Consider the following 135,225-nt stretch of genomic DNA (forward strand, 5'->3'; position numbering starts at 1 on the left):
TTGTTTCAAAAAAATTATACAGCCTTGAGACAATTACATAAAGTGTGACCCATTCAATACCCCTGGATTGAAGGGTCATTTGCAGGTCAGTGTGGGAGCCGGGATCGGCCCAAGCTGCGGACGCGGCAGGCAAACAAACCGGCCTGGCCCGCCGGGGGCTTTCCCTGCACAAGCGGGGGACCGCTTTGAGACCCACTGGGTTAGATCAGACAGAGAGGAGATGCGTTGACGAGGCATTGGGATGCCTGTGCCTTTAAGAACCCAGGCCTGGGAAGCCGATGCTGAGAGCTGCTGTCTGTGAGAGGGGAAATAAAAAAAGCCCCCTTTGCCCCCCACCATTTTGGCAAACGCTGATGTCTCAGTCCCACGGGGGTAACTTGTTTCAGAGTAACAGCCGTGTTAGTCTGTCTTTGCAAAAAGAAAAGGAGGACTTGTGGCACCTTAGAGACTAACCAATTTATTTGAGCATGAGCTTTCGTGAGCTACAGCTCACTTCATCGGATGCATGCCGTGGAAACTGTTACCCCCTGTGCCCCTGCTGGGTTTTGCCCTCTGCCAGCGCCTCACCGCGAGCTTAACTCCTGCTCCTCCCCCCCCGCCCCAGCCCTGATGTTGCCCTTTAGCCCCTCTCCTAATCCTGCCTCCAGCTGCTTGACCCCCCGACCAGTCAGTTTCTGCCCCCTGCGCCGACCCTGGGCAGCCCCCTCCTCCGATTCGCCCCTTGGCCACTTTTTAACCCCTGTCAAGCGCAGTCCGCAGAATCCTACGGGTATACGGGCAGGGTGAAGGGCAGTGGCTTCAGCAGATGAACTGAGCATGCTCAGTACACCACCGTCAGCAGCACATTCCGGCCCCGCGCAGTATCCTGCCCCCCGGGCTCCGCGTTCTAGTCTCCGCCCCCCGCGCGGTATGTTCCTCGCTGCCCGCCGTAGGCAGTCTGCGCGCGGCTGGCAAGATGGCGGCAGCTGTCGTTACGCGGAGGCTGTCGGGTCAGTGTGAGAGACTCTAGCGGCGGGGGTCGGCTCCTTGCCCGTGGCGAGGATGCAGGGTAGGGGAGGTGAGCGGGGGGGATCCTGGCCCGTGGGGGCAGCTCCTGGATCACGGTGGCCATCAATTCCTTGCCCCCTTTCAGCAGCCCGGCCAGTGGTTCTGTCGGGGGCAGCACCAACCGGAACCCTCCTGCCCTTGGTTAACAATCAGCTACTCCAGTTCGCTGCCTCTAGGGGACATGGGATTTGGGACTGGGAGCCTCGGGCTGAGGCTCTGCCCCAGCTGCACCCAGATGGGGGGGGGGGCACGCTTCGGGTGAGCAGGTGTCTGGTTTTCACCTGGAGCACCCAGTCAAAAACGGGACCATGGCAGCTCCCGTCAGCACTGCTGACCAGGCCGCTGACCGTCTGGTTGTTGGCGCTGCACAGTGGGGCTGGCAGGCTCCCGGGAAGCAGCCAGCATGTTCCCCCCTGGCTGCTAGGTGTAGGGGGCAACCCGGGGGCTCCGCATGCTGTCCCCACCCCAAGCACTGCCCCTACAGCTCCCATTGGCCGTGGTTCCCAGCCAGTGGGAGCTGCAGGGGTAACACCTGTGGAGGGAGCGGCGCAGAGCTGCCTGACCAGGCCTCTGTGTAGGAGCTGGAGGGAGGACATGCTGCTGCTTCCAGGAGCTGCTTGAAGTAAGTGCTGCCTGGAGCCTGCACCCCGGACCTCCTCCCAGGCCTCTGTCCCAGCCCTGATCCCCTGCTCTCTGAACCCCTTGATCCCAACCCAGAGTACCCTCCTACGCCCCAAACCACTCATCCCCAGCCCCACCCCAGAGCCTGCACCCCCATCTCTCACACCCCCCCATCTGCACCCCAACCCTCTGCCCAAGCCCGGATCCCCCTCCTGCCCTTTGAACCTCTCGATCCCAGCCCAGAGCACCCTCCTACATCCCCAACCAGAGCCCTCATCCCCCTCCTGTACCCTCACCCCCAACCAGAGTCCCCTCCCACACTCCAAACCCCCTGGCCCAGAACCCCTTTCTGCACCCCAAATCTGTCATCCCCGGCCCCACATTGGAGCCCCAGCCCGAGCCATCACCCCTTCTCGCATTCTAACCCACTGTCTCAGCCCCCTCCTGCACTCTGAACTGCTCATTTCTGGTCCCACCCTAGAGCCTGCACCCCCAGCTGAAGCCCTCACCCCCTCCCACACCCCAGCCTCCTGAGGCAGCCCAGTTAAAATGAGTGAGGGTGCGGGAGGAGAGCAAGCAATGGGGGGGGGAGATGGAGTGAGTAGGGGTGTGACCTCGGAGAAGGGGCAAGGCATGGGCAGGGTCTTGGAGAAGGGGCGGGGCAAGGGTGTTCGGTTTTGTGTGAGTAGAAAGTTGCCACCCCTACCCACACTGACCATGTATTAGAGATGGAAGGGTGTAACTGGAAGCGGATTCATAGAATCATAGAATTTCAGGGTTGGAAGGGACTTCAGGAGGTCATCTAGTCCAACCCCCTGCTCAAAGCAGGACCAATTCCCAATTAAATCATCCCAGCCAGGGCTTTGTCAAGCCTGACCTTAAAAACTTCTACGGAAGGAGATTCTACCACCTCCCTAGGTAACACATTCCAGTGTTTCACCACCCTCCTAGTGAAAAAGTTTTTCCTAATATCCAATCTAATTGCGGCAGCCCTCGTTGGTATGGGGGCCTGTGTGGTTTGCAGAGATGACAAATCCCAGCATGCACTACAGCTGTATCACTCAAACTGGGATGGAGCATCCTGTGCAAGATGAAGCAGTGCATGGTGGGATTTGGTATTTTTATTGCTGCACCTCCTTAAATCAAAATGAAGCATTGCATGCTGGGATATGTCTCCATGCACCATACTCCAGGGTCACGCATGTGACAAGCCCAACCTTTTGGCTTGTCCTCACCCTGTTTAGTGAGTCTCATAAATAGCTTTTAAAAAGTTCACTCATCCACAGGCAACTGATGGAACATGATGTAGGTGACCTCATCTTCAAATTGGATATGAGGGCTGTACATAACACAGTCCTCCAGCCCGAAAGTTCTTGGGTCCGGATGGAGAACTGCATGTTAGAATCTCATTTATGCGGGGTGCATTTCCATATTGAAAGTGACTGTTGCTATGGCCATGAGTGTGTTTTCCCTGTTAGCCACGCTTTGGCTGTTCTTGGTTTAGACAAACTGCAGCTTGTTGGTGCTGTGATTCCCTGTAACCATGGATGGTGTGCAATGCTCTGAAATGCTCGTCTGTCTTGCCAGAAGCCTAGCTAAATGATTTCTAAAACATTGAAGGGGAAACAGGGTGATCTGTGTACTAACCACTGAAAGGAAAGTGTCATGTTTAAAGTTGTTCGTCAGAAGCGCTCTGTATATGGGGAAATGACTTTTTCGTTTTCTCTCTGCAAGATTTAGTTTCAGCTCATAAATGAGCAAAACATCAACATTAATGTCAATCTTTTACAATTTATAAAAGAAGACTTATTTCTAGATATCATTAGTCTGAAAATACTTATTGAAAGGCTGTCTTAAGATAATGTACATGAGAGCAGCAAAATATTTCCAACAAGGTCTTGGTCAGTCAACCATCATTATAAAACTTTCCTTGATTTTCATTGACCGCTAGGTGGCAGATCTTCAAAAACTTTCACACCCAGAAGCTGAAGATTCTGAATTTGGTGCTAGAATGAAAGTCATTGGTGATATTGAACCTACATGTTAGTGTCTGAGGAATATCTAGCTCTACATTTTCAGCCAGAGAGATTTTGATGATTACCCTTGCCAATCCCACTGTCTGCTATGTGCAAAGTGTCTAAACAGGGAATCTAGCAGATTTGTAATTAAGTGGTATTAATGTTTACTGCAACACAAAACATGGGTTCAGGTGTCGGGCGGTTTCAACCCACTGCTCACTTTTCATTAACTTTTTCTGGTATTATCTATTCTTTCGCCACAGGGATTTTAAGACCTCTGAATTTTCTGGTCCCTTTGGCCTACAACAGCTCCTGCAACATCCGTCTTATTTCTGGACTCTCCATACGATGTTTCAACCGGGTGCAGGCCCCATTAGCTTCCTCTGCTACGAAAGCTCTGTTGTCTGCTAGTGATCGGTCATGTGGGTGTCCTCTCTCCATCTTTAACAGGTGTGGTGTGTTTTTAAAGGGTGAATGTTACATAAAACCTATTAGAAAACAAAGAGCCTGCTGTAAAATTTGCAGAATGTAATACACACTAGAGTCAGCACTCGAACTTTCTTTCGTATTTCCCACCATTGCACTAGCCCAGCGTACAGTTCAGCTCAACCAGTGGCATCAGTGGTTGGAATGCAATGTCGACCACCACAGGTATGTTTGTCCCCGACCTAACTCTGCTCAGAGCAGGCTGAACCAGTGCTAGAGCAATGATGGGAAACAAAGAAAAATACCTGTGTACACAAGCTTATAAGGAGAGTGTTAGGGTTAAACCTGTTTTCTATCCAAATTCCATATTCTCATCAACACTTTTGAAAAGTAGCATCTTTCCCCAATTTGGCATGGGAAGTTCTGCTGCTACTTTTCACTCTTGCAAGCGGGATCAGTTTTTAAAACTCCTTCTCCCGCCTGTATCATGTCAAGACCCTTTAATGAAGATGCGAGATGGAATGTGCCTCAAACATGTACCTCAGCTCATCGCAATAAGAAACCTTGTTATATAACTGGTGTTTGTTTTATTAATTAAAATAATGAAAGCCCCAGATCTCTAATGTTAAAACATGTAATTTTAACTTTTCACCTGAACTAGCTCTTGTGTTACACTATCCTGAGTTCTCAACTCCATTTTTAAAAGTTATGAACCAAAGAAAACTGTCTATACATTGCCTAGCACAGTGGGGCCCTAGTCCATAACTAAGGGTCCTAGGTGCTACAATAATTTAAATAATATTTGAAATTCACTCAGCCAGACATTTGCACTGCAATGTAATAGATATGTATATGTCAATACTCAGCCAAAGGGCCTACTGAAATGTTAGATCATTTTGCTTTTAAATTTTCTGAGGCAAGTTGGTGTAAAGTCACTCTGGGTTTTCCAGGTGGAGTCAGTCAGGTGCTGCGTTCTGGGGAAAGACCACTTAGTTCTTGTTAAATTACATACTTCATCTTTTCTGTTCTTTATTTCAGTGTAACAGCCTTACTGCCACATGTCCTTCAGCAGCCAGCGAGGACTCTCACATATTATAGCATTCGAAAAGGAAAGAGGAAATCTGTAAAATCTGTGGTCTATAGATTTCTCCGACTGCACTGCGGCCTTTGGTTAAGGAAAAAAGTAAGGCTTTCATTTTATTAAATATGAGATCTACCCTTGTTTAAAAGAGTGACCAGCTGCCTTCCTTCCTCTAGGGATCAGTAGTGATTGGGAGGGAAGATTAAAAAAAACAAAGAAAATCCAGGGTGAGAGTTGAAAGCTGACTTGCTCAGGGCATGGGGATTGTTGAGGTATGGGTTATTATTGTTGCTATACATCCATCTATGGTAAAGTGATGTAGAATTCTTTGCTTCTGACAGGCTGGTTACAAGAAAAAATTATGGAAAAAGTCTATTCGCCAGAAAAGACGCTTGAGGGAACAAGTGTTTTGCAATAAAACTCAAAGTAAACTCCTTGATAAAATGACCACTTCTTTCTGGAAGAGAAGAAACTGGTACGTTGATGATCCCTTCCAGAAGTATCATGATCGCACAAACCTTCGACTCTAGGAAACCTCTCTCTTCTGTGTCTCAGTTCACGCTTCTGTTTTTCCTCTTACTGCCCAATACATGTCATTGTATGTAGGCTGGGATCTTTTTATGTATTTCCAAAGACAAATAACTATAGTCTGTCATTTTTCCACATTTACATGTAACATGCAAATATACAGTCTGATTTGAATTATTGGTACAAACATCCAAAATAAACTAATTCTGGACTGTGACTGGAGTATTCAGTCATACTTGGTTATTGTATTTCACTTAAAGTGGAGGAGGGGCAAGGGGAAAAGTTGAGAAATTTTGATTCAGCTAAATATTCTGAACTTCTCGTGGTGAGATTCTTGCAATAGGGTATGTAGTTGAACATCTAAGCTAAATTTTAAGAATTAATATTAGAATGGGAATGTTTAAAGCAGTTTGAAAAATACAAGTAATATAGAATGGGTATTACCAAAGCACCTAGGAGCCCCAGTCATGGACCGGGACTCCATTGGGCGAGGCACTGTACAAACAGAACAAAAAGACAGTTGCTGTCTCAGTGTCTGCATTAACTGAATGGGGCTACCATTTTAATAACGCTGCCCAGTTTCCTACTGAGTAGGACTGACGTAGCTTCTCCACTGGAAAACGCTGAAAATTAGTGTGTTCCAAATGTTGGTCAGTGGATAACTAAAGTGATTAAAGCAAATGTTAAATTAGCTAAAATTAGAGAACTTCCCTTACAACCACTCTGAAAGTTTCTAATTTTCATTGCTTTCTTATTAATTGTGAATAATTGCCTGCTTGTTAATTCTCTTTTAAATTCTGGCTCCACTTTACACTACACATTTTGGTACACTCATGGCCCTTTTATATGAAACAATGTATGTGATTTTAGTTTTACACTCTAGGTCAGGATGATATGTTTGCTTCTGCTTTTACTAAGGCCCAATCCCTTGCATTCTTTAAAACTTGGTAGCCTGTAGACAGTGTGACAACAGTAGCTTCAAACTGTTCCATTCTCTTTACTGTAGCCTCTGTCAATCAGTTCCATTATCACTTGTTTGACAAGACAAGGCTTACTTCATAATAAAGCTGTGGTAGTCCAATGAATTCACTGGTAACAGGTTTAGTAGCTGTATTTTTTACCAACTGGTAATACAGAAAGGAGTTCTGAAGGACATGCAGCATTTAGTGAATACATCTATATACAGTTAGCAAGAATTAAGACAACTAAATAATGCAGTAATAAAAGTAACAAGTATTCTGGCCTGCCAGATACATTGAACAGACTGAAGATGCTTTCTTCTTTGTGGGTTTTTTTTCTTTTAAAGAAAAGATTAAGACTTTATTCAGGATGTATATCAAGCATAACAAAACCAGCAAAACGCCAACCTTTGGAATACTGTTGTAATGTCCATCCTTATGAGGCATTAAATGTACTGTCCTATCAGAGATCTTTTACACTGATCATGGGAAAGAAACCTCTTTTAAGTGCACAGTTATGATCCTTAAATATGTTTGTATAAGTGTGAATCTTAAGAGTACGCATAGTGTTCTTTACAATTTTAAATACGGGCTAGGTGCAAAACAGGTACCCGAAACAAATAAACAGCAAAAGAAGACTGATTAATAAGCATTCTGTCACAAATATATAGATATTACTACATGAGAACATGGATATTTCACAGAGCACAGTCAAAGGCAGCAGGCTGTTTACATGATGCCAGGGAGCATCACATCCCTCTAGTAAGCCTTTCCTCATTTTTTAATCACGAGGTAATTTCTCCCCTTGTTGTTAGAAACAGAAGGCCTGGTTCTCCTCTTCCTTATACCAGGTTTACACTTGTATAATTCCCTTGGCAATTACTCCCAATTGACACTAGGCTAAGTGGCACCTTGGCTGTAATTGAAAATAGCCCTGCTTCAATGATGTAGCTACACTGGTGCTGATAGTTACATTTAGACAAGGAGGCATAAGGGTTTGCAGTGAGTTGCTCAAAGTTTACCCCATTCATAATTAAGGTAAATCCTGTGTAAACATGCAGGCTAATTCACTGGCCCAGGCACCAAAGAACATTCTCTAATCACAGGATTTCTGTCCCCTTCTCTTCAAGGCTTTAGTTTTATTTCTTCAAAATAACACATTCAACATATCATTGCTTGACCTGGGGTCTTTTGCAGGGGCCTAACTACTCCATTCAGGCTTACAACCACCTGAGAGTCGTATACCCTGGGTTTTTTCCTCAGAGCTGAGGACTGATGCTGGAGGGGGCCTTGCCCCCAACCTGAGCTCTTGTTATTGATGAGAACCAGGTTATCTTCAGGCTACCTGCTCCTTGATCTTACTGCTTCAGCTGGGTGGCAACTGATTAGTCAGAGGAGGGGCTGGAGCCCCATTCCCCTTAAAGGGCCAGTTAGCATGTGATATTCTGATTAGTTCAATTGATGCAAACCCAGGTTTGCCTCTGTCTACTGCTAGGGGTCAGCCCATGTGTAGCAACAACAATGGTTGAACTGAAGTTATTCCCAAGGGGAGACAGTGCCTGAGAGAAGAGTCAGGACCAAAGAACATACCGCTGTATTTGAATGTTAAAATGACAGACCTTTAGAGGAAGCATTTGTAAACAACCTGTGTCTGTAATATACTGAATTCAAAGCAAGTGATTGTTCTAGCCTGTGTACAGAACACTATACCACTAAGCATACATGTTTAGGCATTCACATTTCTTGTCAGTCTATACACAAATACACAGCTCAGTTGATAACACATTGTTGCCAGCGATATGAAAAGGGGGGTTTGTTTTTTTTCAGTTATACAGTGAATGTCTTCGAGAGATAAGGCAACTCCCTTGTCAACAGTTTCACCTCAGCATTTAAGAAAATCGAAACAGTCAAGTTTACAGTAAAACAGCAGGTCAGACATTTAAATAACTTTAGTGAGGATGAATGTTAATACACTGAGTAGAATTCATCAAACGTTATGCAGCTGTATATTTTTATTTTTGGCATAATTTGAGTGCAAACTTGTCAGCTTTTGTTTTGTCTTATGGCACCCTATTGCGTAGCACTGAAAATAAATTTCAGCGAACACTTCAGGCAACGTTGCGATTTTTTTAAAAAAACTTTTGCTGAAAAATCAAATTGACTCTAAAGCTGCTTAACTTAAATACATAAGCTTGGCTACTCAAAGCTTTTGCTGAGTGTGTTCTAATGACGGAATATTTTTCAACTGCGATCTAGAACGCATTTTTTTTTTAGCATATAGTCTTCACAAAACACAATATACTCAGTGCTTATAAGGGAAATCAGATTTTCCAATAACAGGTCCAAGTATTGTGGCAATCGCAAGAAATGTCTGTTTGCCCTTTCCTCTTACTAACCAAACTGCTACAAATGTTTGTGGGGAGGGGACAGCAGTAATTTTTACTTTCCAAACCATTTAAGGAAGCTTCAGAATTACCTCAAGATGAGTTAGTAAGAAGGCTGAGATGTAGAAGCCTATCCGTCAGATAATATTTAACAAAGGCCACATCGGATATGCTTATCTCTGAGTCTGGTGCACTCTAACCAGTTATTGGCATGCTGGGCCACTTCTGTACCTGAACTAGGTTAACAATATTATTCATAATCAAGTCTGTTTATTGATCAGTTATCAATGGCAATCATACGTCACATTCTAAAAGTTTTTCTAGTCTATGGGATAGTGCCAAGAGCAAACACAAAGGGCCACATAATTAACTCATTTATGAATTTCACATGCTTTTACATTTACAGAAGACACCAACTTTAAGCACAAATACACATATCCTACAACTTCTTCCTCTTCTTTTGTATTTAGCATTTATATATGGATACCAATGCACCAGCCAAACTACAGAGTCTCATGGTTTAAACCAGAATCCACATACTGGCAAAATTCTCTCCAAGCCACATGGAAGAGCTCAATTCCAATGCCCTTCTCTGGCTGTGGGAGTGTAATTCCCACATCTGCACCAGAAAAGCAAAACACCTGAAGTGAGCTTCTACATGCAGATGAGGACGGTGAATTTTGCCCTATGAACTCAATGGCTAATGTGATTCTGGTTAACATTGTAGCAGTTATTACAAACATGGCTTACATATATTGTAGAACTGCCAGTAAAATGTTGATCAAAAGTTATAAGATTAATTCTTTCATTTTTACAAAATATATCACTTCTTCTGGCTCAGGAGTATCAAAATTAAGACTCTCCTACTTTATTTTGTGAAATCAGTTCATTCTCTTGTACATCTCTCTTTCTCATCATCTCTAAGTTGTCTCTACATTTTCAGCACAATGACGAGTTCACATAATTTACTTGCAGAAAAAGAAATGGAGCTGCAGCTCAACTTTTGCTAATAAGTCTTAGACATTCTGTACAGTCGAAAGAATTCAAAATATCTCACGTCAGTCAGTCTTGTTATAAGATGGAGGAAGGGTAGGGAGAAAAATCTATGGCTCCTGCAAGTCCACTTTGTTAAGGATAAAGCCATAAACAGATACATTAGTCAAAGTATCATTGAGAGCTATTGAGTATTTTTTTGTTTGTTAGCATTCACAAGCTAAAACTATGCAGACACAACTAATAATTGCAAATGTACAGCCTGACAGGGTTAGCTTGAGTGTATATTCTGCAAATGAAACAGGGGGACTCTGACACTGTTACTACCTGTGAGAGTGTTGTCATGTTATGGGAAAATGCAAGTAACGTGTAACTTAAGGGAAGAGAGAAAGGCCATGTCTGCAGTGCTGCACATCAAATCACATCCATCTCACTGCTGTTTTTCTACATAATTAGCAAGTAGCTCTTTAAGGCAGAAGAGAGACATTCTGTGGATCTTGGTGCTATTGGCTCATCGCACTCACATGGTTTCAGTGGTAGAGGTCGAGGTACTTTTCTTCCTGAAGCGAGGTCTAAGAGGTCTAGGCGGTGCCTGTGGGGAATCAAGAGAAGTTTTTGTTGAAACAGGAGTAACATAATGTGTTTTACATCTTCAAAGTGATGTACAGATATTCATTTACTCATCCTCATGATACCTCATGGAGGGCAGGTAGGTATTATCCACATTTAGAGATGAAGAAACAAAGACCGGATCCCTAATAAATCCCCATGTAAAGATTCCCTAAATAGGCAGCTGGGAATTTCCCCAATATGAGGGAATCCTTGAGTGGCTTAAAGCCCTGTAGCCAGCTCAACACCATCACCCTTCTGGACTCCTGACTTAGGAGGCATGGCTAGAGCACACTGTGCTTCAATAAACCCTACCGGAGTAATAGCCCCTAGGAAGGTATAAGCTATTGCAATTTACAGAAGCCTCGAGACTGCTCTAAGTTATGCCCCTATGATCAGGAGAGCAAAAAAGTACCAGAACGCCAATTTTGGCACTCCCCACCCCAAATGCTGCTCCAGGGCACCTGAGAAATCAGTCGTCTGGGCCCCACAAAACCTAAGGCCCACTCAAAAGGGAACAATGCATGCTGTGACTTGTAGCCTTCACAGGCAGCCTCTTCATAAAAAAAGACAAGGACATCTGCAATCTTCTCCATTTTATGCTAACTGGATGAAGCCTGTGAACTCCGGCCAAGCTGCCAACCCAGATTCCTTGTCTGGACAAAGCCTGGACACTGTTTGAAATTATTTCAAAACAGAATAATTGAAATTCTGCCTTACAGTTACATTACTGATGTGGAGTTATTAAAAATAGACCCCTTCAGACATCATAAGTGAGCTACAAGCGGACGGTTCACTGTACGACTCACAGGCAATCTGTCAGGAGGTCTATCATGGCTGCCTAAGTGGTAGGTGCCAGATTAACTCCGCTTTAGTCTCAAATCCTGGGTAGCCCCATTCCCCAGGTGGGTAAACAGTCTGAGCGAGAGAAAGCACCCTGAGCAGCAAACAGACCACTATGTGGTGGTGGTAACCACTGGTGCATAGTTCACCCAACAGAGCTACAGCATGGCCCAGTTATGGGTTGTGAGAATCACACAGGAAACTAGTTAGATGAATCTTAAAGCAGTAGAAAGTGTTGCTCAGTTTAAAAATGCATTTACGTACATTGTGTAGCAAACTGCCTATGCAGTAGCAGGCCAGCATATTATGATTCCCCATAATATGGTAGTATTCATAATGAGTGCATGGTAGCTGAATGACTATAAAGTGATATAACATACAAATCACTTTTCAATATTCTGTCAAGTACTTAGATTTGCTCGACACATAGGGCCAAAATCTGCCCTGGTTTCAGGGGGAACAGATATCATTGGCTTCACTGTAAATTGTGCACACTTACACCAGGCCTGAGTAGTGTGGGTTATCATCACGCAGCTTAACCTGGCATCTACCACCCACTCCCATTCTCTACCAGATAGTACCCCAAAACTGCCTTGGGCCCCAATCCTGAAATCCTTACACCAGAAAAACTCTCAATGAAATTAACAGAAGTTGGGCCTGAGTATGGTCTGCAGGCTTGAGCCTCTGGCGGTTTGCTGCATGGCTGGCAAATCTAGCTATCTGTGGTATTTACATGGCCTCCATCATCATGGTATCTGAGCACCTCACAAGCTTTAATGCATTGCTCCTCACAACACCCGACAGCTAGGGCAGTGCTATTATCCCCATTTTACAGATGGGGAACTGAGGCACAGAAAGACTAAGGCCCAGATCCCCAAAGATACTTAGGCAGCTAACTTCCACTAATTTCCATTTGAAATCTTTGGGGATCTGGGCCTATATGACTTGCCTAAAGTCATAGAGATAATTGTGGTAGAGCAGATTTGAACTGAACCCAGGTCTCCAGCAAGCCCCCAACCACTGGGGCCCACCCTTCGTTTTTACTTCAGGAATAGTCAGGAGATTCAAGTCCTCTTGTCTTTCCATTAGTTTGCAGTTACCCACAACTGATCTAGGACAAGAATGTATTTCCAGAGCACAGCAGAGACAACTCCATTTCTGCTATCTTACCTGTTTCAGTCTTTACAACCAGAGACTCATGGGTTAACTCATGGCTGGCATTTAAAGGTCTCTGCACAGAATTATAGAATCAAAGAATTGTAGGACTGGAAGGGCCCTCGAGAAGGGCCCACGAAAATTGCAACTTCTAGTCCACGCCCCTGCACTCAGGGCAGGACTAAGTATTATCTAGATCATCCCTGACAGGTGATTGTCTAACCTGCCCTTAAAAATCTCCAAAGACAGAGATTCCACAATCTCCCTAGTCAATTTATTCCAGTGCTTAACTACCCTGACAGTTGGGAAGCTTTTCCTAATGTCCAACTGAAATGGCTCTTGCTGCAATTTAAGCCCATTGCTTCTTGTCCTACTCCTTGTAACAACCTTTTATAAAAACTGTTATCTTGTGCCCTCTCAGTCTTCTCTTTTCCGGACTAAACAAACCCAATTTTTTCAATCTTCCCTCATTGGTCATGTTTTCTAGACCTTTAATCATTTTTGTTGTTCTTCTCTGGACTTTCTCCAGTTTGTCCACATCTTTTCCAAAATGTGGTGCCCAGAACCAGACACCGTACTCCAGTTGAGGCACAATCAGCGCGGAGTAGAGCGGAAGAATTATTTCGTGTGTTTTGCTTACAACACTCCTGCTAATACATCCCAGAATGATGTTCGCTTTTTTTGAAACAGGGTTACACTGTTGACTCATATTTAGCTTGTGATTCACTCTGACCTCCAGATCCTTTTCTACAGTACTCCTTTCTAGGTAGTCATTTCCCATTTTGTACGTGTGCAACTGATTGTTCCTTCCTAAATGGAGTACTTTGAGACATCTCAAGTCTCCTCCCAGCTTCTCATGTAATGCCAATGCCAACCGCTTCTCTGTTCTACTTCTCTTGTGTTTTAAAGACATCAGATACCCAGAGGAGGGGTGAGGGGAAGACATCTTTAAGTATTTGCCACCCTTTTAATGCAGGCAGAGGAGCTCCTGGGAGAAAAGCTATGACTTTCCAAACGGGGGAGGGGGGAAGGAGGCGTGTTTAATTTGGCTTATTCCTTCAATGCATGAAAAAACTACAATCAGTTCCAGCACTAGCTGTTACCCTCCTCCCTAAACCTCAGACTTGGATTTAACTGAGCTTTAGGTGTCAGGGGAAATGAGTTGGGGATGGTTTCTAAGAGGGCCCAGAGGTCCATGCTCTGTAAAGTGAGAGGCTGAGACCAGGCACTGTAAGGAGAAGCATTCTGCCAGTCCACCTCAATGCTGACCTGGGTCAAACCTGAGGGTCCAGCTAAATGATGTGAAAAGACCATGAGGTGCATTACACTGGATCAAACTATTTGTTCATCCATTCCATTACCCTGCCTCCGGCAGTGACAAGTATCTGAGGCCTCTGCAGCATAACCCTAATATCCAGTGGGACCCATTACGTTATCTTTTTATTATAAATTGTTTATATTGCTATAGCACCTTCTGACCAAAGGTCATACCACACTTTGTGAACACTGTTTAATTTAGCCTCTCAATCCTTCTGTGAGGTAGCGTGGGCTCATTATCCCATTTGTATCAACGAGGAAACTCGTACAAAGAGGTTTTGTTTAGACACTACACTGATGAGTTCATTAGATTAGACAGATGATTTGCCCAATGTCAGAGGATGTCTGTGGCAGAGCTGGCATTAGGATCCAAGTCCCCCAGGTCCCATGCCTGTGCCACAAGCCCATGCTCAGCGATCTCTTCATCTCTGAATTCCTGAAGAGCACTACGGACCTAATGGAAAATAAATACAAGATAGAAATATCAGAACTGAGGCCTCCAGCCAGAAGGGAAGAACTCGGAGAGGCTCCCACTGGAACAACTGCAGAAGGTGATCCTGGGTATAAATCCTGTGGCCTTCATGGATCCTGCACCGTGTGTGGAGCTGCCAGAGACATAGCCACCATGTCTGGAATAGGAGCCATCCACAGAATAGATAGCGCATCAGAGGAGTAGATCCTGCAGCAGCTTTGGAGAGCGCTGCTACTGGGGCAGCAGAGCCACCCTGACAAGAGAAAAATCATTGCTGCATAGTTCTGGGATGCTCGTTTGGTAGGGAGAGGAGGGCAGGGCTCTGTGCTGGTGGCCCACTTCACAGTTTTGTCCGTGAGCAGCCACCCTCTCTCTTTCCCTTCATAGTAGCATCGGAGAGGGGGCAGCACTCTAGCCTGAGGAGCTACCATCCAGAGGCAAGGAGACTTCAAAAAGGCCAGGTCTCTTCTCTCCCTCGCCACGCACAGCAGGGCCAGGGCTAGGACCGGCAGACAGCAACTCAGGGAGTTGACATGGAGCATAACTGGTGAGAAGCCATTGAGATTTTCAAAATTCCTCCCCTGTTAATGATCTCAGGTATTATTAGAGCCATAAATAAGGACACTTTAGAGCAACGAGTATTAATTTTACCCCAACAATATCCCCTTTCATACTCTCTCTTTGAGCCAAGTTAAGAGTATAACTGTTCCGACTTACCCATTGGTAGAGATTTCCCACCTTTGATTTCTTAGAACCTATATCTGGGCAGACAGCAGCTGCCTCCATTTTCGCAAAGATCTGGAAGACTTCCTCATCTCTGCCATCTCTGATTTCTTTTCAGTATTATTCCTTTGACTTGACTGCCTTGTGGCTGTATTTACTATGAACATGAGTGATGGTAAAACCTTTTCTGGCAAAGCAGAATGTATGCACTTGTATCCTTTATATGTCTGTCTGTCTTTGTTACAAATTAAAGCATACTTGCTAATATAGGGCCTGATTCAAAGCCCATCCAAGTAATGAAATCAGTGGAAAGACCTATTAATATCAATGAGCTTTGGATTAGGTCCATATTGAATATGTATGGATCTGGCTCTGAATTCTCCCAAAGTTTTGGGGTGTTTGGATCTTGGCACATCTCTCCATCTGTCTTCCCCTCAAAATATGACAATAAAAATTTCCCTTAAGTAAATGCAAAGTGAAATGGAGAGTTTTGTGTATCTCCAAAACCTCACATCCAAACACCTCAAAACTTTGGAAGAATTCAAAGTTAGCTCCTAATTTTGCAGCTCTGATTTGTTCTTATAGGTGTGGAACTTAAACTCCCACAGGGAGATTCCACACCTATAGGAAGAGCTGAATATTCAAGTCCAGACCCACCCTGCAAGACTGAAAGTAGAATGTTGGCCTCAAACAGCGTTTCCATTCCAAAGAGAGGTGTCCTTCTGGAAATCCAGGCAACCTTGCTGGTTGCAGCACCTTTTCCAATATGGAAGTACCTCAAGAGCTTGTTCCTTCTTTTTGAGCCTTCTGTTCTTGACCATGTGATCCAATAAATCATGCTCTTCATCATCTGAGAACACTAAGTCTTTTGTTTCACAGTTTGCCTCACGAGGCTTTTCACACGCATCATCCATGTCTACCTCAACCACTTACAACAGCATTTTTAAATCTACATGGTGAAAACAAAGGATAAGGAAGGTCAGTGGTGACTTGGCTTCTGCTGTTCATTTCACTAATCTCACCCCAAAGCCATGCCTCTTCCAGAGATTAATAGAAATGGGGTTCATATATCACACTCTAGTAACAGTGGTTGCAGTGTCAGAAACCAAAGTGGCTCCAGCTTATGGTGTGTTTATTAGCTGTGTTGGACTTTTTTAATGCAATTTAGACTAATTTAACAGCCCATCTGATGTTATGTAGATTCCATAAACAGTTGGTTTTAATCATATTTGGATCACAGATCAGTGAAACGGCTAATCACTCAAGAAAAACCATTCTGGCACCATACTGGTCTGAACAAATACACCAAGGGAACATTTTCACCTCAGCAAAAAAACAAAACAAAAAAAACCAAACTTGTAACTGAACTTGAGGAGTTACTTAGATCTCCTCTTGCATTGGCCACTTTGGCTGTGTTCACACTACAGAACCGAGGCATTCCTGGGTGAATTAGTATGGCTGCACTAGTATAAGCAGTAATGGTTCAATATGCCCCATCCCTGACATGCTGCCTTGTGTTCTGAACTGCTACAGTTTTGCCTCATGTTTAATGCTCTTCTAACTCCGTTCAGATGCATTTCCCTCAGGACATCTACTCCACAGTTCCTGGTACTGCTTCCAGAAAGGAGTGGCTGCTGGGAGATTTCCAAAGCCACTCTGACTATAATCAGACCTCACTGATGTAACTGAATTTGGCCTGCTGTGTGCAGATTGCAAATGCTTGTTTAATAGTTAATGTCTGTGCAGCATTTTGAACTTTTTAAGTGCTATTATATGGAGGCAGTTTGAGTCATTAACAGTACTGGCAGATTGTGGTCCAAAGTTGGTATAGTGTATCCAGACAGTTAAATTAGATGATATTTTTAATTGGTAGTACAAAGTATGAATCAATGAAATGGTACCTAGCTCCAACTAAACCTCCTACCCCTCTGCAGACAATTTGCTATGGTGCTTTTATAGTTAAATTGATGGCTTATATCTTTTCCATTCTGAATTGTTGTGGGCCTGGAAGCTTTTGCTGCTTGTACAAATATTACTGACAATCACTGGCTCAAGGTCCAGTTAAACTATAGATTTTTTATAATAATCTAGGACAGCATAAAAATAGCAATTTCTACCTCTCAGACTGGCGATAAGTGCACAAATGTGATAATAAGAGGATCCTTAAATTCCTGATAAGTATACGTAGCATTTTAAGTCTTCAAAGTACTCAACAAATCAATTGCCATGAGTTACATAAGTATTACTCAAAAAGAAAAGGAGGACTTGTGGCACCTTAGATCACGAAAGCTTATGCTCAAATAAATTGGTTAGTCTCTAAGGTGCCACAAGTCCTCCTGTTCTTTTTGCGGATACAGACTAACAGGGCTGCTCATCTGAAACCTGTCATAAGTATTACTATTACAGCTGAGTGACACCTTTTTTCCCCTTAGGAAAATGCATTTTTCACAGCCCAGAACTATTTGTTGAATTTGGGACTATTTCAAAGTGTTTCATTTTGACTTTTCAATGCAAAAACAGCATTTCCATTTCTAATTTAGCCAATTTTTTTTTAAAGGTGAAAAACACCCCAAATGGCTGAATTTTAACAAAAACTCGAACACCCTCAACCCCCGCATTTGGAGTCAACGTTATGGTCAACCTGAAACAAAATAAAAAACAAAAATTGTTTCAGCCAATTAGAAACAAAAAGTTTTCAGGTTCTGCAATTAGACAAAAAAAAAATTGAAAAAAAAATTGATCCAGTTTGAATCAAACCCCAAACCAAAAATCCATTATTCACTCAGCTCTAACACTCCCCTTATTATACAGATGGTGAGAGTAAGGGCTTGTCTACACTGGCACTTTACAGCCCTGCAACTTTCTCGCTCAGGGGTGTGAAAAAACACACCCCTGAGCGCTGCAAGTTTCAGCGCTGTAACATGCCAGTATAGATAGTGTACCAGCGCTGGGAGCTGGGAGCTACTCCCCTTGTGAAGGTGGGTTTTTTTTATAGCTCAGAGCCTATGGCCCTGTCCATTGCCTGTTGAAATAAACTAATAGCTCCTGAATGTCATGATCTTAGTCCACTAGACCAGGCTGCCTCTACACATACTAGGCCATAGTATCCTAAAACCACTAGATCCTGCTGCTTGTATCAATTTATCTGTCATCTCAATAGCTAGGTTGGACTATGGCCTCTAGTGGTTTTCAGTAAGTGCAGTAAACATCTGTTTTCCCAGCAATGTCAAGCAGTGTCGAAAAATGTTAAAACAGAGAGGCCAGGGACAATGCTGATTTCAGGTTTTACAGATGATGACAGTTCTAAAAAAAAGTGTGGGAAAGTATTCTGTCAATCACATTATAAATAAGTCTGGGTACATTTCATTTTCATTGTACAGCATTTTTTTCTGACACCTGGAAAATGATATTTTGAGGAAGAGCTCAGTTTTACTTCATGTTGTTAAGAGAGCATGCAAGATGCCACACTGGTATTAATCACTTAGCCACCATAATTGCTCAAAAACACAGTTTATATGCGGGCTCTGTTTACAGTTGTGTTTTAAGTTCACTGCGAGACGCAGAATCTCTGAAGAGAAGCACTTCAAGTGGGTGCCCTTATTAGAACAAAAAACACATTACTGTACAGTAATGGTTCAAACTATCTCAGTCACTCCAGTAGCAATATGGAAGACTGTAGCGATATTAAATATCTATGATTCCACAGTATCAGCCAATGAGCTATTTCCTATATGGTGACATAGTTTTCAAAATCACTACTGAAGAACTCGAAGTGTAGTCTTCCGGATGGAGACAGGTTCAGTGGAATAATGGCTGACCTATCTCTAAAGCACTGCCTTCCTTTAACAGAAATGTAAGGACTGTAGGGAGCTAGACTACTACAAACTAGACAGAAATAACATTTTGCCCACCTATATATAGCATCTCCCATCTGAAAGTCCTGTGCACATGTAACCCACACACCTTTTGGGTGTGGTGTTCTGTCCCATCTAGTGGCAGCTGAGACCACTTAGAGAGAGATTAATGAGTTTGCTCTATAGCCTTAGCTAAGGAGCATATGGCTTTTAGCTCATGGAGTAGAGGCTCATGCATTTAGCTCCAGAAGTCCCAGGTTCGATCCTGATGACTGGGGTCTGTCAGTGTTACACAAACATTAATAAAGCCTCTCAGAGGGGGATATTCTCACTTTATAGCTAGGGAAACTGAAGTATAGGGAGGGGAAGGGATGGACTTGCCCCAGGTCACACAGTGAGTCAACTAGGGATAGAATTCATGTCTCCTGTCACCCCATTGTCTGTTTTAGCCATAAGACCATGCTTCCTCCTAAACTGCTTGGGCCTTAAACAAACCTTGCATTAGGAGGAACCCAAATGTTACTGAACTTGTTTGTAGCCTTGCCATAGGGAAGCCTCTGAAAACAGGCAACTCCTGTAGCTGCGGGGTCATCACAGAAGGTTGGCCATGCTTTGGGAAACTAATTTTCAATTTTTTATTATATAACATCCTAGCACATGAGGACAATATCCTGCAGGCCTTACTTGAGCAAAATTCCCATTAACTTCAAAGAAATTATAAGATTTGGTCCTTAAGCCCTGTCTATACTGTGGAAGCATTCTAACTGGTTTTAAAACAGTTTAAAACTGGTCTAAGAACGACAGTGTATGGTGAGTTTGAGGCAGTTTAAAGCAGTCTGATTGATTGTTTCCTGTTCAGTAAAAAAGGGTCAGGCTGCCTTAAACCACCTATAACTGGGTCTATATTATGGCGCTAGTCATTTTTAGAATCAGTTTAACTGAACCAGTTTTAGAACCGGTTAAAATATTTCCCCATTGTGAGCAAGCCCAGTTTCTACCCACTCCCAAAGAAATTATAATCTTTTGTCTTGTACCCCAGCTGCACTATTTTTAGAGAAACACAACAATGGTTAAACCAGTAAAATAATGCAACTCAAGCCATGTGCTGCCAAACATGGACAATGACATTCCCTTGGACAGGGAGTCAACAAGCGGTGTTGTTGAGGAATTACCTAGACTATCCAGCAGAATCAGTAAACAGGCTACAGAACCACATGCAACTAAAACCAAAAATGCACAGAAACATCTTGGGTGGCACGTAATAGAGGCTGGGGAATGCTAAAGCTCCCCAGACCTCGCGCTGCCAGTGGGCAGGCAGTGGCAGATTTGAGGCCCCCAGGAAGATCTCCTCCTGCCACACCCGCAGGGCTGGAGGAGCTCTTGCTCCCTGCCGCGGCCAGTCTCAGGGCCTCAGTGGTAGGGAGGGGGGCAGAAGCAAGCGGGGGGCAGGGTGTCTGAGGGGAAAGAGGCGGAGTGGGGGTGGAACAGAGACAGGACCGCAGGGGAAGGGACAGAATGGGGTGGGGTCCTGGGCGGGGCTGCGGGTGGAAGAGGCCAAACAGGGGAGGGTCTCCAGGCTTAGAGCTCCAGTTAGGACCGAGAGCTCTGCCATGGTCCTAGCTGAGGCTGAGAGCTTGACTCTGGCCAGGGATGCAGCAGGGCCACAGAGCTCCGGTCTTGGGGCCACAGGGGGAGTGGGGGATGGACCAAGCAGGGGGCAGGGCTTGGAGGGAAGAGGTGGAGCAGAGGCGGAATGGGGGTGAGGCTGTGGGGGAAGCGGCAGAATGTGGTGGGGCCATGGATGGGGCCGCAGGCGGAACGAGGAAAGGGCTCTGGGCTCAGAGCTCCAGCTCGGGCCGAGAGCTCCGCTGCGGTCCCAGCCGAGGCTGAGAGCTTGACCCCAGGCAGGGCCGAGCTCTCAGCGCCGCTCCCCTGGTCCTGACTGAGTTCTCTGCCCCCTCCCATCCCACCCTGGCCGGGGCCACGGAGAGGCTGAGAGCAGCGAGCTGAGAGCAGCGAGCGGGTGCGTGGCCTCAGAGGTGGGACGGTGGCCAAAAGAGGCAGAGCAGGGGGCTAGCTGCTCCTCAGGGAAGTTTCACCCGCCGCCCGAGGAAACATGCAAACTTTACATGATCAAATGCACTCAACCCCTTATCCCTAAAGCCAGCATTTCACCAGACAACAGGAGACACAGGGAAGGGACCAACAGCCCTGCCAATCTCTGAGAGAATCACACCTTTCTTAGGCTCACATTGTTGCTAGTTTCTCTCTCTCTTTTGAATTTGGTGCTGGTACATAAATGCCAGATGGGCAGCCTGTCCCCAGGACTGATACTCCATGAGTAGCAGCTGCAGTGCTCCACCAGCGTGGTGCCTTTACCCTGCCCTGCAGGCACCTCTCTAGAAGCCTGAGGGTTCAGTCTCCAGCTGTTTTAGTCCTTTACCTCTCTTTGCCGACAGCCAATTAACTCTGTTGATGATGGTGATTTTGCTAGATGGGCACTTGTCCCCCAGGAATTGGACTGAGACCCTCCAACTCACTTCATAGAAGCCACCAAAAACCTGCCAGACTTTAGCCACTTGTGTTCTGCTAGCAACCTGGACTCCAGGAGGGAGGGGAGGGGGGACAATGACTGTCTAAACCGCCCTACTCTGTGGGTTTTGGACCCAGGAAGTACCTTCCATGGAATCCAGAGTGGAGGGATAGGAGGTGCCATGGAGGTGACTGATCCCACACCCTCTGCAGTGCAGCAGGGAGGAGATCCGTGTACAGGGCGTCGCCTCCGAACACAGACGGGGAGAGCAGTATTCTGCAGTTGTGGTTCAACACGGCACAGCATACACTAGTTCCACAGCAGGGCTGTTACTGAAGAAGGGCTGCCAACAAGAGTGTCAATTAGTGTCAGCTGTAGGGATGGTTTCTGTGGCCATGACGGTGGAGAAGAGAAATGGATAATGGCGATGGAGGTAAATTCTCTAAACCAGGTTTTGCTGCAGGAGAAACTAAGAATAAACAGGGAACTTTGTACTTCATGCTAAGGGCACTAGCCTGACCAATAAACAACATGTGCAATAAGCAACTGGGAAAAGATACTGAGGCAAAGAGCATATTGACGAGTCCCAGAGATAGCTCGATTTGTTTCAGGAGAAGGAGTGGATTGAAGGATATAGAAATACACTGGGACTGACATGCCCTTTGAAAGGGAGGGCACGTGTGGCTGGGTGACCTTTTCGTGCTTCCTAAAATGTTTTATTATGATCTGAAGCTTTGGTGCAGGATTTTAGATCATCAGCACCATTCCCCTACCAGCTGCTCTAGCACAGAGCATTTCTGTAGAGACTGGAGGAACAGCCTATAGTCTGGCCACTGTAAGTGTTTCCCAGACCGGTCAGCAGGTGGCTGTATCTGAGCAACAGTGGCCAGCCAAATCCCTCCACCTCCCTCACTGATTCCAGCACATCTGCTCTGAGACATGCTTAGGGACACAGGTCAGCCTGAACTACATGGGTGTGGATGGGGTCTTGGCCTGTCGCACTTACTCCTGCGCATCTCCAAGCAGACGCACAGGAATTGCTCTGGGAAGCAGCATCGCATGGCACGTGAGAGAGACTGGAGCATTCCACATGCACCTGGATGAATTCTATGGCTCAGCTCCCAGAGCTGAGACTGCTGCCATGATTCCAATAATTATAAGCCCATCATATACAGGGGTGTCTCCCCTCAGGCTGCGATGATCACCAAGCCAAGTCTGAGGGCTTTAATTCGCTCAGACGGAAACAACATTCAGCAGCACACTGAGGCTCGATGCTTCAGACATTTAAAATTAGACCAAGCAAAGCACTTAGACCCGGGTCCTCAAAGGTATTAAGGTACCTAACTCCTACTGAAATCAGTGGGAGTTAGGCACCCAAATATCTTTGAGGATTTGGGCCTAAAACCCCGATTGTAAAAAGCACTTACGTACATGCTTAAGTATTTTGCTGAGTCCGGGCCTAAGCTAGCAGAGAACAATTCTGTACTTACTGACAAGGAGATGGAGAACATGACCTAATAGGTCGTGGTCATCTCTAATGCCTATGATTTGATGTAGGCTGGTAAATCCTCCTTGAGAAAGGACTAAACCCATTGTGCAGCACCAAAGGAGCTTTCGTAGCAGAGCACTTGCTCAGCAATTGCTGCATTATGGACAGGACTCTGTTCTCCTCTACACTTGTGAAAATCCAGAGTAATCTCAATGGATTTACACCAGTATAGCAGAGATCAGAACCTGGTCCCATATGTGATTGGTGGATGAGCAAAGGACTCATTTTGCCCAATGACATGATCGCCTTACTGATTAAATTCCCCTAGGAGAATAGGATAGTTCAGAGTCACATATTGTATCGGTCACATGTTAGAGATCATATTACTATAATGCAAGACAAGGTCACACAAAAGCAAAATCTCATCTTCTTTGCTGTGGGTCACTCATCTTACTTCTTCCATATTAGTTAATGAGTTAATGAAAGCATTGGAGCTCAATCCCTTTTCATTCATTAGATTCTAAAGGTATTCATTTCCAGAAGGTAACTGGACAAATTACGTGTCTCACAGCAACTGTTTCTTTGCCAAACCAAGAAGCTAAGTACAGCCACCCCCACACACTGTACAGCAATCATAATAACAAAGGGTGTCAGGAGGGTCATCTTTTCAAAACATAAGTCAGGCTCAATATTAATCAGGCAAACAAGTCTAGTCACATCATCAACGGAGTCATCAGTTAATGAAAACACATCCCACAAATGATTAAGGCGTTAAGTGCAAGGAGAAAGCTAGTCTATTCTAAATAGCTCAGATGAAAAGTCATGCAAAGCTGTAACACTTACATCAGAGTCCCACAATAGTCACATAGAGAAAAAAAAAGAACAAACTTTTAGGGAAAACATTTGTAGAAAAATGGAACATTGTTGCAGAGCTCAGAAATCTTCTGCAGAGCTTCATCATCGCTGCCTGTAACACCAGTGGTTAAACTGTAGTTTATTAAACTGAAATGCATGTTTTAACTCTCTCTTGTTAACATGCTTGGGCAGCAGACGTACATATTGACTTTCTATGTACATAACCTCCCGTTCCCTGAATTAAGCAGGGTAAGGATTAAAATATTTTAAAAGCCTAGAGAAACTCATGAGTTGTAATTCCGAGGTAATGTACTCACGTTTGTGTTCCTGTATAGCATCCCTTTCAAATGTGGCCCAAAAGTTAGGGTTTGTAACAAGAGGCTTTAAAACAAACAAAAGAAAAAAACCCAACAACCCTGCAACCAGTAGACATTTTCTGTGGTTTTAAGTTCCACTGGAAATAGTTTTTGAAACAAATCAATATTTCCCTGTATTCTGCAAGTGCCAGAGAACCTATAAGTGAAACTGACTAGGAACAAAAGTAAAACTGACTAAGCTATTTAATTGTCCTAACTCAAAAATGCAAACAAACAGCATACATGTGAAAAGTCAATTAGATTTTAAAAATTCTTTCCATTTCAGTAATCTCAGGTGTAATTTGTAACATGCTAAAAATAAGGATTTGGGCATATTTGTAACATACTAGCACATGATTGGTTAAAAATGCACAATTTGGTGAATGTGCCTTTAAGATCATGATCAGCTGTACCCTAAGAACCCTGCCACTGGTTGTACATGACATGTCTCCCTGCCTTGTGGGGACACACCAGAAAACATCCAACTTTATTTTACTGGGAGAGCTCCAGGAGCCGGCTTTACATGGCAACACATTGTGCATGACTAACTGAGTCTGCCAACCAAGTCTGGGATCCCGTGTTACAACTGCACTGTTGCTTTAAAGGAACACATTCTTGTATTGGTCATCCATTTGGGAGCACAACCCTCAGCCCTGCTCAGGCATATAGTCCCATTGGTCACAAACATCTTTAAGTTTCAGAGTAACAGCCGTGTTAGTCTGTCTTTGCAAAAAGAAAAGGAATACTTGTGGCACCTTAGAGACTAACCAATTTATTTGAGCATGAGCTTTCGTGAGCTACAGCTCACTTCATCGGATGCAACATCTTTAAACATTTCTTACTGTTCCCAGTTTTTGATCAGTATTTTACTGATAAGGGTCCCTCACCAAAAGCACAGTGTTTGCTATCATAACAGCGCTCCTCACAGTTCTGCTTGTTAAATCTCTTTCAGATGTACTTATTCACTATCAGAATTGAAATTGCTCTTCTCATCCGTGCAAAGGTATCTATCTGATAAGATTGGTTGAGCTGAGAGTATTTAGTAAAAAAAAAAAAAGCAGCTTTTATTTTAAAAGTGCAAATTCCAAGAAAGCTTGTTTAATATCCCATCAGGATTTGTGCATTTTCCAGATACAGCCAGCATCCAACAAACAAGCATGCATCACTGGGGATATTAATTTAACCCTTTCTGAAGATCCCAGAATGGAACCAAGTTGTGATTTCATAGTATCAATGTTCCCTGATGTTATAGCCTGATCTTTCAACAGGGCCTTAATATAGTAGAAGTAAATCAAATACTTCTTTAAAAGCCACTGGAGGGAACTTTGCCAGAAAAGGCATACCACTGAGTCAGAGTAAGAAAGGCTGACACAGGAACTGTCAAGAAGACACATTTTCATGTGTATTGTGGAACCCATTTACAATGGGCTTGGAGTTAGTGAAATTGTTCACAGAAAAGGAGGATGATTGTCCTGAATTATATCAGTACCCTGCAATGTGCAGATTGTGAGGCCAGTTAGAGTGAACAAACTGCATAATTAAGCTGTTCTGTGAAACAAACAGCTCCAGTATAAGAGGGTTCCACTGTAGTCTGATCCTGACAGATCTACTTGATTTGGAGTGATTCCAGTGCGTGCTTAGCCGACCCTTTATTCTCTCTCTGAGGAAATCAAGGGGTTGTAGATTAATAAAAATGGGAAAATACATTCCATGACACCTGTAACCAGCTGCATGTCAACTCCTATTCCACTGAAGCCAATGGCAAAACCCTCATCTGCAGCAAAGGGAACAGGACTGTGCCATAAATGTTCTGGCTCATGATACCTTTTCCTGGTTTTTTATTACTATTAATATCTGTTTCCTGAGTAATGTTTTGGGCTGTGAATGACATTCGTGGAGCATTATGCATGGAGCAGGAGCAGCAGATTGTTCCTGCAATGCTGTTTTCCAATAAAAATAATGGTTTTACATTTGGGGCAGGGACTGTTTTTTATTCTGTGTTTGTGTAGCGCCTAGCACAATGAAGTCCTGGTCCATACCTCGGCCTCTGAGACACTACATTCATATGAATAAATGAATGAATGATACAGGAGCAGGTTTCCGTGAGAAAAACAATGGAGTCTTACTTGCACTTGCACTGATGCTATTGCTCCCATGGCTACAGCTGCACCATGGCTATAAAGTGGCCTCTAATTTTCCTAGTGTAGACAAGCTTTGTGTGCCTGCTTGTTTAAACAATAAACCCTTTGGGGCTGAGACTATATTTATTCTTGCATCTTGTACAGCATTGAACACAATGTGTGTGCTAAATGAGGATAAATATGTTATCGTAGCCGTGTCAGTCCCATGACATTAGAGAGACGAAGTGGGTGAGCTAATATCTTCTATTGAACCAACTTCTGTCAGAGAGAGAGAGACATGTTTTCGAGTTTACACAGAGATCTTCAGGTCTGGGACAAGTACTCAGAGTGTCACAGATAAATACAAAAGGGAACAGATTGTTTAGAATAAGTAGGTAACACATATTTCAAGGGACCATTCAGTCCCTCCAGTCAGGGGAGAAAGTGGGAATGGAGGGTGTGGAGGGGGGAAAGGCAGCTGGGGGGGGTATTATTAGGTTACAGATTGTTGTAATAAGCCATAAATCCAGTGTCTCTATTCTGTCCATGATTTTTAGTGTCTAGAAAATTTATTAATTTAAGCTTCCAGGCTCGTCTTTTCAAAGTGTTGTGCAGGTTTCCTTTGAGGATGAGGATTGAGAGGTCAGATATAGAGTGATTGCTTTGTGAAAAGTGTTCACCCACAGGTGGTGTGGTGTGTTTGTCTTTTATCATTTTCCTGTATGAGTTCGTTCAAAAGCGTAGTGACTGTCTGGTTTCAGCCACATAGTTGTTATTGGGGCATTTAGTGTACTGGATGAGGTACACCACATGTTGTGATAGGCATGTGTAGGACCCGTGGATCCAGAGAGAACCAGCTTTCAATACAGAAACACACCCCTTGTTGTCACTTACCACCCCCACTGGAACCCATTTGGGGTATCAAACAACTACAACCCACACTTGATGGGGACCCATCCTGAAAGAAACCTTTCCCAAACCCCCTCTTCTGGCCTTCAAACAACACCCCCTCCTCTGCAACCTCTCCAAGCTCATTTTCAGAAGCAAACTCCCCACAGACCAGTACACACCAACGTAAGCCAGCACCAGACCCTGCCAGCAGGACAGATGCAAAACTCGCAGACATCTCTCCAGTGCTACAATGATCAACACTCCCCACAACACACCTTTCAAGATCCTGGGCCCTACACATGCCTATCACAATGTGTGGTGTACCTCATCCAGTGCACTAAATGCCCCAATAGCAACTATGTGGGTGAAACCAGACAGTCACTACACTCTCCAATGAACTCAGAGAGGAAAATGATGAAAGACAAAACACACCATATCACCTGTGTGTTCCTCCCCGCCCCCCTCTCCTGCTGGTAATAGCTCACCTTAAGTGATCACTCTCATTACAGTGCGTATGGTAACACCCATTGTTTCATGTTCTCTATGTATATAAATCTCCCCACTGTATTTTCCACTGAATGCATCCGATGAAGTGAGCTATAGCTCACGAAAGCTTATGCTCAAATAAATTTGTTAGTCTCTAAGGTGCCACAAGTCCTCCTTTTCTTTTTGCGAATACAGACTAACACGGCTGCTACTCTGAAACCTGTCATTTGAAATAAGTGTTAATTAGTTGGCTAAACAATCCATGCCCCTCACCGCCCCTAGAGCTGGGGCCGGGAGCAGGGCTGTGGCTCCGGGAGGCAGGGACACGGACGGGGACAGGGGTAAGGCGGCTGGGATCCCACATGTGATGTCAGTGGCTGGGCGGGACCCTGGGGCTGGCAGCAGAGCCCCCAGGCCCCTGGCAGCTGGGACCCCGCTTGCAGGGTCCGCGGCTGGGACGCTGCAGCTGAGCAGCACCCCAGGCCTGCAGCAAGACCTGGGGTGCGGGGCTGGTGGCCGAGCGGGACCGGCGGCTGAGCAGGACCAGGGGCCGGCAGTGGAGCCCCAAGCAGTAGTGGGGCCAGTGGTCAGGACCCTGGGTGGCAGGGGCTTGGAGCCGGCAGTGGGACCCCAGGCAGACAACCTGGGGGTGCTGGAGCATCCCCCACACTGCTACTTCCCGAGCCTATGCAGCTCTGTGTAAGCTCCAAAGCTTGTCTCTCCCACCAACAGAAGTTGGTCAAATAAAAGATATGACCTCACCCACCTTGTCTCAAGGATAAATAACAGTGTAGAAAGACTTAGCATCTCTCAAGCTCTTGTACAGAGCTGGGTTGCTTTTCTCCCTGCTTTTTGCAGAATTGAGAAGATACACTCATCTAATTTACTCAGGGACCAGTTCACTATTGCTTTGGAGCCAGAGAAAGGGCAGCTTGTAGAGGCACAAGATGGAGCTTCAGCGTATTCTTACCAACATGCTCCCAGTGGCTGAATTATTTGTAAATGCTTATTTTGAATAAGAAAAGGAAAATCTTAAAGGCAGTGTGTAAAGTTTAACACAGGCCACACATGAACTCCTGGGTTTAATAACATGAATAACCCCCTTTCAGAGACATAAGTAAGATTTCCTCATGGTAGTAAGCTCTATACCTGACAATGTTAAGGATTAAGCCCTTTTTTTATGAGAAACACTTCTGGATTCAAATCGATGTTGTCAGACAAGTTTATAGTCCAAACCTAGAGTTTCTTAAAGCAATAGGGGCACTTCTGAAATCTAATATGAATCGCTTTAAACAGTCTTTGTATGGTCCTGCAGTGTTGTTCACTCATTGCAAAACTGTACTAGTGCCTGAGAACCAAAAAATGAAACTGAACTTGAAAGAAAAGGGACAGTGACCAATTACCTGGTCCTGATGGCCAACCCTGACAGACAAAGGGGAGTCCTGTCCACCTGTGCCAAGTGTCTGTAAAAAGCTACCAGGTCAGAATCACCAGATCATGGAGCATTAATGTTGCAGGTAGGCAAATGGCTACACAAGAAGGCAGCAATGGAGAATCAGGCCCTGAGGCTGTGTGGGTGAGGGGAATGGGCCCTGTGGAAAGGAATGGCTGGAGAAGGTGTGGGAGCACTGCAACCCTTTGATCTTTGTGCTGTTGCATTTCCAGGGTGACAGAAGTACACACAATAAACAGTAAGTACAAAGGCTGAAGAATATATTTTAAACCCCTTTCACTGCTAATTACCTAAGGTGCCATCAGCAAATAATACAGCAAGGATTTGTTTTTATTTACCTTTAGGTAATGTCCCTTGCAGCCCAACCCTCCATTCATGGCACACTCAAAACAAAGGACTTTTCCCTCCCACCAGGATAAAGAGCAAAGGGAAGGATATGACCTACGTCTGGCAAGGAACTGATCTAATTGATGTGGTGCTGAAAACAGTGTTGACAGCCAACCCCCCAACTACAGGGCATGTCTACACTCCAGCTGCTACAGAGGCACGGCTACTGCTGAGACCCCAATGCTACCCTGCACACTACTGTGGATACCTCCCAGGAGCCCGAGACACAGCCCCGGGCATGAAAAGTGAGGACAAGGAGGATGGGGGACATGTGACTGGGGGATCCAACTATGCCATGAACCAGGACCTGTTTGAGACTCCAGTGAAGTCTAGTCAGTCCCACCAGTCGAGCATAAGTGAGCCCGATGCTGGGGAAGGAACCTCGGGTAAGCGTGTAATTTATTTCCCGTTACAGTGATGGCGTTTCCAACTTAGCAGGACACAGCTAATGACTTTTCATTAATCTGGAAGAGGTATATTACCACAAAGAGAGGTAGAGTTGTTATCTGCTTTTCTTTCCCTTGTAGAGTCAGGCAGGGGTCACATGTGGAGCAGTTCGTTTATGTACACAGGGATTGTCATAAAGATACAGCTAAGGTAGCATAAAATCCCTCCTTTACCTGTAAGGGGTTAAGAAACTCAAATAACCTGGTTGACACCTGACCAAAAGGACCAATAAGAGAAGAAGATCCTTTCAAATCTGTGGGGGAGGTTTTTTTGTTTGTGCTCTCTTTGTTGTTCTCTCTGGGACAGAGAGGGACCAGGGCAGGAAAAACCATCTCCTAAAACCCTACCTGAAATAAGCATCTAGATTACAAAAATTGTAAGTAAAGCAAGGAAATGCATTAGATTATCTTTTGTTTTAGCTTGTGAATTTTCCCTATGCTAAGAGGGAGGTTTATTCTTGTTTTTGTAACTTTGAAGTTTTGCCTAGAGGGGAATCCTCTGTGTTTTTAAAATCTTATTACCCTGTAAAATTACCTTCCATCCTGATTTTACAGAGGTGCTTCTTTTATTTTTTTATTTATAATAAAGTTCTGTTTTTAAGAACCTGATTGGTTTTTAGTGTCCTAAAAACCCAAGGGTCTGGTCTGCGCTCACCTTGTTTACCTATTTGGTTGGTATATTATTCTCAAGCCTCCCCAGGAAAGAGGGTGAAGGGACTTGGGGGGATATTTTGGGGAAACAGGAACTCCAAGTGGTCCTTTTCCTGAATCTTTGTCTAACTCACTTGGTGGTGGCAGTGATACAGTCCAAGGACAAGGAAGAATTTGTACCTTGGGGAAGTTTTTAACCTAAACTGGTAGAAATAAGCTTAGAGGGTCTTTCATGTGGGTCCCCACATCTGTACCCTAGAGTTCAGAGTGGGGAGGGAACCCTGACAGGGATGTCCCTTGAATCCTTGATGAAACATTCATGGAGGTACTCTGCAATCCTCTCCTGAAGGTTTCTAGGCATGGCTGCCTTATTTCTACCTCTGTGGTAGGACACTTTCCCACGACAGTTAGCAATAACTTTGGTAGTCACCATTTCAGTAAAGAGGCTAGTGGCACATGGGCTCAGGCAGCTCTGGGACACCAGCAGCAGCTGTGCTCTCAGTGCCTTTGTTACCCTCAGGAGTGAGATATCAGCTAGAATCACCCCCAGTAGAAAATGATGCCGATATTCAGTGCCATTGCCCTATATTCATAGCTTCATGCAACCGAGCAATTCCGATCTCAGGCCATACTCACCAGGGCCGGTGCTGTGAGCAGAGGTGACACATGGGGGGGCATGAGGGGTGATGAGCCCACCCACCCCAGACTGGCTGCTTGGCTTGTACTGAGCACGCTCACCCAGATTGACCATGCTCAGTAACACTGCTGAAGCTGGCTGCCCTCTCTCTGCCCCCCCACTATCACCAGGCACTGGTCATCTGTGGCTGTGAGAGGTGCCATGTACAAGCCCTCTGAAATAGAAGTGTCAATAACCATGTCTGGTTTAAAACTTTAGAGGAGCTAGGGACGGGAATTCTGATTCTTCACTTCTGCTGTGACAATACTGACAATGGTACCTCTGTGTGTTTTATCTGCAGCTGCTGTTGCTAAAGCCTTGAGGGATGCCCCCTCCACACCCAGGGTACACCTGAGCCCAATAAAGAGGAGAAAGAAGAGGACTCGAGATGACATGTTCAGTGAGATCCTACAAGCCAGTGCTGCATCAGACCATGACCAGGGGATCTGGAGGATGAATATTGCAAACTATATGGAGAAGGAAAGAGTGGACAGGAGAAAGGCCCAGGAGTCAGAGAGGGAGATGCACTGGAATATAATGGGGCTTCTCTGGCAGCAAACATGGATGCTGCAGACTCTTGTGGACTGTTAGGATAAAGATATTCAGGCCTGTCTGCAAAGGCCTGTACTTTAAGAATTTAGGGGTATTCTTATCACTTGGCTAGTTCTAGAGGTATAAAAGAAAGAATCAAAATCACTGTCTGCTGGTGTAAGGGCCTTCTCTTACTGTGACAGTCTGAGGCCCTGTTCTTAGGCTAAGGCCTTTGGCTAAGCAGCAGAGGCAGCCATAAGCTAGGAAGCGACCGGTCACATCCTCACATTCCAAACTAGTCACACTGAAAGAAGGTGCTATTGGGCTGTTAGGAATACAATCCTGTCCTGATAATGCCTATCGCCTCCAGAGAAAGGGAAGTGCCTAGAAAATGTAAAAGGAAACAGCATCCTGTCTGGCAAGAACTTATCAATACTGGGATGTGAAATCCTCACTTCTGTATTGTTTTGTCATTATAGTTCCCACTTTGCTCTTGTTTGTCTGTATAATCTCTGTCTGGTTCTGTGATTGTTCCTGTCTGCTGTATAATTAATTTTGCTGGGTGTAAACTAATTAAGGTGGTGGGATATAATTGGTTACATAATCATGTTACAATATGTTAGGATTGGTTAGTTAAATTTCAGGAAAATGATTGGTTAAGGTATAGCTAAGCGGAACTCAAGTTTTACTATATAATCTGTAGTCAATGAGGAAGTGAGGGGGTGTGGGTGTGGGGGGGAGTGGGGGTGGTTGTGGGAGATGGGAACAGGGAATGGGGGTAAGGAAATTGCAATCATGTTTTGCTAAAGGGGGAAATGGGAACAGGGAATGGGGGTAAGGAAATTGGAATAATGTTTTGCTAAGGGCAGGAATGGGAACAGGGACACAGGTGTAAGGCTCTGTGGTGTCAGAGCTGGGAAGGAGGACACTAAGGAAGGAAACTGGAATCATGCTTGCTGGAAGTTCACCCCAATAAACATCGAATTGTTTGCACCTTTGGACTTCGGGTATTGTTGCTCTCTGTTCATGCGAGAAGGATCAGGGAAGTAAGTGGGTGAAGGAATAAGCCCCCTAACATCTCAAAAATCCCTTTGCAGTCCATGGAGAGCTCCATCACAGCACCTCCCTATATCCCAATCAACACTTCACGTGGCATCAGGGGCCGCATCCCTACTGCACACCAGGGGACATTAAGTACAACCACAGCTTCAAATACACTGAGCCGTGAGAGCCACGATGTAGTATGTGTAACTATAATGGACATGAATGTTACTTCTCATTCTTTAAGCTCTGTTCCAAAAATTTGTTAAGGTTTTAATGCAGTGGTTCCCAAACTAGGGGTGCTGCTTGCTCAGGGAAACTCCCTGGTGTGCCGGGCTGGTTTGTTTACCTGCAGCGTCCGCCGCTTCAGCCAATCACAGCTCCCACTGGCCGCGGTTCGCCGTGCTTGGCCTCTGGAGGCTGCGGGAAGTGGCGCGGGCCAAGGGATATGCTGACCGCCCTTCCCGCAGCCCCTATTGGCCTGGAGCGGCAATAATACGCATTATTATACCCTGCTGCAAATCCATTCATTATACCCTGCACATTGCCTTGAGTCACAGCCCTGCATAGCAGGAGACGATTAATGGCCCTGCACATTTGCATGACAACAGCCCTCACAGTGCATTTTCCGACTCCAAAATGATTTCCCACTGGTAGCAATCCAGGGTTGCAAGTTTCCATAGTGCAATTGCCACTCGCTTCTCCACTGTCAGTGCAGCTCTCATTCTGGTGTCCCTGTGCTGGAGATCCAGGAACGTGGCCTTGCACATCCATACATTCTGCAGCCACTGCTCGTCATCCCAAACCTGCATTCCAATGCGAGCCCACCAGTCAGTGCTCATTTCTCAGGCCCAGAAGTGGCACACTGCCATTTCCAGCTGCTCCATGACCACCACCACCAACCCTGAATTGGTTCTCGCCACATCCAACAGCAATCTGACCTCTAGGAAATCATCATGTTCCCCACGGCGCTTCTTGTGGTTTTGCAAATACTGGAGGACCATGCGTCCTGTGCTCACAATGTTCATGATAACTGTGCAAAGCTGAGCAGGCTCCATGCTTCTGTCAGAGATGCCGTACAGCGACAGGTCCCATGCAGGTTCATGGTATTTTCAAAATAAGTGCAAAAATTATGGGATAAAGATGGCACGACAGGGTAGAAACTTGACCCTGCAGTCCCAGTTAACCCTGTCCAACTCATTTCTGTCCCACCATGCTTTGCCAAAACTTCCCAAAAAGTCAGTGAGCTGAATGGCGGCAAGTTGCACCCTGGGATGCCTAACCATGGTGCACCACATTGCGCATCGACAGAAACACTCCTACTGAGTACACGCAGCGCTGACGCAAGAAGCAAAGTTTGCATGTGCACAAGGACTAAAGTAACTGTGGCGGCTTTATGCCAACGTAACTTGTGGCGGCAAAAGTTTGTAGTGTAGACATGCCCTGAGAGGTGGTATCTAGGTTGGCATTCTTCCATTGACCTAGCAGTGTCTACACCAGAACTTAGGTCAGCTTAACAACGTCACAGGGGGGTGAAATTTTTCACGGCCCTGAGCGATGTAGCGAGGTCAATCTAAGTTTTAGGTATAGACCAGGTCTATGTTAGAGAAATCTGTACTGGTGTAAATGCATCTACGTAGTGACATCTGTGCAAACCCCTAGTGTAGACACACTGTACCAGTGCAAGACGAGGCTGGGACTGGTGTGATGTACCCTGGTCATTTTCTCTTGCTTAGTCACAATCGCAGCAGAGCAAGCCCTGTTTTACACTGGCACAATGCATCTATGCTGGGGATTTGCACTGGTGGAGCAATGGTGGCACAAAACTCCCCAATATCCACAGGGCTGAAGTCAAAGCACTCCACAGCCTCTGTAATGCAGGTCAGTGAGTGAAAGAAAGAGCTCACGGAAATGCATGGTTAGCAACGAAACACACACAGCGCAGCCCCGAGTCTCGTTTTTCACAGTTACAAACTCATTCATTGTTGCCCCAGCCTTATTCAGTTGTCCTCTTTGTTAAGAAAGCCAGGGAGCAAGAATAAAAACAGCAAGACATCGCAGGTGAATGCAGCCGTGCGCACAAGGGATGCGTGGAATCCAGCACTCACCTCTGAGGATTCGGCACACCGAACAACATGAGCACACTGAAAGAGGAGCCGAACATTAAGAATCAATTGTGCTGCATCAACAATAACACTTAGAAAGCACTTAACTTTTCTTCTCAAGCTCTGTACAATCATGACTCAGTCTTGTGAGGTAGATAAGTGTTACCATCTCCATGTAACAATGGGGGGACAGACACAGAGATCTTAAATGCTTTACTGAAGGCCACTGCAGATAGGGAGTGGTAGAGCAGGGGTTAGGTACAGAAGTTCCAAGCTCCCAGTCCTGTGCTCAGACCACTGGATAACACTGCCCTCTGACAAGCCTTTAATAGTCTCTGTAAGACTGAATAAGCCACCCTGCACACAACGTGTGGAGGTTATATGAGAATAACCACACAGCTCCATAATGTAGGGTTTGTATCCATACAGATCTATTTAATTCAATAGATTTACAGAGGAGTTATGTTGGAAGCATTGGTTTAGTCATTCACCCAGCTTCTGAGCATTACATCAGAATGGTCATTACTATCACTACAAATCAGACATGGACAGAGTGTCAAAATCTTTCTCTCGCAAGGACTCAACAGGCTGTACTTCAGTGGTGTTACACTTGGGATGGAAATGGTCCAGGGAGTTCTACAGAACCCTTCAGTCCCAAAGCACTGGTAACTCACAAGTTGTGACCTTCACCTGCAGGCAAGTGGCACCTGTCTTTTAAAACATCTGAGAAATTGCTCCCAGTCTGGTCCTTACCATGTATGCCCCCAACTGATCCCTATACATGGAGAAGAGAAACATTGACACTAAGAGGAAATGGCTTTTGCAAAGCAAGGTTTGATCCATCGAGCCATCTGATCACTGAGGGCCTGATTCTTGTTTCAAACCGGCACACTCAAGTCAATGTCAGTGTAAAACCAGTGTAAAAGAGAGGTGCCGGAGACTCATAAGAACATAAGAATGGCCCTACTGGGTCAGACCAAAGGTCCATCTAGCCCAGTATCCTGTCTTCCGACAGTGGCCAGTGCCAGGTGCCCCAGAAGGAATGAACAGAACAGGTAATCATCAAGTGATCCATCTCCTGTCGCTCATTCAGCTTCTGGCAAACAGAGGCTAGGGACTCCATTCCTGCTCATCCTGGCTAATAGCCATTGATGGACCTATCCTCCATGAATTTATCTAGTTCTTTTTTGAACCCAGTTATGGTATTGGCCTTCACAACATCCTCTGGCAAGGAGGTCCACAGGTTGACTGTGCATTGTGTGAAGAAATACTTCCTTTTATTTGTTTTAAACCTGCTGCCTATTAATTTAGTTTTGTGACCCCTAGTTGTTGTGTTATGAGAAGTAGTAAACAACACGTCCTTATCTACTTTCTCTACACCAGTCATGATTTTATAGACCTCAATGACATCTCACCTTTTCCAAGCTGAAAAGTCCCAGTCTTATTAATCTCTCCTCATTCGGAAGCCATTCCATACCCCTAATGAATACTCCATGAGGTCTGCTAGGGACTTTGCTATCGATTTTACACAGAAGGCAGTCAGGTACTACAGTGAAGGGGGGCAAGATGAAACTCTATGGGATAGATAGATTAGATCAGAACCAAACCCTAAACTCAATTCCTAAGGCTCTGCTTAACTCACCATGCTGCTGTCCAAAAAAGAAATAGCAGGAAGAGTGAAAGACAGCAGTTCTGATCTCACTTACAGATAATCCCTTCAAGGGGGTTTATTTTCCCAATATGTATCTTAGTTCATGTAATAGACATATTTTGCCTCCCATCCCCACCCCATCATATGTTCACTCCCAGAGTCGTTGTGGTTAGTAGATGCATCGAAGTTTGGGAACACCCAAATGACCAATTTGTCATGCACTTAGCATCTGCTCTGCAAATCCTTAGTTTGAGAAGTTATAAGAAAACCCCAGTCTGGCCCTGATTCTCCACTTTGTAGAGCCGTGGCAGCCTCAGGGAGCCGGCTGCATCTTCCCAGTTCAGGGCCACCTGGCCTCAGCACAAAGTTAGAGCGGAAAGAATCCTGCTCTAACTTACATTGCTGGTGCTAGGATTCTTCTGCCAAAGGAGTGTGAGTGCACTCTGGTTGCAGTAGGGTGGGAAGTCCAGCTGCTTACCCCTGTCCATGGCTCTCCAGACATGGTACTGCTTGACTGGCAAATCTCTCACTTGCACACACACACTGTTCACAAATTTTATTACAAAACATCAAATCACACACAATTCACCTGGATCCTTGATTTTGTGAGGGACTCTGAACTCAGCCCAGCTTTGCTGAACGGTTCATGAACAGTTCGGTTAACCAAGGCCCAGCTTTGGAAGAGCCGAGGTCAATGTCTGGCGTCAGTGTGAAACCAGGCCAAAATCAGCAAGAACAAAACACAAGGGCTGGTCTGCTCACAAGATCAAACAAATATCTAAAGCAGGTTTATTGGTTATTTTGGTGGAAGTCTGCATGTGAACACTTATTTTGGATTAAGAATGTCCTATTTTGTTATGAACCCTCTTATGTCAGATTGAGAGTGTCCTGTTAATAAAACAAAATATGACACACAAATTGGAGCCAAGTGTGTTCACACACAAACTTGCACTGGAATAATACAAGTGTGAATTAAAAGCAATTTTATTATTTTGGTGTAGGTTTGTGTATAGACAAACCTTTACAAATGGGGGGATGAAAAAACATCACCAGAGATCCTTACAAATTCTTAAGGTTATAAATTGCAAGATGCTCAAATATGATGATAGTGGTAACCACGGAACAGACATTACCGGTAGATCCCAGGACTCAAAGCAAACCTTGAGAGGTGCAAATTCACATAAATCTGAAACCCAGCAAACCTTTACACAGACCCCACCAGGAATTGAAACTACTAGATTTCAAACAACTCTACTTTTCACTTCACTGACCAGCCTCCAAATGCTGACAAACCTGCTGCTTTCCAGAAGAACCTAACCTCTCCCCAGAATCAAGCAGGGCAGTTACAGGAGTTTTGGTCTGAGGGTGATACAGAAGAGTTCTGGAAAACATTGTCTGGGACAATCTACTAACTAACAAGCTTTCAGATTAATTTATCTGAAATTTATCTGCTCAAGCCACACATTTTGGATCTGGGCCCACAAAGCTTTTCACACCTGAACTTGCAAAAATCTTTATAATGAAATCTCTCCCTCTTCTGACCTCCACACTTTTCTGACAAAGCAAAATTTGTGCTGCTTTTCTGTTTTTGTCCTCCCAGAAGCTGAATCCAATCAAATACATTTCAGAGGCAATTGCTCCTATTCCTCTCCCTTCCCCCACACTTACGGGACATCCCTCATAAATAGCTTTCAAATCTCGGCATCTATCCTTACACATATATTGATAGCGGTTTTATTCATGAGTTGTCTGTCTATAGTGCATTATCTTAAAATATGACTGTCATAATATCTACTGTACATTTCAGTGGTGATTCAAGAGGACAGGCAGGGTAGGCACTGGTGCACCTAATTCACACAAAATACACACTATGGCATGGGTATAATTTTCAAAATTAGGTGACGTAGAAGCGTAAGGCTCCTAATTTTCTTTTGAAAATGGGACTAAGTCTCACTGAAAGTCATTGGGACTTAAGCTCTTGAGTTACATCTGAAAATGGGACTTGTGTCACTTACGGACTTTTGAAGATTTTACCCTACACTCTTTACTCCTTACGATAAATGGACTCTGAGTGTCAATTTCACCCACCCACATTCATCAGTCACCGGACTCCACTGGTACATGAGAGCTGTCAGCTCAGCATGTTTGTCCTGATTGACACAATCTTGCGGCAGGATTGTTTTGTCTATGTGCAATTGTAAGCCACTGTTAATGTGTATCATACATCCTGCTCTGTGCTGCCCTGCAGAGGATGAGAATCTGCTGCAGCCCCAGGGCCTGACTCCTTAGAACAGTGGTTCTCAACCAGGGGTACACATACCCCTCGGGGTAGGTAGAGGTCTTCCAGGGGTACATCAACTCACCTAGATATTTGCCTCGTTTTACAACAGGCTACATAAAAAGCACTAGCGAAGTTAGTACAAACTAAAATTTCGTACAGACAATGACTTGTTTATTCTGCTCTATATACTGAAATGTAAGTACAATATTTATATTCCAATTGATTCATTTTTACCATATAATTATAAAATAAGAAAGTAAGAAATTTTTCAATAATAGTGTGCTGTGACACTTTTGTATTTTTAGCTCTGATTTTGTAAGCAAGTAATTTTTAAGTGAACTGTAACTTGTGATAAGCAAGACACATCAGACTCCTGAAGTGGGTACGGGAGTCTGGAAAGGTTGAGAGCCAATGCATTAGTTCAAGCTGTAGAAACTCTTCTTCTCTGGAAGTTTAAGGTTCAATCCTTGGTGTCTGCCAGAATGGTGGCCATCACACAGCAATCTTGCTCCCTCCTTTAATTACCCTGACCCTAAGCTTCAGTGGTGTGCTGCTATCCTGTGAACGTAAGCATTGCAACGTCTATGTATCTCCATGTCCTTGTACCAGTGCTTCCTGCATTCCGCTGTTGCTCCACTTTGAGGATCAGTGAGTGGAGAAAAAACACCAGAAAATACAAGACTGAGGAAAATGCTGAGACTTACCTGAGCTGCCCGTGCTTTCTGACGCACTTCTGGATGTTTTGGGCTTGCTCTGTTTGCTGCTTGTTCGTACAGTGACTGGAGGAGGTACAGGGCTGCTGCTGTCTCCTCGAATGGTTGAGAGATCCTGCATGCTAAAGCTCCTGAGTCTCTCAGACAGAGCCCCTTGTCCCTGGTCAAACAAACAATACACACAAGTCAGAGTCCATGACACAACATTTTAAGCTCCCCTCCTTCTAAGACCTTGTCTACACTACAGGTTACTTTGAGAAATGTAAGTTATGCATTGCTCAGGGTTGTGGATTATTCACACTCCTGGTCAGTTATACCGACCTAAGTGCTGGTGTAGACAGCCCTATGTCAGCAGGAGAGCTTCTCCCACCAACATAGCTACCACCTCTGACGGAGGGAGGAGTTATTAAGTTGACGGGAGATCTCTCTCCCCTCAGGCTTGCTGCAGCCTTTTAAAGGGGACACATGGGCCAGGTCTACACTATGTCAGAAAGGGGTCCAAAAAAAAAAAAAGGACACACCTGATTGATGTAGCTATGCCAACAAAACCTGCCATGCAGACACAGCTATACCCGCAAGACAGTCCTTTTGTCTGTTGAGCTAAGTCACTCAAGGAGGTGGTTTAACTATACTGGCAAAAAAGCTCCTTATGTCAGTATAAGATGATGATATAGCTATAATAGCAAAGCCTTTCTAGTGTAGACTAGCCTATATACTGTGCTCTTCCTAGGAGACTTTACTTTTGTTCTTTCTTGTTTATCTTGTTCTAAAACAAAAGGGCATTTTAGATAGATGGTGTATGCTGTGTTTCTTGAGTGGTGACAATACCATGGACACAGATGTTTCCCTCTGCTGGTTTTTCATCTTGACAACCATGCCCCTTGAACAGAGGTAATTTAAAAATCCAATCTTCCCCACTTCACTCTCCTATCTTCCCCATGACTGGATGCCTAAATCCTTTCTTCCACTTTCCTTCCTGTCTCTGGGCCACTCTCAGAAGCTACCTTTATTATTGCAACCAAGTGATAGCTTCATTTGGTCTAGAACTAAGGAGATGAGTGGCTTTATTTTTAATACACGCTACGCCACAGTAGTGCCATCTAATCAATGGTCCCATGGAGAGCTTCCGAACAAAGAAATGAGGTATGAATATAATCTGTGTGTCCATTATATTTGTCTATAACTGTTATAACTGCAGTGTGGTTATAATGTGGCACTGTGATGAAATCTGTGCTGAATGTGCTTGAGACAAGGTGGGTGAGGTAACATCTTTTATTGGACCCACTTCTGTCAGTAAAAGAGACAAGCTTTCGAACTACACAGAGCTCTTCTTCCAGCACCTAAAACTTGTCGCTTTCACAAACAGAAGTTGGTCCAATAAAAGATCTCTCACCCACCTTGTGTGTCTCATATTCTGGGACCAACCCGGCTACAACAACACAGCAAACAACCACTGAATGTGCTTGACTTTCTTGCTGATAAAGTAAAGCATGCTTGTTTCTTTATTCCTTCTCTTTAGGGTAAGGAATAAAGAACAAGCATTACTATTCATAGACTCTCTAGCAAGGTTTATTACTGAGCCATATGGAAGGATGCTCATCACAAACACAATGGCAAAATGTTAAAATTCCTGCTATTTCTTGAAAAAGTTATATCCAAAACATTGAGGGGGGGGGATCCTATGAATTGTCATAGCTCAATTGAAGTCGATGGAGCTATCACAGTTTACACAAGTTGAGGATTTGGCCCATGGATTTCCAGCTCATTTCCCCCACCTTTTCACTGTCACTCTTTATAGGAAAATCTTGCCTTTTCAGCAGTCTATGGGTAAAATTTCACCATTTCATCACCGATCTTTGCTGTTTGCCTGCCAACATGTCTGTCTGAGCCCAATTAGCAAAATGGCATGACTTTGACTACAGCAGAATTTGAACATTTTCAAAGTGAAACAACACATTTTCTTCCACAAACTGAGAAATGTCATTACTGGTCAAATATGTGAATTTTCATGAATACGCATGAACATCTGGTTTCACATACACACTTTTGCAAGGCCAATATGTAGTTTTGTGCAGTTCTAGTTAAATTTGCAGTAAAAGTCTGTTATGCAGTAATAAGGTTTGTTATCCAGTAATAAGACTTGACATATAGTAGCAATATTTATTAAACAGCAAAATAAAATAATAATAATAAATAAAAAAATTTGTAGTAACTGGCTTTACTGTACAGTAAGATATTGTTACATACATCAGAAAAGACATTTTGACTCATGACTGGCTCAAAACAGTCCCATGATGAGTCAAGAAATTTATGTTCTTTCCTGCCTTAGGCCTTGATCCTAAAACCCCTATGAATGTGCTTAACTTTACACAACTGAGTAGTCCCAGGGATTTCAATGCATCATATGCATATGTAATTGCGAGATCCAGAATCTAAATCCCTACATATAATAAATTCTCTTTAGTTTTGAAAACTAAAAAAATAGTACAAAAGACCACAGAGATATTTAGCTTTAAAAGTTACTGATTAGATACATCACATGCTAAGTTTCTCTAAACTTTGCAACTATTAATATCTGCAGAACTGAACATCAACATTCACAACCCTAAGAGGCAAATATTGACCAAGATAAATTCATCTTGAAGGATAAGAAACCTTGATGTTACCCAAAACAAGAAGTCAGGATATGTATTGTTACATACATTCTGAATGTCTTCATCTGAAATATCTGGAAATATCTTTATTATGGCAATTCATTTTTAAATCTGTAACTAAATTTAAAAAATAACCTTTTAATGGGAGATGAATTTAGAGGCCTGAAGAAAAAATGCTGCATTTGAAGCCAATGAGACTCTTCATAGGAGAAACATTAATTCATGTGCACAAGTAAACTTAAAATGGCCTCAATGTTTGAAACAATTTTTGTTAAAAAATAAAATCAGAAATGGGCCAATAACTTCTTTAGCCAGGTCCGATTCATTGCAATTTAATTACAAATAAATAAATAGTATTTAGATTTTTATCACTCCTTTGGTCTAACCATCTTCAAAGCATTTTGTAAACATTTATCCCTCACAACACACCTATAAGCTAGAAAGATGATAATGTCATTTTATAGATGGGGAAACTGAGGCACAGAGGTCAAGTGATTCACTCAAGGTAAAACAAGAAATCTGTTGCACAACAAGACCATCTCTCTTCTTCCCCAGGGAGCCTTGAGACAGCTAATGAAAATCAAGGCTTATAAGAAAAGTGCTTAGAGATTCCCAAAATGACCTTTGCTTCAGATGAGGATAAAGATCATACAGCAAGGGTGCGGCTGAGACAGGACTTGATCCCTAGAAGTCAGTGGAAATTTGGCCTTTGATTTCAGTGGGAGCAGGATTTTGCACCAAGGCTCCACACAGAAACCCCAAAGATGTTCACCTAGTGAAAGCAAAAATTTTAAGCCATCCAGTGATGATCACATGTGGCCAATCTGTAGTTACTGTACCTCAGCATCAGTGGTTTCTTGACAGGTGACTGAACACCAATCCACCCCCACCACATATGCAGCATTATGCTGAATAAAATTAATACTCCTTTCTCCATAACTTTGGTTCAGTAGTCCCATGTTTAGTACCAGACCCATCTGCACCCACACTGTGGGTTCAGTACTACAGACATTTACTATGGGGAATAGTGCTGGCTACTGAATTGTGGTCCCACTGGCTTTGACAGGACTACACCCTGAAGCAAATTATTATTTAACCTTCTTTCTATTTCAGTAGCACCTACGATCCCCAGTCATGGACCAAGACCCCATTGTGCTAGGCGCTGTACAAACACTGCACAAAAAGACAAACCCTGCCCCAAAGAGCTCTCAATCTCAGTGTAAAACAAGAGACAGCAGATGGATTGAGACAGACTGAGGGAGTACAAGAGAACAATGAGACAGTATTGGTCATCATGACAGGCTGTGGTCTCAGCACACCAGCATCCTAACCATTGTCAATTTTTTTGTGGGCTTGTATAGTACAGTAAGTCATAAGGCAGTTAGTGAACATTTGCAGAAGGGGGTTTGATATCGAAACACTAGAGTCAAATTCTGCCCTCATATACACCAGTGCAACCTCATAAATTTCAATGGAATTGCACCAACTGGTGTAAGTGAGGGCAGAATTTGCCCCCTCAGCTGTATGGGGGATTCTGCAATGAAAAGCAAACACAGCAACTCGGCCAAAATAGCGGCAACAACAAAAGTTACGTGAAAAACAAACTATCAACCCCCCTGACTAACTGTTGGATTTGATCTAGTTACCAGCAAAGGACTTTTAAGATATTTTGCTGATGAGACTGGAGAGGATTTTAGAGCGGAGTACACAAAAGCCACACACTGTAAGCTGAGTAGACATTGGGTGTCCCCATGACAATCCCATCTGAGTGGGAAATGTTTGCTAGTCCTGGCATGGACTGGTTTGGTTTTGATGATTACGTTCCTCAACACACTAGTCTTGTTGGGAATCATTTGCTAGCCTGGGAGTTAGGGGGCGGAGTGGGGGCGGGAAGAGGTGGAGCGAGGGCAGGGCCTCAGGGTGGGGCAGGGGTGGAGGACCCACTGGCAAAAAATAATAGTCAGAGCCTGTGCATTCGGGGCAAACATAATCCAGGCCAGCCCAAGGTTTTGAGGGGGGCTGTGATGTGCTTGGGAGGCATGCACATCTCTGTGGCTGACGATGGGAGAAGGTTAGTGTGAAAGCTGTGGCAATATCCTTGAAAAACCTTATTGAATTAAGATTATGTGTCTTTGGAGCCTGTTGTATTAAATGCGAAGGTTACATATTACCGTGGGCCTGGACCATACTTGGTCTTTTGGGACCGTACATGTGTCATGGATTTCCTGGGAAATCCACCCCAGTTATGCAAAACCCAGCCTTTGGGAAACCGAGGCACAGAGGCTACACCCTGAAGAGGAGACCATTGTCTACTGATCACCTGTTCACTAGGCCAAGATCAAAGGCTCGAACTGTATAAAAGAGAGACTGAACTATTCATTGTTGTTCTGGTTCTAAGCCCAGGCTGTTATGAACTTGGGAACCTCTTTGTGGGGTTTGAAGGACTAATTTCCTGCCAGAGCTTTTGTTGGAGTCAGGGAGTGATCTCTGGTAAGCTTATTATTATAGAATCATAGGACTGGAAGGAACCTAGAGAGGTCATCTGGTCCAGTCCCCTACACTCAAGGCAGGACTAAGTATTATCTAGACCAGGGGTCCCCAAAGTGGTGCCCGCAGGCGCCATGGCACCTGCCGGGGCATTTTTCTGTGCCTGCAGGAAACCCCTCTACCAAAATGCCGCCGAGAAGCGTTGCCATTTCTCGGCAGCATTTCAGCGACGGCGCTTCTTGCCGTTGCCGCTTCTTGGTGGCAGTGTTTCGGCAGCAAGGTGCCTGGCGCCCGCCACAGTCTTCTGGGAATAGCAATATGCTATTCCCACAAGAAAGGTTGGGGATCACTGATCTAGACCATCCCTGACAGGTGACTGTCTGACCTGCTCTTAAAAGTCTCCAATGATGGAGATTCCACTACCTCCCTAGGCAATTTATTCCAGTGCTTAACCACGCTGGGACCTTATTAGCATGTGTATAGGTTCTCGCATTATGGTTGTTACCAAGTCCTTGATCTAGAACTTTATAAGCAGCTATATTTATTCTTTCATCTTAAGAATAAATCTAGCTGCTTATAAAGAACTGTGTGGTAACTTGTAACTGCTAGCAGTCATGCTGTTCATAACCTCTGAAGAGAAAGCAAAGGGCAAGTGCTGGCCTGTTTTGGCAGTCTGGCTTACTGGGGATATCACACTGTAGGCAGGGAACTGAGCAGCCTGGAAAAAATCCTGGTGAGGAGGGAGATGCGGATCTCTGCCCAAGAAAGGTGATGGTTGAGGAGCCAGGAGCCTCGAGGGGGTGCCCTTGAAGGACCATAGAGAGGACATACAGGTGCAGTTGCCCAAAATGGTGACAGGGGATGGGCAGGGAAGTCCATCTGTAACCTCGGATGAGTTATTTAACTTCTCCTGCCTCAGTTTCCCCATCGGAGAGATGGGGAAAATAACACCTAACTCTCAGGTGTTGTATGAGTTAGTGTTAAGAACATAAGAACAGCCACACTGGGTCAAACCAATGGTCCATCTAGCCCAGTATTCTGTCTTCTGACACTGGCCAATGCCAGGTGCTTTGGAGGGAATGAACAGAACAGGGCAATTTTGAGTGATCCATCCCATCCTCCAGTCCCAGCTTCTGATAGTTGAAAGACACCCAGTGCCTGGTGTTATGTCCCAGACCATCCTGGATAATAGCCACTGATAAGAACAGTCATACTGTTTGTAAAGTGCTTGCATAAAAAGCACCAAGTATCACCACTTCACTCTTTATACTCCTCGGCACTCCTCACCCTATGAGCATCAAATCTCCTGGCATGTTTGTAATTCACATGAGGAATTTCCATTGGTGTCAACAGGAGCTAAGTGCTCTTGCATTTACTGCCAGTTTAGAAACAGTGCTAGGTGAGGTTCATGTACCACTAACTGGCATGCTGGCAGCTTTCTTAGTTCTGGCGATTGGGAGGCAGCGTGAGAAATTGGGCTATATCTACTAAAGACACTGTAAAGAGGTGATGGTTGCACACAGAAGCTATCATAGTCGGATGCAAGCACAAGCTTTGGGAATAGAACCCAGGACCCTATGGTCCGAAATAGAGGCCTCTTCCCCATGAGCTAAAAAGGGCTTTGGTAATATTAAGACCTATCGCCTCCATAGATTAGCCATCATAGAGCAATATGAACACACATACACACACACACACCCCAATGCTCTGTTCAATCTTGATTCCACATCTTTCCTGTAACCACGACAGAGTGTGAAAAAAAATACTAAAAGAGTAATAAAGAAACAATGGGAAATTTGCTTACTGTACTGTGATGGTGTGACTGTTCGTTACATCCAGCTGGTTTGTTTGTGCAGTTCATTTCCTCTCCTGGGGACTTTACATCAATGCCTGCAGACAGTTCCTCCTAATCTACTCTCTCCACGTTTGCAGCACGGCTCTGCCCTCCTGTGCTTTGGCTATAGGTCATCTTTACCTTTGACTGGGGCTGGATTTACATCAAAGAAACACCCAACAGAAGTTGGGGGCGGGGGGAATTAAGCAGCCGCCCTGCCCTGGCTGTGTGCAGCGAAGAGTTTGAGTATGTGTTTGGTTTGTAGTGTAGTTAGTGAAAAAGGCCTCTGGAAACCCAAAGCAGTGGTGGGCTCTGCTGCCATGGCATGCCGCTGAGGTAATTTGAGAAACGCTGTAATAGCCAGCCCATGACTATATGCTTCAAGAAAGCTGTGTGTCCTTCTCTTGACTAGCCCAATACAACCAGGCCAAGGCTTTTCAAGAGACCATTGATTTTGAGTGCCCAACTTGAGACACTTAAAGGAGGCCTGATTTCAGAGGACAGGTGCTCAGCCCCTCCTGGAAACCAGGCCCCTTTAAGGTCCCTCATGCTGGGCATCCAAAATCACTTACCACTTTTGCAAATCCTGACCACAAAGACTAGGGACAGGATAGGGCCCTCATCTTGATGGATGTGCTAAGTGCTGTGAATAGAGTTTTCATCAGATACCTTAGATAGGCATACAAAGGGGTGAATCTACCACAAACAGAGGGCTTTAATTATCAAAGAGGGCTCTATGCATGTGATCAAAGGAAGGAAATCCACCCTGCCCGATGCAGTGTTCTCCCTCCCCACATCACTCAGCTACACATGCAATTTGAAGGGGAGCGCTCTGCAGCTCTCCACTGGCAAATTGTGCCAAGGCAGCATTCTCCTATGTGGGATCTAGAAACCTGCTGGTAACCTGAGAGAGTGGGACGGAGTTTGCCCAGAGAGGAAGAACTGGCCCAAACAGACATGCTAGAGCAAGGATATTTTCTGAGGGCCTGATCCAAAGCCCAGTGGAGTCGCTAGGAGTCATTCCACTGAAACCAGTGGGCTTTGGATCAGGCCCTAAAGGCTTTTGAGATCCAGGGTGATGTGTGTGTGCTGCAATTCTAACTCCTTAATTTGTGTGACTGGCACTTCTAGCAGACAGCCAGAATTACCACCAACTCTGGCAGTGTTTCAGGTCATATTTTCACATGCATGACAGACTCTCGGACAATCTCTCAGACCTATTAGGCACAAACAGGCTTTTCATCACTGCCAGTCATGCATGCCTTCTCTCTCCATCTCATTTTTTTCCCATCCAAAACACTGTGGCTGTTGCAAGGAGGTTTCAGCTTTTCATTCCCCATTTGCTATCATCATCATCGTCAATTTTGCAGTAGGCCTAAAGAGCCTGTCGTGCCAGGTGCCATGCAAACATTTGGAAGGTAGTCCCAGCCAGGAAGAGCTCACAATCTAAAAGGCAAAACCAGAAGAAGGGCCAGGAAAGAGAGACAACATATGAGCAAGTGTCTGAGTTGGTGATTGGTATACGTCTTGTTAGCAGACTGGAGCCCCGTGCCCCTCAGAGGGCAAAGGGATGAACTAATGGAAGTTAAGGGGGCTGCACATCAGGATTTACCTCGTTACCGGATCCTACCACTTAGTTCTTACCCTCGTGAAGTCACCGTGTGCTGAGGGAAGAACTGTGGTGCAACACGAGGGGGATGCAAAGTGGTGGGACAGGGACTTTGTGCTGAGTACCCAGCACCAGATGTCTGACTTTGTCTCCACTCAGAGAGCCTCAGAAATGTACCACTCGTCTTGAGAGAGAGAACGAGAGAGAGAGAGAGCACATGCAAGCGGGGGAGATTGGTACAAGGGGTTTGGGGTTCTGAGAACCCCTCACCTGTCTAATAATGACCTATATTTTTGCCTGGCAGCACAATTATTGTTTTTTTTTTTTAAATTGTGTCCAGCTAATCAAACATCTAGGCCATTTATCAGTCAGGCCAGTGGAGAATCTGACTGAGCTAAGGAGGAGGTACGTATATTCTAGCCTGTGCTTGTAGCATCTTGGTCTGTGAGGGACACGGTTTGTCCACCAGAGAAAAGGAAAAGAAGGGGGCATGTCTCAAAGTTCAAGAGTACTTAGATCTGGGTCCATTTCTCACTTTAACTGGGCCTGCACCCGATAAGCTTAGGGCTAGAGCCTCGTACCTAGGTCAACAGATGCTACACTGATTTATACCAGCTGAGGAGGGGCCCCAGATACCTTAGCATCTATTTCTGTCCTGTAATTCCAGCTGAAGTAGGACACGGGATGGACCTTTCCTTTCTCTACTTTGTAAGGCCACATTTTCCACAGGTTTCAGAGTAACAGCCGTGTTAGTCTGCATTCGCAAAAAGAAAAGGAGTATTTGTGGCACCTTAGAGACTAACTAATTTATTTGAGCATAAGCTTTCGTGAGCTACAGCTCACTTCATCGGATGCATACTGTGGAAAGTTTAGAAGATCTTATTATATACACACAAAGCATGAAAAAATACCTCCTCCCACCCCACTCTCCTGCTGGTAATAGCTTATCTAAAGTGATCACTCTCTTTACAATGTGTATGATAATCAAGGTGGGCCATTTCCAACACAAATCCATGGTGTCCCCTGAATAGATATGTGGGCACAGTTGGCAACGGGCTTTGTTGCAAGGATAGGTTTCTGGGTTAGTGGTTCTGTTGTGTGGTATGTGGTTGCTGGTGAGTATTTGCTTCAGGTTGAGGGGCTGTCTGTAGGCAAGGACTGGCCTGTCTCCCAAGATTTGTGAGAGTGTTGGGTCATCCTTCAGGATAGGTCCTTAATAATGCATTGGAGGGGTTTTAGTTGGGGGCTGAAGGTGACGGCTAGTGGCGTTCTGTTATTTTCTTTGTTAGGCCTGTCCTGTCCTGTAGTAGGTGACTTCTGGGAACTCTTCTGGCTCTATTAATCTGTTTCTTCACTTCCACAGGTGGGTATTGTAGTTGTAAGAATGCTTGATAGAGATCTTGTAGGTGTCTGTCTCTGTCTGAGGGGTTGGAGCAAATGCGGTTGTATCGCAGAGCTTGGCTGTAGACGATGGATCGTGTGGTGTGGTCAGGGTGAAAGCTGGAGGCATGTAGGTAGGAATAGCGGTCAGTAGGTTTCCGGTATAGGGTGGTGTTTATGTGACCATCGTTTATTAGCACTGTAGTGTCCAGGAAGTGGATCTCTTGTGTGGACTGGACCAGGCTGTGGTTGATGGTGGGATGGAAATTGTTGAAATCATGGTGGAATTCCTCAAGGGCTTCTTTTCCATGGGTCCAGATGATGAAGATGTCATCAGTGTAGCGCAAGTAGAGTAGGGGCATTAGGGGACGAGAGCTGAGGAAGCGTTGTTCTAAATCAGCCATAAAAATGTTGGCATACTGTGGTGCCATGCGGGTACCCATAGCAGTTGTGTTGGAAATGGCCCACCTTGATTATCATACACATTGTAAGGAGAGTGATCACTTTAGATAAGCTATTACCAGCAGGAGAGTGGGGTGGGAGGAGGTATTTTTTCATGCTTTGTGTGTATATAATAAGATCTTCTAAACTTTCCACAGTATGCATCCGATGAAGTGAGCTGTAGCTCACGAAAGCTTATGCTCAAATAAATTGGTTAGGCTCTAAGGTGCCACAAGTACTCCTTTTCATTTTCCACAGGGGCTAAGCCTTTCTGAAAGCTAGGCCACTTATGTTGGTGCTGAAATATGGATTTGGGGGCCTAACTTCGGCTTTGGGCTTCAACTGGAGCAGTTTAACATGTGTTAAAGGCAAACTGCCTTGTCTCCATATACATATTAGCTATCACCTTCCAAAGGCTAGGGGAGACAAGCCAGTGTGAGTCCTGGAGCCGACGACTGAAATAGGGGATAGGGCACTTTCTAAACTTGGGTGTGAGGGTGCGGAGAAACATTTCCCCTTAATGACAGCTGTATTTTGGTTTTATTCACTGTCTGTCATCCTGACATGCTCTCCAGATCATAATTAAGTCATTAAAATTCAGCACCTAGGAATGCAGAGAAGTATTATACCTACTTTTCAGGTGAATAAATTGAGGCACAGAGAGGTGAGTGGCTTGTCAAAGGCCAAACACTGAACTGACGGCAGAACCCAGGAATCCCAACTCCATCCCCTACTCTAACCATTAGATTAAACTCCCTTCCAGAGTCAGGAATAGAACAGAGTGACTGTTTTGTTACAAATGCCTCAAATCGATCCAAAACTAATCCCCTGAGCTAGCCATTAAACCACTCTCCCACTTCTGAAAACAAGCAGCGAGGTAAAACTTCTTACCTGTTATGGGTACTAGCCTAATTTAAAGTGTTGTTCCTAGGAGTAGGCCTTCCAAGATGTCGCAGACAGGGAGGATGGTTCAGTGGTTAGGGCCCAAGCCTGAAACTTGGGTTCAAGTCCATGCTCTACCATCGACTTCTTCTGTGACCCTGGGCAACTCATTTAGCCTCTCTGTGCCTCCATTTCCCCATCTGAAATTGAGTCAATAGCACTTCTCTACCTCACAGATGTGTTGTGAGGATTGAAGATTGTGAGGTGCTCAGATACTGCAGGGACAGGGGCATGATAAGAACCAAAGGTAAGGTGTGACAATGGTAAAGAATCACAGAAGGAGATACTTTCTTCTAACACTGAACAAGGATCTCCATTAGATCAAGGAAAACTATCATCCCTAGAACTACTCTGTCCCCCTCTTTCACTGCAGACCTTCTTCTCTATGGCCGTCTCCAGCCTCCCTTCCACCCAGCCTCCTGCTACCTCTGGAGCTGTGTACATATCCTCTCAAGGTAGAGAACAAGCATTTAGAGAGACAGATTCTTTTTCAAGAGAAATCCCTGAGGAGCAGAAAGGAGGCAAGTAGGACAGTGACACTCATTGATCCTCAAGAGAAAGGGCCCAAGGCTCAATTATTCTGTTCCTGTGCTCAGGGCAAGGAGGGAGAGGTGGGGCACAAAGGTTTTAGGCCATATTCTGGGGTTGGACAGGGCCCTGCCAAGCCTCAAGTGTAAATCAGCGCAGCCTCATGGCTGCTCTAACTTGTACTCTGCTTCCAACGTGCTCCTGCAGGCCCTGGAAAGCAGAGACAGACGTAGTGCAATGCATCAGGGACATCAGTGCATCTACACCACATGCTGGGAGCAAAGGCAGTACAGAGACAGTGATACTCTCAGTAGACTGCTGCTGCCCATTTTAAGGCCCTTTTATGCTGCTAGAGTGGCATAAAAGGCCTTGGCGCAGCCAAGGTGTCAGCCAAATGTCTCACTGTTGTGAGGAGGTGTTGTAGGGACCTTCACACATACAGCATCACGTCAGCTCAACATCTAGAAACAGACGACTGTGAGCAGGGAACAAAATAAGCATTCTTGGCTTTTGCACATTTAAAACAGATCTCAATATTGCTGTAGCACTAGGCATGGGTGTAACAGTACAGATGCAATACAGAACAATGTGGGTGTCTGCTTTGCATATCTAGAGCACTTTCCATCTAAGGATCAGATGAGACCATTTCTCCATCACATCCAGCATCCTGTCTCCAAAAGTGACCAATATCTGCTGCTTCAAAGGAAAGTGATCTTTCCTTCACGCAACATAATAATGAACGTAGTCAATCATATGATGCTGTACAAGGTATGAAAGAAGAGATCCTTCCTGACCTCAGCAGCTGGTCATTTAATGTTCAGAAGCCTCAGATTTCATTGGTCTGATATTAGCATCCAAATTAGAGGTGAGAATGTTAACCAGCCTTTTTAACAATCCAATGAAACAACAGGCCTGGTGTGGGGGCTCCCTCCTCAGTCCTACTCTGTGCTTTCTCCTGTGAAAGGGGGCAGGGAATAACTGGACAGCTGAGCTTAATTTTTCCTCAAAGGAGCCATTAAGCAATTTCCCAGCCTGGAGTAGTAACTGTTCCTGGGTATCATTAATCAGTATCGCTCATGGAAATCTAATTGTACATCATCATAAGGCTAGAGTGTGCTGCTCCGCATCCTGCTCAGCAGAAGCCCTCACGCAGACCTGAAGGCAAAGCTTGGCCCCTTGCGTTTACCCCCTTCATTCACTCCCACAGCATCATGGTCTTGCATAATGTGTTCATCCCAAGACGCACCCATGAGGCTGGTGAACAGGACGCTGGGAGGCAGGATCGTAACTACTGGAAGAATTCTGGACTCCCCCCCACGCCTTCCTCCTCTCCGCCCTGCTGTGTTGTTACCATAGATGATGGACCCAGACCCAATTGAGAGGCTAACGGCACCGCCATGACCTGCGCTCTCCTGGCTGTTACCTTGGAAGCTGCCATCACGGCTGCTGTTGCTGCGACATTCAGTCCCCGCTTCCCAAAGTGCACCAGGGCATCGTAGCTCCGATCCTTCGCTTGGACGAGGCAGTCATCAATTTCCTGTCATGCAAGACCAAAAAAAAAAAGCACAAGAGGGAAGAGTTCAGACCTCCTGCCATCTCTCTCAAGGGTCAGGCCATCATTCATAGACGCGGCCATCTCCCTCCCTCCTTCCCAGCAACTGGAGTACAGCCAGTACTTGAAAAGGAAAAGAGGACGGCAGGAGAGCAGTAGCTTCCACTGAAACCTCTGGGAGTTGCTTTTATTCTGTGAGTGGAGAATTGGGCCTACAAGTCTGAGTGGTGTGACAGGGTCGGGCCAGATGGCTACAGGAGAGTGATTTTTTTTTTCTTAAAATAAAAAATCCAGGAGGTGACCGGGCTTCTGCCCACCCACTACTAAAGGAGAGTGATAGAAGGCAGATATATTAGCCCCAGGTTAAGCAGGTCCCTTTCCCCTGGGTCAGGTAACGGGGGCAGTTCCAGAACAATCAGGAACTTGTTGGAACCAATTAAGGCAGATAGGCTAATTAGGATACCTGGAGCCAATTAAGAAGCTGCTAGAATCAATTAAGGCAGGCTAATCAGGGCACCTGGTTTAAAAAGGACCTCACTTCAGTCAGTGAGGGGCACACAAGGAGCTGAGAGGGAGAGGGTGTGCTGCTGGAGGACTGAGGAGTACAAATGCTATCTGGCATCAGGAGGAAGGTTCTGTGGTAAGGATACAGAAGGTATTGGGAGGAGGCCATGGGGAAGTAACCCAGGGAGTTGTAGATGTCACACAGGTGTTACATGAAACACTATGGACAGCTGTGATCCACAGGGCCCTGGGCTGGAACCTGGAGTAGAGGGCGGGCTAGGGTTCTCCCCATCCCCCCAACTCCCTATTGGATACAGGAGGAGTTGACCTGCACTCTGGGTCCCACCAGAGGGGAAGGTCCTGGCCTGTCCCCCGACCCACTAGGCGGACCAGCAGAGACTGAGGGAATTGTTCTCCTTCCTTTTCCCCACGCTGGCCAGTGATGAGGTTAGCTGAGTGAACAGCAGGTTTGAGTCACTAGCAAAAGTGGCCAAACTGAGGGCAGCCATGAATCCCTGAGGCAAGCAAATCTGCCAATAAGTGCGGGACCCACCAAAGCAGAGGAGGAACTTTGTCACAGTACTTGAAAACTGTTATGTCCCCTCTCAGTCTTATCGCTTCCAGACTAAACAAACCCAATTTTTTCAATCTTCCCTCATAAGTCATGTTTTCTAGACCTTTAATCATTTTTGTTGCTCTTCTCTGGACTTTCTCCAATTTGTCCACATCTTTCCTGAAATGTGGGGCCCAGAACTGGACACAATACTCCAGTTGAGGCCTGATCAGCGTGGAGCAGAGCGGAAGAATTACTTCATGTGTCTTGCTTACCACACTCCTGCTAATACATCCCAGAATGATGTTCGCTTTTTTTTTTTTTTTTTTTGCAAAAGTGTTACACTGTTGATTCATATTTAGCTTGTGGTCCACTTGTGGTCCAGATCCTTTTCCACAGTTCTCCCTGTGCATCTACTTTAGTGTAGATGTGTAGTGTAGAGTTAGTTTATGTCGACCTATCTCTGCAGTGTAGATCAGGCCTGAGTTAGAGACTGAATTTATGGTTTATTACAACTATCTGTAACCCACTAATCCCCTCTTTTTGTCCTATGACTGCAGAGGTGTTAATAGACCACTCTACCTTGAGAAGTCCCTTAGAATATGTGCTACATACTTATGCTAACCAATCTGTTCCACCTTCCATTTAGCTGTGATGCTCAGAGTGCCTTTCCTAGACCTGAAGAAGAGTGCTGTGTGGCTCAAAAGCTTGTCTCTCTCATCAACAGAAGTTGGTCCAATAAACGATATTACCTCACCCACCTTGTCACCCCAGCTACATTCAGTCAGCATTTCCAACACTGTGAAGTTTGTCATGCAAGGAAGGACTATTTTCAGGGTGGTATTTTCAGGGAAAACAAAATACATGTATCCCACCCTCTTAGGTTCTCTGATGCCCAGACGTAGTTAAGTTATTCTGAATGAGCTCAGCAGCTGCTGATACAAAAAAAAAAACCAAAGAGAAGATCAAAGAACAAAAATAAATAAAAGAAAAAGCAGTGACTCATCTTCTTGAGATGAAAGCCGTTGATACAGCTGACATACGGTAAACACACTAATTCCACCGCTGTGAGCCATCCACTCAGTTAGGGCATGAACACCTGTAATTACCTTTTCTTTTGAAGACAGTGTTGGGTGTACAAATTTTCTATACAGGAGGCTGGAGCCTTTTGTGTATGGAGACAGCAACCAAGCTACAAAAGCTATTTTCAGTTCATAATAGAATGGAAACCTATGGGAAAACAAAGATGACATAAATTCATGGTAACTGCTTCTCTGATGATAATAGAAGCCCAAGGCAGTTAGCAATTGGCAGATTCAGAGCCTAGGCTGGTTTCTGTCTACCTGAGTGTCCTAAGGATCTACCACCCTCTTTCCACATTCACTCACACCCAAACTCTGGCTGAGCGCTATGCAAAGTTTTCTGGCAGCCAGGTGTCAGCAACGTTATTTAACAGGAACCCCAAGAGCCAATTAAGTGACAAGGGGTGCGGTATGCACAAAGGGGCCATAGAGGCTTTCTTTGCACTGTTCCCAGCCCTTACAGGCCTGGGGTGCAGAGAGAACACTACCTATCACACCCACCAGCAGCCAGCAAACCAGCCTCTGGATTTATTTATACACCTTTCGTCTCTCTGCCTTTCTGCAGTTAGATGGCACTTATCATGGACTCGAACCACCATTCCTTTCACATTATGCAGGCGCTGTCCCATTATCTGTGCTTGTATAGTGTGCAGCGTAATGGAGCCCAATCCTCCCTGGGGATTTCTGGCACTACTGTAATATACACACAATAACAATTACTAATAATCAGAGACATTCCTGTTATAACCACATGTCCTTCCATTTTGTTTTGCTAGCAGCACCGTGACTTAACACAGAGAATTTTAAAAATCTAACCTGTCCTCTGCGTTTTCTGCAGATGGTTTACGTGTCTCATTTCCCTCAGTTAAGAGAATGTCTACACTGCAGTCATGGGAGACCCAAGCTAGCTTTAATCTTCTCAGCGTGAAGTCACAGCAGCACAGTCTGTACAAGCCCGCTCAGAACCGCACACAGTGACTTGTGTGGCTAACCTGCACTGTAGCGTGCGCTGCTGCATCGTCATCTCTGGAACCCAAGTGAGCTCGACGACAGCTAACTCAGGCCCATATATGAGCTGCAGTCATACCCCCTGGATCAGGACCCAATGAGTTAAGGACACACTGAAGTACCAACATAATGCCTCCTTTTGGGCCGGATTCTGTGTGGTGGTGAGCTCCCTGAAACTCCCATTGAAAAGAGTGCTCCCTGCAGGTGATCAGCACCTTGTAGGTCTGGGCCCTTGGTAAGGTACATGGGTAAGGATTAAGAACTTGACACAAAGCCCATTCACTTCTCCGGTTTCCATTGGCTTCAATGGGCATTGGATCAGGCCGTATAAGAGTGGTCAAAATGTGCCTGATGTTAGGTACCTACCTAAGAGGCCTAGTCCAAAGCCCACAGGAGTTTTCCCCCTCACTTCAGTGCCAGTGGTCCGATTTGCAGAAGTGCTGAGCACCCAAAGCCTCTATTGACCTTAACACTCCACTTTAACAATGACCTGTGTTCCTCCCCTCCGAACCCCCCACATGAGAACAGACTGGGAGGAAGCTGCAGGGTGCACAGGCTCGGCCCTTTGGCAAACAAAGAATGTCATTTTCCTTTGTGCTCCTATACACCCAAGTATCTATCCCAAAGGAAAAGGACAGAGCAGGAACAAGTAATACCTCCTGCTATTGAAACCCACTGCGGAGTGTGTGTTGCAGGCCCTTCTGTACCCAACCTGAATATCAGTCTGCTACAGCCCCTACAGGGCTTTCTCCTGGATCTCTAGCTCAAGCTTTAGTAGCTCATGCTTTTAGCTCTGGAGGCTCCCGGTTCAATTCCCAGTGTATCGGCCAAGATGGCAGCTCTCTCAACTGGGACTGCAATAGATTCATAGATACTAAGGTCAGAAGGGACCATTATGATCATCTAGTCTGACCTCCTGCACAACGCAGGCCACAGAATTTCACCCACCCACTCCTGCGAAAAACCTCTCACCTATGTCTGAGCTATTGAAGTCCTCAAATCGTGGTTTAAAGACTTCAAGGAGCAGAGAATCCTCCAGCAAGTGACCTGTGCCCCATGCTACAGAGGAAGGCGAGAAACCTCCAGGGCTTCTTCCAATCTGCCTTGGAGGAAAATTCCTTCCCGACCCCAAATATGGCGATCAGCTAAACCCTGAGCATATGGGCAAGATTCACCAGCCAGATACTACAGAAAATTCTTTCCTGGGTAACTCAGATCCTACCCCATCTAACATCCCATCACAGGCTAATAGACTCCTAACCACTGTGGAGCAGGCACAGAGAGGAACACGTAACACACTTGCTTACCCTAAAAAGAAAAGGAGGACTTGTGGCACCTTAGAGACTAACCAATTTATTTGAGCATGAGCTTTCGTGAGCTACAGCTCACTTCATCGGATGCATACCGTGGAAACTGCAGTAGACATTATATACACACAGAGACCATGAAACAATACCCCCTCCCACCCCACTGTCCTGCTGGTAATAGCTTATCTAAAGTGATCATCAAGTTGGGCCACTTCCAGCACAAATCCAGGTTTTCTCACCCTCCGCCCCCCCCCACAAACTCACTCTCCTGCTGGTAGTAGCCCATCCAAAGTGACCACTCTCTTCACAATGTGTATGATAATCAAGGTGGGTCATTTCCAGCACAAATCCAGGTTCTCTCACTCCCTCACCCCCCTCCAAAAACCACACACACAAACTCACTCTCCTGCTGGTAATAGCTTATCAAAAGTGACCACTCTCCCTACAATGTGCATGATAATCAAGGTGGGTCATTTCCAGCACAGATCCAGGCTTTCTCACCCCCCCCCCCCACCCCCGATAATGTCACGGCTAACCTGGTGGCTGAACTTTGTGACTTTGTCCTTACCCATAACTATTTTACATTTGGGGACAATGTATACCTTCAGATCAGCGGGACTGCTATGGGTACCCGCATGGCCCCACAGTATGCAAACATTTTTATGGCTGATTTAGAACAACGCTTCCTCAGCTCTCGTCCCCTAATGCCCCTACTCTACTTGCGCTATATTGATGACATCTTCATCATCTGGACCCATGGAAAAGAAGTCCTTGAGGAATTCCACCATGATTTCAACAATTTCCATCCCACCATTAACCTCAGCCTGGTCCAGTCCACACAAGAGATCCACTTCCTGGACACTACAGTGCTAATAAACGATGGTCACCTAAACACCACCCTATACCGGAAACCTACTGACCGCTATTCCTACCTACATGCCTCCAGCTTTCACCCTGACCACACCACACAATCCATTGTCTACAGCCAAGCTCTGCGATACAACCGCATTTGCTCCAACCCCTCAGACAGAGACAAACACCTACAAGATCTCTATCAAGCTTTCTTACAACTACAATACCCACCTGCGGAAGTGAAGAAACAGATTGATAGAGCCAGAAGAGTTCCCAGAAGTCACCTACTACAGGACAGGGCCAACAAAGAAAATAACAGAACGCCACTAGCCGTCACCTTCAGCCCCCAACTAAAACCCCTCCAACGCATTATTAAGGATCTACAACCTATCCTGAAGGATGACCCAACACTCTCACAAATCTTGGGAGACAGGCCAGTCCTTGCCTACAGACAGCCCCGCAACCTGAAGCAAATACTCACCAACAACCACATACCACACAACAGAACCATTAGCCCAGGAACCTATCCTTGCAACAAAGCCCGTTGCCAACTGTGCCCACATATCTATTCAGGGAACACCATCACAGGGCCTAATAACATCAGCCACACTATCAGAGGCTCGTTCACCTGCACATCCACCAATGTGATATATGCCATCATGTGCCAGCAATGCCCCTCTGCCATGTACATTGGTCAAACTGGACAGTCTCTACGTAAAAGAATAAGTGGACACAAATCAGATGTCAAGAATTATAACATTCATAAACCAGTCGGAGAACACTTCAATCTCTCTGGTCACGCAATCACCGACATGAAGGTCACTATCTTACAACAAAAAAAACTTCAAATCCAGACTCCAGTGAGAAACTGCTGAATTGGAATTCATTTGCAAATTGGATACTATTAATTTAGGCTTAAATAGAGACTGGGAGTGGCTAAGTCATTATGCAAGGTAGCCTATTTCCCCTTGCTTTTTCCTACCCCCTTCCCCAGACGTTCTGGTTAAACTTGGATTTAAACTTGGAGAGTGGTCAGTTTGGATGAGCTATTGCCAGCAGGAGAGTGAGTTTATGTGTGTGTGTGTTCCCCCGGGGGGGGAGGGGGTGAGAAAGCCTGGATCTGTGCTGGAAATGACCCACCTTGATTACCATGCACATTGTAGGGAGAGTGGTCCCTTTGGATGAGCTATTACCAGCAGGAGAGTGAGTTTGTGTATGTATGGGGGTGGGGGGGTGAGAAAACCTGGATTTGTGCTGGAAATGGCCAACTAAATGATCACTTCAGATAAGCTATTACCAGTAGGAGAGTGAGTTTGTTTGTGTATGGGGGTGAGGGGGGGTGAGAAAACCTGGATTTGTGCTGGAATTGGCCCACCTTGATTATCATGCACATTGTAGGGAGAGTGGTCACTTTTGATAAGCTATTACCAGCAGGAGAGTGAGTTTGTGTGTGTGGTTTTTGGAGGGGGGTGAGGGAGTGAGAGAACCTGGATTTGTGCTGGAAATGACCCACCTTGATTATCATACACATTGTGAAGAGAGTGGTCACTTTGGATGGGCTATTACCAGCAGGAGAGTGAGTTTGTGTGTGTGGGGGGGGGCGGAGGGTGAGAAAACCTGGATTTGTGCTGGAAATGGCCCAACTTGATGATCACTTTAGATAAGCTATTACCAGCAGGACAGTGGGGTGGGAGGGGGTATTGTTTCATGGTCTCTGTGTGTATATAATGTCTACTGCAGTTTCCACGGTATGCATCCGATGAAGTGAGCTGTAGCTCACGAAAGCTCATGCTCAAATAAATTGGTTAGTCTCTAAGGTGCCACAAGTACTCCTTTTCTTTTTGCAAAGACAGACTAACACGGCTGTTACTCTGAAACTTGCTTACTCTAGGGATTAGAAAGTTTTAGAAGGGAAAAAGTTAAAGTGGTTTGTCTTATTCCTGTTTGTATCTTCCTTCTCCTTCTTCCTTCCTCCATCTCTTCCTTCCCCCTATCCCTTTCTCTCCCCTTTTTCCCTTTTCCCCTCACTCATGTTCACCTCTCCTCTCTCACATACCCATTCCACTCTTTCCATGTGCCTGTCTCCATTCTAACACCTGCACCAGTGTCCACAGCAGAAGAGGGCTGCTGGCTCAGCCATCCTCTGTTGACAGTGACAGACCTTCGTCAAACTCTCTCCAGTTCCAACTGCTTTCTCACAGGCACCCGAGCAGTTCCCCTGACGTTAGTATTTCCCAACCCCTAAACCTGGCAGCGCTAAGAGAGGAAGTGCTGGTCCTCCAAGCAAAACACGCCATGCACCTGACATTCAACCCCTTGCACAGGAAATGACACAGTCTTACAATCCTCTCTCTGGAGCTCTGTTCCCTTACAAACTCTTCTGTTTTCCTCCCTATCTCATTACAAATGCCCCACCTCGGTCTGACGCTCACCAGCAAAGAAAGAGATCTGTGAAAGTCTCGGCTGTCGTGAAGAGTGCAAATATGATCCAGTACATCATCCATTTGACCTGTGAAGAGAAATCAGATATTTTGTAACCGTGTTGTTCTAGGAAGGCACAAATGTACAGTGATGGTATTTTACTCTTTTAGGGGAGAGCACCTTTCACCTGAGGATCCCAAAGCTCAGCCCATCCACAGCTGCCTGGTGATATGCTTATTGACAAGAAAGCCTCAGAACCCTGTTGTGCAGGCATGGAGAACTTAAGGGCTTTGCCAGGTGTCACGCAGCAAGTTGTCACATAGGTGTAGTCCACAACACAAATCAGAGTCATGCACAAACCCACGTGAAGAAGGAATTTGTCCTTTATGATCAATCTGACCAAAAGACCAAGTAGTCAGACTCGCTGCTCGTATTCCACGAGGAGTTTCTGCTGTAGAATTGCTGTCCGACTGAGATAGTGATTTAGACAGTTTGATAACACTAGAACATACAGATGATGCCATATAACTTCCCTCTTCATCTGCAAATGCAAGTGCAACCCTGCTATCACTTTACCTGGTGCGGTAATCCCATCTGGTCATGGCCTATAATCAGGGTTAGGTTAGGTCAATACATGGATGGGAGATCGCCAAGTGACCTCTAAGTACTGCAGGAAGGAAAGGGTGCTTATGATTCCCTCTGAGTAAGTTCCAGCACACCCAAATTTGCTGACAGAAGGAGCTGTGCTATTGGAGGTGTCTTCTCTCAGATGACCTATGTAACCCACACCCACTCAGTGTGGTGCTTTGTGCCCCTTTAGTGGTCGGGGCCACAGAAAGAGGTTGGTGAGCCTGCTGCAGCCAAGGCTAACAGAGGTGGGTCTTTTAGCTTAGGCAATAGAGGCTTTTAGCTCCAGAGGTCAAGGCTGTAGCAGGCTCATCAACCTCTGTACACGGCCCAGCCATGACGAGAGGGGGACAGAGTGCCATACTGACTGGGTGGGGGTTACACGTACATAGCCGAGGTCCTAACCATCTGTGGTCATTAGAGATCCCATGGTACGTGACATAAGAGTAGGGATGTCTTTGCAGTTAGACAAAATATACTTACCTTACCTAAATGGCCTGTGACAGGGTTAAAAAAAGCCAGGAAAGTGTTAAAGGTTACCTGTCTGTTACATGACCCTGCAAGGATTTAAGGGAAGGGCACTTCTTCTTTCTGCTGGCTGAGAGAGGCAAGGGCCTCAGCCTGTGCTGGTCAGGGAATTGCTTTGCTTTGAGTTATTCATGCATTTTGGGTGTTTGAATGGAAAATTGCATCTTGAAGCAGGGACCTGAAACGGATTCAGGGGTAACAACCATTTTTTCCTGGGCTGACAAGCCTACCAGCTAACATACCGCCAACAGCACAGATGGACACAATATTCTTAATTTCCCATCTTAAAGCATACTGTAGGGCTGTTGCCTTACATCCCAGAGGCAGCTGCATTTCAGTGGTGAAAATGCGTTCTCCACCCCCCAGTGATGAATTTGATAAAGATGAATTTTTAAAAAAAGTTTTCATTGAAAAACTGCCAGGCTGAAAACTTCTTGGTTATTTGTTTGTTTAGTTTGTTTTGTTTTTTTGGCAACCAAAAATCAAAATGTTTGACCAGTTGGGCGAACATTCTTTGTTTCACTGAAAATTTTTGCCTGACTGGCGGAAATTTTTCAGTTGACAAAAACAAATCAAATGTTTTTCCAATAACACGTCGTTGAATCGTGACATTTCCCATGGATATTTCCATTTTGCTAAAAAAGCCATTTTTTGTTGAAAAATATATTGTGAACAAAATTTTTTGACCAACTCCCCTGAGTAAGTCTCAGCAACCTCACAGGGGTGCTATTAAGCTTCATTAAACAATATCAGTGAAGTACTTTAAGAGTCAGAGGTCTTGTCTACACTAAAAAGGTGTACTATGGTAACTCAACCAGAATAATTAAGAAGTACCACTCCTGGCAGGCCTTTTCCACACTTGGTTTGCTAGTGTAGATATGTCAGGAGGGCTACATTGGCTAACCCCACCCAATACCCTAGTGGAAATGTAGATTATGCTACCAATAATTTTTTTGCCAATATAGTTTACACCAGTTCCCCAAACAGAATAAGCTATACTGGCAAAAGTTCCTTTTTGTCCATGTAACAGCATCTACACTAGGATTTTTGCTGGCACAGCTACATCAGTTTGGGAAGCGGGGTGGCGATTTCCTCACACTCCTAACTAACATAGCAATGCTGGCAAAACTATTAAGTATAGATCAAGCCCAAGTGTGGATAAAGTATATCAGAGTAAAGGTGCTTTATACTGGTATAACTATTCCCACATGGGAAAGGGAATAAGCTATACTGGTATAAGGTACCTTTACTGATATAACTGCATCCATTCAAGGTAGGGTTGCCAACTTTCTAATTGCAGAAAACCGAACATTCTTGCCCCACCTCCTACCCGCCCCACCCCAAGGCCCCACCCTTGCCCTGCCTCTTCTCTGAGGCCCGCCCCCGCTCACTCCACCCCCTCTCCCTCCATCGCTCACTCTCCCCCACCCTCGCTCATTTTCACCAGGCTGAGGCAGGGGGTTGGGATGTGGGAGGGGGTGAGGGCTCCAGCTGGGGTGCAGGATCTGGGGTGTGGCTGGGGATGAGGGGTTTGGGGTGCAGGAGGAGGCTCCAGGTTGGGGCCAAGGGTTGCAGAGTGTGGGAGGGAGGTCTGGGTTGGGGCAGGAGTTCGGAGTGTGGGAGGAGGCTCCGGCCTGAGGCAGGAGGTTGGGGTGTGGGAGGGGATATGGGCTCTGGGGTGGGGGTGCAGGCTCTGGGGTGAGGCTGGGGATGATGGGTTTGGGGTGCTCATGGCGAAGGCCAAAGGATTTGGTGTGTGGGAGGGGGCTCCGGGCTGGGGCAGGCGACTGGGGTGAGGGAGAGGGTGTGGGCTCTGGCTGGGGGTGCAGGTTCTGGGGTGGGGCTGTGGGTGCAGGTTCTGGGGTGGTGCCGGGGATGAGGGATTTGGGGTGCAGGAGGGGGCTCCAGGTTGGGGCCGAGCGGTTCAGAGTGTGGGAGGGGGCTCTGGGCGGGGCCAGAGGTGTGGAAGGGGGTGCGGGATCCGGGAGGGAGTTTGCATGACGGAGGAGGTTCCAAGCTGGGGCAGGAGGTTGGAGCACGGGAGGAAGCTCGGTGTGCGGGCTCTGGGCGGCACTGACCTTGGGTGGCTCCCAGGAAGCAGCAACATGGCCCTTTGACTCCTAGGCAGAGGAGCAGCCACCTGCAAGCACCGCTCCCGCAGCTCCCATTGGCCACCATTCCCGGCCAATGGGAGCTGCAGAGCTGGTGCTCGGGGTGGGGGAAGCACATGTGACCCCCGTGGCCGCCCCTCCACCTAGGAGCCAGAGGGACATGCCGGCCACTTCCCAGGAGCTATGCAGAGCTGGGCAGGGAGCCTACCTTAGCCCCACTGCGTTGCCAACCGGACTTTTAATGGCCTGGTCAACGGTGCTGACCGGAGCTAGTGTTGACTGAAGCTAGTGCCAGGGTCCCTTTTTGAGCAGGTGAACCGGTTGAAAACCGGACACCTGGCAACCCTAACCCAAGGGCTTGTATTGGTATAACTATATTGATTAAAGAAAAAGCACACCCCTAACTGACATAGTTATAACAAAACAACTTCCAAGCGCAGACCAGGCCTTTAGATGAAATGTGTTCTCGAAATGGAGACTATCATTGCTAGCCACTGCTAGGTGATGTGATTTGAACTGCCAGCACATCAAAGGGGATTTATATAGCTGAAGTGGTGCAGCAGAGTCAGCTCTGCAAGTACCTGGCACGTCAGGCAGCCCTCATCTGGTTTACTTACAATGCTCACGACAAGTTAATGCTTTCGGATATAAAGAACTAATCTCACCAAGGGAAACGCTCGACTGGAAGAATCTCAAGAGCCTCTCCAAGTCACAGCTTGACATTGTGCTAAGGACACGTTAAGATAATCGTCAAAGCTGTCACCAAGACATGGAAATGGCCTTATCATCATTGAGATGCTCAGATATTTGAAGAGTAAATACCTGAAGGCTCTGCAGTATTCAGTACACTTTAGATAGAAAACAAGATTATGACAGACAGTACAGCCCCTTTGGGACACAGAAGGGGCCTTTGTGGGTCATGCTTCTCCCACATCCCACTTCCCCTAACAAAAGTTGGCAGTGTCTGCCTGAACCATGGGACACTAGGACCCAGAGGCGTTCTCCTAGGAAAAAGGCAAGACAGCTCCACCCATAAGTATATAAAGAGGCCTATGGAGGCTGGCTGCTGCTTTGGAGAGAAAGGGTCTCTGCTTCCTGAAAGATATTCACAATCATATGTACTTTTGGTTTGCTAATTCCATTGCAAACCCTGTTTTGAGAGGGCAGCCAAAGGGCCAACGGGCTTCTGAAGAGGCTTTATTTTGTTCTGCTCTCCTACAACAAATAAGCAAAGCAAAACTGTATCTCAGGTATGGGCATCAAGCACCTTTTGAGATCAGCCATACAAGCACAATGATGCCACCACATGGAGGCATAAGCAATTTGTCAAAGGTCACAAGCAGAGCTAGGAACAGAATCCAGCTCTCCTAACTTTCAGTCGAGAGCCCTATCCACCAGCCTACACATCAGACATCCCCCAGCCCTGGTTTACGACTCACCTGGAATGCAGGTAGCAATTTTAAAATGTAACGATCAGAGACCATAAAACATAGCACAGGAGGAAAAAAAATTACTTACATATTCTTTAATATCCTTTGATTTTACAGCTTTGTAAGAATAATACGCAGGGTAAAGAGTGCCAAATATAATCCTGAAAGAAAGAAAGAAATGGAGAAGCTTGATTTCCTGTCACAGGGAAATATTTTTTCCTTCTGTTAACTGCATTTCTTGCACCTGTAGAAAGTGTTAGTAGATTCTGATCTAGGGCTACAATACACCATGCACTGACTTCCTCTGTGGTTTACAGTATAGGGCTGATCCTGCCTCATTGACCTAAGTGACAATTTTGCCATTGATTTACATGGAGCAGGATTAGGGCCAAAATTGTTTCCCCTCTTTTGTGATTGTCCCTTTGAGGCTGCATTACATTTAAGAGGCACCTCCCTATGAAAAGCACCAAAAAGAGTGACACATCAGCATGAAAACAAGGCAGAAAAACAAACCTCAAGGAAAAGGTAAATGTAATTTTAAAATAATCTACCATGACACAGCAAAGAAAGTTTATTAGTTATTTTTAGAGAGGGGACAAAATGGGAACCATTTATCAGAAATCCCCATTTCCTACCCCTACTCCCCCAAAAAACTTTAGAGGGGAAAGGGAGAAAAATGGGAGTCAGATTACATCTAGTTGTGGTTTGACAATATTAGGGCCCAATCCTGCACTCAGATCAGGGCAGGAGGAATCCTGCATGGAGTTTAGACTCCAACTCTAAAACCCCTCAAGTTTTCTGTGTCTGAAAGAGACGCTACCAGGTTCAAAGTCACAGAGCTGTAAAAACAAATCCTTAAGCTACGTATAGCACCTTAAGAGTTTAAAAAGCGGGGGAATATTTAAAAATCTCCTTTCCTCTTTGCTATCTGTGCTGCTTCTTCACTTTGATCATTTCTTTAAGTGTAGACCCTGAACATAGGCTAATCATTTCCACTTTCTTCTAGACAGGTTTTAGTCAATTTCCCCTGTAATTGCAGGATACTGCAATGTTTGGATTGAAAATTGTAGCAGGGGAATGTTTACTGGTTTAAAAAAAAAAAATGTTTCCACGGACTTTTTCTTAATTTCATGTAATCATTTCCATTGTTCTTAGAGTTTAATCAAAGTTCATTGTTTCAAAACCTAAACTTAGAGCCATATTAACCTGATATTATCCTTTCCATTTTGCCAGGTATGTTCCCCTGCCAAGGGACTCAATTACATTTATGTCCAATTCATGGATGTTATATTAAAAATTTACTCTCCTCCATGCAGCTCGCAATTGTCCCTCCCAAAGCTGTCCTCAGGAAAGCATTTGTAAAAGAACAGAATGAGACTGCACACTATCTCCATTTGCAAAGCACTGCGCTAGTGCAATTTGCTGGGTATTCATCATGCCTACTGGAGCGTAATTTAACAAAACCCAAAGCACGATGCAGACTTCAGAAAAGCAACCACAGAGTGAGGAGCTCAATGTTTTGCAGACGTTTCATGCTGGTTTCAGAAAGAGCTGCTGGAAACTGGGAGCACTGAAGCAATTTCGTTCACCAGAGATGTGCTGTATGCAGGGATTAGGTCATATGCCCAGAGAGAAGATTCTGGGAAAACACATTCATTGTTCTCCCTTGAAATATCATAAACAACAGTGCTGCTTAAGGCAGTGGAGAGACACAGACAATGGTCGTGATCCTATTCTCATTGACGCTAAACAGCAAACTTTCCACTGACATCAGTGGTAGTGGGATCTGGTCCAGTGAAGATAATGCTAAAAAAGGCAGAGTTTTTCTGCACAGCTCAGAAAAACAACCATGCACATGAATTATTTCCCCCACAACACACCCCTCATTTATAAAAGTTCCTCATTTCTGTCCCAATCCATTTCCCTCGCTCCCTGAACTGGTTGCTATCACACGCTCTTGTTTCCTGCAGAGATTCCAACATCTGATGATTTATATTTGCTTCCTCAGTTTATGCCAGTAACAGAAGCTAACTTGGTCTTAGAGGCAAGTGAGTTTACAGAATCTCTGGAACACAGTTATATATGGCAAATACTTGGAAAGTTTCCTGTGGAGGAAGAGAAGCCCTTACTATTTTGTTTACCTAAAGTATACAGCATAATTAATAGGCTGATGTGCCTTCCCTGTGGGGGTTATGTAACAAACTTCAGATTTTCCTGACAGTACGAAGTGGGTTTGTATTATCCAGGCAGTTGTGGTTTAATAGACTGAGCCCTGGGGTAGGAGACTTAGCCCTAGTCCTGCTAACTTGCTCTGTGACCTGGAGCAACTCACTTAACCTCTCTGTGCCTCAGTCTCTCTATCTATAAAATGGGTTGCGGGGCTCCAGCGTCAGTCCTGGATGGCAGGGCTCAGTGAGGGAGTGCCACTTCCATCCCCAGACTCGCCGCAGCCTGTCTGGGTTGGGGGAGGGGGCGTGGAGTGCAACAAAAAATGGCAGTGTTGCTGAAGAAGAGAGATCTCCTCCTGCTGCTAGCAGAAGGGGTTGCCTCACAACCACTGAACTCCACGAGCAGGCAGCAGCTAGGCAAGGAAACACACCACTGCTCTGCCCTGCTACATCAGCACTTCACGGAGCAGGGCCAAATGGACAGTAGAAATCTGGGGGAGGCACATGCCCCTCCCCCACGCGTCACCTTTGGTTGGGCTTCCACAGACTTCTCTATTTAAGTTTAAGGGCCCCAGGGTTTAAAAAAAAAAAAGAAAGAAAGAAAGGTTGAGAACCACTGCTCTAGCCCATCCAAAATGGAGCAACTAAAACCATCTCTCGCCCATCTCTCAAACCGTGTCACTCACCCACAGGGTGACCAGATAGCAACTGTGAAAAAATGGGACAGGGGGTGGGGGACGTAATAGGCGCCTATATAAGAAAGTCCCAAAAAATGGGACTGTCCCTTTAAAAACGGGACATCTTGTCACCCTACTCACCCATTCAAAACCTTCCACTGGCTCCCCTCTGGCCTGCCAAGTCAAGTCTGAGAGTCTCATCGTTGCCTTCAAGTGTCTGAATACTGCTCCTGCTTACACTCCTATTCTGGTGTCTTATCCCGTCCCATCTCTTCCCTAATGATGACAGTCTTGCAGTTTTCTTATCCCACTTTTTCTGTGTGCCTTCATCCATGCTGCACCAGGCTCCCATGCTATCTTCATTCAAATTCTTCCCAAATATCCACTCTGTACACAAAGCCCTCATCCCCTTTATGTATCACCATTCCAATTCTAAAAATAAAATAAAACTGCTCACCACCACCCCTGCAAAAAAAAACCTCTGGTATCTCCTTCTTTTGAGTCCCCTAATGAGGCTTTTGTGTGACCTTTTAGCCTTGGGGTGGGAAATGAACTGTCCAAAACACAAAGGCCTAAAAGTCTTGTACAGGCCTCTATCTTCACTGCCAAGCTAGAAATTGAATTCGGGAGCTCCAGAGACAGACGTATGAGCGGCTACAGCTTGAGCTATAGACAAGGAGCTCTACCTGGAGCTGTAAGAGACTCATAGCTTCACTGAATTGGGCCCAGAGCGGGGGGCTTGTGACACACTGACCAGTAGGTCTCATCAGTTCGCTCTCAGCACTGAGCGCAATCATGTAGCAGTTAGTATATTATTCTGACATATCACTGGGGTCTAAATTAATTATAACCACTTAGCAAAAAGGTCTGGGAATGACTGCACACAGCTCAGTGAAGAGCTCTGCTTATTGTGCACAAATGGGCAAAAACATAAGCAAAATGTCAGGGTACCTCAGGAATGGGATGGAGACTAATCCTGATAATATTACAGTGCCATTATACAAGTCAATAGCACGCTCTGAGCTGGGACACAGTGTTCCCATCTGGCCACTCTCTCTCTCTCAAAAAGGATACCGTGAAAACTGAAGGGGACTGGAAAAGGGCAATGAAAATACTTAGTGGGACATAGAAAGAGTTCCACATGAAGAGAGGTTGAAGTGCCTGGGATTGTTTATTTTAGAGAGGAAGCAAATCAAGTGGCCAGGATAAGCGTGTAAGAACTAACCTAGGGTCTAGAGAAAGTAAATCAGACACACACACCCTCCTCCTAATAGCAGCACCAGAGAATGTTCAATTAAACTGAAAGAACACATTTCAAACCCACACAAGGAAATACTATTCTGCACAACAAACAATTAACCTGTGGAACCCATTGAAGTAGGATATCATTGAGGTCAAGAGCATAAGAACATTCAAAATGTTACATTTATATATCCAGTTACATTAGATAGAATTTTTAAATAAACTTTTATGAGTCAGGTCAATCATTAACTGACAAGGGAGAAGAAGAAACTGCCCATTATGACATTTCATGCACCTTCCTCTGAAGCAGATGATAGCAGCCACTGTTTGGCTCAGGATACTGGACTAAAGGGACCGGAAGTCTGATCCAATGTGCAGTTCCTAAATTGTTAATAATACACACCCTTAAAGGATACTGGCTTGTCCCACACCCAACTCTCGGTCAGGCCCTTCATACAAAACCATCATAGATTCATAGATATTTAGGTCAGAAGGGACCATTATAATCATCTAGTCTGACCTCCTGCACAACGCAGGCCACAGAATTTCACCCACCACTCCTGTGAAAAACCTCTCACCTATGTCTGAGCTATTGAAGTCCTCAAATCATGGTTTAAAGACTTCAAGGAGCAGAGAATCCTCCAGCAAGTGACCCGTGCCCCATGCTACAGAGGAAGGTGAAAAACCTCCAGGGCCTCTTCCAATCTGCCCTGGAGGAAAATTCCTTCCCGACCCCAAATATGGCGATCAGCTAAACCCTGAGCATATGGGCAAGATTTACCAGCCAGATACTACAGAAAATTCTTTCCTGGGTAACTCAGATCCCACCCCATCTGATATCCCATCACAGGCCATTGGGCCTATTTACCATGAATATTTAATTACCAAAACCATGTTATCCCATCGTACCATCTCCTCCATAAATTTATCGAGTTTAATCTTAAAGCCAGACAGATCTTTTGCCCCCACTGCTTCCCTTGGAAGGTTATTCCAAAACTTCACTCCTCTGATGGTTAGAAACCTTCATCTAATTTCAAGTCTAAACTTCCCGGTGGCCAGTTTATATCCATTTGTTCTTGTGTCCGCATTGGTACTGAGCTTAAATAATTCCTCTCCCTCTCCAGTATTTATCCCTCTGATATATTTATAGAGAGCAATCATACCTCAACCTTCTTTTAGTTAGGCTAAACAAGCCAAGCTCCTTGAGTCTCCTTTCAAAAGACAAGTTTTCCATTCCTCAGATCATCCTAGTAGCCCTTCTCTGTACCTGTTCCAGTTTGAATTCATCCTTCTGAAACATGGGAGACCAGAACTGCACACAGTATTCCAGATGAGGTCTCACCAGTGCCTTGTATAACGGTACTAAAACCTCCTTATCCCTACTGGAAATACCTCTCCTGATGCATCCTAAGACCACATTAGCTTTTTTCATGGCCATATCACATTGGCAGCTCATAGACATCCTATGATCAACCAATATTCCAAGGTCCTCCTCCTCCTCCGTTACTTCTAATTGATGCGTCCCCAGCTTATAACTAAAATTCTTGTTATTAATCCCTAAATGCATGACCTTACACTTCTCACTATTAAATTTCATCCTATTACTATTACTCCAGTTTACAAGGTCATCCAGATCCTCCTGTAGGATATCCCTGTCCTTCTCTAAATTGGCAATACCTCCCAGCTTTGTATCATCCGCAAACTTTATTAGCAGACTCCCACTTTTTGTGCCGAGGTCAGTAATAAAAAGATTAAATAAGATTGGTCCCAAAACCGAACCTTGAGGAACTCCACTGGTAACCTCCCTCCAGCCTGACAGTTCACCTTTCAGTAGGACCCGTTGTAGTCTCCCCTTTAACCAATTCCTTATCCACCTTTCAATGTTCCTATTGATCCCCATCTTATCCAATTTAACTAATAATTCCCCATGTGGCATGGTATCAAACGCCTTACTGAAATCTAGGTAAATTAGATCCACTGCATTTCCTTTGTCTAAAAAATCTGTTACTTTCTCAAAGAAGGAGATCAGGTTGGTTTGGCACGATCTACCTTTTGTAAAACCATGTTGTATTTTGTCCCATTTACCATTGACTTCAATGTCCTTAACTAGTTTCTCCTTCAAAATTTTTTCCAAGACCTTGCATACTACAGATGTCAAACTAACAGGCCTATAGTTACCCGGATCACTTTTTTTCCCTTTCTTAAAAATAGGAACTATGTTAGCAACACAAAATAAAGCTATTCCCCCAACCAGCACTGGGCTGCAGAGACCCAGAGACCTTTTGTTCCACACTGCTCCAGGATAAGCCACAGGACCCACCTCCCTCCTACAGCTTTTCTTCTTCCAACTGAGCTAAGCTCTCTCAGCCATTTATAGACATCCCCTGTCCCTTTCCCAGCTGGGTCTGATAATCACACAGGACTGGCTGGCCACTAGCCTTTAGAGGAACAGACCACCCTACTGCAACCCCATAGTCTGGGAGCCAGCATCAGAGCTGGGATTAGAATTCAGGACAGCCTCATTTCACAGGCTAAACTCTAAGCCACTAGACATTGCTGACTCCCTGACTAAGGTCCGTGTCCTACAAACACACGTGCACAAAGTTACTCACATACCCAATCTAGTATTCACTGAAATCAATGGAGGAACCCACTCACTTCAATGGGCATTGGACCAGACTCATAAACAGCTCCCTGTGACATCAATGAGTCTATTAGAGTGAGTAATTTTCCTCACATGGGTTTGCAAGATCTGGCCCTAATGTTACAAATACACAGCACGGTGCTGCTGACACCACAAATCTGACAAGCTTTGCTGTTTTGGTTACCATGTCATCAGAGCCTCTAGATATTTGGATGGTGGGGCACATCCTTGGAGCACTGTAGAACAAACAAGACAAACGCAGCAAGCCTTTTTTCATGAATAGCTGATGTTTCCATATCATTAGCACAAAGCAGCCAAGACTAAGAACTTCTGCTTCAATAAGGGCCTGGATACAATTTTGAATTGTTGAAATATTTTGGTCTTCTCAACATATTTGTTGGGCAGCATATGTTTCTTATAGTACTTAGTAGCAGCTGAACTGTTTCAGTGCCAGGATTCCTTGCTGAGGCTGCCAGTAAGGGTGCCAATGGGCTTGTGATCATTATTATTAGGACGAAGAATGTTTTCAGAGCACCATCAATTTGCACAGGGCTTTGCACAGATTTAAAAAAAAGGCAGCGTCTGCCCCAAAAGGCTTACAGTATAAATCTAACAGGTGTGGAACGTGGAGCTACTAACTGTGGTATATAACCTATCATTTAAATCAGCTTCTGTACCAGATGACTGGAGGATAGCTAATGTGACACCAATGTTTTAAAGAGGTTCCAGAGGTGATACTGGCAATTAAAGGCTGGTAAGCCTGACTTCAGTACAAGGCAAATTGGTTGAAACTATAGTAAAGAACAGAATTATCAGACACATAGATGAACATGATTTGTTGGGGAAGAGTCAACATGGTTTTTGTAAAGGGAAATCATGTCTCACCAATCTACTAGAATTCTTTCAGGGGATCAACAAGCATGTGGACAAGGGGGATTCAGTGGATATAGTGTTCTTAGATTTTCAGAAAGCCTTTGACAAGGTCCCACACCAAAGCCTCTTAAGCAAAGTAAGCTGTCATAGGATAAGAGGGAAGGTCCACTTATGGATCACTAACTGGTTCAAAGATAGGAAACAAAGGTGTGACAGGGTCAGACCAGATGGCTACAGGACAGTGATCCTATTGGGATCCAGGAAGTGGGTGGGCGGAATGATTCTGGGGGACAACTAATGAAATAACAGGGACAGGAATGCGGTCAAAGGGTCAAGCAAAGGGAACCTGACTACAGGAGAGTGATAGAAGGTAGATATATTAGCCCCAGATTAAGCAGGTCCCTTTTCACGGAGTAAGATCATGGGCTGTTCCAGAACAATCAGGAAGTTGCTGGAACAAATTAAGGCAGGCTAACTAGGACACCTGGAGCCAATTAAGAAGCTACCAGAATCAATTAGGACAAGCAGGCTAATCAGGGCACCTGGTTTTAAAAAGAACCTCACTTCAATTAGTGAGGCGTGTGTGAGAAGTTGGGAGCAAGAGGTGTAAGAAGCTGAGAGTGAGAAGGTATACTGCAGGAGGACTGCGAAGTACAAGCATTACCAGACATCAGGAGGAAGGTCCTGTGGTGAGGATAAAGAAGATGTTGGGAGGAGGCCTTGGGGAAGTAGCCTAGGGAGATGAAGCTGTCATGCAGCTGTTACAAGAGACACTGTAGACAGTTGCAATCTACAGGGCCCTGGGCTGGAACCTGGAGTAGAGGGCAGGCCTGGGTTCCCCCTATCTCCCTCAACTCCCTATTTGAGAAAGAGAAGGTGACCTGGACTGTGGGTCCCACTGGAGGGGAAGGTCCCTGGCCTGTCCCCTGACCCATTTGGTGGACCAGGAGAGACTGTGGGAATTGTTCTCCTTCCTTTTCCCCATGCTGTCCAGTGATGAGGTTAGCTAAGTGAATGGCAGGTTTGAGCCACTAGCAAAAGTGGCCAAACTGAGGGCTGCTGTGAATCTCTGAGGCAAGCAAATCCGCCAATAAGTGCAGGACCCACCAAGGCAGAGGAGAAACTTTGTCACAAAGGGTAGGAATAAATGGCCAGTTTTCAGAATGGAGAGAGGTAAATAGTGGCGACACTTAGTAGTCTGTACTGGGACCAGTACTGTTCAACATATTCATAAATGATCTGCAAATTTTGCCACCTCACTGTTTACCCCTTTTTCCAGACGATATAAAACTCAGCAAGATAATTAAGTCCAAAGCAGACTGTGAAGAGTTACAAAAGGATTTCACAGAACTGGGTGAGTTGGCAATAAAATGGCAGATGAAATTCAATGTTGATAAATGCAAAGTAATTCATATTGGAAACATAATCCCAACTATACATATAAAATGATGGGGTCTAAATTAGTTGTTACCACTCAAGAAAGAAATCTTGGAGTCAGTCATTGTGGATAGTTCTCTGAAAACATCCATGCCATGGGCAGCGGCAGTCAAAAAAGCGAACAGAATTTTGGGAATCATTAGGAGAGGGATCAGTAATAAGACAGATAATATTATATTGCCTCATATAAATCCATGGTATGCCTACATTTTGAATACTGCATGCAGATCTGGCTGCCCCATCTCAAAAGAGAGATATTGGAATTGGAAAAGATACAGAAAAGAGCAACAAAAATGATTAGGGATATGGAAGAGCTTCCATATGAGGAGCGATTAATAAGTCTGGGACTTTTCAGGTTGGAAAAGAGACGACTAAGGGGGGATATGATTGACATCTATAAAATCATGACTGGTGTGGAGCAAGTAAATAAGGAAGTGTTATTTACTCCTCGTAAACAAGAACTAGGGGTCACCAAATAAATTAATAGGCAGCAGGTTTAAAGCAAACAAAAGGAAGTATTTCTTCACACAACGCACAGTCAACCTGTGGAAATCTTTGCCAGAGGATGTTGTGAAGGCCCAGACTATAACAGGGTTCAAAAAAGAACTAGATAAGTTCATGGGGGATGGACTCATCAATCGCTATGGGCAAAGATGCAAACACAAACTCTGAAGTGTCCCTAGCCTCTCTGCCAGAAGCTGGGTATGAGCGACAGCGGATGGATCACTTGATGATTACCTGTTCTGTTTATTCCCTCTGGGACACCTGGCATTGGCCACTGTCGGAAGACAGGACACTGGACTAGATGGATCTTTGGTCTGACCCAGTATGGCCATTCTTATGTTTTTATGAGCTAGGTAAAGGAATGAGTCAGGGAAAAGGTTAAAGCAAATACAAATAATTAGGGCTGTTGATTAATCACAGTTAACTCACGCAATTAACTCAAAAAAATTAACTGCGATTAAAAAATTAATTGTGATTAATCGCATTGTTAAACAATAGAATATCAACTGAAATGTATTAAATATTTTTGGATGTTTTTCTACATTTTCAAATATATTGATTTCTATTACAACAAAGAATACAAATACAAATATACTATTTCTTTTGTTTTTTACAGTGCAAATATTTTTAATAAAAAATAAAGTGAGCACTGTACACTTTGTATTCTGTGTTGTAACTGAAATCAATAAATTTGAAAATGTAGAAACCATCCAAAAATACTTAAATAAATGGTATTCTATTATTGTTTAACAGTGTGATTAATCACAATTAATTTTTTTAATTGCTTGACAACCCTACAAATAATGTGAGTCACACTGTGTGCTGAATGATGCTGTGATATTTTAAAGTAAAGATTCAGGTAAGGTAAGAGGGGAATCAGCAGAAGACGATGACTAAAGGCTCCAGGCTGGTATTCACAAAGGCAGTGGTTGCTTACAGACTTTGTCCCAAAAAAGTCACTGCAAAGTGGCCACTAGTCAGTGCCAATTGGCCCCGTTATGTTTTGTCAGTCCTATAGCCCCACTCTTTCACACAATCTGCAGAATCGGCTGGGCACAGAGAGGGGAGGGCATGGCACCAACCCAGACTGCACACTCCCATTGAATGCTGGGAATTCTGGCAGAGACCGGGACTCCCTGAAACACAATCCCTCCCAGAGCAGCTGCTCCTGGAGCAGTGCATCGCCAGGCCACCCCGAAAGCAGGAATGTGCTGATGGGGCAACACTGAGCTCTTCGCATTCAAACAGAAATCACATAATTAAAAATAAATATATAAAACAACTGCTCTGCCTCCTTGCTTTTCTGCTGTGTCTCTCCCGATCCCCATCTGTAATTCACCTGCTTAGACCCTAAACTCTTTAGGGGCAGCAGGGATCTTGCCTTCACACCTGCCTGTGATGCATATCCCCGGCACTATAAAAATCCGATAGCAAACTCCAGAGAACCCCGCCATCCTGCAGAAGATGCTTCTTTAAAAAGGCCTTTAAGTCAAGTTCAAGCCAAGATGATTTCTTAGGGTGTCCCCACATACCCATCCCCTCTGCCGGTGCCCATGCCATCAAAATACTGATCCCTCCCTGCCACGTGGACCATGTAATGGAAGGGCGGGTGATAACAACACCTCATTGCTCCTTTTGATTAAATTTCAAAATAAGGAGAGTTGGGTGACTGCTTACCACATAACTAGCTAGAACCTAGGGTATGTCTACAGCAAAGAAAAACCCACAGCTCGGGATCAGGCCTGTTTCATTCTTGTGTAGAAGTCTACACAGCCATGAAACAGCCCCACAGCCTGAGCCCTGCAAGCCCGGGTCAGCTGGCACGGGCCAGCTGAGGGTTTTTCTTTGCTGTGTCGACATACCCCTAGAGGGAGAGCTGTCCTTGAGTGGGTCTAATTTAAGCAGCCTTGATCCCCCTTAAAGCAGGACATGCCTCTCTCAGCTGACTGCACCACTTTTTTTTTTTTTTTTTTGGCTTAGAAGAAGCGACTGGAAGCCAGCAAGTCATGAACAGTCAAAGAGATGGCTGAAAAAGTGGCCTTAGCTAACCTGTGACCATCCTGTTCTCGCAAGCCCATTTTCAGGGAGCACCTGAGAACGGAGCACCATGAGTGGGGCATAGACAGTTCTTCTTGTTATGGAGGAGACTACACAGCTGGTCTATTTGCCTTGCTGCAGGCAAAACAATGTCCTAGCTTTTCACCATGTAATTTCTCTTACACGTAATCCTGGCTCCATTTCCTTTGGAAGGTTTGGAGAGGTGTGAAGGGAAGAGGGCAGTGAAAACCTGGAGAAGATCTCTGTGTAAGCTTGAAAGCTTGTCTCTCTCACCAACAGAAGCTGGTCCAATAAAAGATATCACCTCACCCACCTTGTCTCTTGAGAAATTGGGGCACAGAGCACCATTGGGGCACAGAGCTGTTCCTGAGAACCCAGAGCAGGACATATTTTGAGAACCAAGCCATGTGGGATTGGGAGGTTGAGAGAGTCTGTCTTTTACAATCTAGTTCACAAAGTGAAAAGGTGACTGGTCAGCACAAAATGAGAGATTGCTGAATGAGGACAGACACAATACACGCCCATTTTTGGAACCAAACCTGCACCAAGCTTTCTCTGACGTCAGCTCAAGTGTCCACACCCACACATATCTGATTTACAGAAAGGAACTAGAAATGCTGAAATGCTAATACCTGCTGGGTGGCCTTTTGGCAACTGGGGAGGGTTGGGAGGCAGTTTGGGGGCTGTGGGATAAAAACATCGCTGGCTGTTTCTGCTAAAACGATCAGGAGTGACATCATTAACAATGTCGCTATTTAAACTGACATCTTTCTCCTACTGACAGGTTTCAGAGTAGCAGCCGTGTTAGTCTGTATCCGCAAAAAGAACAGGAGTACTTGTGGCACCTTAGAGACTAACAAATGTATTTCAGCATAAGCTTTCGTGAGCTACAGCTCACTTAATTGGATGCATGGAGTGGAAAATACAGTAGGGGGATTTTATATACATAGAGAACATGAAACAATGGGTGTTACCATACACACTGTAAGGAGAGTGATCAGGTGAGCTATTACCAGCAGGAGAGAAAAAAAATCTTTTGTAGTGATAATCAAGGTGGGCCATTTCCAGCAGTTGACAAAAACGTGTGAGGAACAGTATGGGGGGAAAATAAACACGAGAAAATAGTTTTACTTTGTGTAATGACACATCCACTCCCAGTCTTTATTCAAGCCTAATTTAATGGTGTCCAGTTTGCAAATTAATTCCAATTCAGCAGTCTCTCATTGGAGTCTGGTTCTGAAGTTTTTTTATTGAAGAATTGCAACTTTTAGGTCTGTAATCGAGTGACCAGAGAGATTGAAGTGTTCTCCGACTGGTTTATGAATGTTATAATTCTTGACGTCTGATTTGTGTCCATTTATTCTTTTATGTAGACACTGTCCAGTTTGGCCAATGTACATGGCAGAGGGGCATTGCTGGCACATAATGGCATATATCACATTGGTAGATGTGCAGGTGAACGAGCCTTTGATAGTGTGGCTGATATGATTAGGCCCTATGATGGTGTCCCCTGAATAGATATGTGGACACAGTTGGCAGCAGGCTTTGTTGCAAGGATAGGTTCCTGGGTTAGTGGTTCTGTTGTGTGGTGTGTAGTTGCTGGTGAGTATTTGCTTCAGGTTGGGGGGCTATCTGTAAGCAAGGACTGGCCTGTCTCCCAAGATCTGTGAGAGTGATGGGTCGTCTTTCAAGATAGGTTGTAGCTCCTTGATGATGCGCTGGAGAGGTTTTAGTTGGGGGCTGAAGGTGACGGCTAGTGGCGTTCTGTTATTTTCTTTGTTGGGCCTGTCCTGTAGTAGGTGACTTCTGGGCACTCTTCTGGCTCTGTCAATCTGTTTCTTCACTTCAGCAGGTGGGTATTGTAGTTGTAAGAATGCTTGATAGAGATCTTGTAGGTGTTTGTCTCTGTCTGAGGGGTTGGAGCAAATGCAGTTGTATCGTAGAGCTTGGCTGTAGACAATGGATCATGTGGTGTTGTCTGGATGAAAGCTGGAGGCATGTAGGTAAGTATAGCGGTCAGTAGGTTTCCGGTATAGGGTGGTGTTTATGTGACCATCGCTTATTAGCACAGTAGTGTCCAGGAAGTGGATCTCTTGTGTGGACTGGTCCAGGCTGAGGTTGATGGTGGGATGGAAATTGTTGAAATCATGGTGGAATTCCTCAAGGGCTTCTTTTCCATGGGTCCAGATGATGAAGATGTCATCAGTGTAGCGCAAGTAGAGTAGGGGCATTAGGGGACGAGAGCTGAGGAAGCGTTGTTCTAAGTCAGCCACCATTAAACTGGACACCATTAAATTAGGCTTGAATAAAGACTGGGAGTGGGTGGGTCATTACAAAGTAAAACTATTTCCCCATGTTTATTTCTCCCCCTCCGCCCCCCAACCCTGCTCCTCACACATTCTTGTCAACTGCTAGAAATGGCCCACCTTGATTATCACTACAGAAGTTTTTTTTCTCTCCTGTTGGTAATAGCTCACCTTACCTGATCACTCTCCTTACGGTGTGTATGGTAACACCCATTGTTTCATGTTCTCTATGTATATAAAATCCCTCTACTGTATTTTCCACTGCATGCATCCAATGAAGTGAGCTGTAGCTCATGAAAGCTTATGCTCAAATTTGTTAGTCTCTAAGGTGCCACAAGTACTCCTTTTCTTTCTTTTACTGCTGCCCCCACTCTCACTGTCCATTAAGTGTAGCTCTCAGTACATTGACTTATCAGGCATTGGGAGGAGTGTGCTGTGCTTGCAACTCCCATCTCCTTGTGCATCCCGCAAACAACTTTACTTCATTCAGTCCCTTTCTCAGAACATGCTTCTTTGTGGAGAAGCCTTTCAACAATAATTCACCACAAGATTTGTGGGGGGAAATCTCCACCTCTTTGAGACTGAATCATCTACTTGCAGGAGACTTGGGACCAGATCTTCAGAGGGCTGAGCTCAGCACCTCTGAAAAGCAGGCCCTAATGCATTGTGTGTCTGTAATTTTATGTCCAAGGTAGTCTCTAAGATCCTTAGGGCAGGGGTCATGGCTTTCCTTGTCTACTGGAAATTTACAATCCTAGAGGGGATGGGTTATGTGGGGAGGTTTTTTTGGCAGGGCATATTGGAAAGAGAGAGTTTTTTAGCAGCACTACATTGTGTTGGTATAGATTATATTTGATTATTTGATTATGTGATTTAAAATTTGTTTTGTAAATGAGCCTACAGATTTATGATAGACTCATGGCATAAAAGGGAAATTAATAAAGTATTTTTAAAGAAACAAGCCTATTTTCTAGGATATAGTTGATGCAGTAAATGCCTATTTCAATGGCACATCAGTAATCAGGCACTGCATAACTGTTATAATACAAACATACAAAGATCATGCTGCAAAGATTGTGCTGTTTTAAGTTATACTAAATCTATTTACATATGTTAAAACTAAATTAAATATATATGTGTGAATCTTAGTTTAGGGGTTAAACTTGCATTCTTTATACACCCCAAAACTTAATTACAGTTTTGGGACATGCATGGATTTCAGGATCAGGCCCTTAAAGTGTTACCACTAGTTGGTGTAGTGATGGGAAATGCAAAAACCTGTATTATTTTCCTATCTTTGCTTAAGGGCAATTCTCTGTTGCACAGACTTTTAGTGCTGCAGTGAAGGGTTTGGAAAGAAAGGATGAAATTTACATGAAAGTGATTTAGCCAGATCAATTGCTTATGATCTCATTATAGTAATGCTGCTTTTGCTTGCTAGTGGGAGGATATTACTGGAAATCATGAAGTACAAGGCAAGAAATACTCTAAATGACCATAGCTGTTTAAAAAACATTGGCCCAGATCCTCAGCTATGACTGTGAAAAGTACAGAACTACTCAAGGGAACAAAGGTGCTGCTCAAAGGTGACTATAAGCCACCTTCATGCTCCCCAGTCCTGGACTGACTGTGTCCTTTGGCATAAACTGGAGCAGCCCGTAGGCTGCTTTAAATGTACTTGTTGTAAATGACCTCAATGTGCTCTTATGGCAGCCGGCAAGCCTCTGTTACTTCCCTTTGCTCTGTGGGGTTCTCCAGGGTACAACCTGGACAGATTGACAGCTGTGTCCCCTCAATCTTCAACTTGAGGTGCCTTTTAAACTGCTTCACTGGGAGAGCAACCACTCCTGGTCCTACTCCCACACAGCCTCTAACATGCAAAATCACTCCCAGCTAAATTGTAAGAGTGTTATAGCTAACCACTCATGAATTGCATCACAGGGTAACACCAGCAAATTCCCAGGCCCAGACTTGTCCCCAGAAATGCGCGTTTTGTGCTGCCCAGCTTTTTCCTTCTGTACAGTACAAACTCACAGAAAGTCCATCATTTCCTTAATAGAAAATGATACGCTCCAATTGCAAACAGTGGCAAAAGCCCCATCAATGAGAGCAGGATCACGCCCCCAGTCTGTAACAGAAAGATTCTTCCTATAAAAAAACCCAGCATCTCAGTGTCTTCTTCATCAGCTTAGATGGTTTTGGTCTGGACTTAAGTTAGCAAAGGACTAAAAAAGGAGCTGGAGAGACTATTTGCAAACTCATCTTCCTTTCAGCTGTACTGCTTAGATATTGTGTGTGCTCTAGAAAAAGGAGAGCTAAATTTCCCCTTATCTGCGTCTACTTGCCTCTGTTAAATGTAACAGCTTTCCAACAAAGCTTTAGCAAGAGCTACTCTTGCATAAAGCCACAATCAGGGATAAGGCCATTAGCAGCTTATTTACTTCAGTGCCAAATGCAATACTCTGTGACATGCACCTTGTAACAGAACAACACATCCTTTTTTTAAAATTTTTTTCTTTTGCTGTATCCAAGAGCCTGGCATAGAAATTGAATTATTCATACACGAAGCTGACAGACAAGATTTGGTCATTTTAAAAGGGTTAGAAATGAAAAACTGCTGCCCTAGTCTGAGCTGAGGCCTGACCTAAGCGGCTGCCTTAGCCCTTTGGGAAAAAGAAGGTAATCTCGAACATTAATTCCTAAAATCAGCCCTTAAATGTTAGAAAAAACCTGCCCTTTTCCAGGCAGCCACCCAAACAAATGCTAACTGGGACAATGTTTAGGAGAATACTTATCTCCCAGTCTTCAAAGGGTTCACCAGTGTTAGTCACAAAGCAAACATACAAGGCAGGATTCAGTGAGAATTCATTTCTGTCACCTCCTAACCCAAAGAAGCTTTTAAAGACTATTGCTGAGGGCACCAAAGGACCCTCCTACAGAAATATGGTTGATTAATAGCAGTTAAAGTACTTTTAAACTACAGAACACTTTACAACCTTTTATTACTCCTCACCGTGCCCAGTAGGTAGGTATTTTTATCCCCTTTTACAGATGGGCAATGCTGCACTGGTGCAGCTCTGCCGCTGTAGCGCTTCAGTGAAGATGCTACTGTGCTGACAGGAGAGCATCTCCCACCGGCATAGTTAATCCACCTCCGGGAGAGGCGAGAGCTGTGTTGCAGGAGAAGCCCTCCCGTTGACATAATGCTGTCTACACCAGGGTTAGGTTGGTTTAACTGTGTTGCTCAGGGGTGTGGATTTTTGGCACCCCTGAGCAATGTAGTAGTTTGTAGTGTAGACCTGAGGGGTTTAGGGTTTTCAGAGGTGCTGAGTATCTGAAGCTCTGTCCTGGGGCAGCTGCTCTTTATGGAGAGTTAGGGCCCAGTGTGCCCATGACTGCCTTATTAAGGCACCATCTAGGGTCACTGACTGCCCCAGGTGACTGATTAGTAAACAAGCACCTGGGCCTAATGAAGGTTACCTAAGCTTAGTTAGAGGGAACTCCAAAGGGATTCATAGATATTTAGGTCAGAAGGGACCATTATGATCATCTAGTCTGACCTCCTGCACAATGCAGGCCACAGAACTTCACCCACCACTCCTAAAAAAGACCTCACACCTATATCTGTGCTATTGAAGTCCTCAAATTGTAGTTTGAAGACCTCAAGGAGCAGAGAATCCTCCAGCAAGTGACCCATGCCCCATGCTACAGAGGAAGGCGAAAAACCTCCAGGGCCTTCCAATCTGCCCTGGAGGAAAATTCCTTCCCGACCCCAAATATGGCGATCAGCTAAACCCTGAGCATATGGGCAAGATTCATCAGCCAGATACTACAGAAAATTCTTTCCCGGGTAACTTGGATCTTACCCCATCTAAAAACCCATCACAGGCCATTGGGCCTATTTACCATGAATATTTAATTACCAAAACCATGTTATCCCATCATACCATCTCCTCCATCTCCTGGAGACAGGAGGCTCCAGAGGAGAGGAGCACTTAAGAGAAGACTGAGCCAGGGGTGCCGGAACAGAGCGGGTTCAGACCATTACAGAGAAATAGGGTCAGTCACACAGTTCCAAGCTGGGTCTTTATTTCCCCCGAGGGCTAGTATGTTCAGATTCAGGTATTTGAGTTGGGTCCATTTCTGCTCTTACTTTAGAGATATCCCTCCCCCAGAAGTCCTGGGGATGGGTTTGAATGAAAGCTTGGTGTACAGCAAAAAGGTTCCTTTTTTTCCCCTTTCTCTTCTCCTTCTTTGGACAAGTGGCCTCTTCTTTCCTTTTCCTCACTTGACCTCTCTACTACTGCACGCATATATCCTGCACCCAGCAGTTACTGTGTTTAAAACACAAGGTGTTTAAATTTTATTTTTTATTATTTATTTTTTTACTAACTAGGGCTTGGGATTAGAAATAGATTTTACAGTGACAATTCCAAATGAAAGCAAGGAGGGAAGGCAAACAGATGCCTCAGATTCCTCTAACAGAGCATTTGTAAGGTCTGGTCTACACTCCAGAGTTCGGTTGATTCAAGGTAGCTTATGTCAACCTAACTATGGAAGTGTCTACACTTAAATTTCACTCTGGCTGACATAGCTGCCCTGCTAAGCCAACGTAATAACTTCACCTTCACAAGTGACAAAGATTCAAGGCCAACATGGTTAGGTTGGTGCAATGTCAGTGTAAACACTGTGTTGCTTATGTTGACTGTTACAGGCTTTCAGGAGCCGTCCCACGATGCCCCACACTGACAGCACAATTGATACAAGCGCTCCTGGTGAGGATGTGTACTGCAGATACAAGGAGCAAAGTGTAGACATGCACAAGTGATTTAATTACTGTGGCGGCTGTACGCCAACATAAGTTAGGTGGACTTATTTTTGTAGTGTAGACATGGTGTAAGAGAACAGCAACTGTGTAAGGCTGTTTGCTTTTAAAGTGGGGACACCCATAGTGCTTGCTTTCTTAGGTCTAGTTTTCCTTAACATTTTGTTGGTTGTCACACTGCTGTCTAAATGTCACAGTCGAATGAGCCTTTATTATTCTCCCAAAGTACTAAGGTTCATGCAGAACTAAGGTCCAGTTTCCAGGAGCCATCACACCCCTGGAAAGGGCATTTTATAGTGCTGCTATTGTGAAGTGAACAGTTTCAGAAGCAATAGTTTAGTTATATAAAGGATGCCTTGAGGACTGGATTGTTGCAACCTTCTGCAATCCTGACTATTAGGAATGTGTTGGTGGGTTTCTAGGATCCATCCAAGTCACAGTCTTCAAATCTGAATCTGCTAAGTTACAAAGAGAGACAAGGTGGGTGAGGTAATATCTTTTATTGGACTTCTGTTGGTGAGAGAGACCAGGTTTCGAGCTTACACAGAGCTCTTCTTCAGGTCTGAGAAACTAACAGTGTCACTGCGAAATATAAGGCTGAACAGATAGTTTAGCATAAGTAGTTACCACATATTTCAAGGGACTGTTCAAGGTGAAATGGCCTGTTAATACCCCTCCAGTCATAGGTAGGAAAGGAAGTAGGGGGAAAGCACCCAGGGGCATAGGCACCGACTCCGTGGGTGCTGCGGGGCTGGAGCACCCACAGGGAAAAATTAGCGGGCGCTTCGCACCCACCGGCAGCCAAGCACCCCCCACCCACCCTCCTCCTCCTTCCCTGAGCACGGTGTCCCCGTTCCTCCCCCTCCCAGCACTTCCCACCCACCGCCTAACAGCTGTTTGGCAGCACTTAGGACTTTCCGGGAGGGAGGGGGAGGAGGTGGTAAAGAGGCTGGGCAGGGGCGAGGACTTGGGGAAAGCGGGTGTAACTGTGGCAGGGTGAGAGTGGTGCACGGGTGGATGGAGGGGGGCCAGGGGCGGTGGGGGGGGCAGGTCGAGCACCCATGGGACAGAGGAGAAGTTGGCCTATGCCTGGGGGTGGGGGTGCGGAGTTGTTAGAGGATTACAGATTGTTGTAATAAGCCATAAATCCAGTGTCTCTATTCAGCTCATTCTATTTAGTGTCTAGCAAAGTTATGAATTTAAGCTCCCAGGCTCATCTTTTGAATGTGTTGTGCAGGTTTCCATTAAGGATGAGGACTGATAGGTCAGACACAGAGTGATCGTTTTGAGAAAAATGTTCTCCCACAGGTGATAATGGCGTTTTTGTCTTTTGTCATTTTCCTGTGTGAGTTCATCAAGAAAGAGCAGAATGATTGTCTGGTTACATCGACATAGTTGCTATTGGGACATTTAGTGCACTGCATGAGGTACACCACATGTTGTGATAGACTGTGTAGGACCCATGGATCTGTAAAAGGTGTGTTGTGGTGGGTGTGGATCATTGTAGCAATGGAGATATGTCTGCAGGTTCTGTATCTGTTGTTCTGGCAGGATCTGGTTCCGCTTTGAGTTGGTGTGTTATAAGAACAGAACATAAGAACGGCTACACTGGGTCAGACCAATGGTCCATCTAGCCCAGTATCCTGTCTTCTGACAATGGCCAAAGCCAGGTGCTTCAGGGGGAATGAACAGAACAGGTAATCATCAAGTGATCTATCCCCTGTCACACATTCCCAGCTTCTGGCAAACAAAGGCTAGATCTGTGGGAAGCTTGCTTCTGATGAGTGTGGAGAGGCTAGTGGGTTGTTTTGAAGACCAGAAGAAGGGGTTCAGGAAAAATTTCTGTCAGGATGGGATCTCCATCGAATATGGGTTGTAGTTGTTTGATGATATCCCGTATGGATTCTAGTGTGGGTGGGTAGATAAAAACTAAGGGTGTGTCAAAGGGGGTTTTATTTTTATATTGAAGCAGGTTCTCTTGGGCATTTGAGTGGCCTTTCCCATGATGTGATCTATTTCTCTAGTGGAGTATCCTTGTTTGATGAAGGTGGTTTTGAGTGTGTTAAGGTGTATATACCAGATTTTCTCCTCAGATCATATTCTGTGATATCTGATTGCATGGCTGTAGAGAACAGATTTCTTGGTGCGTTTGGGCTGGTTACAGGATCTATGACGGTAGATGTGGTGATCCGTGAGTTTCTTGTATGTGGTTGTCTGTAGTGTTCCATTGTTGAAGCTGATTGTGATATCCAGGAAGTTGATGCTCATGTGGTAATGTTCCAGAAGGGTTCAATGGATGGGTAGTGGTTGTTCAAGTTGTGGGGGAAATCTATGAGGGAGTGTAAGTTGTCTGTCCAGAGGATGAAAATATCAATATATCTCAGGTATATCATTGGTTTCGTGGTGCATTTGTCCAGAAATTCTTCTTGAAGGTGGCCAAGGAAGAGATTGCCATATTGGGGAGCCATCCTGGTACCCAGGGCTGTTCCCACAGCTTGGACCCAGTGTGTGTTGTCAAATGTAAAATTGTGGGTGAGGATGAAATGGATGAGTTTGGTGATGTGTTTGGGGCGGATAACTGAGAGTTGTCCATTGTCTTGTAAATATTTGAGTCAGGCAGCTAGGCCATCATTGTGAGGGATGTTGGTATACAGGGAGGTGACATCCATAGTGGCAAAGATGGTGTTCTGAGAGAAGTTGTTAATGTTGCAGAGTTTGGGGAAGAAGTCTGTTGTGTCCTGGAATAAGCTTGTCCTTTGAGTGGTGCACGGTTTGAGGATGTCTTCTGTGAGTCCCAACATTCCTCCAGTAAGAGTGTCGTGGCCAGATATGATGCATCTACCTGGGTTCCCTTGTTGGTTTATTTTGGGAAGCATGTAAAAGGTCCCTGGGGTGGGTACATAGGGGATGAGTTTGTAGAGTTTCTCTTAGAGTTGTTTAGTGAAGGATGTGATGATATCCTTAAATTCCTGGGTAACCTGTGGTGTGGAGTCTTCTGTGAAGTCTTTCTAGTAGGTGGTGCTGGAGTAGTTGGCTGGCCCCATTAACATAGTCATCATAGTTGAGGGCTATGATGGTGCCCCCTTTGTTTGCTGGTTTAATCACTATCTGGTGTTTAGATTTCAGAGACTGTATAGCTGTGCTCTCTGCACTGGAGGGACTGTGGTGGGTGTGATGTTTGTTAAGGATTTCACAGTCGAGCTCTGTATGGCTTGAAAGCATCTCTGAAGTTGGTCCAATAAAAGATTTTTCCTCACCCACCTTGTCTCTGTACTATCTATGTATATGCAACATGTATCCTTCCCTGGGGGGCCAGAATGGATGTGATCTTGCATTCAGGCTGCAAGTAGCCTTATGCACAGCTCTGCTCATCCCTCTTCACAATCTAGCAATAATCTGCATGTGGGGAGCTGTGCATACTGGCCGGTGTCTGTGACTATGCAGACCTCACCCTTTCATCCCTTGGGCATGCCCAGTGTAGGTCCTGTTGTGGAAAGCCTACAGAGGAGTATTTGCATGAGATTTCCAGGACCCAGAACCAAGAATACTTGTCAGCTACAACACTACATATCTGCTACTGGCTGATAGATTGGCATGAAGTTATGTGCAGCACCAGCTATAACTTCTCCTTTGATACGGAGACAGTGATGAAGTATGAAAGATGATAGATGTTTTCCCTAATAGGCAGAAAATGGTTTTTAAAAATACGTGCTCTGCTTGAGCCTAAGTCAAGTCCCATTAAAATCAAAGGGACTTTTTCCATCCAATTTAATGGGAGATGGCTCTGGCTCCTCATCCTCACCTTGCGCTGGGTATGAACTCTGTATTAGAGGGAAGCTCAGCCAGCAAAGTTCCAGCTTTGAACATTCACAAGGCCACATGGTGTTTGGATCCCAGGTTTTGGTTTGGTCTGTTCTATTGCTGAGGGAGGGCTGCAAAATTTGGATCCTCATCCAAAAGGGAAGTTCCCCAGAGGTTTGGTTTAACCCAGCAAAGGGCTGGAAGGGCTATTGGAAAGCCTCTTGTTCAAATTCCAGCACTAAATGGAAGGAAAGGGAAGGATGATTGCCCTGCTGCCGGGCAGACTGGTGTTACTCCATTGACTTCAGTGGTGTTACACTAATTTACATCAGCTGAAGATCTGGCCCACCATCTCTCTTTTAGGGTCGAAGTAAAAATATATACAGTTAAGTGCAGATTGGTTACAAGAAAGTGGTTTTGGTTTGCATCCAAAATAAAATGGGTTTTCCAGTCCTTTGCTTCTCCTATCTGCATTAAAATCCACCCTGATAATGGGCAAAGGCTAGGAATTTTTGTGGAAGCTCTTGTTTATAATAGTGGCAGCAGATGAGTGGCTCAGTCCCACTGACAAAATAAAACCTGTTGCAACTATTTCAAACGCCAACTAATCTCCTTTTTGAGCCACTCTATTTTATTCCCTTATGGAAAAGTGCTGTAGAATTAATAGGAAAGAACCTAGTAGAGTCCTATAGAAATCAGTATAAAAGCCTACAGAATTGAATAGAGTGTGATTTTTTTTCTGTGGGTTTTTGAACCATCCCACTGAATTCTAGAGAAGGAAAGTCACTCTATTAGCAAAAGAGCTACAGAAAGGTTAGCCTTGTCTATTAAATTCTATAAGGTTTTTTCATAAGGGTTCTGTGGCTCTGATCAGGGATAATGGTAAAAAGACTGTTACCTATCAGCTCTATGTTCTTGGGGAACCAAGGCGCAGTGCCCAGCCTATCTGACTTATGAAAGACCTTCTCCCTGCCCAGCCTCTGCTTGAACCAAAGCCGATCAGAAGAAAGACTTACAAAAAGCAATGAAAAGGCAGTGGAAGACACACCTAAACCCGTTCCTTGAGCCATCAGTTTACCCATAAACAAATCTAGTGTTCTCTCTTGAACCATTGTTCTTTCCCTAAAAAACCCCCTACCTATGCTCAAGTAAGTGCTTTGGTGCCTGGATCCAAAATCTGTATCTGTTCCATTGGGACTTCATATTCTCCTGTCTGGTCATGCTGGGGGCTCTGCCTGTCTCCAGCACTCTGGGCCCTCAGTTATCACCACCACCTGGGAACCCCGATCAATTCAAGCTTCATGGAGTGGTGAGAACCCAGCTCTCTCTCTCTCCCTCTAGGTATAGCCTTCTGACCCTGACTTGTGTGATCAGTTACAGTTTTCTAAGCCTGACTTTTATAATCAAATTTAAGTTAGACTTAATATTATAATTATTTTGTTTGTTTGGCTCCCCTTGTATGATTATTACCTGACAATAAATAACTTTCATTGTTAAGCTGGTTGCTTCTTTCTCTCTCCCCCACTCATGAGTGTTTTTGGCTTCCCCATTTGCTCTGCAACAAAGCTCCTCGTACCTAAGCTAAAGATCCCTGCAGTGCCCAAATGTCCGGTGGGGTTTGCTCATCAAGTGGGTTACTACCAGAACAATTGTAACATGAAAGTGGGGATATGGATGTGCTGAAACTGGGGCATATAAGGGTGGCAGATTGAAAATGCTGCTCGATCCAGCTGCTGAGGCGTGCTCTATTCCGGTGCGGTGCCCGTGGCATCTCAGGGTGACAGCTTGGAAGTGCTGCTTGACCCAGCCTGCTGAGTCCGGGGACATCTAAGGGGTCAGCTTGGGAGTACTGATTAACCCAGTCCTCTCAGACACACTCTGTTAATGTGTGTGTCTGATTCTGGGGCTGGAGGAACCCAGCCCTGAGGAACCTAGGTCCTGCAGGATAGCTCCGTTGGGAGGGAACTTGCAGCAAGGAGAAGTAGAGCTCTGTATGAGAACACAAGTGACACAAGCAGTACATTGACAGAATTACAGACAACCTCTCCCCCCTCTCCCTCCCCCCCCACAGGAGAGTAACCCTAATAAATAGCCCGACTTGATTATGTAAAGAGTTGTCACTTTGGATGGGCTAGCACCAGCAGGAGAGTGAATTTGTGTGGGGGGGTGGAGGGTGAGAAAACCTGGATTTGTGCTGGAAATGGCCCACCTGTTGATCACTTTAGATAAGCTATTACCAGCAGGGTGGGAGGAGGTATTGTTTCATGATTTCTGTGTGTATATAAAGTCTGCTGCAGTTTCCACGGTAAACATCTGATGAAGTGAGCTGTAGCTCACGAAAGCTCATGCTCAAATAAATTGGTTAGTCTCTAAGGTGCCACAAGTCCTCCTTTTCTTTTTGCGAATACAGACTAACACGGCTGTTCCTCTGAAACCTAATAAATGAGCATACCCCAAAGTAATGGGCAAATCTGGTATCATTTGAACTAACAGGACATATGCCAATTGTCACCCTGATCATTTTGCCTATATGCTGTATTCTATTCCACACTTCTCAGTGGTTTCTTGCTTTTAAGATTGTGCTGTTTAGTGCCTTGAGTATGTCTTGCTATATTTTGTACAGTACCGGGCACAGTTTGGACACTACTGAAATATAAATAATGAAATATTAGTGTTGTTATATATTATTAGCTGGGTACAACTCTTTGTAGAGGAATTGTCATTTTTGTTTAGGGGAGCATTTTCAAGCTGTCACTCAAACTTGTACATGCATATGTTTACACTTTCAAATCAGGTATCAGCTACATAATTACCCAATCAGCATGCCCATCTGTTTCATGTATCAGTGTGGGGTTTGTGTGCACAAACAGATGCTAAATTAGCTAGTTTAGGGGACAGCCCTTAGTGTAGCTGACCTGACGTGGTAGTCACCGACGAGGCCCAGAAAAAGATCATCCTCGTTGATGTCATGGTCTCCTTTGAGAACAGGACACCGGCCTTCCGCGAAGCCCGAGCTCGTAAGCTGGAAAAATATGCTTCCCTGGCCGACACCCTGAGAGCGAAGGGCTATGAGGTGCAGATGGATGCCCTGATCGTCGGAGCCCTGGGCGCTTGGGACCCCTGCAATGAGCGTGTGCTGGGGACCTGTGGGATCAGTCAACGCTACGCACGGCTCATGCGGCGCCTCATGGTCTCGGACACCACCCGATGGTCCAGGGACATCTACATCGAACATATCACCGGCCACCAACAGTACCAGGAGGCGTGACCCAGTACGACATCGTGCATCAACTATGGGAAAGGGACTGAGAGACTTTTTCCATTGGACCATATGAACTGGAACCATAAACTCACTGAATGTTAAATCTCACCAAATGAGGGTAAATCCATCCTCATCATCGTATCCACTCATTATACTCCACACCTGAACATAGCCATTATATGAACAACATACCCCCATATCTCAATGTCTGTACTTTGACCCGTTAACCTTTTACCCCCAATCGGGGAGATTGCAGATTATGTATTCCTTACGCCACCCGTTCCTAAACCGAATTTCGCACCCCTTGATAATCTGTACCTTATTCCCTGATAACCAGAAACTTCTGTGCTTAAACTCTGTACCATTTTCTTTTTACTTCAACATCATCTTGATAAAATTATTAATTCTAACAAGCCTTGGAATCTCCATGTCTTCTTAATCTCCATGTCTTCTTCTATAGGTATTCAGCAGACCCTCAGTGATCATGCACTGGACTATTGTTATAAGTTCCTTAATAATATTTAGGACCTATATACAGTAGTGCATTTTGTACTCGGACCTCAAAGCACTTTCCAAATATTGATGAAATACGCCTCACAAAATTCCTGTGAGGTAGGAAGGAATTGGTATGCTTTTATAAATTGGGAAACTGAGGTTACACAGAAATGCCAGCTAAAAGACATGTATAGGGTCACACAAGCAGCCTCTGTCATAGAACCTAGATCTCATGACATGCTATGCTTTGATTGTTAGATCATAATTTTCCCCTAAATTACCACTTCAATCCTGCTCCTGCTGGCATCAATGAAGCGGGGGAGGGAGGAGAGCGCAGAGCCATTTGTCACTGGTTTCAATAGGAGTAATACCGGAATTTAAAAGAAGGGTTACCATGACAGAACAAGCCATGTAGTTATGAATAAAAGCTTCCTCCCCCATAGCCTAGCTCTCCTTTTACTTGATCCTGTGGAGAGGACATCATAGTATGTTGCCATGGAAATTATTGTGATCTAAATAAATTTGACAAATCCAGCCTTATGGATCATATTCTCCTGTGGATCTTGCTTTAATTAAATATTTATGACATCACTAAGTAACAGCTTTCTGTAGACAACGAAGAGCTCATGAATGATGCCAAAACGGTAATCTTGGAAAATTACATCCTTTTGTTCATCCACAAAACAGGTTCAGCATAAACAGGGATGATGCAAGCTTCCTCTGTGCGGCCCTGCCAAAGAGATTCATGGTGGATAAGGTAATATCTTTTATTGGACCAACTTCTGTTGGTGAGAGAGACACCCTTTCAAATGTATGCAGAGCTCTTCTTCACATCTGGGAAATGTACTCAGAATGTCCCAGCTAAATACAAGAGGGAACAGATTGTTTAGCATAACTAGTTAACACATATTTCGAGGGACCATTCAAGGTAAATTGGCCTGTTAACACCTCTCCAGTCATAGCAGGAAAAAGGGGCCGAGGGGGAGCTGGAGGCACGGTTAATGGGTGAGATAGATGGGTTATATATAATAAGCCACAAATGAGTGTCCCTATTCAGTCCATGGTTTTTAGTATCTAGAAAAGTTATGAATTTAAGCTCCCAGGCTTGCCGTTTGCAAGTGTTGTGCAGATTTCCTTTGAGGATGAGGACTGAGAGGTCAGATAGAGTGATCGCTTTATGAAATGTGTTCACTCACGGTTGATAGTGTTCTTTGTCTTTTATCATTTTCCTGTGTAAGTTCATTTGAGAACATAGTGATTGTCTGGTTTCACCTACATAGTTGCTATTGGGGCATTTGGTGCATTGGATGAAGTAGACCACATATTGTGATAGGTTTCAGAGTAACAGCCGTGTTAGTCTGTATTCGCAGAAAGAAAAGGAGTACTTGTGGCACCTTAGAGACTAACCAATTTATTTGAGCATGAGCTTTCGTGAGCTACAGCTCACGAAAGCTCATGCTCAAATAAATTGGTTAGTCTCTAAGGTGCCACAAGTACTCCTTTTCTTTTTGCATATTGTGATAGGCTGTGTAGGAACCATGGATCTTGAAAGGTGTGTTGTGGGGGATGTTGATCACTGTAGCAGTGGAGAGATGTCTGCAGGTTTTGCATCTGTTGTTCTGGCAGGGTCTGGTGCTGCTTTGGTGTGTCCTGGTCTGTGGGGAACTTGCTTCTGCTGATCACTTATTACAACAATCTATGACCCACTTAGTCCCCCCATTCCACAATGTTTTTCCTTGTCTCCCTATGACTGAAGAGGTGTTAACAGGCCACTTCACCTTGAATGTTTTCACTACTTATGCTAAACGATCTGTTCCACATTGTATTTAGTTGTGACACTCTGAGTTAGTTTCCCAGACCTGAAAAAGAGCTCCGTGTAAGCTTGAAAGCCTGTCTCTCTCACCAGCAGAAGTTGGTCCACTAAACTATACTACCTCACCCTCCTTGCCTCTCTAAGGGCAGGCCTACACTACAAAATTAAATCGACCTAAGTTACATCAACGTACAGCCATACAGTAATAAAATTGCTTTTGAACTATGCTCCTTATGTCAGTGGTGTGCATCCTCACCAGGAGCGCTTGCACCGATTTAACTCTCAGTGTGGGACATTGTGGGACGGCTTCTGAAAGGCAACAACAGTCAATGTAAGTAAGTAATGCGGTGTCTACACTGATACGGCATCAAACTAAATACATTGACCTAAGCTCTATGCCTCTCAAGGGGGTGGAGTTGTTAAGTCGGCATTGTGGGCAAGTTACATTGGTGGGAGCTACAGTTCAGTGTAGACACTTACAGAGCTAGGTTGATGTAAACTGTCTTGGGGTACGCAAGCTCTTATCAGGGAATATGCAAGAAAAACCCTGTAATGGCGGACAACACATTTTATTTAGTAAGATACAGCAACCTAATCAACTTTTAATCTCCTTTCAATTAAAATTACAGCCACATTGGTGTATGTTTCCTTTCTGTTGTGTGAGATTAACACTATAAACACGTATAATCGCTATAAGAATGCTGCCAATTAGACCTCATTAATTAGGTTAACTCTAATGAGGTCTAACTGGCCTAATTCTTTCAAGCCATTATTGACCTCTGGTGTCACAGGTAAGAGTTTTTAGTTTTCAATTCAGTGAAAAAATATGGATCATTGGCTCAAGACTGGCACATTAGCAAAGAGTGGAACACCTAGGGATCAGCAGGAGCCCAGTGCATCCAGTTTCAGCTGATTCAACCACTACTGCTGGCTGTAGCGGTGCGAATGCAGAGAAGGTCATGCATGACTTACAAGTTCAACTTGGGAAGTGTGTTACAGAGCAGGACAAAGAAAGGACATCAAAAAAATGCAAGTATGAGGAAAGTTACATTGAACTTGGATTTACATGGACTGAGGACGTTGGATATCCTCAGCCACAGTGTGTCCTATGCTGCGAAGTTTTGTCAGTCTTAAACCATCCCTTCTTCGCCAACATCTACAGACTAAACACAATCAATGGAAAAAAAGTTTTTTAATTACAAACTGGAAGAGCTAAAAAGCAGTAAAGTAATTCTGCAATTGAATTCTTGCATGGAAAACGTGAATGCACAACAAACTTCTAACCTTGTGAATTACAAAGTGGCTAAATTGGGGAAACCACATGCTGGTGCAAAAGATTTAATAATGCCTGCTGCGAAAGACTTGGTGAAGTGCATGCTCAGTGAACAAGCAGGAAAAAAACTTGATACCATACCCCTCTCTAACACTGTGTTGCGCTGCATTGGCAATATGGCCAAAATATTCTTTCTTAGTTTGTGAATTGTGTTAGAAACAGTGACTATTATTCTCTCCAACTAGACGAGCCCATGAATTTAGCTAGCCTAGCTAATTTTTTTGTTTATGTTCGTTATATGTTCAGAAGTACCATTCGTGAAGGTTTTCTCTTTTGTCCTCTGTCTACCTGAAAAACAGGAGAAGAGATTTTTGTACTTGCTTGATAACTTCATGAGTAAGGATAGAATTGATTGGCCCTGCTGTGTAGGGATTTCTATTGATGGGGCGAAATCAATGACAGGAAAGCAGTGGAGTCATGGTTTGCATCAAGGCAGTAGTGACAGGAGTCCTGCAGCATCCACAGAGAAGCCCTTTGCTTCCTAAAAAATTCCTGAAGCCTTAATGTCATTGCTGTCTGGTGCAGTCAAAATGGTTAACCTCGTTAAGGCTTGGCCTCTAAATTCAAGAATTTTTGCTACCCTGTGTGACAAAATGGGAAGTGACCATTTGATGATACTAATGCACCCTGAGGTTCGCTGGCTGTCGTGTGGCAAAGTGCTGATACGAATCTGAGTTTTTTTCGCCGATCACCACCTCTTTGCACTGTCTTCTTGCTTGGAAGATGATGCCTGACTTCAGCAATTAGCCTACTTGGCAGACATTTTTTCCTGCCTCAATGAGCTCAGTTTAGGCCTTCAGGGCTTAAACGTCACTTGAATCCATGATTAAGAAACGACTGTTTTTTGGGATAGCAGCTTAAAGAGAGATGTGATTGTTGCTTTCCAACATTGCAAGAATTTCTTGCAACAAATGACAATATGCAGTTGCATGAGAGTGTAAAAGTTGACATTATGGAGCACTAGTAACAACTTAGCCAACAACTTGGAAAATATTTTCCCAAAATGGACAATGCAAACGCCTGGATACGCAATCCATTTGAGGTGCCTGAATATCTCTCAATCCCTCATCTGTCAGTCCATGAGCAGGAGAAATTTTTAGATCTTTGTTCTGACGGTGGGCTTTTAAATCAGAATTGGCATTCAAACCTTTGGCAGATGTTTGGGAGCAAAGAATGGAAGATTACCCAGACCTGTCAAAATGAGCAGTCAAGTTTCTGATGCTCTTCTCCACAACGTACCTTTGTGAGACTCGATTCTCTGCCCTTACGGTGATCAAGACCAAGTAGCGTCAGAGATTAAATGCCAAAAATGACTTGCAATTGAAGCTCTCTCCAATTTTCCCTGCCATCAGTGATGTGTGTGATAAAAAGCAGGGATATCCATCACACTGATTGGTAAGCATTTTATCATTACTATTTTTAACGAACATCAGTAAATTCTATATGTTAGTCACCAAGAATTTAAAAATGCCAATAAATATATTTTTGTATTACCCAGGTCAGCTGTGGAACTGTGTGGATACTGAACTTTTCTTTGCCTCCTTTTCTGTATCTTTTTATCATCAACAAAAATAGATGATTGGCATTTTAAAATGCTTAGTCACGAACAGGCTATTACGGGTTATATCAGTTCTGAGTGATTGAGATCAGCATGGAGGCTTCATTCATTTTAATTAATTACAATAAAAGGAGGTTGAAAATTTCCAATTTAATGTTTAGCAACAACTAGAAACTTGTTTCAGGGACTATTTTTATCCAAGGAAAAAGTATATATAATAAAATTGTTTGTTATACTACTACAACAAATTATAATTGTATCTGGGACAGCACACTCCGAGGGCTTGTGCATTGTGTTAGCCCTCACAGACTTTCTTTTTCTGTTTTCACAGGCATATTGTGACCTTATCTCAGTTGAGGGTATGCGGTAGATTACATTATTTGGAAAGGCGTACGCAGCCTAAAAAGTTTAAAAACCACTGTTCTAATATTTTTGCATTTAATTAATATTTACATTACAATAGTGCTTAGAGGTCCCACCCTCTAAGCTTGAGTAGGACCCCACCGTGTTAGGAGCTGCCACAAAGAGCATATGGTCTAAATAGACAAGACAGACAAAGGGGGTATTATTATCCCCATTTTACAGGTGCAGAATTGAAACACAGAGACTAACCTCCCAAGCATGCACACACAATCTGTAGCAGAGCCAGGACTAGAACCCACAGCTCCACACAAAGCCCACCCTTACTCTTCAATGTGAAGTTGATCACTGCTCCTGAACACCAGAAAAACTCAAAATGTTGGACAGTTTTTAACTTTCTGTAAAAAATACTTAGATTCTAGACTCAGGAAGTACAAGAAATCAGCTCAACTGAGCTGAATGAAAGGAAGCAACAGAATGGACTCAAGTGGATATAAACATGCCTCAGACAGAAGCTCCGAAACATTTCTTGAAGCTGATGTTATTGAACTGCTCTTTGTTTCTGAAAATGGTCTACACAAGTTTCCCTGTGATCCTTGGAATTTTTCCAATAAATCTCCATAAATCTAAAAGTGAGTGGGAATTCTTGGTTTCAGTCTTTAGGACTCTCCTGGACTTTCTAGCCCCTCACGAAGTACTGACTGATTGATGTTTTGGCCTTTAACATACATATATACCCACAACTATTTCACATTTGGGGACAATATATACCTTCAAGTCAGCGGCACTGCTATGGGTACCTGCATAGCCCCACAGCATGCCAACATTTTTATGGCTGACTTAGAACAACGCTTCCTTAGCTCTCGTCACCTAACACCCCTGCTCTACTTGTGCTACATTGATGTCAGCTTCATCATCTGGACCCATGGAAAAGAAGCCCTTGAGGAATTCCACCTTGATTTCAACAATTTCCATGCCACCATCAACCTCAGCCTAGACCAATCCACACAAGCGGTCCATTTCCTGGACACTACGGTGCTAATAAGCAATGGTCACATAAACACCACCCTATACCGGAAACCTACTGACCGCTATACTTACCTACATGCCTCCAGCTTTCATCTAGGACACACCACACGATCCATGATCTACAGCCAAGCTCTAAGATACAGCCGCATTTGCTCCAATCCCTCAAACACCTACAAGATCTCTATCAAGCGTTCTTTCAACTACAATACTCACCTGCTGAAGTGAAGAAACAGATTGACAGAGCCAGAAGAGTACCCAAAAGTCACCTACTACAGGACAGGCTCAACAAAGAAAATAACAGAACACCACTAGTTGTCACCTTCAGCCCCCAACTAAAACCTTTCCAGCACATCATCAAAGATCTACAACCTATCCTGAAAAATGATCCCTCACTCTCACAGATCTTGGGAGACAGACCAGTCCTCGCTTACAGACAGCCCCCCAACCTGAAGCAACTCTCCTGCAGCCACACAACAAAAACACTAACCCAGGAACCTATCCTTGCAACAAAGCCCAATGCCAACTCTGTCCACATATTTATTCAAGTGACATCATCATAGGACCTAATCACATTAGCCACCCCATCAGGGGCTCGTTCACCTGCACATCTACCAATGTGATATATGCCATCAGTGCCAGCAATGCCCTTCTGCCATGTACATTGTCCAAACCGGACAGTCTCTATGCAAAAGAATAAATGGACACAAATCTGACATCAGGAATCATAACATTCAAAAACCGCTAGAAGAACACTTCAACCTCTCTGGTCACTCAGTAACAGACTTAAAAGTGGCAATTTTGCAACAGAAAAGCTTCAAAAACAGACTCCAATGGGAAACTGCTGAGCTTGAATTAATATGCATACTAGATACCATTAACTTGGGTTTGAATAGAGACTGGGAGTGGCTGGGTCATTACACATATTGAATCTATTTCCCCATGTTAAGTATCCTCACACCTTCTTGTCAACTGTCTAAATGGGCCATCTTGATTATCACTACAAAAGTTTTTTTCTCCTGCTGATACTAGCACATCTTAATTAATTAGCCTCTTACTCCACCTTTTCATGTTCTCTGTATGTGTATGTGTTTATATATATATATATATATATATATATCTTCTTACTATATGTTCCAGTCTACGCAGCCGATGAAGTGGGCTGTAGTCCACGAAAGCTTATGCTCAAATAAATTTGTTAGTCCCTAAGGGGCCACAAGTCCTCCTGGTCTTTTTGTAGATACAGACTAACACAGCTGCTACTCTGAAACCTGTCATTAAAATAGCCTCATTGGTTGATTTATTGGCTGACTACTATTTCACTCACAATAAGGATGGGGCAAGGAGGCAGGCAGCAACAGAGCCTTATTAAACATGAGAGGACAGTACCCACTGAGGCTCTGCTGCTTGTCTTCCAGTCACTCCCAGCCCAGGAGTCAATCGTCCACTTGCTTTCCTTAACCTCCCATGCCAATATAGGTCCCTCCTGAAACCTGATCCTCTGTCTCCAGCTCCACTCACCGTACTACAACTACAGCCTTCTTCCCCTCCTCTACAATACCTACCTTGTCCTTCTTCAGGGCCGTCCCCAGGCATACGCAGCTGCATAGGGCACCATGAAATTTAGGGCACCAAATTTCACCGTGCCCCTAGGCAGCTTCGTGTTGCATACACGGCAGCCCCAGCCCCAGTGACCAGCCCTATCCTCGGCCGGCCCCCCCATGGGCTGCGCCCACTGCAAGGGACAGGACCGTCCCTAGGGGAGCGTGGGGCCCCGGACAACTCCCTCCGCCCTGCCTCTTACCCTTTCCCCTCCTCTGCCCCCATTCCACCTCTTCCCCACAAACCTCTTCCCCCAGCGACCCTGCACTCACTGGCAGTGGCGGGAAGCAAAGCAACCCGGCCCCAGCCCGCTCCACTCCACCAGCTCCTAGCCGCAGTGCTCCACTTCCCGCCGCCGCTGAGTGCGGGGAAACAATCGCACCCCGCACTCACCAGCGGTAGGATCCGGAGCACCATAGCTGGGAGCTGGTGGAGTAGAGCGGGCTAGGGCCGGGCTGCTCTGCTTCCCGCCACTGCCAGTGGGAGGGGATCCCTTCCCCCAAGCCCTCTCCCCCAAGCAACACGGCTGGGGCCGGGGTAAGGGAAGTGGAGCAGGCTGCTCCCGGCCTCCTGCTAATCCCCCAGGCCACTCTGGGCCTGTGGGGCCCCCAAAAGTGGCCCCCCCACAACTCCTACCTCCCAGACCCTGGAGGAGGGGGAAGGGGAGGCCTGGGGTCCTCCATAGCCCCCCCATAGGGGGGCTGCATAGGATACCCAAATGGCTAGGGATGGCCCTGGTCTGTTTGCAAGGCTGCCACTAATCTACCTCATCTACTCTGACCACATTCCGCCTGTCTTCAGGTTCCTCCCCTGTCATCCCACCATAGGGTTGCCAACTTTCTAATTGCAGAAAACCGAACACCCTTTTCCCCACCCCAGCCCGGCCCTTCTCCAAGGCTCTGCCCCTGCCTTGCCCCTTCTCCGAGGTCCTGTCCCCCCACTCACTCCATCCCCCCTCCCTCCGTCACTCGCTCTCCCCCACCCTCACTCATTCGCTCAGTCCAGTCAATCCCAGCAGTCGAGCACAGGGAAGCCTGATGCAGGGGAAGGAGCCTTGGGTAAGTCGTGTGTAATTGTATTTCCCATTACAGTGATGTACTGATGGGGCCCCCAACTAAACAGGACACAGCTATAGACTTTTTATTCATTTATTCGTACTAGAAGAGTTAGTGGTACAACAAGGAGAGGTGCATATCTGCTTTCATTCCCCTTTAAAGTTAGGCAACAAGGGTCATGAGAAGCAGGTTGTTTAGGAACACAGGGATGTCTCTTGAAGCCTCCTGAGAAATTTCACTGACGCTTTCATGGAGGTACTCTGCAGTCCTCTCCCGAAGGTTTCTAGGGATGGCAGCTTCATTTCTTACCCCGCAGTAGGACACTTTCTCATGCCAGTCAGTGATAACTTCAGCAGGCACCACTGCAGTACACAGGCTAGCAAAATGCAGGCCTGGGCAGCTTTGGGACACTAGCAGCAGCTATACTTTCAGTGCCTGTGTTACCCTCAGGAGTGAGATAACAGCTAGAAGCACCACTGCCTGTGGAAAATGTTGCTAGTATTCAATGCCATTACCCTGTACTCATAGTTTCATGCAACTGAGCAATTCCCTCATTTCCCTTGGCCCTGGTGGGCCATACGCACCAAGGCTGGAGCTGTGAATGGTGCCAGGCACAAGCACTCCAAAGCAGAAGCATCAATAAGCATGTCTTGTTTACTTGTGGCACCTTAGAGACTAACCAATTTATTTGAGCATGAGCTTTCGTGAGCTACAGCTCACTTCATCGGATGCATACTGTGGAAATTGCAGAAGACATTATATACACAGAGACTATGAAACAATACCTCCTCCCACCCCACTCTCCTGCTGGTAATAGCTTATCTAAAGTGATCATCAAGTTGGGCCATTTCCAGCACAAATACAGGTTTTCTCACACACACCCCCACCCCTTTTTTTCAAAAAAACACACACACAAAAACTCACTCTCCTGCTGGTAATAGCTTATCCAAAGTGACCACTCTCCCTACAATGTGCATGATAATCAAGGTGGGCCATTTCCAGCACAAATCCAGGTTTTCTCACCCCCCCCCCAGACTAACAGACTAACACGGCTGTTACTCTGAAACATGTCTTGTTTGAAATTTTAGGAGAGCAAGGGAGGGGAGTTCTGAATCTTAACTTCCGCTTTTCATGGGGACTATATTGACAGTGGTGTTAGGATATACATATTCAGGCCTGTCTGCAAAGGCCTGTACTTTAAGAATTTAGGGGTATTCTTATCACTTGGCTAGTTCTAGAGGTATAAAAGAAAGAATCAAAATCACTGTCTGCTGGTGTAAGGGCCTTCTCTTACTGTGACTGTTTGAGGCCCTGTTCTTAGGCTAAGGCCTTTGGCTGAGCAGCAGAGGCAGCCATAAGCTAGGAAGCGAACAGTCACATCCTCACATTCCAAACTAGTCACATTGAAATAAGGTGCTATTGGGCTGTCAGGCACTATCAGGACAGGATTGTATTCCTATCACCTCCAGAGAAAGGGAAGCGCCTAGAAAATGTAAAAGGAAACTTAGTTTGATAGCATCCTGTCTGGCAAGAACTCACTTATCAATAGCTGGGATGTGAAATCCTCACTTCTGTATTGTTTTGTCATTATAGTTCCCACTTTGCTATTGTTTGTCTGTATAATCTGTCTGGTTCTGTGATTGTTTCTGTCTGCTGTATAATTAATTTTGCTGGGTGTAAACTAATTAAGGTGGTGGGATATAATTGGTTAGCTAATCATGTTACAATATGTTAGGATTGGTTAGTTAAATTTCAGTAGAATGATTGGTTAAGGTATAGCTAAGAATATTACTATATAAATTAGGGGCAAACAGGAAGTAAGTTGGGATTTGAAAATAAGGAAAAAGGAACTTGTATTTAAGCTCGCTGGAAGTTCACCCCAATAGACATCGAATTGTTTGCACCTTCGGACTTCGGGTATTGTTGCTCTCTGTTCATGCGAGAAGGACCAGGGAAGTGGGAGAGTGAAGGAATAAGCTCTCTAACAAGTGGCACCTTTGTTTTATCTGCCGCTGCTGCCATTGCAGCCTTGAGGGCTCTCCCCTAAACACCCGCAGAACACCTGATCCAGATAAAGGGGAGAAAGAAGAGGACTTGGAATTATGTGTTCAAGGAGATCCTGCAAGCCAGTGCTGCATCAGACACTGAGCAAAGGGCCTGGAGGATGAATATTGTGGACAGCCCGGAGAAGAAAAAAGTGGACAGAAAGTCCCAGCAGGAAAAGGAGAAGAAGATGCACCAGGACATAATGGGGGTTCTCTGGAAGAAAACAGAGATGCTGCAGACTCTTGTGGACCAACATGCTCAATAATCCCAGGCTCATGTCCCGCTGCAGTCAATTGAGAACTCCATGGCAGCACCTCCCTATGCTCCCGCTTAACACTCCACATGGCATCAAGGGCTGCTGTCCTACCCCTACCACTGCACCCCAGGGGACTTTAAGGACAACCACAGCTTCATATACACCAATCAGGGCTCTCACAGGTTAGGGTATGTGTAACTAAAATGGATAGGACTTCTTTCCCCTTGTTAAGTTCTTTTCCATTAATTTATTAAGTTTTTAATGTATTTGCATTTAAATTGCACAGATTTTTCTTTGCACTGGTTTTGTTGCTGAATAAAATTATACTATTTGGAAAATAATTAACCTTTATTAGTTGACAACATACCCTGCAGAGTGCCTAGCAGTTCTGAAAGCACCCACTTACTTGTTACTGTACAGTGTGACACCTCATAGGATTGATGACAAACACAGTGTAATAATCATAAATGTGCATCAAGCATCACAAAATAAACAAGTGCATTGACAGGGTTATACCCATTGATGTGCACCAAGCACCACACAATGCCTAACAGGCCCCAAAATAGCAGGCTCAGGTAGAGCACAGTACACCACAATACATCACTGTGGCTCACTGTTAAAGTGCTCTGTCAAAACCTTCCTGAGCCATATAGCTCCACACTGAGCTCTTCTAACAGCCCTGGTGTCTGGCTGTTCAAACTCAGCAGACTGCTGCTCCACCTCCACCCTGACAGCAGCTTTCCCCCTGTTTGCATCACAGATATTATTCAGGACACAGCAGGCAGCTATGAACATTGGGATTTTTTTTTCACTGAGATCCAATCTTGTGAGTAAACAACACCAGCGTCTCTTCAATCTACCAAAAGTGCATTCAACTGTCATTCTGCACCTGCTGAGCCAGTAGTTGAATCTTTCCTTGGTGCTGTCAGGGTGGTCGGTGAAGCCACGGGAGCAAGCCCCCAAATCACTATTGGCATTTCAACATTCCCAACAGTAATCTGCTCGTCAAGAAAGAAAGTCCCTGCTTGTAGCTTTCTGAACAATTGTGTGCTCTTAGAGATGTGCACATCATGCACCTTCCCTGATCAGCCAACACTGCTGTCGGTGAAGCATCCTCAGTGATCCCTTTCTGTTGACATACTCTGTGGCAAGGTCATCTGGTGCCATAATAGGGATATGCATGCTGTCTATCACTCCACCGCAGTTCAGGAACCCCATTGCTGAAAATCCATCCATTATGGCCTGCACATTGCCGACGGTTACAATCCTGTGTAGCAGGAGGCGATTAATGGTCCTGCACATTTGCATAACAATGGCTTCCACAGTGGATTTTCCAACTCCAATGTGGTATTGCAAGTTTCTGCAGTGCGATCGCCACTTGTTTCTCCACTGTAGGTGCTGTCTCATTTTGGTGTCTCTGCACTGGCGGGTTGGGGTGAGCTCAGCACACAGATCCAGGAATGTGGTTTTGTGCATCCGAAAGTTCGGCAGCCACTGCTCATCATCCCAAACTTGCATTATGATGCGATCCCACTGCATGGTTTAGTGCATGTTTTTCCAGCCCAGAAGCTGCACTCTACCATCTGTAGCTGATCCATGAACACCAACAACCTTGAATTGGTTCTCGCAACGTCGCAGAAATGGTCATGTTCTCCATTGATTTGGTTCTTTTATGGTTCTGCAAATACTGGAGGATCATGTGTCCTATGTTTGCAATGCACAGGAAAATAGTGCAGAGCGGTGCAGGCTTCCATGTTGCTGTCAGAGACAGCTGACATCAAGAAGGGCCATGTGGGTTCAGGGGGTTTTTCAACAAAGGCACAAAAAATATGGAATATAGATAACATTATGAGATAGAGACAGTTGCACACTGGGAAGTTGACCCCTTGCTCCCAGTCTCACCTATGTGACTTGTTTCTGCCCCACCATACATTACCAAACTTCCCAAAAGACTGCGCACTGGCCGGTGAAGGGTTGCAAACTGGGATACCTACCCATAGTGCACCACAAGCACTCCTGGTGAGTATGCGCAGCGCCGATGCAAGGAGCCAAGTGTGCAAGTGATATGCTAACTGAGGCAGCTTTATGCAGACTTCACTTCCATCGACCGAAGTTTGTAGTGTAGAGGTGACCTAACAACATTTACAGCACATTCATGTTTGTGCAAGAAAATCTAGGTCACATTTGACAAATTAGACAGTAGCATTATCCCAGATAGATCACCCACATATCACATGAAGGGCAAACTAAATGCCGCACCTGTGCGGGATCCTCCTCTGTCAATTACTGTCACCAGCAGGTTACATTCCCCCTAAGCAAAGTAGCAGACACTCCAGCATGTAATGGCATATGGCATGCATAGGAGTGAGGCAAGTTGTGAGGCTATGCAACCTCTGAAAGGGTTATGTTTCTGTGGATCACATTCATTTTTTCCTATGTGGTGCACTTATTAGCAGCGCTTAGCACAGCAAACCCTGTATGTTCATTTCATGGCTGGTGTTCTATCCTTTTCCCAGGCTGTGCTTAGGTTCATATAAAGCTTGCAGTTTTATTAAAACCATCACACAGCCCACGTTGGCTATTCATGCTCTGCTATGCCAATGCTGTCTTTTGGCATGGCACAGTCTAAATGGCAGCCACAGCCCAGCAGCTGATATGTGACATGCCTTTCATTTCACTGATGCCACAACCCCTCAATGTAATCTGCAAACAAATGGAAAACAGCATAAGGATTGGACAGAAGGCTCTTTGCAGAGGAGGAATCCATCGGGTGAGGGGCAGGCTAATGCTCCTGGGATGAGTGCCCTCTTGGCTGACACACCAGGGAATGAACTGGAATTCTCCAAAGCTAAAAGCAGGAGCTGCTACACCTTGAACCGAAGCTCTGTAATTGGGGGCTGTAACAACGGCAGGCTGGCACAGCGGAGGACCCGTAACACACTCACCAGTGGGATACACTCAGATGCTGAGCTACCCTGAGGCCTAGATCTAATTTATTGGTCCTTCCCAAAACATACACCCACACTCCTAATATGTCTCCTAGGCTGGACAGGGCAAACTGGCTTCCTTTTCACAATTATACAGCTCCCAATTAAAGATGGTCTGCAAAGGAAGACAAATTGGGCTGGAGCCTTTTTTTTTTAATTCATTATCATGTGTATAAAGAACAGGAGGACTTGTGGCACCTTAGAGACTAACAAATTTATTTGAGCATGAGCTTTCTCACCTCTGCCACCATGTCAGGGTTCCTTCCCCACTCTGAGCTCTGGGGTATAGATGTGGGGACCCGCATGAAACACCCCCTAAGCTTAGCAACTCCTCCCCCCTGCCTGCCAGGTCATCTGCAATTTCACTGACCGTTTGTGTCTCAGCAGATTGGTTCCCTGGATTCAAATTCAAACCCTCAGCCATTACAGGAGCAGGGCCTGGATCCTGTCCCAAAGAGACACAGTCACCCCCCAACAGGGTCTCACAGCTGATATCCTGGAGAACCCCAACAACCAGCCAGCCCAACACCTCTTGGGTCTGCACAGGGATCTAGGTCATAGGCAGGGTGAATGGTTCCATCCCTAGGACCCTCACCCAGGTTATACAGCCCCTCAGCATCTGAGGCTGCACCCCCTGGGGCCTGACAACAGTGCTCTCTGTTCCAGGGTTTCGCCACCCCAGGAATGTCTCCCCATTGACCACCACCTTCCGCTCCCACGGTGGGTCCTAGGGGCCTGAACCTAGGAGACTCCACACAGCCAAATAAGTTGGGGTCAGGAGTGGGAGCCTGTCAACCACCCCACCCATCTGGCTGATGGCATCTATGGCCATGGGACCCAGCAAGGGAGCTAGACACCTGGGCTTTTCAGCAGAGTCCCCCTGGTTCATATCGTCAGCCTGCTCAAAGGCAATGTGGTGGGCATCCACATCCCCCACCCCCTTAATCAGGGGCCACAATTTAGTATGGAGGTTCCCTGTGGAACTGGCATCCCCGGGTCTATCCCCTGAAAAAGTTGGTCAATGAAAAATATTTTGGGTGTTTTTCTGCTTGTGTTTTATATTAAAAACTGGGGGCTTGGTTGATATAAATCAGCGTCATCTGACTGAAATCAACGGCTGAAATCAGTGGCGATACTGATTTACACCTGTGGAAGGTGTGGCCCTCAGATCTAGCCCACCAAGATGACTCTGGCAATAGGAGAGCTATTGAAATGACATCACAAAAGAGTGAAAGCTAAGCAATTGAGCAGGAGCAGGAACTTTTAGTCATTCTGTTGAAAAACTCTGTGCTTTCTGTTTGCGTTAACACCCATTTAGCTCCAGTGAACACTTGGTTGTTACATTTCAATATCCTCAACCCTTCAATATGGGATGAGAACACACAATGCATATTTCTGAGACCTCCAACAAGTTCTCCAGCAAAACTAGAAAAGATCAGACATGACATTTCTGATATTTCTAGTTAAAAAAAGGAAAAAACAAAACAAAAAAACCCACTTGCTCAGGCCCTTTCTCCACATCATAAAGTAACAAAACCTAAAAATCATTTGCAGATCACCTTTCAGTACATTGCTCCAGGTATTCCAATACCCAAGTTACAACTTGCAACGTCATTAGATCAGTAGTCTGATCTAGTCTGGCCACCCTATCTTCCACATGTTAAAAATCAAAAGGTTTTTCACAGAGAAGGTGACATATGGAACTAACTTCCAAAGCTGGAGCAGAATTTTGTATTTGTGTGATCCCAAGCACTGGAAGAATATCCAATGCAAAAAGCAGCATATAGATTATTTCCCTGCTTCTAGAAAATAACAGGATTTATATCATAATACTTTACCAAGCATTTCTACATCACTTTGCATCTTCAAAATGTGTTCAAATATTAACTAATGAATTCATAGAATCATAGGGTTGGAAGAGACCTCAGGAGGTTTCATAGAATATGAGAGCTGGAAGGGACCTCAGGAGGTCATCTAGTCCAACCCCCTGCTCAAAGCAGGACCAATCCCCAACTAAATCATCCCAGCCAAGGCTTTGTCAAGCCGAGCTTTGAAAACCTCTAAGGTTGGAGATTCCACCACCTCCTTAGGTAACCCATTCCAGTGCTTCACCACCCTCCTAGTGAAACAGTGTTTCCTAATATCCAACCTAGACCTCCCCCACTGCAACTTGAGACCATTGCTCCTTGTTCTGTCATCTGCCACCACTGAGAACAGCCAAGTTCCATCCTCTTGGAACCCCCCTTCAGGTAGTTGAAGGCTGCTGTCAAATCCCCCCTCACTCTTCTCTTCTGCAGACTAATTCCCTCTCCTGGGAGGCAGAACAGGCATCTAGGACTTCACAGCTGTCATCATGCCTGCATACCATGGCCAGTGGGAACTTCACAGCAACAGCAAAGATAGAATCCCAGTCTATCTACTCCAACACTACAGGTGCCTATCATTTAAAGTAAAGGAGCACCTCCTGTGATGCTGGTAAATCGATGCCAGCTCTTGCTAAAGCAATAGGTGTCATCTGACAAACTCATAGCTAGAAATCAGATTAGCTCACCTGTATGTTAATAATGTTCCCAACAGTTGTTAGTCTTGTAAGGATGTATTTGGTGTCTAGACTACTGATGGGGTGTTTACACAACACAAGGCAGAGTCAGGAAATGAGGATAATTAACCTGATAAGCTGCACCTGAGGAAGGGCCAGGGATTAAAGGTCTGATTGAGGATGGAGTCCAGCTGGGGAGGAGCAGAAGGGACTGATATAAAGCTAGGAATCTGGCAATAGAAAAGGGCTATAAGGGAAATAGTCTGTGGTTGCTCCTAGGAGAAGGGAGATGTGTCTGAGGCTACAGTGCTAGGTAGCCTGCAATTATTACTCCCTGAGAGAAGGGAGATTAGGCTGGTAAATCCAGAAGGCTAGGGGAGCCATAAGGTAGAGCTGAGATGTAGGAGGGTGTCTGGGGAAGAGTAACGATACCTAGCAGTGAGCAGGTCACTGTCCCTAGAGATAAGAGTCCATAGACTGGAACCTGGAGTAAGTGGCTGGGCTGGCTTCCCCCACCAGCCACTGAAGAAGTAGCACAGTCCAGGCAGTGAAAGGAAGACTGCTATTTTGTATAGAGAGCCTTTCCTACCCCAGAAGGGGAGGACTATTGCCAGATTACTAGAGGGCTGAGTTGTGAAGGAGCACCCTGAGTCCCAGAGAAAAAGAAACAGGGAGAGGGACTGACCGAAGGGGCTGTTGGAGCTGCAAAGAGCTAATCCCCAGAGCAACCAGGAGGGGGTACCCTAGCTGTGAGTGGACCCTGTGAGAACTCTCTAAAATACTTGAGTTGCTGCATGCATTAATCTTACTTGTGATGGCTGTATCCAATCCTATAAGGCAGAGGTCCCCAAACTGTGGGGCATGCTGCTCTAGGGGGTGCAGAAGAATGTTTGGGGGACTGTGGCAGGGCTCAGGCCAGTCCTGACAAGAAATGGGAGCAGCTCCTGGGGAGGGGCATAAGCAGATTACACTGGAGTAAGAGGGGGCTCAACTTAAAGTTTGGTGACCACTGCTATAAGGTAATATGTAAGTCTTGCTTTACAACTGTAAAAATACCTGCTCTGAATTTGTGAACCTAGGCAGGAAGAGTGGTTCCCTCACCCATCAAGGACTATCAAAAGTAAACGGGCCACGGTAGGACAAACTCCATTGATTTGCCTCATTAACCCATGAAGTTATGAGCAGGAGCCCTCGACTCAAAAGTTTGAGCTCTGGGAGAAGGACATATAAGATGCTCACAAGAAGAAATAGTTATCTCCTGCTGTTTGGACTCTTAAAAGGGCTGGAGCTGAGAAACGAAAGTAAAGATCTCCAGTGTCAAGATGGGTTAGTTCTAAGAATCTCAGTGGAGAGATTACTACAGGTCTGTCACCTTTTGGAACCTTGGATCGTAACTCATTTGTTTTTATACATTGCCTGCTTTAACCTGTGAATAACTCTAATTTCTTTTTACTAGTTAATGATCTTTGGTGTGAGATCTAAGGTACAGATTGGTTTGGGAAGGATCTCTTGAGACTAGGAGCAACCTGAATACTTTATTTTTGTGTAAGTGACCATTTTTCACTAAGTCCCACATGCCTGAATAGCAAGATACACTGAAGTACCCAAGGGGACTGTCTCTGACTCCATGGTCAGACTGTTGCAGTGATCCAGGAGTTAACATTTGTTACTGGGTTGGTGAAATCTAATTATGGAACATACCCCCAGCTTGGGGTGCCTGCCCTGAGGTTGGCACTTACAGTCATGATTTACTCTAGACAGAGTGACACTTCCTTTAAAATTGTTAGCAATATAGGGAATAGGACACACCACTGATCAACTCTGATTCCATCCTGTAGTGGGCAGTGGTCTACATGTTATAGATGGGGAAACGGAGACACATGTGGTATATGAAATGTTTTCTGCTGAAAGCTGATGCATAATTTTCTGTCACTAACCTGGTGGTAATGGTGTAGTTTTGTTCTTCTGTTTCTAGAATGTCTCAATCAAAGGCAAAGCCTCAAACACGTCTCCAGGATGCAAAATAACAGACCTACTCCAGCCCTCCTCTAGAGGTGAAATGATTGGCAGTCTACTGACAGGCCCCAAAGGATGTTCATTTTTTCACTCTCTTGCAGTGAGTGGCAAAACTCCTCTGGACTCCAGTGGGAATAGGATTGGGCCTGTAAAGTAATCATGAAGATCTTCCCTACTTAGATGCGGGTAGGGACTGTCTCTGTTCTGTGTTTGTACTGCACCTAGAACAATGTAGTCTTGATACTAGTAATATTAAGCAGATGAAACACACACCTGTCAGCTAAACTGTAGCAAGATGTGGTTTAGAAAAATAGATACAGACAACAGGGATGCTGAGGCTGCCAGAGTTCAAGCTCCCAGGAGCCTGGGTAGGGCATTCTTTTGCCTACTGTGGATCTCTCTATCACTAAAGATCAGCTGAGCTGCAGTCCCATTAAGGACTTGATCCCAAGCCTGTTGCAGTCAGGAGTGCTAAGAGCATAATGCAAGACTCCCCTTTATATGAATGTAAACAGGGATTTACCGGAAAACCAAGAAATCAAAGGGATGGGCAGAGAATATGGCCCTAATTAGACTACAGTGTTAATGCCTGCATATGAGACACAGATAACTGCACTTATGGGTGAACAAGAAATTCATAGCTAGTTAGATAAGATTAGATCTTAAAACATGTGGCATGTATTAAAGTTAATTGGTTGCACAAAGGAAGAGTAGCAATCCAAGCTCAGCTACATTTTGTTGCAACATTTCTTCACCATCCTATAATTTATCAGAATTCAAACAGAACAAATCAATAGTATGACCATCCAAATTCAGATTTGACACCCCACCTGCCATTTGGAGAAAGCAGATGGGACTATGGAAGTCTGTGTTCAGCTAATTGTTACTGCAGATATCAAATGCTGAATATCCTGCCCCAATAAGATTTCTATCAAACTCAGTGTGTTCTGTGAAATCATGTGTTTGAAGTCTAAGTCAAATTACCATCTTTCCTTTGGTTTCCCACTGGTTCTCTTTGTTCCTGGGAACTCTGTTGGATCATGTGGTGATAAAACAGATTTCTCAGGGGGGGCCAGAACAGCCTTGTAGGACATGAAATGAAGCCTTGAAGTGATGTCTCATTATTGCCAATGATATCTGCACAGTTCTAATGTTCATATTTGAATCATTTAAATCTTTCACATGCTTCCCCAGAATAAAGTGCAAACCCAACAACAGTTACCGACAGCTGCAGGTGGATCCAGATCATATAACTTGGGGGCTTAAAGGGAAAGAGACCATAATTCTACACTGGGAAAACTCCACCTCTGAATGTGTGACCTGCTCCTAGGGGCTTCTGAGGATTAAGAGACACTTGTATCCCCTTGTCTTTAATTTCATTGGGCAGAGGCTGACCCTGAAAATATCATTTCTAAATTGTGCTGATTGTGCAACATCCTGACACGCTTCTTGCAAACAAAGAAAGCGACAGGCCTGCAACTGATCAACCACCATGACTTGAGAGTATCACCTGTGTCCGCCTCAGTCTGTTTAATGCCCAGACAGGAAAATGACCAGCAGTTTAGTGGATTCAATCAGTGTACTAACCTTGACCATTCCAGAAGACAAAATGACAGATCGGCCCCTATGCTCCCCTACCTTAACCATAAACCCCCTAGAGTGCATCCCGGAGAGATGCAGCAAATTTGGCTGTATGGGGAATTTGCTGCTGCTTTTCTCTTTTTTTCTCTCTCTCTCCCCCCACCTGGGAAGCATTCCCAGTGAAATCTTTCATATTCCTAAAGTGCAGTAAGGCTAGGACTCACTCACAAGGGTGAGGAAGCTGCAAGATCCCCCGGTTAGATTCATAGGTTTGGTTGGGGTGCCAACAGGGTGGGAGTATTTGATATTCCCCTTTTATGAAAGGTAATTACAAAATGACACTGCCCGCTCCTCGCCGCCGCCTCCTCTGATCCCTCTGGGCAGCGCCCCCTAGCGATTATCAGCCAGATGTGCCATTTTCCAATAAACAAAGCGGTACCCCTGAAATCAACTTTGAATTTTTTTTTTATTCTCCTTTGGTGCTTGTTTGCCCCCCCCCTCCACTTCCCAGCCCTGGGGGTTTGATTCGTAAAGCATAGAGCGGTGCAAACCACCCTGCTTATTCAGCAATCTCCAAGTAAACGCAGAACGAATGCCTGGCTGGCAAAGGGTTTTCCTGCACTGTACAACAGAGGATCGCAATTTTCCCCCCATACGGTAATTTTCCCACGGTGTAAAATACGGCTTGATCCATGCAATAATCCTTCCCCTTCCGCGCGCCCCCCCCCCCCCAGTCCAGCCAAAAGAACCATTAGTAACAACCTGCTAAATTTAGTTGACTAGTCATGATCTGGTATTAATAGCAGCAGCATTCAAGACATGCCCTGCACACAGTGTGTCTGTGTGCGTCCGCAAACCTGAGACACACACACAATGCAAGGGGCGGACTCGACTGCAGTGAAAAATACAGAAAAAACAAACAAACCCCCTCTACTCACACAACTAGCCTGGAGATGATCCATGACACCATGGCGCTGTGTGCAGGGGGTCGCTCTCTTGCCAGGGAGGGGTCTCCCTGTTTCTCCGTCCCTGAATATGTCTGTCTGCGGCTCCCACCGGAATGAGCAGGGCGAGCGGCTCAGCCATTCAGCATTTCAGCGCAGCCTCACTCCGCGCAGCTGCTCACGCCAAAGGGGCTCCAGCGAGCGGCTGTGGAGGGGATTGGGCAGGACATTAGGAGTCATCGACGGCTGGGTGCACCCACAGCTCTGCAAGCCCCGTCTGCGTTTTCACTTTCTCTCTGGCTCCGGCCTCTCTCTCCCATGCCTGCCTGCAGGCCCCACTTTGATCTGCAGACTGTCCCATGTGGCCCGCATGTTTCCCTTTATAGACCCCAGGGTCTTCCATTCTACTTCAACAATATAAGGAACTGGCTGCGGGGTTACTGCCACCTCTGTTAGCCTGAAAAGGAGCTGCTCGGCTGTGTATCATAGTCCCTATACTGCTCCCAGCCAAAGGAGAGCTAAGTTTTTATTAATTTGTATTATCTGTTTTGCGGCAGTGCCCAGGAGCCCACTGATGGACCAGGGCTAGGCACGGTACAGACACAGAACAAAAGGACAGTCCCTGCCCCAAATTTTAGCTCCTCTGTCTCTGAGCAGACTAGAGGGAAAGCAAAGTGCTTTCCCTCTTCTGCTCCTCTGTCTCTGAGCAGCTAAAGGGAAAGCAAAGTGGCTTTAATTAATTTAATTTAATCCTAGGAGGCCACTGGTGGCTGCTACCTTACCTCTTTGGTCCAGCAGAAGAACACAGTGACACAACACAATGTATCATAACATTGGCATAGGAAAGTCATGACATTGTCCCACTGTGTGACAATGCATTGTGATCACATCCACTCCAAAATAATCCCTGACTCTTCAACCGCTTCAGGCTTCTTCTTCAGGACATGGGGATTCAGACTAGGCACCAAGTCTTACCCAGTTTTTAGAGGGAGATTCCCTCATTTTAAATTATTTTTAAAGCAGTTTCTCATAATTATGATGAAGGATTTTTCTGTGCTCATCGATGTGCCTTACAAAATCTACACCGGACTATTCTGAAGTTTCCCTCATTTAAACCATCACCGCTTGATGGCCCCATAGGATAGACAGGAATCCTTATGTCGGGCAGCACCCCACATTATAGGAGTCTCGATCCCATGCTGCAGCACTGGGAGGTTGATTGACAGATATACATGCTTCTGAAGTCCGTCATCACAGGAAGCACTATAGCACTAGCCACAAAATCTCATTTACAACTTTCTGCAGTGGAGCCATACAGTGGAGTCTGGAATTGGTCTAATTCCAGTAGTAGGTCTATTCCTCCACTAGGGGGAACTGTGTTTATGACCACAGATACAGTCTATAACTGGAACAATCTATAAACATCTGGAGGATATTAGGGCTGAAAATGGGCATTCCAGCTTTATTTGCTTTAGATGTACAATGCTAGGCATTGCTATTGGCCATGGGGGAGTTTCGTTTACCATACAAACCAGGGAGAGATCATGGAGATTGGCTTGCACGATTTGTTACTGTAAACGGGTTTATATAGAAATTGGTCATAACTTCTCAGGACAGGGTTGCTTGCTGGAGGAATTCCGTCACTCCAGAGTAGAAATAGTGCTAGGTAGCCCACACTGTAACCCAGGAATCTATATTGTAGCTGGTTCATCAGTATATGTAGCATGGTGCTATCCAAAGAGGAGCAAAGTGGTAGCCGTTTTTGGTATGTTGGCAAGAAATTCTCAGCACACCATAAGAATTTAAGAACTGCCATTCTGGATCAGACCAATGGTCCATCTAGCCTAGTACCCTGTCTCCAATAGTGGCCAGTACTAGAGCTTCAGGGGGAGTGTACAGAACAAAGCAGTTTGGAATGATCCACCCTGTCTTCCACTCCCAGCTTCTGGCAGTCAGAGGTTCAGGATCACTCCGAGCCTGTGGTGCATCCCTGATGATCTTGGCTAATAGCCATTGATGGACCTATCCTCCATTAACTTATCTAGTTCTTTTTTGAACCCAGTTACACTTTTGGCCATCACAACATCCCATGGCAATGAGTGCCTCAGGTTAATTGTGTGTTGTGTGAAAAAGGACTTCCTCTTGTTTGTATTAAGTCTGCTGCCCATTAATTTAATCAGATGAGCCCTGGTTTTTTTATTGTGAGAGAAGTATTTACCCTTTCCATCAACTTTTTCCACACTGTTCATGATTTTATAGACCTCTCTCATACTTCCTCTTAGTCATCTCTCTTCTAAGCTGAACAGACCTTATCTTTTTAGTCTCTTGCTCATATGGGAAGCTGTTCCTTAGCCTGCATCATCTTTGTCGCCAATCTCTGAACCTTTTCCAGTTCCACTATATTCTCTCTGAGATGGGGCGACCAGAACTACACCAACCATTTAAGGTGTGGGCACACCTATTTATTGTGGGGGTTTCAAGTTGCACTTTTACAAGTTTCACTTTTCACAATTACTATTAATTATGTGATATTATTAATTATATTATATCAAAGGCCTGTATAGTGATTTGTAGACATCAAAATAAAACAAAGTACTTGCCATGGGGAGCTTGCCCTATATTTTAAGCATAACACAATGACACAACAGGAAAAGACAGCAGATCCTAAGGGCATACTTGACAGGGTGTGGTAGTCCTACCTGATTAGAGTTAACTAACTCCCATTCAGACCTCACACAAGTGTAGAGTGGGGTAATAAAGCAGGGTTGGGGACCAAATCAGGTTGCCAGAGCAAACCCTGGAAACTATATAAACACTTACGTGGTAAATACAGGGGAAGCGAGGTAATCAGATACTCTGTTAATTGATAGATACAGTCTGAGCAGTAGCCCCCCTGTCCCTCCATTCAATCTTGGTTGATTCTGCATTGGGTAACAGTTGCTTTTTCCTTTTGTTATAACCTGTGCACAAGAAAGATCAAGAATAAAGCCTTGGAGAAATGCTTTGCTTGTTGAAAGCCGTTCTTTTGTTGCTGGACCAGCTGACCCAGTCCACAAAGGAATATAGTGGGGAGACAGACACAGGGAGAGGATTAAAGCTCCAGGGACATTTTGGGGCTTGTTTATACACTCAAGGTTACAGACGTTGCAGGTGTTATAGGATGTTAATGTGACATTTTGCACAAACTTGCACAGAATACTATGCTGATGGGTACATTCTAACACTCTACATAGATTCTGTCACTGTAATATCTGAGCCTTGTTTCTCAAACGAAAAAAGAATATATGGTAATTTTCCTTAAATAGGGAGTGAAGACCCTGCACCTTCCCACGTCAGCAATGAGGCCCACCCTGAGCTGAAGTTTAACAGCCAGGTAACCAGCTTTGGAGGGGAAATTGGTCATGGTCTTGGAAGACACAGATCTAAATGACTGCACCATGGTTCCAGTGAATCAGATTACCCCCCTTTGGCCCTAGAAGTGGAGTTGCAATTCTTACAGCTAAGCAATCAGTGCAGGGCCCCAAATATCTGAATATTGCCAGATCTCCAGAACCACTACAAAAAATAGCCACTCACAGGGCACAGTGACAGTGTCAGACCTTGAAACCGGTCAGGAAACACTAACTGCCAGAAGAGGAGGAATTCTGCATCTACAAGGCATTCCCTCTGATGGAACCCCTCCCGTCTTTGACGGTCCCGGAGAGGAGAAATCTCAAAATCAGTTGGGAGGCATATATACGTCATTTAGAAAATGCTATGTCCCAAGTATTGGGACAAGCCTGTGGTAGAGTCTGAGCAGTACATTTGAAAGTTTCCAAGGCTTTCTCTGTAAATAAGAAAGAGGTATGTTTCTGCACAGGTTTGACTGTATGGCTAAAATAGAACCTGAAAGTAACCCAGAAAGAGAAGACTGATGTGACAGGTGAATAGATGAGCTAGGCCCCACCAAGAAGCATACACGTATACACATTATTTTGGATAATCTATATTCCAAGAGAAATCAAGGGAAACCCTAGATTATTTTTAAACATTTAAGGATTGAGGTTATTTCTAAAACTGGCTGACACCTCCAAAGTCCTGCAATAATGTCTATCCTCCCCCTACACTGAGCCAAGAATAAAAAAAAAAGCAATAGATTGGTTGGACTTCTCAACAGACTCATAGGATGGCCCAGAAAGCAGTAATCTACCTGGAAAGTAAGTACATCTGATAGGTATAGATTTGTCGTTGAGGGTACTTCCACCTCTCCCGTATGACCAGGAGGCTCTTTTTCTCCATAGCTCACCTCTCATAACAGGGTAAGGGATAAAATCTGGTAGTTGTAATACCATTAAGACTTGTGACAGAGTTGCATAGGAGGGCCTGCATTTGTTTTAGAGCTTCTGCCTCTATATTGAATATTTAACATTTTTCCATTCTGTCCCTTCAAAACAAACTCTTCCAGTCCAATGCATTTCAAAGTCACTAATAATATTTTTCTCTTTAAATGACCATTTCCACAGCAGTCAAGGAATGGTACCCCAAGCCTGGATCTGGACACTGGAGAACTGCATCTAGATGCAAAAAACTTCCTGTGTGAAATCCTGACCCCATGGAAGTCAGTAGCAAAACTCCCATTGACTTCAACAGGGCCAGAATTTTACCCCTTGGTTTTTCTTAAGAAGTCATATGCCAGACCTATCCTCTATGGAAGAGAGGTTTGCAAGTTCTCCTGCCTCTCCCATCTTCTGAGTAAGTAAGCACAAGGAAACAGAACTGAAGTTCTCCAGCCTCAGCAGAACTATCAGCTGTTGAACGCCATTATGAACACCATTTTCTATATTCTCCCACAAGGGAAACAACATTTCCCAATTTCCCTTGCAACTGCCCTATGGAGCAGTTGTAGAAACGTGGACGTCTACAAGTAGATTGCGTGATGAAGGGTTAATGTCTAGCTATTCCACCTGGAAGCAGGCGGGGCACACCCTGACTGTTTCCTAGGAGCAATGCACACATTGCTCTATCCAAGGACAAGGGCTAGATATGAACCCTGAGAACTTGATTGTTTGGACAGCAACTGTGGGAGGTTTTTTTAGCCTGGGCTCAAGGCCTGAGAACCAGGATTGTAGTAGATAGAGGATGGTAACTAAGCATATGAATTAACGTCATACATTCCTTTGTGCAGCAGTGTGTAATGCTTAGGGGGAGAAATATAATAAAAGGAGAAGGTGGAAGGCGGGGGGGCAGAACAGCCCATCTCCGCTGACCAGCCTGTTTGCTTGCATAAAGCTGTGTTCTGTCTCATCACTGAACCGCAACAACTGGCGCCCAAACGTGGGGCCCTCAGCACTCACCTCGCCCGGCAAGGGTTTCAGACGCATCACTCATCCACTTCGTGGATCCCGGTGAGTATTTTTCATTGTGGTAAGTATGGGAAGCTCCCTCTCTGCTTTGCAAGTGCAACACCGTAATGAGCTGCAGTATTTGCTGCGTAAGGCTCAGCATGACTGCCCGGCTCGAGAACTCACTCTCCTGCTACAGGAGGTGCGTGCCAAGTGCCCGTGGTATCCTGAAGCTGGAAGCCTTAAGCTAGCGGACTGGGAGCGATTGGGCCAGACATTGCACAAAGAGCCTCGGGCACCCGTGCAGGCTTTACATGCCTGGCACCTCTGCCGCGACGTGGTACAGCGTGTCGCCTCGGACAGACCCTCCCTCGCGAGGCTGGTGCTCTCGCCGCCCCCGTCCGCCCCTGCAGCCATCCCCCCTCCTGGCGATGCGACACAGCGTGTCGCCTCGGAAAGGCCCTCTCCAGCACCAACAGAGGAGCTGCCGATCCTGCCACCCCCGTCCGCTCCTGCAGCCATCCCTCCCCCTGCTTCGCCCCCAGTGCCTCTATTACCACCGCCTCCCTGGCCTTCCCCACCGGAGCCGGTGTGTGATCACCCTCCCCCCATGGGGCCCCCCGGAGAGTCATCTGCATCTGCTCAGAAGCTTTCGCTGGTGCAACAAATGGTTCACGCAGCGAAAGCTCGATCAGATCTTACAGCAGAGGAGCTGGCTGATCTGGTCTCCGTTTGCCCGGTGACCTGGCAGAATGATGACCAGGGCAACCCCGTGGGCACCTGGACCACTCTGCCATACTCGGTGGTTAGAGAGGTAAAGAAAGCAATTCGTGAATTTGGCCTGACTAGCACCTTTGTGCGTGGTCTCATTGAAGGGATGGGTGCTGGGTACTCCCTAATCCCTGAGGATTGGAAAACGCTGCTGCGCATGATGTTGTCACCCAGTCAGTATGTTATTTGGCTTAGTGAGTATCGGCAGATGGCAGAACGCCAAGCCCAGGTATATAGAGAGCAAGGTATCATTTATGAGCATTTGGCAGGGGAGGGCCAGTTTGCTACTATTGAGATGCAGTCTCAACTCCCTCAGGCCGTCTTCCCCATTATTTCCACCTGTGCCCAGCATGCTTTCAAGAAGGTCCCGGATTCAGGCAAGCCTACCAAAAGCTTTGTCAGTATCCGTCAGGGTGCCTTAGAGTCCTTTTTGGATTTTACCAACAGATTGCAGGAGGCTATCCTCCGACAGGTGGATAACACTGAGGCAGCTCACGAGCTCCTGTTAAAATTGGCAGTTGAAAATACAAATGAGGATTGCCGCCGTGCTCTCCAGGCAGCACAAGTCTCTGGTATTTTAGAGCTCTCAGACATGCTGCGGGCGTGCCAGAACATTGGCACACAAGCCCACAAGGCTGGAGTTCTGGCTGCCGCCCTCAGAAAAACTGGGAAGGAGGGGAAGCGCTGTTACCGCTGTGGAAAGGAGGGTCATTTTCAGCGGGAGTGCCGCTCATCTAAGGCACCAGCCCGACCCTCAAAGAAGTGCCCCAAGTGTGGGAAAGGTTATCACTGGGCTAATCAGTGTCGTAGCGGGTCGGGAAACCGCGCGACGGGTCCCCCCCGAACCCAGGGCCAAACGGGGGTGTTTCCTACTCAGGCAATCGCTCCTCTGCCTTGGAATCCGTAGACTCTATGAGGGCAGCGACTGCTGGAAGTGCAGGGCTTGATTTGATCATGCAGGAGGACACTGACTTTCGGCTGCCAGGGGAGGTCTGTGCCATACCTACACAGGTGACGGGACCTCTCCTTGCCGGCTTTGTAGGTCTTGTTCTCCCTCGCTCACATGCTGGGAAACAGGGCCTTTTTGTCATTCCAGGGGTCATTGATGCTGATTACACTGGCATTATTAAGGTTCAGGTGTGGACTCATCTTCCACAGTCGCTCCCGCGTGGACGGTCAATTGCACAATTGATTTTAGTCCCCTATCAGGTGCCAGCTGCCGAGGATCGAACTCGGGGTGGAGGAGGCTTTGGATCTACGTTGTCTCACTCGCCGTCTCACAGCGCGTCTTCTCCACTTGTTGCTCTGACAATGTCAGTCCGCCCCTCGAAACCTCAGTTAACACTTCTCTTAAATGATGTTCCTTTTACAGGGCTGGTGGACACTGGAGCTGACGTTACAGTGATTCGTGATCTGGAGTGGCTGGTTAGTTGGCCTACGGTTCCTTCTAAAGAGTTGTGGGGGATTGGGGGTAGCAAACCCGGGCGCCAAAGTTTGTCTTGGGTCACGGTCTCTAAACCAGGAGGCCGTGCCCTTGCTACAATCCGCCCTTTTGTGCTCCCTGTCCACCTCAATATTTGGGGCCGTGATTTACTTACAAAGTTAGACACCACCCTCGATATTAACATCTGATGGCCCAAAACCCTCCCTCACCCACCGTGCCCTCCGCCTTACCCTTGGTATGGCAATCCTTAGAGCCCGTATGGATTGACCAGTGGCCCCTCCCTCTAGAAAAGTTAAAAGCACTTCATTCACTTGTGCAGCAGCATTTGCAAGCACAGCGATTGGAGAGCTCCACCAGTCCCTGGAACACCCCGGTGTTCGTTATTAAGAAAAAATCAGGTGCTTGGCGGCTGTTACATGACTTAAGGGAAATAAATAAATGCATCCAACCTATGGGCCCCTTGCAATTTGGCTTGCCAAATCCAAATTTAATTCCTCAAACCGATCAACTTTGTGTGTTAGATTTAAAAGATTGTTTTTTCACCATCCCCCTTTGCCCTCAAGATCGCGAAAAATTTGCATTTACGGTGCCACAATATAATAATCAGCAACCCTCTCAAAGGTATCAGTGGAAGGTCTTGCCCCAGGGAATGCAAAATAGTCCAACCTTGTGTCAGCTTTTTGTGGATCGGGCCCTTGCCCCTTTTCGTGCCCGGTACCCTTCGCTGAAGGTCTACCATTACATGGATGACATTTTGCTAAGCGGTCCCCGGGTCACGGCACAACAGCTTGAATCTTTATCTCAGATTCTCGGCCAAAATGGCCTGTTAGTGGCACCAGAAAAAATCCAATGCTCTTATCCCTACCACTACCTTGGATATAAGGTTTTACAAACCTATGCTGCTCCGGTTCGTCCGGAATTAATTTTACCTCAACCCCTAACCCTTGTTAAATTACAACAGATTTTGGGTCATTTAAATTGGATTCGGCCCTATTTTCGTCTCCCCACTTCAATGCTGCAGCCGTTGTTTGAGCTCCTGCGTGGAGCCCGGGCACTGGGTGCAGTTATTGCCATCACTGAAAAGCATACTGCCTGCATTCGACAAATCAATGCAGCATTGAGTCAGCAGTTTGTGGACAGACTCCCGGAGGTCCGTCCCTTACAATTGGTTCTTCTTGCCACCCCTCATACGCCAACTGCGGCTCTGTTTGTACCCCGTACAGATACAGCCGTCTCTATTATAGAGTGGCTGTACCTTTCATCCACCCCTCCTCGAAATATTTATCCCTATTTAGATGCCCTATCTGATCTTGTTCGTAAAGCCCGCCACCGTGCAGTGCAACTCACTGGCACTGATTTAGTTGCCATTGTGCTCCCCTTGTCCCGTACTGAATTTGACTCTTTGTGCCACACCTCCTTGCCCTGGCAGGTTGCTCTTTGTGATTATGTGGGAGAGATTTCTTACAATCCTCCAAAAGATCCTCGATTGGTCATTACCCAAAAGGTGCCCCTAGTTGTTCATCATCTTAGCCGCTCTCAACCCATTATTTCCGCTGTCACTCTTTTTACTGATGGCTCTCCCCACCGAGGTGTAGTCACTTATCAGTTGGGTGACCCCCCTCGTTGGCATTCTCGTTTTACACTGCCTCAGCGTTCTGCACAGCGTTCAGAATTGGCTGCTGTTATTTTGGCCTTTCAACTTTTTACTGATTGTCCCTTTAATTTAATTGTGGATACCCATTATGTTTATCAGGTAATTGATCATTTACCCCTTGCCCTCATTACCCCTCAGGTTGATGCAGACCTCCTTCACCTGTTTTTGTCTTTACAGCATCTTCTTGCCACTCTTCATTTCCCTTACTTTGTTGCTCATATTCGCAGTCATACCCCTCTGCCTGGGCCACTCACTGAGGGCAATGCACGCGCCGATCACGCGTTGCGTGGTCAGGTAAATTCCCTTTTTTCTGACCCCATTGAAAGCCATGCCTTTTTTCATCAGTCTGCCTCTGTTTTGGCCCGGCAGTTTCACATTCCTGCTGATCATGCACGTTCCATTGTTCGTTCCTGCCCCCACTGTGCTGCTGCTGCTCCTACTTTTTCTTATGCCGTTAACCCCCGAGGTACCGCAGCAAATCAGCTGTGGCAAATGGATGTTACTCATGTACCACAATTCCGCCCCTATTCATTTTTACATGTTTCCGTTGATACTTATTCAGGCTTCCTTTGGGCAACCCCACAACGTGGGGAAGCCACTAACAAAGTTATTCACCATTTGCTGGCCTGCTTTTCTGTTATGGGTCGCCCTTGCCAAATTAAAACAGATAATGCCCCAGCCTACTGCTCTGCAGCCCTCTCCACCTTTTGTGCCCGCTGGGACGTCCGTCTTAAACACGAAATCCCTTATAATTCCATGGGCCAAGCCATTGTTGAACGTGCCAATCGCACACTCAAAACCTTGCTAGATAAACAATTAAAACAAGGGGAGCTGCGTCTCCGAACCTTAGGAGACATTCAACAACAAATGTATATCCTCTTGTTTACTTTAAATAATTTAACACTGAATGCAGATCAGCAGACCCCTGCGGATCGGCATTTTCACAAATCTGAGGTACTGGAAAGACCGCGTGTCCTTTACCGTCAGCTGCCCGATCCACAGTGGCTGGGCCCAGCACCTCTAATCACTTGGGGTCGGGGATATGCTGCTGTGTCTCTCCCTGCAGGACCGTTGTGGGTTCCAGCCCGGTGCGTGCGACCGGCACTTAAACAACATGGCATGGCACCAGGGGCTGTCGAATCCCATACCAGAGTTTCAGCTGACCTTGGAGGAGACCGCGTTGCCCCCCGAGTCGACAACGGCGGGTTGGAAACGGAGGACGCGTAGCGTCCCAAGCCAGCCCGTGACATGGGGAGCAGTAAAAGCATTGGTCGCCACGGCTCAACGAAAACTGGCAGCAGATCAGCAGCCAGAAACTCCTAAGACTTTGTTTGTGGCGATTCTCGCCCAAATCACTGCTAATTCTGTGATGATTGTGTGCCTTTTGTGCCTGCTATTTCCTGTAGGGGTTGGCTCGGAAGCGCCTCCCCCGTTACAAGCCCGAAGGAGAATAAGACACTGTTCTCTGCTTATGCTAATCTTTCCTCCCAGTACTCTAGCATGGCTAATTGGGGCCCGGCCAATTATACTCTGCCTCGCACGGCTATATCCCTCCACACACCGTACCCGGCCGGGGCTCACAATGTCACCTGTGCGCGTGTAGTTAACTGCACTAGTACAAAGGTGCCATTGGGCTGTCAAAAAATTTCTCAATTCCTTTTAAATTGTTCCCATGCTGTTAATGTTTCATATAATTATGGCCATATCATCCTACCATCAGGATGGGTTTTTACTTGTGGTTCATGCACCTTTAATTATATTCCTGCAAATTTAAGTGATGGCACCCTTTGCTGTCTTAGTAGAATGATACTTATATTGCCTTTTGCTGGTCACAATTGTAGTAAAAGAAGTGTACCCCTTTTAGATGATTATATTGCAGATGTTAAGCTTTTGGTTATTTTGTGTTTGTAATCATTGGGCTTATTTTTTTGTTGCTGCTGTGTACAATGTATTCCTTCCTTGTTAAGACTTTGTAAAATTTTTGCCCTGGAAAGCTCCCCAGGTTATGTCCTTGTCTGTCTGGGAGTTAAATAGCATGATAAAACAAATTGGCGGCTACCATGAGATGGCCAACTTCAATAAACAAAAAAAGGGGAGATGAAGGGTTAATGTCTAGCTATTCCACCTGGAAGCAGGCGGGGCACACCCTGACTGTTTCCTAGGAGGAATGCACACATTGCTCTATCCAAGGACAAGGGCTAGATATGAACCCTGAGAACTTGATTGTTTGGACAGCAACTGTGGGAGGTTTTTTTAGCCTGGGCTCAAGGCCTGAGAACCAGGATTGTAGTAGATAGAGGATGGTAACTAAGCATATGAATTAACGTCATACATTCCTTTGTGCAGCAGTGTGTAATGCTTAGGGGGAGAAATATAATAAAAGGAGAAGGTGGAAGGCGGGGGGGCAGAACAGCCCATCTCCGCTGACCAGCCTGTTTGCTTGCATAAAGCTGTGTTCTGTCTCATCACTGAACCGCAACAGCGTGAGGGATGCACATGAAGGGGATATGATAGAAATAAGCAGCAGTGCTGCGTGAAAGAAAAGGAACTGCAGCAGGCATACCAGAAGTCCAGGGAGGCTGTGGCAGTCCAGTTGGGGTTCCGAGGTGCAATCCAGACCAGCGAGGGGTTGTGTCACCATTTTCCCTGTAACCCTGCATCCCTCACAATTCTTTGCTGTTGGAGGTCCCAATCTGGGCTGCTCACAACCAGCTTACAAACATGCAGCTCACATTCTGAATATCTGTGTGCTTACACAGCCCTGGTTCAGCAGCTCTCAGCAGCCTATCTACAGCCAAACAGCCCCATTCTGGCTTCCACCAGCCTGGGTTACAATCAGCAGGATGACCCCAACACACTCCCAGTCCCACTCCCAAAATCGTGTTCTCTGCAATGTCCAGCCCTTTCCTGGACAGTTCAGAGAAATAATATGGTTTGTTTGTTCCTCCAAAGACATAAAAACTTACTAACTTAACTGGGGTAAATACACCCTTCCCTTTAAACACAGCACTGAGGTGGTTTATAGTAGGAATAAAACCAATTAATTAACAATAAGATATAGGTTATGTGATGCCAAGTAATAAGAATAAAGTTAGAAAGGGTGACAAGTAAAACAAAAGTGAAAAAACACATGTAAAAGTCTAAAACTTAATCTAGCGAGATACAGGCTTTGTTCAAGATGGTTTCGCTTACCAGTCACTCTTTTTTCCCAGCCATGGCTGACTTGCCCTCTGTCACAACCTTCCACAAAAGCATAAGGTTCTGGCTACCCATGTCTTCTTAGGTGAAAGTTCTTTGCCTAAGCAGGTTTCTCACCTATATTCAGTTCCAAAGACTTCAACCCACCACTGGTTTAAGGACCCATCTTTCTTAGCTTGCAAGAGCTCTGTTCCATTGTGTCTGTCTAGTGGTGGATGCCAAGGATGACTTCTGACCTTGGTTATTTCTTCCAAAGTTCAATTAACTCGTTTCAAAAGGCAGGATGACCTCATGCTGTTCTTCCCTTTCTGTGGGCTTCCCTAAGCAGCATGGTACCTTCCATTCAGCACGATGGAATAGGGACTACTGTCCAGACATGTGCTGGGTCACGTCGTTTCCCAATCACCCACACCAGTGGTGTGTACTGTACTTAATGATTTTTCACATTGCCAACACTGTCCATCGTTGATTCAGATGGGAATGTGTCTTCCAATTATAAGGAGCATATCGAAGCCTAGATGGAACTTCCAGAAGGCAGATTGGGGCTCCTTTACAGAGTATTTAGAATGGAGTGTCATAACCATCTAATTAAATATCATCTCTGTGGAAGATGCAAACCATCATTTCCGCTGTGCCATTTTTAAAGTTGCAGGTGCAACAATTCCACATGGCTTCTGACCATTGTATATTCCATGTTTGAATGAACACTGTGCAGACTTGCTGAGGCAGTGTGAGCAGTCAGGTGATCTGGAGATTGCGGACCATCTTATGAATCATCGGATACCGCTTGCTGGGCTTGATGGGAGGAAATGATAGTGGTGCTTGACTTTTCACGGTCAAGCTTGAAGAACTGGAGCTTAATTCATCAACTAGATGTGGCTTAATGTCCATGTGCACAAAGCAAGCCTGCAGTTACTCCAAATCAGATAGCCAGTCACCTGTTGAAAGTCAGCAAGGCTCCCATTGACAGAGTTGTCAAACAACAGATACTTGACGAGTGGCAGCATTTCCTAAGGAATAATCCATCTATTAGTAAGATGGAGCCATTCACTAGTTTGGAATTGGATAAAGTGCTGAATGATTTAAAAATGGGTACAACTCCCAGATATGATAGAATTGCACCTGAATTCATGAAACATCTGGATCCTTGTGCTCAGGAATGACTTGTTTGTTTTTTCAACAGAGTTCTGTGGGAATCCAGACTGCCCAGAATCTGCCGCCAAGTGAAGGTCACTGCCTTGCTGAAACCTGGGAAAGATCCATACTTGCCTTCGAGCTAAAGACCTATTTCACTTGTAAGCATCTGCTTTAAGGTACTTGAGCATCTGATTTCGCAAAGAATTTCACCATCTGTGGAAGGTATGCTGGCACCAGAGCAAACTGGTCTTTGCCACAGTTACAGTACATGTGATCAACCGCACTTACAACTTGTGACAGGTTGGGTCACAGAAACCCCCTTGGGACTGCCACCTGATGTGTTGGGATAACCTCTGAACCCATTTTCCCTGGCAGCTTGGGACTTCAGTACCTTGCCTGGTTGTGCCAGACATGCTAGCCTTCTACAAACACAGACCCAAGTCTGAAACACGTCCCGCAAAAGCTGCAGGCTTAACTGAAAACAGCTTAAGAAGTGCTCCTGTCTCCAACACCCAGATACCCAGTTCCCAATGGGATCCAAACCCCAAATAAATCTGTTTTACTCTGTATAAAGCTTATACAGGGTAAACTCATAAATTGTTCGCTCTCTATAACACTAAAAGAGAGGTTTCAGAGTAGCAGTCGTGTTAGTCTGTATTCACAAAAAGAAAAGGAGTACTAGTGGCACCTGAGAAACTAACCAATTTATTTGAGCATAAGCTTTCGTGAGCTACAGCTCACTTCATTGGATGTAGCTCACGAAAGCTTATGCTCAAATAAATTGGTTAGTCTCTAAGGTGCCACTAGTACTCCTTTTCTTTTTACTAAAAGAGAGATATGCACAGCTGTTTGCTCCCCCAGGAATTAATACTTGCTCTGGGTTAACTGATAAGTAAAAAGTGATTTTATTAAATATAAAAAGTAGGATTTAAGTGGTTCCAAGTAATGACAGACAGAACAAAGTAAATTACCAAGCAAAATAAAATAAAACATGCAAGTCTAAGCCTAATACAGTAAGAAACTAAATGCAGGTAAATCTCATGCTCAGAGATGTTCCAATAAGCTTCTTTTACAGACTAGACTTCCTCCTAGTCTGGGTCCAACAATCACACACCCCTGTAATAACTGTCTTTTGTTCCAGTTTCTTTCAGGCATCTCTGGGAAGCAGGGTCTATCTACTGAGACAGCTGAAAACAAAATGGAGGGATTTCCAGGGGCTTATATAGTCTCTCTCTTGTGGGTGGAAACCCCTCTCTCCCCCTGTGTAGAATCACAGCTACAAAGATGAAGTTTTGGAGTCACACGGGCAAGTCACATGTCCATGCACGACACAGTTCTCTCCAGGCCGATGCCATTGCCCACATGTTAGCCCGAATGTTCCCAGGAAAGTTCAGATGTGGATTGGCGTCTATCAAGGTCCATTGTTAGCCAAGTACTCCCAAATAACCCCTTCAAACTATGTTGACCAAATCTGCCTTAGGTGCTTTTGACAGCAAACACTTTAAATACAAGCATAGAGCCAACCCTCATAACTTCAGATATAAAAATGATACATGCATACGAATAGGCTGAATACATGCAGTAGAACATAACCTTTGCAAACATATGTTACATGGCATATCTAGCATAAAACAAATTCCAGTTATGTCATATTTACACTCATAAGCATATTTCTATAAAGCATTATGGGGTACAGCGTCACACAACTTTCATTGAAAATGAATTGCAACATAAGCTGAAGACTGGTTCAGTTTTTCTTGACCTGACCATGGAATACGATATGGTTTGGCACACAGGCCTTTTGGTGAAATGTCTAGAACTATGCCATGTTGGTTTGTATGTGCAATCGTTCTGTGTCACAGGGGACCTGGGGTGCCAACATGGACTGTGGGACTGCTGAGCCTTCTTTCCCACCAACCTGGGCTGCCTCTCACACTGTGATGCTGATGTCAAGCTACAAGCCTCTGGCAGGTACTGCATTTACACAGCCATCCACAGGCAGTAATGCACCTAGCTGAGTTACATGAATGATCTCCCAGCCACTCATGAACCAAAAATAGAGGCCTCCAGCCTTGCACCCTGGAACTGCACCATCTTTCACTGGTCAGAAGCCTGGTCAGTGTAAGTTCATTATCCGGTTCGCCACTCCCTCCATGTTGAATGGACACACACTAGCCTTTGTAAACTGAGCTGAGATTTCCCAAGCACTTGAAACAAAACACACTGTTTTAGGTAAAATATAAAATACATTTATTAACTACAGAAAGACAGATTATAAGTGGTAGGCATACAGGTCAGAGATAGTTACCTTACGAAAGTAAAAAGTAAACACACATTCTAAATCCTAAACTTTTAGCAAAAGTTGAATCAAACAGCTTTTCTCATCCTCACAGATGGTACAAGCAGGTCACCGTTCCTCAACAGACAGATTGGAACTCTTTCCCAGCCTGGGACCACCCTTCCCCAGTTCAAAGTCTTTGTCCTCCAGACGTTCCTCCAGGTGTTGAACGTGGGGGAGGGGGAAGGGGCCAAGTGATGATGTCACTGTCTCACTTTCATATTTTCTTCCAGCTTGCTGGAAAGATCTTTGCTGTGATGTGGGTTAGTCTACCCCCGTGGCATACATGCCTTCTCCAAATCTCTAGGATAGTGGATTCTTTTCATGATGGATGTTGATGAGCCATTAATGCTCTCTGGCTATCGATGGCTATTCCTTTGTTGTAACTGAAAAGCTGGTTGTCCGTGTTCCCAACCTCACAACATATTTCAGAAACACATATGGCAATACTTTGTAACTTCACATACCATGACAGTACATACAACCCAACAGGATATTACTGTTTAACAAATCAAGACTTTTAAAACAATACCTCTCAAGGCATACTTTGTACAAAACATCATAATTATATGGCAGTGGTGAATATGGGGTTTCCAGGGTGCTACTTTGAGGTGCAGAATGTCACACTCTATTTCTGAGAAATCACCATTTCCGTGTACATATTGATGATATAACAAGTGCTTGGAAGTACCAGAAGAATGGCCTTCCAGAAGTATTATCTCCACTGTTATTCAACTTATTTGTGAATGATACTGTATACAGGTCTTGCAAGTTTGTTTATGCAGATGACATATGGCTTGGCACTCAGTCACACTCCTTTGACATATTGGAGAGTGTTTTGAATGCAGATATGGTGGCTATGGGCGATTATCGTGATTGGTGGCGACCGATACCAAGTGGAAGTAAGACTATGTTGAGTGTCTTCCACTTACATCATGCACAAGTGGGCGGAGAGTGAATATAGTTCTCAATGGTCAGTGAATAAAGTATGATTCATATCTGGTCTATCTAGGCATCACATTGGATAGAACTCTCGCATATCATGACCATCTTACAAAGACAGTGATGCACAACAACCTGCTCAGAAAGCTGACTGGAATTATATGGGGCACCAAAGCCCAAACATTTTGTACTTCAGACTTGGCACTCTGTTATTCAGCAGTGGAGCACTGCACTCCAGTATGGGCTCGTTCGTCTCACAAAAGGATGACTGACATACTACTTAATTCCACCATGCGTATTATTTCAGGCACACTTAAATCTACTCCTCTACCATGGTTCAGTTCTCTGAAATATTGTTCCACTCAGTGTTCACAGAGAGGAAAGCACTGCAAAGCTTATGACGAAATTGTGTGATATGCCACATCTACTGTTCATTAAAGATTTGTTTAATCCATCACATGATCGTCTGTCCTCACGGTGCCCATTGTGAATAAGTTGAGGGTGAGGGATTTACAGTAGAGGATGCATAGTGAGCTTCAACTCATTACCACCATCAACTCATTACCACAAAGGCAATGGGGCCTTCTCTACTGGTTTCATACCAGACATAGAACCTGTGCTGCAGCAAAATTTTGGTGGTGTTTTAGAAACAGTCCACTATGTCAATGTGGGCAGCCACAAACTATGACACACATTGCTGAGGACTGCAAAATGACTCAACTTCCTGAAGGTCTTTGTGCCTTGAACATTGTTGATAAAAACGCTGTAGCTTGGCTTGCTCAGATTGTATACACCAAATAAATGTGGGTTTCCTATCCCCAATGTGTGATTTCAAGGGATCCTAGTTTTCCATGATAAAAAACCCAAAATTCTTTGATTAAAAAAAATAAAAATCCACTTTTTTCCATGATTAAAATGAAACACTGAACTTTAGTTTCTCTAGCCACAATACATATAGGTATCAGTTGAACGTAATCTTTTATTGATATACAGTGGAACCCCGTTTATCCAAGCCTCCATTATCTGGCTCTCCATATTAACCAAACCACCAGCCACCTGGGGCTGACGGCCGTGGAGCTCAGGCGGTGAGCCAACCACCCAAGCCCCTGCCATCTTAAAATAAGGGACAGAAAGCCCTTTGCCAATTCTCCTGATTATCCCAATTTTTGATTATCCGATCTGGCCCCGGTCCCAATTAGATCAGGATTCCACTGTAAATTTAAAGTGCATTCAAAAATCAACCACAAGAAGGGGAGTGTGCATACTGAATAGGTGACACTGGTACTTTCAGTAAAATTTAGTTAATAGTTAATATATATTTTTATTTTTTCAAAAAATGTAAAAACTAAAGGCAGCTTAGGTGAAAGTGATCATGAAATAGTAGAGTTTATGATTCTAAAGAATGGTAGGAGGGAAAACATCACAATAAATATAATGGATTTCAAGAGGACAGACTTTAGCAAACTCAGGGAGTTGATATTGCAGATGATACTAAACTGCTCAAGATAGTTAAGACCAAAGAAGACTGTGAAGAACTCCAAAAAGATCTCACAAAACTAAGTGATTGCACAACAAAATGGCAAATGAAATTTAATGTGGATAAATGTAAAGTAATACACATTGGAAAAAATAACCCCAACTATACATACAGTATGATGGGGGCTAATTTAGCTACAAATAATCAGGAGAAAGATCTTGGAATCATCGTGGATAGTTCTCTGAAGACGTCCATGCAGGGTACAGCGACAGTCAAAAAAGCAAACGGGATGTTAGGAATCATTTAAAAAGGGATAGAGAATAAGAGGGAGAATACCTTATTGCCCTTATATAAATCCATGGTATGCCCACATCTTGAGTACTGCGTACAGATGTGGTCCCTTCATCTCAAAAAAGATTTACTGGCATTAGAAAAGGTTCAGAAAAGGGCAACTAAAATGATCAGGGGTTTGGAACGGGTCCCAGATGAGGAGAGATTACAGAGACTAGGACTTTTCAGCTTGGAAAAGAGGAGACTAAGGGGGGATATGATAGAGGTACATAAAATCATGAGTGGTGTGGAGAAAGTGAATAAGGAAAAGTTATTTACTTGTTCCCATAATATAAGACCTAGGGGCCACCAAATGAAATTAATGGGTAGCAGGTTTAAATCAAATAAAAGGAAGTTCTTCTTCACTCAGCGCACAGTCAACCTGTGAAACTCCTTGCCTGAGGAGGTTGTGAAGGCTAGGACTAATTGCTCTACCTGTAAAGGGTTGAAAGATCTCACTGCTATGCATAGGTAAAAGGAAGTGAGGGGGCATCTACCCAAAAGAGCCAATGGGAAGGCTAGAACTTTTAAAATTAAGAAAAAAATCCCCTTTTGTCTGTCTGTCTGTCTGTTCTCCTGGGGAGAGGTGGACAGGGCAACAGCTATGCTGTAAAAAGCTTGGGCCAGGTATGAAAAAATCATCAGTATCATACCTAGAAACTACTGATTTCAAACCCCAGATATATAAGTAGATGAGGAAATTTCTAGGAAGACCCGATTAGGTTTATCCTTTTTATTTCTTTATGGCTTGTGAATTCCTCTGTGCTAACCCCAGGTGCTTTTGTTTTGCTTGTAACCTTTAAGGTGGACCTCAAGAAAGCTATTCTTGTTGCTTAATCCTTATAGTTCCTCTTTTAAAATCTAGCAATAGCCTGAGTTCCCAGATGTATTTTCTCCTTTTTTTTCATTAATAAAATTTACCTTTTTTAAAAATAGAATTGGATTTTTTTGTCCTAAGAGGTTTGTGCACATATTGTTTAATTAGATGGTGGCAACAGCTAATTTCCTTTTTTTTTTTTTTTCTTCTTTCTCAGCTCTTCCCTGGAGGTGGGGTGAAAGGGCTTGAAGGTACCACACAGGAAAGAATTCCCAAGTGCGCCTTCCTGGGCTCTCAAAAGGGTTCTGCACTTGGGTGGTGGCAGCATCTACCAATCCAAGCTAAAAAAAAAAAAAAAGCTGTAACCTTGGGAGTTTAATACAAGCCTGGAGTGGCCAATATTAATCTGTAGAATTCTTGCAGGCCCCCATCTTCTGCACTCTAAATTCCCGAGTGGGGAATTAGCCTCAACAGATATATTAGCAGGAGTGTCGTAAGCAAGATAGGAGAAGTCCTTCTTCCACTCTAGTCCATGCTGATTAGGCCTCAAATGGAGTGTCCAGTTCTGGGCCACATTTCAGGAAAGATGTGGGCAAACTGGAGGAAGTTCAGAGAAGAGCAACAAAAATTATTAAAGGTTGAGAAAACATGACCTCTCAGGAAGATTGAAAAAATTGGGTTTGTTTAGTCTGGAGAAGAGAAGACTGAGAAGGGCCATGATAGCAGTTTTCAAAAAAATAAAAGATTATTATGAGGAGGAGGGAGAAAAATTGTTCTTCTTAACAGCTGATGATAGGACAAGAAGCAAAGGGCTTAAATTGCAGCAAGGGAGGTTTAGGTTGGACATTAGGAAAAACTTCCTCTCAGGGTGGTTAAGCACTGGAATAAATTGCCTAGGGAGGTTGTGGAATCTCCATCATTGGAGATTTTTAAGAGCAGGTTAGACAAACACCTGTCAGGGATGGTCTAGATCAGTGGTTCTCAAAGCCAGTTTGTCGCTTGTTCAGGGAAAGCACCTGGCGGGCCGGACCAGTTTGTTTACCTGCCGCGTCCGCAGGTTTGGCCGATCGTGGCTCCCACTGGCTGCGGTTTGCCACTCCAGGCCACTGGGAGCTGCGGGAAGGGCAGCCAGCATGTCCCTTGGCCCGCACCACTTCCTGCAGCCCCATTGGCCTGGAGCTGCGAACCGCAGCAAGTGGAAGCCACGATCGGCCGAACCTGTGGACGGGGCAGGTAAACAAACCAGTCCGGCCCGCCAGGGGCTTTCCCTGAACAAGTGACGGACCGGCTTTGAGAACCACTGGTCTAGATAATACTTAGTCCTGCCGTCAGTGCAGGGGACTGGACTAGAAGACATCTCAAGGTCCCTTCCAGTCCTACGATTCTATGATTATGGCTTTACTGCCCTTTCATGACTGAAAACCTCTGTTTGCATGGCCGTTTGCTTTTATCCTACATTTGATATCTTGGTATGTGGATTTAATTATGTCATGTTTCACACTCATTTTCACTTAGTAGCAACTTATGGTCCATTCCTGGGTGCCAGATGGAGTTTTAGCTCTTTTACAGTCTGAAGAAGGCAAACCTTGATGTTTGTTAAAGAGCAGCTTGAGGGTATAGATGTGGTTGTAATGTATTTCTCAAGGAGAAATCCAAAGCAATTTTCACGTATTCCATTGTTGTTGGTTAGGTATCGTATTTTTCTTTTACTGAGGATGCTTTGGAACACCAGGCTGTTGTTGATGCTAATAGTTACCTAAGTAATGTGGGTTGACTCAGTCTCTTCTTCTGTGTATTGTGCTAATTAGTCCATCAGATCATATATTAGTGAAGTGTCTGCATTTTGGCAAGCTTCATAAAATAATTTAAATAATTTCTATGTTTTTTTAAAATAATTTCAATTTGTTGTTGTTTGATAGAGGGTAGTGGTTGGAGAATTATCAGAAGTGAAGCCCTGAAGAAAACTAGTGGAAAAAGCATAAGGAGTTAGTTAAAGTGGAGATCACTTCTCCAAGACAAGAGCAATAGCAACCAAACAAATAGTGGAAATATCCAATCTTCAACAGACAACTGCAGGGTGTGATGGAATCTATGGCTGAGGTGGACTGCAAGGGACAGAAGGAGAGTGGACCTCAGGGACGCCCTTGTGTTGGGAAGAACCCAGAGGAAGGTATGGATTGTGGGTTATCTGCTTCTTCTATAGCCAGCAGAAGGCAGCAGGTTGGATGATGTAATACGTTCTCTGTTTTAGTAGTTCTCTCTCTATTCTTCTTCTTCCCACATCTTACATAGTGAAGCTGGATGTTGGATGATGGCCAGATGGGTACTCATGGAATGTTGGATCACAGTGGATGTCTCTTGACATCAAATAAGACTAAGCCAGCTCAGTGGCTCACAGTGGGCATTTTTCTTTATTACAGAGGCAAGGTGGGTGAGATAGAATCTTTTATTGGACAAGCCTCTGTTGGTGAGAAACAAGCTTTGAAGTTTACACACAGCTCTTCTTCAGGTCTGGGAAATATACTCAGAGTGTCACAGCTAACTACAAGGTGAAACAGATTGTTTAGCATAGATAGTTAACACATACTTCAAGGAACCATTTGAGTGGGGAGTTAACACCTCTCCAGTCATAAGAGGAAAGGAGAAAAAAAGCAAGGGGGGTGGGTTATAGATGGTTGTAATAAGCCATAAATCCAATGTCTCTATTCAGTCCATTCATAGGAAAGTTGTGAATTTAAGATTGTCTTTTGAAGGTGTTGTGCAGGTTTCTTTTGAGATTGAGGATTGAGAGCTCAAATACAGATAGTTGTGAAGAGTGTTCACCCACGGTGATGTGGTCTTTT

General features: G+C 45.0%; 2 protein-coding genes across 4 annotated transcripts; one reads left to right on the plus strand and one right to left on the minus strand.

Moving 5' to 3' along the window:
• The first annotated feature begins 911 nt into the window (after positions 1-911).
• On the plus strand, positions 912-32,609 carry MRPL35 (mitochondrial ribosomal protein L35). The gene is made up of 7 exons (XM_073342864.2): positions 912-989; positions 3,950-4,136; positions 5,151-5,295; positions 5,535-5,668; positions 29,426-29,451; positions 29,558-29,986; positions 31,675-32,609. The coding sequence occupies exons 1-7, from the start codon at positions 956-958 to the stop codon at positions 31,962-31,964; spliced, it is 1,245 nt and encodes a 414-aa protein (XP_073198965.1). The 5' UTR covers positions 912-955; the 3' UTR covers positions 31,965-32,609.
• REEP1 (receptor accessory protein 1) lies at positions 6,807-113,306 on the minus strand. Of its 3 annotated transcripts, XM_073342861.2 has the most exons (7): positions 112,948-113,297; positions 65,634-65,706; positions 60,861-60,937; positions 55,289-55,409; positions 52,994-53,107; positions 39,687-39,855; positions 6,807-10,649 (listed from the first exon to the last, which is right to left on the minus strand). In XM_073342861.2, the coding sequence occupies exons 1-7, from the start codon at positions 112,977-112,979 to the stop codon at positions 10,639-10,641; spliced, it is 597 nt and encodes a 198-aa protein (XP_073198962.1). In that variant the 5' UTR covers positions 112,980-113,297; the 3' UTR covers positions 6,807-10,638. The 3 variants fall into 3 exon arrangements, with proteins under 3 accessions (XP_073198962.1, XP_073198964.1, XP_073198963.1); XM_073342863.2 differs by lacking the exon at positions 65,634-65,706 and having other exon boundaries at positions 112,948-113,294; XM_073342862.1 differs by lacking the exons at positions 6,807-10,649; positions 39,687-39,855 and adding an exon at positions 47,966-48,116 and having other exon boundaries at positions 112,948-113,306.
• Positions 113,307-135,225: the final 21,919 nt, after the last annotated feature.

This window comes from Lepidochelys kempii, chromosome 4, assembly GCF_965140285.1.
Source record: "Lepidochelys kempii isolate rLepKem1 chromosome 4, rLepKem1.hap1, whole genome shotgun sequence".
NCBI lineage: Eukaryota > Metazoa > Chordata > Testudines > Cheloniidae > Lepidochelys > Lepidochelys kempii.

Bases quoted from the DNA above. Each gene is read 5' to 3' on its own strand.
- MRPL35 (XM_073342864.2), top strand. From the start codon at position 956: ATGGCGGCAGCTGTCGTTACGCGGAGGCTGTCGG. The intron at 990-3,949 runs GTCAGTGTGAGA...CTTTCGCCACAG, and splicing joins CGTTACGCGGAGGCTGTCGG to GGATTTTAAGACCTCTGAAT. The intron at 5,669-29,425 runs GTACGTTGATGA...TTGCATTTCCAG, and splicing joins TTCTGGAAGAGAAGAAACTG to GGTGACAGAAGTACACACAA.
- REEP1 (XM_073342861.2), bottom strand. From the start codon at position 112,979: ATGGTGTCATGGATCATCTCCAGGCTAGTTGT. The intron at 53,108-55,288 runs GTAATTACAGGT...CTTGCATGACAG, and splicing joins CACTGTCTTCAAAAGAAAAG to GAAATTGATGACTGCCTCGT. The intron at 39,856-52,993 runs GTAACAGCCAGG...TTGTTTGACCAG, and splicing joins CCGTGATGGCAGCTTCCAAG to GGACAAGGGGCTCTGTCTGA.